This window comes from Hyperolius riggenbachi, chromosome 3 (assembly GCF_040937935.1).
Source record: "Hyperolius riggenbachi isolate aHypRig1 chromosome 3, aHypRig1.pri, whole genome shotgun sequence".
NCBI classification, from domain to species: Eukaryota; Metazoa; Chordata; class Amphibia; order Anura; family Hyperoliidae; genus Hyperolius; species Hyperolius riggenbachi.
Window position 1 is genome coordinate 179,100,648 of NC_090648.1, and position 108,814 is coordinate 179,209,461.

Here is a 108,814-nt window from a genome sequence, read left to right on the forward strand (position 1 = left end):
CATTGAAGGGTATGTTGGCTGGCTGTCCATGGCGATACATGGCGCCGGAGACTGCCACCAGCTGTTTCTGATGACGAGCTCCCCCTGCTTCTTTCAGGAACTCGTCTCCTCCTACTTCTATCTGATTCCCCCTCTGAACTGTCCCCTTGGAACCCACGTGGCATCCATATCATCATAATCATCCTCCCCAGCTTCGCTTGCCTCAGACACATCATAAACTGCACCAACAGCAGGTACTTCATCATCCTCCTCCTCACACCTTACGTCCATAGTGTTGCCTAACTCAGACATATGAGGTGGTGTAACTTGCTTAGCGCCTTCATCTTGTTGTAACAGTAGTGGCTGTGAATCGGTTAATTCCCGACCAAATAACTCCTGTGAAGTGTCAAATGCAGCGGATGTGGTGCTTGTACTAGCGCTGGTGGCTGCGGAAGATGAGGTGTTCTGTGTTAAATAGTCAACCACGTCCTGACAATCTTGGAAGTTGATGGGACTTGCCTTCTTCTGAGCACTGTACTTTGGTCCAGGGCCGCATGAAATCACATCAGCATTACCTCGAACCAGGTAGGTGGGTGCACTGAACAACAGGTAGGTATATGCAGTGATGGATATTACAAATGTGCAGCTGTCACACACACACACACACACACACACACACACACACACACATACACAGGTACCGTGAACAGGTACAGTGACTGGTGGTATTTGTAAATATCACACTGCGTGCGCTCACGTAGGTAGGTGGGTGCACTGAACAACAGGTAGGTATATGCAGTGATGGGTATTACAAATGTGCAGCACACACACACACACACACACACACACACACACACACACACACACACACACACACACACACACACACACACACACACACACACACACAGGGACCGTGAACAGGTACAGTGACTGGTGGTATTTGTAAATATCACACTGCGTGCACTCACGTAGGTAGGTGGGTGCACTGAACAACAGGTAGGTATATGCAGTGATGGGTATTACAAATGTGCAGCTGTCTCACACACACAAACACACACACACACACACACACACACACACACACACAGGTACTCTGAACAGGTACAGTGACTGGTGGTATTAAATATCACACTGCATGTGCTCACGTAGGTAGGTGGGTGCACTGAACAACAGGTAGGTATATGCAGTGATGGGTATTACAAATGTGCAGCTGTCACACACACAGGTAGTCACTGAATGTGCTGGGCCTGGCAGTGGCACAGTAGAAATTACCAAGGGGCCAAGGTCCAGCAGCTGCGACTGACTGACGGGGCTGTATATGCAACACAAGTGTCTGTGGGACACACACACACACAAAAAATTAGCTCTCAAAAGAGCTGTTGAGGATGAGGAGTGCTTTTTAGCAATAAGTATCAGCAAGAAAGAGCAACCTAACAAGCCTAATTAAGCTTTCCGTAATGTCTCTGCAGCACCTCTCCCTTCTTTAATTACTGCAGCCGCACGAGTGAGTGAAATGGCTGACGCTGCCTGCTATTTATAAGGGTGGGTGGGGCTCCAGGAGGGAGTATAGCCTGATTGGCTACCCTGTGCCTGCTGACTGTGATGTATAGGGTCAAAGTTGACCCTAATGATGTAGTATAGGGGGCGGCTCGAACCGCTATAAAGTTCGCATTCATTCGTGAATGCGAACCACCAAAGTTTGCGTGAACAAGTTTGCCGGCGAACCGTTCAGGCCATCTCTATCAGGGAATTGAGAGTATAGTGAAGAGAGGTCAGGACTGAAGCTGAGAAATAGATTTGGGTGTCATCTGCATACAGTGGGTTGCAAAAGTATTTGGCCCCTTTGAAGTTTTCCACATTTTGTCACATTACTGCTACAAACATGAATCAATGTTATTGGAATTCCACGTGACAGACCAATACAAAGTGGTGTACACATGAGAAGTGGAACGAAAATCATTCATGATTCCAAACATTTTTTACAAATAAATACTGTAACTGCAAATTATTCGGCCCCCTTTGATCTGAGTGCAGTCAGTTGCCTATAGACATTGGCCTCAATTCACTAAACTTATCTCCTGTCTTTAATACCTCTTCTAGAGTTGTTACCATGGTGATAAGGCATGTAGTATTCAGGAAACATTTTACCTCAGGCAAACCTAAAGTTAACTCTTCTGTCTTTAGGTTAACTCTTTAATCCTTAAAATAACTCCAGAGTTAAAGACAGGCTGTTCATTAACTGCGTGTGAAAATAACTACAGAGGAGGTAACTTAACTACAGAGGAGGTAACTTAACTACAGAGGAGGTAAATTAACTACAGAAGAGGTAACGTAAGGAATGAAGAGATAAGATAACTCTCTTACTGTGTGGAGGTAAGTTTTCTCTTGCTTTATTATCTCCAGCATGATCTTAGTGAATTGAGGCCATTGCCTGATGAGTGCTAATGACTAAATAGAGTACACCTGTGTGTAATCTAATGTCAGTACAAATACAGCTGCTCTGTGAGGGCCTCACAGGTTGTCTAAGACCTAGGTTCTCAACATGCGGTACGCGTACCCCAGGGGTACTTCTAAAGGTTCCAGGGGGTACTCGGGCTTGATACACTTAACCATAAATAACCAATTTAGAGTTTTAGAAAATTATAAATCTTATTTAACCTCCCCGGCGTTCTATTGAGATCGCCAGGGAGGCTGCGGGAGGTTTTTTTTTTAATTAAAAAAAAAACTATTTCATGCAGCCAACTGAAAGTTGGCTGCATGAAAGCCCACTAGAGGGCGCTCCGGAGGCGTTCTTCCGATCGCCTCCGGCGCCCAGAATAAACAAGGAAGGCCGCAATGAGCAGCCTTCCTTGTTTGGCTTTCCTCGTCGCCATGGCGACGAGCGGAGTGACGTCAGCCGACGTCCTGACGTCAGCCGCCTCCGATCCAGCCCTTAGCACTGGCCGGAACTGATTGGTCCGGCTGTGCAGGGCTCGGGCGGCTGGGGGGACCCTCTTTCGCCGCTGCTCACGGCGGATCGCCGCAGAGCGGCGGCAGTCAGGCAGCACACGCGGCTGGCAAAGTGCCGGCTGCGTGTGCTGCTTTTTATTTGAGGAAAATCGGCCCAGCAGGGCCTGAGCGGCAGCCTCCGGCGGTGATGGACGAGCTGAGCTCGTCCATACCGCTCAGGAGGTTAAACAACACCAAATTAGTATTTTAGCTAATTAAAAGTAATAGTAAATAATTGGAAGTTGTTTAGAACCATTATCATGCACTACGATTCAATATATATTTGTTAAGGGGTACTTGTCATAATGGTTACTATGCTTGGGGGTACTTGGTGAGTACACGGGTTTTAAAGGGGGTACATACCAATAAAATGTTGAGAAACACTGGTCTAAGAGAATCTTGGGAGCAACAACCCCATGAAGTCCAAATAACACACCAGACAGGTCAGGGATCTAGTTATTGAGAAATTTAAAGCAGGCTTAGTCTACAAAAAGATTTCCAAAGCCTTGAACATCCCACAGAGCAAGCGATCATTCAGAAATGGAAGGAGTATGGCACAACTGTAAACCTACCAAGACAAGGCCATCCACCTAAACTCACAGGCCGAACAAGGAGAGCGTTGATCAGCAATGCAGTCAAGAGGCCCATGGTGACTCTGGACGAGCTGCAGAGATCTACAGCTCAGGTGGGAGACTGTCCATAGGACAACTATTAGTCATGCACTGTTCAAAGTTGGCCTTTATGGAAGAGTGGCAAGAAGAAAGGCATTGTTGACAGAAAGCATAAGTCGTCCCGTTTGCAGTTTGCCACAGGCCATGTGGGGGACACAGCAACTATGTGGAAGAAGGTGCTCTGGTCAGATGAGACCAAAATGGAACTTTTTGGCCAAAATGCAAAACGCTATGTGTGGCAGAAAACTAACACTGCACATCACTCTGAACACACCATCCCCACTGTCAAATATGGTGGTGGCAGCATCATGCTCGGGGGGTGCATCTCTTCAGCAGGGACAGGGAAGATGGTCAGAGTTGATGGGAAGATGGATGGAGCCAAATACAGGGCAAACTTGGAAGAAAACCTCTTGGAAACTGCAAAAGACTTGACTGGGGTGAAGGTTCACCTTCCAGCAGGACAATGACCCTAAACATAAAGCCAGGGCAACAATGGAATGGTTTAAAACAAAACCTATCTATGTGTTAGAATGGCCCAGCCAAAGTCCAGATCTAAATCCAATCGAGAATCGGTGGCAAGATCTCAAAACTGCTGTTCACAAACGCTGTCCATCTAATCTGACTGAGCCGGAGCACTTTTGAAAAGAATGGGCAAGGATTTCAGTCTCTAGATGCACAAAGCTGGTAGAGACATACACCCTAAAAGACTGGCAGCTGTAATTGCAGCAAAGGTGGTTCTACAAAAGTATTGACTCAGGGGGCCGAATAATTACGCACACCCCACTTTGCAGTTATTGATTTGTAAAAAATGTTTGGAATAATGTATGATTTTCGATCCACTTCTCACGTGTACACCACTTTGTATTGGTCTTTCACGTGGAATTCCAATAAAATTAATGCATGTTTGTGGCAGTAATGTGACAAAATGTGGAAAACTTCAAGGGGGCCGAATACTTTTGTAACCCACTGTAGAGGTGATACTGAAAACCAGAAGAGCTTATTAATTGTCCTCGAGCCATAAGTGTAAATTGAGAAGAGTAGAGGTTCGTGCTGTATATTGGTATGTCACCCTGCCCTCACAGTTATGTTTAGCCTAGGCTATTTAGTTATGCAGCCTTCTCCTCCCAGTGCACTTTGGGAGACCAGATGCTATTTCTTTGGAATACACAACAAACATTTCTCAGTGATGCTCCTTGCCAGCAGTAAAGGTGTGTCACCACCTGTGATAAATTCAAGAATGTAAATCTGGGAGAGGAAAGATTTTACACTGGCCATAAATTGATTAAATAATGTATAGATGAATATTGTGAACTATAAGCAATTTTAATCATTATGTTACATTCAGTTAAGTTTATCAAGTGACAGGCAGCTTATTGGGCCAATCAAAGTGCGGGGATCACGTCCTATGAAGCCACTGGACCCGACGGGGCTCAAGGTGGGATGAGTGGAGCGGCTGTTGTGTGATTGGAGGGGGCGTAAGTTACCAGCGCATGCTACACTGCACTGCCGCACTTACTGTGCGCACAACTCACACTCCTCACATTAGGTGCAGCTTAATGAACCAACCCCATCCTTTCCAATAACTTCTTCTCAATCTTGCATACAAGATTTGTATTTTATTTCTATGGCCCGGTTCACACTTGCGGTTCTCTGCCAAACGGACCGGATGACCTGACCGGATCCGGAACGGAACCGTACGGTCCTGATCCGGATCCGATCATCAGGTGTTGCATCAGGTGTTCATCAGGATGCGATCCGGATCCGTTTGGCAAAAGATAGTAGAAATAGAATAAAAATGGTGGGGTCTGGGAGGTCAGCAGAAGGTGGACCTGTGGAATCAGGCCCTCCGCTGTTTAGCACTCACCTCCACCTCCGACATACTGCCAACATCTCCAGCACGTTTAAAGTCACTGCTGCTCCACTCCAAAATGCTTGCCCATGTGTCCCTATCCAAAATCGCCGCTACAATACATATAGGAAGTGGGGTAGAACATCCGGATTTTTAGCCAGTGGGTTGTGCGCTCTCCGGTTCTCATTGGTTTGTATTGGCCGGATGGTGCAGTCCGGCTCCGCTCCGGATACGGCTCCCGGAGGAGCCGGACCAAAAAATAGTGCATGTTGGGTCTTATGCCGGAGTCCGGATCCGGTCCGGACGAAACTGACGCATGTGAACGGACGCATAGGCTTTCATTGCTATGCCGTGCGTCCGTTCCGTCCGTTCTGCATGCGGTCCGGCTCCGGCACGGCGATTCCGGACGGCGACCGCTAATGTGAACCGGGCCTATCTGTTTGGCACTCACCCATCCTTTCAATCTTTGAGTGCAAACTGAAGTTACACCACTTCAGGAAACAATACAAACTCAGGAAATGTCCTGCACCAATCAAATCACTTCAACAAGTGCTCTGCCCAACCTTTTTTTGCCCGAGGGCCGCACTTCATATCAAGATAAATTTTGCTGGTCGAAACACATACATATAAAGTTCAAATATAAATCTTTAACATTTTTTTTAGTAACAGTTAACATGAAGTTAGAAAAGGAAAAGAAAACGGCAAACCAAGAATTGCTATATTCACCATTTAATGCCCATTTTCTGGGATACCTGGGTGTATGTGCAGAGGCTCTCTGGATGATCCCCCCGCCCAGCACAAGTAAGTGCTGTGTGAGCTGCGGGCAGGGCCGGATTTGTACTTCTTACCGCCCAAGGCCGACTATTACCAGCCGCCCCAACCAAAACCGTATCCTACCACCTCTCTCCACACACACACACACAAAAAATTTTGGGCCGCTGGTGTCCACTATTGTGGCTAGTGCCGAGGTCTCCATGGCAACGTGAAGTGAATCAATCACGTCACACGGGGGAACTGGTCAATCAAGCGATCTACAGGTGATGGGCGTGGTGGGAGCCGTCCACCACACACACATTGTCAAAAGTGGCTCACAATTGAACATTGGGTGGGGTCAGCAACACGTAAAAGTGAGTCCTGTACCCACTGCTGTCTCCAGGGTAACAGCGCTGGCCAATCAATAATTAAGAAATGGGTACTGTGAGAGGCTGCCATCTGTATTCTGTACTATTTGCTGGTGCTGCCCCTGGTCCTTTCATCCCCCACACCGAGTGCGTGAGACCCGGCCTTCTGTAACTGCCTGCAGCTGCTGCTATGTCATTGGACAAGGTCTGGTTTTTTGCTAGTCACACAGTGTTTACAAACATTTAATTAACGGACTGCAGCTGCCTGTAGCACTGCACAGGCAGATGCCAGCTGGTACTAATAGTGCAGTTATCCTGACCCCTTTCATTTGTTTGGACACTTGCAAATAATGCCCTGCAAATAACGCCCACTGTCTGCAGGCCGCCCCTTGTTTATCTGGTGCCCTAGGCCATGGCCTATGAGGCCTTGCCAGAAATCCGGCCATGGCTGCGGGTAGTTGTGGCCTACTATTCAGCAGAAGCCGGGGTCTCAATTAGTTGCCACGGCCTAGCCTCCTCGGGTGAAGGTCAGCATGGAGCAAAGTTTTTTTTACAGCTTGACAGGCTGGTAGGGTGTGACGTCACACTGTCCCCTGAGATGAGAGGCCGGAGCAGCGGCAAAATCTCTGGGAGAGGAGAGCTGAAGCATGTGAGGAGAGCCGAAGCAAAAATCCATGCTGAGGAGGAGGATCGGTTTACACAGCGTACTCGCATTCTCCGCCTCATGCTCTCTGCCATAGAACTGTGATAGTTCAAGACCCTCGCCCATTGGTTGGTACAGGATCCTCCCTCCAATAGTAATAAGGCTGATTTCTATTGGAGGGTGGTTCCTGCAGCATTGGACGAGGGTCTCTAACTATCACAGCGCTACTGCAGAGAACGCGAGTACGCTGTGTAAACCTATGACACAGTATGACACAATCCCCAATCCTCCTCCTCAGGACACTTCCGCTGGCCACAAAAGTCGGCCTGAGGAGGAGGTCTTAGGCCATTTGTGGCCCGCGGGCCTTAGGTTGGGCACAGCTGCTCTAACCAGTCACTAGCTGTTTCCATTTGTACGCTGACGTTTTCATGCAATTGACCTCCTACACAAAGTATAAGAGTGCAGGAAAGTCTTATAGATAGTCACAGTGCTATGTGATTTTACAACAATTCGGTGATTACAAATATTTTAGCAGCTTTTTTTTTTCTTTTCTGCAAACGCACTGCAATTGAGTGCAATCGCGCACAGCAGAATCACGGTAGAGGACAATACAAGAAACGAGATTGCATTGCAGCGCCATCGCTTTTCTTAGTGGAAAACAGCCCTCAACCCCTTATATCATAAATTTGAAAAAGAGCAGGGCCCTCTCTTCTGGGGTTTGTGCAATGAGTGTGCATATTGTCCCTCTGTGTACTGTATATTCTACAAGCCAATTTGATTGTGTGTTCTGTATATTTGTCTCTCTTGTGTTTGATTGCACATTTTCTGTACTCCTCCTCCCCCCCCTCCCCCCATTGCTCATGCAGCTCTATGCACTATGTAGTGTCTGTTATACAGCCCTATAAAAAATGTTGGCGCTATATAAATCCATGAAAATAATGATGAGGACCCTTAGTGACTCCATAAAAGTGTGTTTAACATGAAGGGAACTCACAAACCTGAAACTTGACAGATTTGTATCTTTTTGTCGAGCTGAACACCATTTGATCTGAACAGAGGCATATTCAGGCAAAACTACATTATTTGTCTGACCACACTCTCAATGAGGCTTCACACTCACCAGTTCTATCTATGTTGCATTGCTGGGTACCAGCTGTCCATGGCACCAGTGGCAGGCGCAGGCTCCCACGGGGTTTGGAATCTAAGTAGTCATCCGTCTTTACTCAAATGCACAACAACAGTTGTAGTGGTGGACAATTAACTAGTTTGCTATATCTGACTACTAGGTTGCAACCCCTGACAACAACAAAAAATGCTGGAGTAAGAAACGTGCAAGTGAAGACTAGGGCCCATATGCAATTCACTTTTTCTCCTGAGCTATCTCCTACGAGATAATTTTCATAATCTCTTTAACATACCTTTTAAGCACTTTACAATTGAAAAAGTACCTAAACGTTGGTGAAAAAGTAGTATTGAAATTATTTTGAGCATTGCTGGTAGATTAAAAAATAAATGTATTTAAAAGTGTGAAAATACCACCTAGGAAAAAACTCTGGAGAAAAAGTAAATTGCATATGGCCCTAGATGCGGTAATACAGGCAGGGCCGGCGCTACCATTAAGGCAGAGGAGGCAGCTGCCCCAGGGCCCCAGAGCTTGTAGGGGCCCCCAGTGGCTACAAGAGGAAAAAAAATTTTCAAATCGGCCTTATAGTTTTTGAGAAAATCGATTTTAAAGTTTCAAAGGAAAAAAAAACACATTTAAAAACCTGCCGACTTTTATGGTTAATAGCAAATCCACCTTAAATGCTAGAAACCCTAAATTTGCAGGATATGTTAAGGAGATCATTAGGAATAAGAGGAAAAAACAATTTTTCAAAAAGACCTTATAGTTTTTGAGAAAATCAATTTTAAAGTTTAGAAGGAAAAAAGTATAGTTTTAAATGCGGTAAATGTCACTTTTAGTAGCAAACCTAACGGTAGTGTAATTTTACATGTATCAAAAGAAAGAGCAATACATTTCCTGACGGGGTTTCCAGGGGGTCCATACGCAGCCGCAGCGCTTTGGCCAGGAATCGCTATACAGCCGCAATATGGCTGTATGAAGATCCCTGGCATTTTTTCCTATTTTCCCAATTTTTTTTATGTTTAGAGTGTGGGATTTTTTTTTATTTTTTTTTATTATGTGGGGTCCCCCCTCCTGAAACTTTTTAATCCCTTGTCCCCCATGCAGGCTGGGATAGCCAGAATGTGGAGCTCTGACCGATTGGGACTTCACACCCTGACTATACCAGCTGCAAAAAAGGTTCCCTAATGCCGATTTTTGTTCCGGGGTATATGTTGGGGGGGCCCCCCAGGTTTATTTTGCCCTGGGGCCCCATTGTTGCTTAAACCGGCCCTGAATACAGGCAGGCTCCTGGTCAGGACTGGTGGCAGGTATGCATATCTAAAATGTAAGCAACAGGTTAGGCATCACTTATTCTTCAAGATTCTAACTTTTCAACGGGCATGTGCATCGCTAGCAAGTTAGACTTGAGGCACTTCCCAGAATCTATTTGACTAGTGCCCCGATGTTTTACTCCGGGGTGACCATGTAAGTGCCCCAAATGTTTACTAGAGGCAAATTTGGCCAGTTTGGAAGGCACAATCGCGTGGGCAGCTCGGGAGGAAGCCAGCTCTGCCTCTTGCAGCCAGCCTTCTCCTCTATGGTGCCTTCGCAACTAGTTGCGCTCGCCCCCTGCCTGATCACTTCCGCCTAGCAGGGATGTGGAAGGGGTTGGATAGTGCACTGCTTATAGCTAAGCCCCTGGACATGAATGTTCGCACACCATTTCTACCAGCCTCCTGAGTCCTGCCAGCCATTTCCTGCACCCAGGCCTGCATAGCAGCTAGCCACAGCACACAGCACAGGGTGGCATTGGGAGATAGGCATTGTGAGTGCAGCTGCCAACAGTTCCCGGACGCTAAGCTGACAGTGCTGCTGGCTTTGCCTGGTCTGGTGGTAATCGTCTGAAGAAGAAGTTTGTAATGGCTGGGCAGCCGCAGCAGACGTTTGTAACAGCAGAACTAGTTTCTGGCAACAAATCTGGAGCATGCATGACTTCTGCTAACTGGTCAGAACAAGAGAAGGCCTTTAATAACTGTGCAAAGAATGTTACAGTCTGAACAAGCTGCACCAGGGAGAAATCGGCTGGAGGTTGCACTGGATAGTAATCGCCTGGAGGCTGCACCGGACAAGAGTTGGCTGGAGAATACACTGGAGGCAAGATGGCTGGAGTTTGCATAGGAGGAAAGACGACTAGAGGCTGCAAGACAGCTGGAAGTTGTACCAAACAGGAATCTGCTTCAGGCTGCATTGGGTAGGAGTTGATTGGAGCATTGGAGGCTGTAGGGAAATATTTGCATTTTTGCGGACCAATCTGTAAACAGGAACAGGTTCTTGTGTTGTGACTCATTGGATACTGCTCTGATATCTCAGCACTCATACCCCTTATACACGCTAATTGTGAGGGTAGGGTGAGACAAATTTCAGCTCCCCAGCCAGACTGTTTTACAAGATAGCTATATTATGCCCTATCTCAAGAACCAACAGGACTGGACTGCAATTTGGCATTCAGGTAGTTCAGGGAGTACCCTCCCTACCCTCAAAATTTGGAGGTTTTTTTTCCACTCTAGCCGTGCATGGGGATTCTAATGTGTTATCCGGTTAAATGCACTACTTTTTCCCCCGCATGCAAACTGATTTTAATAGGCTATAATATCCTGTCCAAATTTGCATGCAAGTGCGAAACACCCCTACTGGAAACTGATTAGAGGCAGTAGCTGTGGAGCCATGGGCCCTAGTGCAAATTCTACACTGAATTCCCTCTCCAAAACACACACTGTATGTGTAGTAATCAAATGATATTGATTACCACAATTGCCTCTCTAAAGGTGCGTACACACATGCGACTATAGTCGTTTGTAACGATTGTTCCCCGATCTTTACCAACGACGATCGTTACAAAAAACGAACCACCGACTATTAAGGCAAACAACGAACGAGCCAAATCGCTACAAAAAAAAGTTCTGTCTCGGCGGATTTTAACCAACGACGATCGTTTGCAAAAGTAGTACATCGTTGGAAACGGTCGTTCGTACTAGACTTGACATGCGCATTTCACAATTTCTCCGTGAAACTTCTCATTTTTACGCGCAGGCGCAATAGTTGCTTTACGTGATGTAACGTTCGTTCTAACGATCAGATCGTTACACACCTTTTAAAACTAACTTTACTTAGGTCGTTCTTTCATCAATTAAAAGTTAGTTCGTCGTTCTCAACGAACGATCGTTGTCGCATGTGTGTACGTAGCTTAAGACAACCACTTTGTAAGAGGTGTCAGAAAAGGAGATGGAATGTTTTGTAAGGGCTGGGACCCACTAGATTGCTTTTGTGAGCGTTTTGGACTGCTGACAATGGCCAGCGATTTCAAAAATGCTTTGCCAATGAAAGTGAATGGTCGTGAACCCACTAGAGCAATTGCGATTAGAGCTAATTGCAAACACAGGACATGCAGCATTATGTGTTTTCACTCTAATGAATTGTATTGGAGTATGGAAATTGCTTCTAAAATCGCTAACAGCGCACTACCACAATACCACTATAGCGCTTTGTAGTGCATAGGCAAACGCAGGGGGGATTACAGCTGCCCAGAATCCCCCCTCAGACCAGGGCCGGTGCAGTGTCTGGGGACAGGCACAAGTTGAGACACCAGAATATCTGCAGGCATCCTGCAGCTCACAGCACTACCCGCTTTCTTTCCCTGCTACAGTTGACTTTGGATGCAGCGTGTGTACAGAGCATGGAACAGCTTTGGAAAACATAACAGAGCCAGGTATGAGCACAGCCCTGTGCTCCTGCTGTGGGAAATGCTTCACTTTCCCCTTCATTACCAATGTCAGCTGTCCTCATTATTATCTGTATCCAAACTGCTCCAGATCGATCTCGTTGTCGGTCGGTCAGTTGGATGGGAAATTGCATTATGTGTGCCCAGCATGATGTTCTACCATATTATTATACTGTATTGTGTGTGACTTAGGGAGACCTTTCAGGAATCCACCCCTTGGAAATCCTGGGTTTGCCCCTGTAGTGGGCCCCAGCCCTTAATGATTACCACTACAGAACCAATAAAGAGCTAATGTATCACCTGGAGGCGGGTTTATGCAGACCCCACAGGCCCAGGTTCAGTCACAACCTTTGCACTCCCTTTTTGCTACTTTGAGAGTTAATTGATTTGAAATCCCAATTCTTAAAGGATACCCGAACTGAAATGTGACATAATGAGATAGACATGTGTATGTACAGTGCCTAGCACACAAATAACTATGCTGTGTTCCTTTTTTTCTTTCTCTGCCTGAAAGAGTTAAATATCAGGTATGTAAGTGGCTGACTCAGTCCTGACTCAGACAGGAAGTGACTACAGTGTGGCCCTCACTGATAAGAAATTCCCCTTTTTTTAACCTCTTTCTTGCTCTCAGAAGCCATTTTCTGCTAGGAAAGTGTTTTATAGTTGGAATTTCTTATCAGTGAGGGTCACACTGTAGTCACTACTGTCTGAGTCAGGACTGAGTCAGCCACTTACATACCTTATATTTAACTCTTTCAGGCAGAGAAAGAAAAAAGGAACACAGTGTAGTTATTTGTGTGCTAGGCACTGTACAAACACATGTTTATCTAATTATGTCACATTTCAGTTCGGGTATCCTTTATTCAGATGTTAGCACAAATGTGATAAAAAAAGGGTAATCAGATTTAGAAAGTTAATTAATTAGTACTTTTACAAATCAGATTAGCTCTGTACAAAGTTTTGGTTCATTCATCATCGCTACTAATTCCAGTAACAGTAGAGTAAAAAAACAAAAAAAAAAGCTCCTAGGATCTAGCGGATCAATTCTGACAGGAAGGAAGCATGTATCTTTGTTTTGCTTTTACAGTATGCTAAAAAAAAATCCTGTTGATTTCATTGTCTACAGAACCAGAGTATATCGTTTATTCACTGTACATGGCATCAGATATCCAAAGAGGAGAGGAATCTCGTTCTAAGCATCCTTTCCTTCCCACTTTGGCTTTGCCATCAAAGGTTTCTCTGCGAAACAAAAGAAACAACAGCGGAGGCAGCCAGAGAGCTGCGTATTGTGAGAGCACCTAGCAGGATTACTTTGTATTAGGTCGCTGCCCGCACCAGTTCGGCGAGGAGAGCCCTGGGTACTAGATTCTCGCAGTAGCGCCACCACGGAGCAGGCAGTGACAGCAGTCAGTGTGACAGGAGGGGTTTGCTTATTGCTGGGACTCGGGTACATTCGGGGGGAAGGGCCTGTGCTGTGTGTGTAGAGGGGCTCTTGTGAGGGGCGCGTAGCTGCGGAGTGGCCTCCCTCTATTCTCCCACCCGCCACACTCCCCCAACCATCTACAGCACCGCTGCCGCAGGACGGAGGGGGCGGAAAGACTGCTGTGTGGCTGCCAGAGGACACGATGGCTCGGCCCAGGCCCCGGGACTACAAGGCTGGAGAGCTGGTGTTTGCCAAGATGAAGGGATACCCGCACTGGCCGGCCAGGGTGAGTGCAGCGCCCGGGAAGGGGCGGGGCAGCAATGCACGAGAAGACCCCCCCCCCTAGTAGCTGTCCTCTATCTATGTGCGCAGTATATAGGTGATGTGTAGCCTGGGGGGAGGCACAGGACAAGGGGTGGGGCAGCCGGGTGTGCAGGTGAGGAGAGGAGGCTGATGGGGGAGGCAGTGGGAAGGAGGCCTGGCAGGCTGAGCATCTCTGGCTCAGCATCCTTCACTGAGCTGCTGGCTTGGAACAGAGCTCCAGCCATAAACAAAGCACACACCTCACTCACACAGGGAATGTGCTGCTGCTGCTGCTGCTGCTGCTGGGGGAGCTCCAGCCATAAACAGCACACACCTCACTCACACAGGGAATGTGCTGCTGCTGCTGGGGGAGCTCCAGCCATAAACAGCACACACCTCACTCACACAGGGAATGTGCTGCTGCTGCTGAAGGAGCTCCAGCCATAAACAGCACACACCTCACTCACACAGGGAATGTGCTGCTGGGGGAGCTCCAGCCATAAACAGAGCACACACCTCACTCACACAGGGAATGTGCTGCTGCTGCTGGGGGAGCTCCAGCCATAAACAGCACAGACCTCACTCACACAGGGAATGTGCTGCTGCTGCTGGGGGAGCTCCAGCCATAAACAGCACACACCTCACTCACACAGGGAATGTGCTGCTGCTGCTGAAGGAGCTCCAGCCATAAACAGCACACACCTCACTCACACAGGGAATGTGCTGCTGGGGGAGCTCCAGCCATAAACAGAGCACACACCTCACTCACACAGGGAATGTGCTGCTGCTGCTGGGGGAGCTCCAGCCATAAACAGCACAGACCTCACTCACACAGGGAATGTGCTGCTGCTGCTGGGGGAGCTCCAGCCATAAACAGCACACACCTCACTCACACAGGGAATGTGCTGCTGCTGCTGGGGGAGCTCCAGCCATAAACAGCACACACCTCACTCACACAGGGAATGTGCTGCTGCTGCTGAAGGAGCTCCAGCCATAAACAGCACACACCTCACTCACACAGGGAATGTGCTGCTGGGGGAGCTCCAGCCATAAACAGAGCACACACCTCACTCACACAGGGAATGTGCTGCTGCTGCTGGGGGAGCTCCAGCCATAAACAGCACAGACCTCACTCACACAGGGAATGTGCTGCTGCTGCTGGGGGAGCTCCAGCCATAAACAGCACACACCTCACTCACACAGGGAATGTGCTGCTGCTATGGGAGCTTCAGTCATAAACAGCACACACCTCACTCACACAGGGAATGTGCTGCTGCTGCTGGGGGAGCTCCAGCCATAAACATGTCAAGTAGATGAACTGCGCTCTCCACCTTCCTATAAAACAACATACAAATGGCACATAGCGTGACTCCATACACATGCACTTTGCCACATACAGTCAATCACCACTGTGACAATTGTGCTCGTGTCGCACTCGTGTATCCACTCCCAATATAGATTGCGCTCACCAAACAGCAGCCACCTCAAACTCAGGTGGGTCTAGCGTATTTTTCACACATAAGCTCCAGGCATATTTAAAATCCTCAATGATCTGTTTAATGTCGCTTTGATCCTCTCCGGAATCATGAAATTGTAAAACACATAAAATACATCATAGTGTAATCTGCATAAAAAAACACATGATAGCCCGCGCAGTGAATGCGCACTCACTTATATCTTCTTGTCATATGGTACATCATATAGGCGGCAGCGAGATCTGTCCTGGCCTCCGGGCATGGGGTGAACGGCGTCCCGTATCCCTCCTGGTACCCTTTCGCCTGGTCTGCGCTGACTCGCGTCCTCCTCGCTAAGCTGTTCCTCAAACACTTCCTAGTGCAGTGACGTCAGACGCGCCGGCCGGGGCTGAGCAAGTCTCACAATATAAATGTCCGTATGACGGTCCGGCCGATGGGCCAAATTTGGCTTTTAGAGCCATCAAATTTGTTGGCCCGCCAGTGGTTTTCCCACTTTGCATTATGTTTGTCCCACTCTAGACCACGAAAGCCGGGGGGGGGGGGGGGGGGACTAAACACCAGGAATGGTATAGGGGAGGGAGGGGGGTCACTAGACACCAGAGATCTATTTAGAGGTGCGAGTGGGGACCACTAGACTCCAAAGAGCTATTTAGGGGTGGGAGGAGGAGCACTAGACACCAGGGGACAGTATAGGGAAGGGAGGGGGGCCACTAAATGCCAAGGAACTGTATAGGAGAGGGAGGACCAGTAGACACCGGGTAACTGTATAGGGGTGAGATGAGGCATTAGATACCAGGAAAATGTATAGGGGATGGAGGCCAATAGACACCAAGGAACTTCATAAAGGAGAGTGATGGCTTCTAGACATTGAGCTTGGCCCGTGTCTTGGTTCCAGAGTTCAATTTTGGCCCACTTTGTGTTTGAGTTTGACACCTCTGATCTAGGCAGGGCTGTGGAGTCGGGGCAATTTTGGGTGCCTGGAGTCGGAGTCGGGAAAAAATGCACCAACTCCGACTCCTAATGAATTTAAACTGTAAAATTAACATAACTGTTTAAAATGAAATAAACCAATCAAAATTAGTTACTTGTGCTGCTTCAATAAAGCAGTCCCCGTATTTTTAAAGTCAGATATACACATCTGATTGTGACTGTACAGTATATATGATGTGTACATCAAATAACATCTATGCTGTAAAAATAAAGCCTGATGTGTAGCCGTGTCACTAATAGAGATGGTCAATGAGATGGAAATAATTCTGTGTTGATTCTGATTTATGCAAATGTACTTTGCTCATGAAATCAAATAATTTGATACGTTGTTAAAATTTGGTTTGGTGACTACGAATTAAATGGTACCTGAGAAGGATGAAAGGAAAAGTGTTATACATACCTGGGGCTTCTTCCAGTCCCCTTCAGGCTAAGTAGTCCCTCGCTGTCCTCCTCCACCACCTGGATCTTCTGCTATGAGTCCTGGTAATTCAGCCAGTCAGCGCAGTCCGGCCGCATGCCGCTTCCACAGCCAGGAGCGTTCTGCACCTGCGCAATAGTGCTGCACAGGTGTAGTACGCTCCCGGCGGCGGAGTGTGTGCATGTGCACTACACCAGACTGGCTCATGTACCTGGATTCATAGCAGAAGATCCAGGTGGCGGAGGAGGACAGCAAGAGACTGATTAGCCTGAAGGGGGCTGAAGGAAGCCCCAGGTATGTATAAAACTTTAATTTCATCTGTCTCAGGTTTACTTTGTTACACAATAGTACTATACTCTACATATGCACTCTCCACAGAGCTGCAGGGAATCCACTGAGAATGTTGTGCACATTGAACACAGAGGTGTTGTCTATCACCTATAAACCTGGTTCAGATTGTGCATGAAGAATGTGTAATAGAGGAAGAATCTCCTTATTCCCCTGCAGAGTACCTGCACATCATTCTTACATGTACCCTCAGTTACATTGCCTAGGGCCTGATAGATGTTCTTTGTTCTGGTCTGTACCTTTTACAAGTACTCTTACCAAGGACTAGTTTTAGTCTATGACTAAAGGGAATAAATATGGCAGTCTCCATATCCTTCTCACTTCAGTTGTCTTTTAAAATTCCTAGGCGTTGGCAGTTAAGAGACGAATTTCAGGTTACATACTTTTAATAAACAAGATTGTAATATGCAAATTAGAGGAGTCGGAGGAATCCTAAACTGAGGAGTCGGAGTCGGTGGATTTTTGTACCGACTCCACAGCCCTGGATCCAGGGACAATTTTTTTTGTACAAAACTTAATAAACTACCAACATGTTCTTCAGATTTGGAAGTGAAGCACCCTGAAACTCACACAAACAGCAGAAGAATGTACAGATTCTGTCCAATATGAACCTAAGATTCCTGCCCCAGCACTATATGCTACTGTATGATATTTACCAGTATTTTAAGTTCTGTTCAGACATTTTACTTCAGAAACAATCATTTGGCCATACGTCTGATGTTTGTACACGTATCCCTAGCTACTGCACCCATCAAACAGGTGACTATCTGATTGCTTACCGTGGTACTGAGCTGTGACAGTACCGTATCTGTATTGCATGGATGCGCTGTGCTGCACCAATATCCATTGCAGGGTCAGCTGTCACTCCAGAGTGGATGTATGCCATTCATCAGATGAATGGTAACAAAGGTCGCTGTGTAAATAATTGTTTTCTTTCTGTTAATTTTCAGTCCACTACCTGTTGCATTAAAATGCACAGCAGCTGACCTAATGTGAACGAGCGTTACTGTCTGCTAGAGGAATGTCGGCTGAAATGGTCAGGAATGATCACTTCAGACAGTACTAGGGTTAAAGTTTGTGTGAGATTTAGATCCTTTGCACACCTATGTGTTGTTGAGCTGATTTTAGCAACACGAATCAGTCAGTGTTCCATACGCATGAACATCACGTTTACATGACTTTGTGCAATGCAGTGCAGTCCTATTCAATATATTTCAATGGGGTGAGCAATTCAGTGCAGGTGCCATCAGTTTCTGTAAAACACCCACCCACCTGTGCTGCATAGCAATACAAGAATGCCTGGGTCCTTAAGAATCTTCCAAAACTGGCCATACATAACATTAGGATGAGTGTATATGTCACCGAGTTCTCTTTGTAATCTGTGTTTCCCACTATTCATGAAGAATCTCTTTCTGTGGGTAACTTTAACAGTGCTTTATACATTTTCCCTTTGTTGCTGCTGATTGCTGTCATTTTTCCCACTGTTCATAAAAGCAAAAAAAAAAAATAGCCTTGACAGGTGATTTGCATATGGAAAAGGCAGACTGATGTATTAGAATGGCCTTACATGGCAAAAACCCAATGCAAAACAGCTGAAGACTGTTCTTCCCATTCAGGCCCTTTTACACTTGCACTGGAAACCTGTATTGCGTTACCTTTTTTTTACCGCATGTGGTTGCAAAAGCAATGCAAGTTAATAAAGCTGGCAATTCGAAATAAGGGCTGCAGCATGTTACCTCATGCACCGCGCATGATGCTCGGAGCGTGCTGTAATGTAAGTCTAAGGGGCGATGCAGGTAGGGTAAATGACAAAGCGGAACGACGGGAATTCCAGTGATGTACTTCCTGTCCAGCAGGGAATACATCACTCAGTGGGGGGTATGCCTATGCGTATGACCCTGTCGGTTCACTCTGCCACAGGGTCACATAATTGATGTTTTTCGTTGTGCAATGTGATGCGTTAGGAGCGTTAACCGCAAAAAATAAGTGTAAAACCGGCCTCAAAGACACTTTTAGGCTTGCAGGGTCAGTGCTAACCTATCCATGCATCAAAAATAATTTTCGGGCATTTATAAATACCTCCAGCCACTGTCCAACATAATAAGCTTACCTATAATTTGTACCAGCAGTATCAAATGATTGTATGAATGTTTTCCAGACAAATCCCCAAGTACAGACTCCTGGACTTGCTCTCTATATGGATTCTTTTTACTTTCTAAAACTCTGAAATATAAGAAGTACTACAGTTAGTCTTTAGTTTATTTTTTTACTTGACAGGTTTGAGGAAGAAATGTGTGATAGGGTGAGCACTCAGTGTGTACTACGCAATTCTGTGGTGCAGAGAGTTTCTTAAAGTGGACCTGAACTCTTGCACAGGACACAGGGAGAGCATAACAAAAATGCACCCTGTATATATTTAAAGAGTTTAACCCGTGTAATTCCCCCTCATTTGTATCTAATCACTAGTTGTAATTTGATCCCTCCCCTGCGTCATATGACTGCCTATGGCAGATAAGCCCTATTGAAAGAACAGTATATTAACAATATGTCTGCTTGCATGAATCAGGAAGTAGAAACTGTGCAGATGTATTTTAGGATTTGTATCAGCTGTAACAAAGACATGTTTTTTGTTTAAAGATTATTATGCTGTTGTGTATCTTTTAGAGCAGAGAGGAGTTCTGATTTCAGGTCCACTTTATTCTGGAGAAGGCATTACATAAAGCATGACATGATTTCTGGGGAGAATTTGTGTAGGAAGGAGAATCTCTAATAGGTTTGCGCAAAATTGAAAACTTTCTTTCAGTCATCATTTTGCAAAAACTTGGCACTTTTCACAAAACAAAATATTTTTTTGTTGTGAAAAAAGTGTGCTATGGTGAGGGCTGAAGCGCAACACTCATTCCTTGGCTGGAAGTTGGAGTTGCTGTTACTTATGTTACTTTCTGCATTTCAGTATATTTATAAAGTGTTGCTATCACTTTGGCAGCAACAATGAAAAGGCACGTATGCATTAGGCCCCGTTCACACTTGCGTTTTGGCAAGTAAACGGACCGGATCCTGATCGGATCAGGACCTGATCCTGATTAGAACCGTACGGTTCCGATCCGGATCCGGTCCGTTTGTATCAGGCATGCATCAGGCTGCCATCCAGATCCGTGGGCAAAAAATAGTGAAATTAAAATAAAAAAATGTTGGGGTCAGCAGAAGGTGCACCTGGTGCACCTGTAGAATCAGGTTCCTCCGCTGTAGGCCTCACCTCCACCTCCGACATACTGCCAAAACAGCTCCAGCACGTCTGTCACTGCTGCTCCACTCCAGACATGCTTGGCCCATGTGTCCCCATCCGAAATGGCCGCTTGGATACGCATAGGAAGTGGGGTAGAACGTCAGGTTTTTGTAGGCAGTGTGTTCTGTGCCTTCCGTTTCCCATTGGTTTCTGTGTTCCGGATGGTGCTGTCAGGCTCAGGTCCGGCTCCGGTCCGGGTGCGTGGGCCGGAGATCCGGACCCAAAAAATAGCGCATGTTGGAAAAGTGTCCGGAGTCCGGATCCGGTCCGGCTCCGTACTGTACGGAACGGACACGTGTGAACGTCCGCATAGACTTTGCATTGCTATGCGGAACGTACGTTCCGTTTGTACAGTATGCGGTCCGAATCAGATCAGAAAAATCCGGACAGGGAACGCTAATGTGAACCGGGCCTAAGTGATGCATGCACCTGCATTGAGAACTGTTCTAAGAAACCCAGGGCAGCCTGCATAAAATGTTCTTGCTTCAGTTGATTTCAGTTGTGCAATCACTGCCATTTGTATAAAGGCTTGTACACTCACTAGGTCACAGTTTCCCTTCACGGCTGCTGATCAGTTTTACCAGCATTGCCAATGATTGGTATGAATGTTTTCCAGACAAATCCCTAAGTACGGTACATTTTCTTAGACTTGCTCTATAGATGGATTTGTTACTTTCTAAAACTCTGATATATTGCGAGAACTTTGTTCTATAGGAAGAAGTAGTTAGTTTTCTGTTTTTTTTCTTGATAGGGATTTGAGGGAGAAAGCTGTGTGACACTTTGGGGAATGAGTACTGCATAGACTTGCTTGCTCTTTGTACTGTATAGTGATCAAGTGGGAATGCTGTACATATGCTAGATTCTCAGCTGAGATGATGCCAAACAACTGACTTAGGCTGATGATTATCTAATGTTAGTGAACTTACCTGATTGCAGTAGGCATGATCACTTATATTTTCCTGTGTTTTCCAGAACAAGATATCTTAAAGTGCACCTGAGACAGTGGGAATAGTTTTGTTTTTCTTACATGGGGTTTTACTAACCTCCGACAGCCATACAGGTCTCTTGGTTTTCTCATGGTCCTCTCCGTTGTGCCCCACTGAAAATCACCACCTTGAACTGGGCCATGTTTGCACTGTAGCCTGCTACTTGCATTTTTTTGTTGAAGCACAGCTGCACAATGGAATGGGCTGGGAGGAAACCAAGCGGCTTGTAAGGCTACGGGGGCTGGAAGAAAACCCAGGTAAGTAAAATAGAACTTGTTCTCCCATGTCAGGTATACTTTAAAGATAACCTGAGCTAAAAAAAGAAAAAAAGATAACCCGAGCTGGGTCTGATAGTAAAAAAAAAAAACATGTTAAATTCGACACACACAAGCAATAGAACACAGCAGTACATGCATCCAGCTACATATAAATGGTCAGCAGGCGCTCGTCAGCCAATCAGGATGCACTGTCATACACCCTTTACCTGTCATACCACATCTAGCAGCCATTAGCATTCAGGTGGGAGGCTTCAGTTAGATGCAATCGCAAGATTGCGTCACTAGCAGGACCGCCCCGTGCAGGCATCCCTCCCACGGGAGTCCCTCCCTAACCGCTCACCTGTCCGCCGTGTCCTAGAGCTGAAAAAAAAAAACCATGTTGCCTGGTCCGTAGGGGTTGCTTAACCAGCGCTCATTACCCATCAAAACCAGCCTTATCAGCAGGGCTGTGGAGTCGGAGTCGTGGAGTCGGAGCAATTTTGGGTGCCTGGAGTCGGAGTCGTGAAAAAATGCTCCGACTCTTAACCTCCCTAGCGGTATGGACAGAAATGTCCGTTCAAAAAAACATGCTGTGAACAGTATAAACATGCATACACATCAATACTCTCCTGCACTGTATACTAGACCCTTGCTTGACACATTTTGGCAAGTTACAGGAAAAAAAAAAGTTTTAAAAATAAATTTTATCACTGTTTGCACAGAAATCCTGGGGAAATTGAACGCTGGGAAGGTTAATGAATTTATACTGTAATTAAAATAGAAAATATGATAAAATGTTTTATTTCTCAGATAATTGTCATCATAAATAATTTATATATACAGTAAACCAATCAAAATTAGTTACTTGTGCTGCTTCAATAAAGCAGTCCCCGTATTTTTAAAGTCAGATATACATATCTGATTGCGACTGTACAGTATATATGATGTGTATACAGGAATCTCTTATATATACTAAATAACATCTATGCTGTAAGAATGAAGCCCGATGTGTAGCCGTGTCACTAATAGAGATGGTCAATGAGATGGAAATAATTCTGTGTTGATGCTGATTTATGCAAATGTATGCACTCTCTTTGCTCATGAAATCAACTAATTTGATATGTTGTTAAAATTTGGTTTGGTGACTACGAATTAAAGGGTACCTGAGACAGATGAAAAGAAAAGTGTTCTACATACCTGGGGCTTCCTCCAGCCCCCTTCAGGCTAATCATTCCCTTGCTGTCCTCCTCCGCCACCTGGATCTTCTGCTATGAGTCCCGGTAATTCAGCCAGTCAGCACTGTCCGGCCACGTGCCGCTCCTACAGCCAGGAGCATTCTGCACCTGCGCAATAGTGCTGCGCAGGTGTAGTACGCTCCCGGCGGCGGAGTGTGTGCATGCAAACTAAGCAAGACTCGCTCAAGTACCTGGACTCATAGCAGAAGATCCAGGTGGCGGAGGAGGACAGCGAGGGACTGATTAGCCTGAAGGGGGCTAGAGGAAGCCCCAGGTATGTATAAAACTTTAATTTCATCTGTCTCAGGTTTACTTTGTTACACAGTAGTACTATACTCTACATATGCACTCCCCACAGAGCTGCAGAGAATCCACTGAGAATGTGTAATATACGAGGCAGCTGCGGCAAACAGCACCACCGCCGCAGCTGCCTCCATGCGGCCATCTGTCCGTCCAGCGTCCAGGACGCCGAGGACGGAGCCTTCACTCTTGCCGGGGGTCGCATTAGCGCGCGGGCGCGCGCACAGACGGGACCTTTATGCGGGGAGGAAGCCCGTCAGCTGACCTGCTGGTCAGCTGACGTGAGAGGAGACCCACGGCGCCCAGGATTGGCTGATGAGAGGGGGGCGTGCCAGTGAGGTCTCCTCTGCTTCATAAGCCTCCGGGCTTCATTATTACATTGTCTGTTGTCGTGAATACTTGCGTGTTAGCGCTCAGACCTTAGGCTAGTTCCCTGGTGTTGATGCTAAGGATTTCACACCAAGACTAGGATATTGCTACCTTGTGATTGTTATTTCTTTAGACTAGTTCCCTGGTGTTGATGCTAAGGATTTCACACCCAGACTAGGTTATTGCTACTGTATTGATCTCCTGTGTATGAATCTTTGCAATTACCCTGACTCTGATCCTGCTTTCCGATCCTGTACTTTCGCTTATCTGCCTACCTGTTGCTGAACCTCTGCCTGATTACCGATTACTCTCTTGTGTCACGATTCTGTACCGATACGTACCTTCCTGTTGCTGAACCTCTGCCTGATTGCCGATTACGCTCTTGTCTCACGATCCTGTACTGATACTTACCTCTTTGTTGCCGAACCTTGCCTGCCTGACCATTCTACTCACCAGTGGGCCCTCACCACTGGTGAGGTGTTAACTGGGCCAGCTCCGCTGGTGAAGCAGTTCTGCTAGGTCATAGTTTAGCCTTAATTACCTGCTCGTTAGGTAACCTGTCATTGTAGTATTACTATGTCTTGCAGACTGCAGTACAGTCTGACTCACCCGCCCCTCGGGTGTTCATTTGCCTGCAGCATATTCTGAACCACCGGCTCCTCGGGAGATTCAGCCTCTTCAGTATTGGTCCTCCAGCTTGCTGGAGGTTGTACGTTAGTGCACGGTCAGTGTACTGTTTATACCTCACCAGCCCCTCTGGTGAGGTCTCATTGTACCATTAAAGTTACGGTTGCGCCAATCACTACACACTCTGCTCCTTGTCTGCTATACTAGTATTATTGGTGATTCTGCAGATCACACATAATCGGGTATAGCGTCTGCATTATTGGTGATTCTGCAGATCACCACATAATCAGGCATCTGAGCTATGACACCCAACCGTTACAGAATGTTGTGCACATTGAACACAGAGGTGTTGTCTATCGCCCATAAACCTGGTTCAGATTGTGCATGAAGAATGTGTAATAGAGGAATAATCGCCTCATTCTCCTGCAGAGTACCTGCACATCATTCTTACATGTACCCACAGTCACATTGCCTAGGGCCTGATCCATGTTCAGATGTGTAATAGAGGAAGAATCGCCTCATTCTCCTGCAGAGTACCTGCACATCATTCTTACATGTACCCACAGTTACATTGCCTAGGGCCTGATAGATGTTCTTTGTTCCGGTCTGTACCTTTTACAAATACTCTTACCAAGGACTAGTTTTAGTCTATGACTAAAGGGAATAAATATGGCATATGTATGTCTACATATCCTTCTTACTTCAGTTGTCTTTTAAAATTCCTAAGCGTTGGCAGTTAAGAGATGAATTTTATGTTACATACTTTCAATCAACAAGATTGTAATATGCAGATTAGAGGAGTCGGAGTCGAGGAGTCAGAGTCGGTGGAATCCTAAACTGAGGAGTCGGAGTCGGTGGATTTTTGTACCAACTCCACAGCCCTGCTTATCATCCTGCCCACAGACTGTACACACACGGAAACTGTCGCTAGAACGGCCGCACCTGCGGGCGGGTCTGACGTCCTGTCGTTTGAATAAATCAGACGTGTGTATATGCCTTAAAGAGTAACTGTCAGGCTGCAGAAGCTAATTTAAACCTCTATTCTCCTGTGTTAAACAGTTTAGAAGGAAGCCCAAAAGCCATTAGTGAAGATAAAAATCTCAGTTACCTTTGATGTGTGCTTATCAGCAAGTCTGTTATAGACCCATAAGGACGCAAGCCGCATACTAAACTGCAAAGCATTCTGGGGCCCTCCCCCCGGCTGCTAATGAGACGTTACAGAAGCTTGTAATCAGTCCAGCGTGTAGCACTGATAAATCTCGGGGCAGAGTACTCTGCAGGAGTCAGCTATTGTTCCTAGCCACATGGCTCATTAATATTCACTGCACACTGTGTTGTTCAAGTAGGAGCTTATCTGTGATCAGGAAGCAGGCAGGACATGACGACACATTTGACAGAAAAACATGGAGCCTGCCATGAGCTGTCAGGAGCATCTATCTCTGCATATACATACAAATATATATATATATACAAATTCTGTGAAATCCAAACGTGGACAGTGAAATGCATATGTAATGTAAGTACAGCCAATCTTTAGCTACTGATATATGTGTTTATTTTCTCTTATACCTTATACCTAACAGCTCCTCTTTAAAGCAGATCCGAGATGAAAAACCAACTATAACAAGTAACTTGTCTATATATCTTATCTAAAGTTTAGATAGTTTACAGAGCAAATCTAGCTGCAAACAGCTTCAACAGTTTGATGATTATTTATTCCTGTGATACAATAAGAGCGGCCATGTTCTGTATGTGACATTACACACAGTCAAACTGATGGCATCTCCAGCTCTCAGCCTGTGACAAATTCAGTCCCCCCTCCTCCTCCCTCCTCCCCTCTGCCTCTGAAATCTATGGCTAGTAACCTCCTCCTGCCCAGACTGAGCTCCCATAAGCCCTTGCTACAGTGCCAAGGCTCTCTAAAAAAGCTGTGGGCAAGGCTTGTTTAGTTTCTAGGGAATTACAAACAAAAAAGTATTTGGCTTAAGGAATGCCCTATAAACTATATTAAAGGAACACAATTATGCAATGAGTAAAAGTTTATCTTGGATCCACTTTAACTGAACAAAAGTTTTATTATTTGCCCCATACCTGTAAAGATCATCACAGGTGATTATATATCATGTGCATGAGTTGATTCCAATCCTGGGAGTTGATATATATATATATGTATACTGCTTGCTTACCACAGCAGGATTGAATATAATTTTTAAAGATGTTTTGTTAATGCCCTTCATGACATAAACTTTATACTATATTGCCAAAAGCATGGGGACACCCTTCCATCTCAATGAATTCAAGTATTCCATTTGTTTCCATGGCCACAGGTATATAAAATCAAGCCCATAGGCATGCAGACTGTTATTATTATGATTATTATTTAGTATTTATATAGCACCCGACATCTTCCACAGCGCTGTACACATTATAGACTGTTTCTATAGAAGCTTCCCTCTATGTATAGACTGTTTCTATAGAAGCTTCCCTCTATGTATAGACTGTTTCTATAGAAGCTTCCCTCTATGTATAGACTGTTTCTATAGAAGCTTCCCTCTATGTATAGACTGTTTCTATAGAAGCTTCCCTCTATGTATAGACTGTTTCTATAGAAGCTTCCCTCTATGTATAGACTGTTTCTATAGAAGCTTCCCTCTATGTATAGACTGTTTCTATAGAAGCTTCCCTCTATGTATAGACTGTTTCTATAGAAGCTTCCCTCTATGTATAGACTGTTTCTATAGAAGCTTCCCTCTGTGTATAGACTGTTTCTATAGAAGCTTCCCTCTATGTGTATAGACTGTTTCTATAGAAGCTTCCCTCTATGTATAGACTGTTTCTATAGAAGCTTCCCTCTATGTATAGACTGTTTCTATAGAAGCTTCCCTCTATGTATAGACTGTTTCTATAGAACCTTCCCTCTGTGTATAGACTGTTTCTATAGAAGCTTCCCTCTATGTATAGACTGTTTCTATAGAAGCTTCCCTCTGTGTATAGACTGTTTCTATAGAAGCTTCCCTCTGTGTATAGACTGTTTCTATAGAAGCTTCCCAATATGTATAGACTGTTTCTATAAATGTTTGTGAGTGAATGAGTCGCTCAGGAGATCAGTGATTTTGAACATTATAGTGTGATAGGATGCCACCTCTGCAATAAGTTCATTTGTGAAATTTCCTTGCTACTAAATATTCTACTGTCAACTGTTAGTGGCATAACAAGGTAATACAAGCTAAAAGTAATTGGGAACAACAGTAACTCTGCCATGAAGAATCACAGAGTGGGGTTTGGCACCTACTGAGGTGCTCATTACTCAGAACACCAACTTTCTACAGCAACCACAGGAGCAAACTACTAGTCACTTGCATTACCAAGATGAGAAGTTATTTCTGAACCATATGAATTTACATACAGTAAATATACAATAGTTACTGAAAATTTTGCAGGATGCTTTTTTTCTCCTCACACTTGGATTACATTGTTAATGAAAAACGCCCCAGTTGTGACTATATAGTATTAAAGGAATGCGAGGAGTATGAAAACTGTACTTTAAAAAATGCTGTTGCCCCGTCATCACACAGGCTATTGGAGAATAGTTATTCAGACAGTGGAATAAAGGTGAGTATACACCTTTGATGGATGTTGCCCATCGAGGATCAGGACCTGATCCCCTTGGGCAACATCGCTGAGTCAGGCTGCACACAGGCATGTCAGCTGTGTAGCTGACGATGCGTTGTTGCTATGTGTGGGTGTGGGGGGTGACGACTGGCTCGTCACATGGTGGGCGTGGGGGAGGCGTCATCACTGGTGGTGAGTAGATCTGCCTGGCGGACTGCTCGTGGGTTTGGGGTCGCTGGCTGCCTTACACGTGTCTGATTATTGGCTGAGTCAGTCGCCATCGGCAGCCTCAGCCGGCTTAGGTCAGGCGTCAGTTTTATTCACCTGGGGCTTCATCCAGCCCTTAGAAGTCTATCAGTGCCCATGGCGATGTTCTGCTTTTTTCCAGGCATACGCTTTGACCCGCGGCTGGGTAGGTATCTGCTGCGCATGCATGCTGTGCACCTCTCGCAAATCGCTCTGCGCTTGTGCAATTTGAGTCTTTTTGAACTGTGCAGGCACAGAGCACTACAGGCCTTGGGAGCACTATTACGAGAGGCATGCGGTGCGCATGCGCAGAACATCCCGACCCAGCCAGTGCGAAGTGGCCTGTAGAACAGCAGGTGGACCAATAGACTACTAGGGGCTGGAAGAAGCCCCTAGTGAGTAAAACATTTCTTTTTTTTCTCACCTCGTGTATCCATTAATGCAGATATAGGTTACCCTTCCTTCAATAAGCAGAGATTAAACACCTGTGTCTAATAACTTAGTTACCAAACCCTGTAAGTATAGTGGGTGAGACAAACCCTATCAATCAATAAACTATTTTAGCAACAGTCATGGGTCACAATGCCTCTTGAGTATACAAATTTAAGGTAAACATTAAGGTGGCCATACACCATACAATTAAAAGATCCAGTTTTACACCAATTCAATAATTACGCGCAGCTGCGAGAAGCACGTCGGCACTTCCTGAATCCCAGAAGCCGTGCATGCATGGCTATGGGATTCGCTGCCATCCGCACAGAAAAATGCTGCGGCAGCATTATACCCTATGGCAGTTTCCCCATACGATTTTCCTGCGGGGAAACCCTTTCCTGCGGCCCGATTTCCACCTGATTTTCGCAATAGTGAAAAGTGCCCTAATTGAAAAGATATTTAAAAAATTGTATGTTGTGTGGCCACCTTTAGACAAACCAACATTTAATATTGTTAAAGAGGATCTGTAGCCAAGGATTGAACTTCATCCCAATCAGTAGCTGATACCCCCTTTACCATGAGAAATCTTTACCTGTTCTCATATAGATCACCAGGAATGCCTGTATGGCTGATATTGTGCTGAAAACCCTCCCACAATGTGATGTCAGGACCTAGGTCCCGACATCACACTGTGGGAGCCTTGTTGCATTGTGGCAAAAAACTTCTGTTTCCAACTGCCAAGCAACCAGTATATCTCTCTGTGCATATGCATATCTATAAAAAAGCAACCTTTTAACCTATTGCATTGTTAGGGGGTGTGGTTATAGATAATGCAATCGGTGCTGTCTTTCTTTTTTCATGTCTGACAGTAGTAAAGATGATTACATGCAGGCAAATTGTGTATCAAAGATTATGAACAAATTGCATGGCGAATATCAATAATTTTTGATCTCTATTCTATTTTTTAATTTCTCACTTTGCAATGTACAGGTAGTCCCCGGTTAACGAACGAGATAGGGACTGTAGGTTCGTTCTTAAAGAGACTCTGTAACAACAAAAACCTCCCCTGGGGGGTACTAACTTCGGGTGGGGGAAGCCTCCGGATCCTAATGAGGCTTCCCACGCCGTCCTCTGTCCCACGGGGGTCTCGCTGCAGCCCTCCGAACAGCCGGCGACAGAGCCGACTGTAGCTTCAATATTTACCTTTGCTGGCTCCAGCGGGGGCGCTGTGGCTGCTTTCGGCACGGAAATAGACGGAAATACCCGATCTCCGTCGGGTCCGCTCTACTGCGCAGGCGCCAGAAACTTGATGATTATTTATTCCTGTGATACAATAAGAGCGGCCATGTTCTGTTTGTGACATTACACACAGTCAAACTGATGGCATCTCCAGCTCTCAGCCTGTGACAAATTCAGTCCCCCCTCCTCCTCCCTCCTCCCCTCTGCCTCTGAAATCTCTGGCTAGTAACCTCCTCCTCCTCCTGCCCAGACTGAGCTCCCATAAGCCCTTGCTACAGTGCCAAGGCTCTCTTAAAAAGCTGTGGGCAAGGCTTGTTTAGTTTCTAGGGAATTACAAACAAAAAAGTATTTGGCTTAAAGAGGAACTGTAACATAAAAAGATCCCCTGGGGGGTACTCACCTCGGGTGGGGGAAGCCTCCGGATCCTAATGAGGCTTCCCACGCCGTCCTCCATCCGTCAGGGGTCTCGCTGCAGCCCTCCGTGGAGTCCGGGCAGCGGTGACGTCAATATTTACCTTCCTGGCTCCTGCGCAGGCGCTCTGACGGTTGTCGGCTCCGAACTACACGGAAATACCCGATCGCCGTCGGGTCCGCTCTACTGCGCAGGCGCAAGTTTCCTGCGCCTGCGCAGTAGAGCGGACCCGAATGAGATCGGGTATTTCCGTGTAGTTCGGAATGGAAAGCCGCCACAGCGCCCCCGCTGGAGCCAGCAAAGGTAAATATTGAAATGACAGTCGGCACAGTCGCCGGCTGTTCGGAGGGCTGCGGAGAGACCCCCGTGGGACAGAGGACGGCGTGGGAAGCCTCATTAGGATCCGGAGGCTTCCCCCACCCGAGGTGAGTACCCCCCAGGGGATCTTTTGAATGTTACAGAGTCTCTTTAAGGAATGCCCTATAAACTATGTTAAAGGAACACAATTATGCAATGAGTAAAAGTTTATCTTGGATCCACTTTAACTGAACAAAAGTTTTATTATTTGCCCCATACCTGTAAAGATCATCACAGGTGATTATATATCATGTGCATGAGTTGATTCCAATCCTGGGAGTTGATATATATATATACTGCTTGCTTACCACAGCAGGATTGAATATAATTTTTAAAGATGTTTTGTTAATGCCCTTCATGACATAAACTTTATACTATATTGCCAAAAGCATGGGAACACCCTTCCATCTCAATGAATTCAAGTATTCCATTTGTTTCCATGGCCACAGGTATATAAAATCAAGCCCATAGGCATGCAGACTGTTATTATTATGATTATTATTTAGTATTTATATAGCACCCGACATCTTCCACAGCGCTGTACACATTATAGACTGTTTCTATAGAAGCTTCCCTCTATGTATAGACTGTTTCTATAGAAGCTTCCCTCTATGTATAGACTGTTTCTATAGAAGCTTCCCTCTATGTATAGACTGTTTCTATAGAAGCTTCCCTATATGTATAGACTGTTTCTATAGAAGCTTCCCTCTATGTATAGACTGTTTCTATAGAAGCTTCCCTCTATGTATAGACTGTTTCTATAGAAGCTTCCCTCTATGTATAGAATGTTTCTATAGAAGCTTCCCTCTATGTATAGACTGTTTCTATAGAAGCTTCCCTATATGTATAAACTGTTTCTATAGAAGCTTCCCTCTGTGTATAGACTGTTTCTATAGAAGCTTCCCTCTGTGTATAGACTGTTTCTATAGAAGCTTCCCTCTATGTATAGACTGTTTCTATAGAAGCTTCCCTCTATGTATAAACTGTTTCTATAGAAGCTTCCCTCTGTGTATAGACTGTTTCTATAGAAGCTTCCCTGTATGTATAGACTGTTTCTATAGAAGCTTCCCTCTATGTATAGACTGTTTCTATAGAAGCTTCCTTGTATGTGTAGACTGTTTCTATAGAAGCTTCCCTATATGTATAGACTGTTTCTATAGAAGCTTCCCTCTATGTATAGACTGTTTCTATAGAAGCTTCCCTCTATGTATAAACTGTTTCTATAGAAGCTTCCCTATATGTATAGACTGTTTCTATAGAAGCTTCCCTATATGTATAAACTGTTTCTATAGAAGCTACCCTCTGTGTATAGACTGTTTCTATAGAAGCTTCCCTCTGTGTATAGACTGTTTCTGTAGAAGCTTCCCTCTATGTATAGACTGTTTCTATAGAAGCTTCCCTCTATGTATAAACTGTTTCTATAGAAGCTTCCATCTGTGTATAGACTGTTTCTATAGAAGCTTCCCTCTGTGTATAGACTGTTTCTATAGAAGCTTCCCTCTGTGTATAGACTGTTTCTATAGAAGCTTCCCTCTGTGTATAGACTGTTTCTATAGAAGCTTCCCTATATGTATAGACTGTTTCTATAAAAGCTTCCCTCTATGTATAGACTGTTTCTATAAAAGCTTCCCTCTATGTATAGACTGTTTCTATAGAAGCTTCTCTCTATGTATAGACTGTTTCTATAGAAGCTTCCCTCTATGTATAGACTGTTTCTATAGAAGCTTCCCTATATGTATAGACTGTTTCTATAGAAGCTTCCCTCTATGTATAAACTGTTTCTATAGAAGCTTCCCTCTGTGTATAGACTGTTTCTATAGAAGCTTCCCTCTGTGTATAGACTGCTTCTATAGAAGCTTCCCTCTGTGTATAGACTGTTTCTATAGAAGCTTCCCAATATGTATAGACTGTTTCTATAAATGTTTGTGAGTGAATGAGTCGCTCAGGAGATCAGTGATTTTGAACATTATAGTGTGATAGGATGCCACCTCTGCAATAAGTCCATCTGTGAAATTTCCTTGCTACTAAATATTCTACTGTCAACTGTTAGTGCATAACAAGGTAATGCAAGGTAAAAGTAATTGGGAACAACAGTAACTCTGCCTTGAAGAATCACAGAGTGGGGTTTGGCATCTACTGAGGTGCTCATTACTCAGAACACCAACTTTCTACAGCAATCACAGGAGCAAACTACTAGTCACTTGCATCACCAAGATGAGAAGTTATTTCTGAACCATATGAATTTACATACAGTAAATATACAATAGTTACTGAAAATTAAAGCAGGATGCTTTTTTTCTCCTCACACTTGGATTACATTGTTAATGAAAAACGCCCCAGTTGTGACTATACAGTATTAAAGGAATGGGAGGACTATAAAAATTGTACTTTAAAAATGCTGTTGCCCCGTCATCACACAGGCTATTGGAGAATAGTTATTCAGACAGTGGATTAAAGGTGTGTATTCACCTTTGATGGATGTCGCCCATCGAGGATCAGGACCTGATCCCCTCAGGCAACATCGCTGAGTCAGGCTGCACACAGGCATGTCAGCTGTGTAGCTGACGATGCGTTGTTGCTATGTGTGGGTGTGGGGGGTGACGACTGGCTCGTCACATGGTGGGCGTGGGGGAGGCGTCATCACTGGTGGGGAGTAGATCTGCCTGGCGGACTGCTCGCGGGTTTGGGGTCGCTGGCTGCCTTACACGTGTCTGATTATTGGCTGAGTCAGTCGCTATCGGCAGCCTCAGGCGGCTTAGGTCAGGCGTCAGTTTTATTCACCTGGGGCTTCATCCAGCCCTTAGAAGTCTATCAGTGCCCATGGCGCTGTTCTGCTCTTTTCCAGGCATACGCTTTGACCCGCGGCTGGGTAGGTATCTGCTGCGCATGCATGCTGTGCACCTCTCGCAAATCGCTCTGCGCTTGTGCAGTTTGAGTCTTTTTGAACTGTGCAGGCACAGAGCACTACAGGCCTTGGGAGCACTATTACGAGAGGCGTGCGGTGCGCATGCGCAGAACATCCCGACCTAGCCAGTGCGAAGTGGCCTGTAGAACTGCAGGTGGACCAATAGACTACTAGGGGCTGGAAGAAGCCCCTAGTGAGTAAAACATTTCTTTTTTTTCTCACCTCGTGTATCCATTAATGCAGATATAGGTTACCCTTCCTTCAATAAGCAGAGATTAAACACCTGTGTCTAATAACTTAGTTACCAAACCCTGTAAGTATAGTGGGTGAGACAAACCCTATCAATCAATAAACTATTTTAGCAACAGTCATGGGTCACAATGCCTCTTGAGTATACAAATTTAAGGTAAACATTAAGGTGGCCATACACCATACAATTAAAAGATCCAGTTTTACACCAATTCAATAATTACGCGCAGCTGCGAGAAGCACGTCGGCACTTCCTGAATCCCAGAAGCCGTGCATGCATGGCTATGGGATTCGCTGCCATCCGCACAGAAAAATGCTGCGGCAGCATTATACCCTATGGCAGTTTCCCCATACGATTTTCCTGCGGGGAAACCCTTTCCTGCGGCCCGATTTCCACCTGATTTTCGCAATAGTGAAAAGTGCCCTAATTGAAAAGATATTTAAAAAATTGTATGTTTTGTGGCCACCTTTAGACAAACCAACATTTAATATTGTTAAAGAGGATCTGTAGCCAAGGATTGAACTTCATCCCAATCAGTAGCTGATACCCCCTTTACCATGAGAAATCTTTACCTGTTCTCATATAGATCACCAGGAATGCCTGTATGGCTGATATTGTGCTGAAAACCCTCCCACAATGTGATGTCAGGACCTAGGTCCCGACATCACACTGTGGGAGCCTTGTTGCATTGTGGCAAAAAATGTCTGTTTCCAACTGCCAAGCAACCAGTATATCCCTCTGTGCATATGCATATCTATAAAAAAGCAACCTTTTAACCTATTGCATTGTTAGGGGGTGTGGTTATAGATAATGGCAATCGGTGCTGTCTTTCTTTTTTCATGTCTGACAGTAGTAAAGATGATTACATGCAGGCTGATTGTGGATCAAACATTATGAACAAATTGCATGGCGAATATCAATCATTTTTGATCTCTATTCTATTTTTTAATTTCTAACTTTGCAATGTACAGGTAGTCCCCGGTTAACGAACGAGTTAGGGACTGTAGGTTCGTTCTTTGTGTCACCGCTGCCCTCTGTACCTGATTATACAAGTTTAAAAGCCATTTTTCTTTGAATTTGTTTAAAATCGATTTTCTCAATAACTACAAGTGCAATTTGAAAAAAAAAATTTCGACTTGTTCCCATGCAAACACTGAATCCCTGCCGTTCGTATAGGCCAGTCGTTTGTAAGTCGGGTGTTCATAAGCCATGGACTACCTGTATTGATTTAATTTTTCCCTCTTTTTGCGATACTTCCTCTTTAAAATGTAAAGGAAACTAGCAGTTCCTTACCGCACAATTAAAAACATGTGTTGAGGCAGATCACAAAGAACATAATGTCGACCATATCGAAATACAAAAGCTGCTTAGCATATAACAAATGCAGTGTAAGGAACTATGCCTCTCTGGTCAGAGCTAAAGCAAGCCTACCAGTATTTGCCTGCACACTTCATTTCACTCACATCCATGTCAGTGTCTTGTAAGTGTAGGGCCCCAAAAGTAGGCTTGAACGTACTTGTGTATGGAAAGTCGCATAGGCTGGCAGCCACGCAGCCTGCGTGCTGCTGCAGTGCAAACAGTCTGCAGCAATACAAACAGTTCAGCACATAGATTGATCTCGCCCTTCCTTCTAGTGGCTCAGCGGCGCTTCACTGTTGGGTCCCAATAACAGCTTTTAGCTTGGCTGCAGAGAGTGGTGGCACAATGGTTCACATGCTTAACCTGGACAGTATTTTATGCACAAGAAGCTACATTTCATCCCAGAGAGAGTCACCAACATACACCAATGCATATGGTGGAGGTGATAGGTGGGATGTGACCTGTCTAGCAGCACGCCCGACCCTGGCTCCCAGCCTCCTACCCACCTATGTTTCGCATCGCAATTGAAGGCTTCAGAACACCCTTCCATGTTTTAAGGTTAATTAACTCCGCCCATCTCGAGAGCAGGTAGCACTGCACTGGGACCCCTGAAGAGTGGCCTCCCTGCACATGCGCACTATCACTGTCCCGCTCAGCCTTCAGTGGAAATAGCGGAGCCCGATCAAGTCCATGTTACTGCTCAGGGGCAGACTGCTCTCATCTGCACAGTAGCCTCAACCCGATCCAGCCCAGCTTTTTCTGAAGAAAGCAAAGCTGGTTCATGGTACTGCGCATGTGCGAGCTGTCGGCAAGCTGTTTTTCAGGGGTCCAGCACTGGAATGAGCCTGCGGAGGAGCCAAGGGAAGCCTCTTCAGGATCCAGAGGCTTCATCCTCCCCGAGGTAAGTGCCCTCTTAAGGCACTTTTTATCACTTCAAGTTCCCTTTAACCCAATTGCAAACCTAGTGCAATGCTACGGTTTACTTGCATTCGTGATTAGGCTTAATCAATAGAAAATGCAAATCGCATAGCAAATTTGCTATGCTATTTGCTTTGCAATCTTCCATTTCATAAAAATTCCCACCGCTTTTTATCACATTGGGAAATGTAATATTGCCCCCCCCCCTCCTATTGCACCCGTAATTGTTGCAAAAACATGCAATCGAAAATAAGAATACGACAGCAGCGCACTGTGATTGCGATTACGATTTTCATTGCGGAAGTGCACTCGCAGTTTTCATCTCCATGTCCATTCACGCCTTCCTTTGTTATAATTAGTGAATATACTGTGTGAGTAAGTAACACATTTTTCTTTGAAAAAAATATCATTTTTGTTTTATTTTAAGATATGACATTATGCTATAAATAGTCCAGTAAATGTGATGTCTACAAAATGTTTAGATTATATTATGCTTAAACGATATTAGATCTGGTGAAATATATATTCACCAATCAGAACATGGTACAAGCACAACTGTACAGCTCCATGGTAGATGATAATGCTATACACAGTAAATCAGTGGTGATGAGAACACTTGAATGATATGATTGATTAGGTGGAATTATATGCATTTACATGCTTTCTACAGTATTTATTTTGTATTTATTTATTGTATTTATAAAGCGCCAACATATTACGCAGCGCTGTATGTTTATTGTGTGACAGCAATTTCACGTTGATATATGTACTTACATTATGGATAACCTCCAATACTTCTAGATGATATAAATGATGCTGGGTATTTTCCTATTGCAGATATGAATGTAGTCTTCAGGTTTCATGGGAAAAAATAGAACAGAGCCAAAGGATTATAAATAATTCCTGTCTATCTGTATTGTGTTGTTTGTAGGGGACGTGTTAAGTAAAACGTTTGATAACAGCGGAGGATTTGTGATGGTTGCTTCCCTGCGAGAGCTGTGTGTAGATAATGGAGGGCAGGCAGAAGGAGTAGCCCCACATGCTTTTACTAGACACAGCACACCTCCATGCTCTGTGCTATGCTTTCTTCATTCACTAGCTCTGCCCCAGCTTCACATGTAGCAGAAAAAATCATCTCCATGTTTGCTGTAGCTCTATCTATTGAGAAAACATGAATTTGACTTCCTTCCAGGCTCAGTCTAACTGCAATCACATGTCTAGAAGCCTTTTGTTATTATTGGCAGAGACTAGGCTCTACTATTTATCATATGCTTTCATTTTACATTTACAGATTAACATATTTCTCTTTCGTTTGGGGTTCTTGAAGAATAATAGGCTGATAATTAGGATTATTTTATTGTAGGTGGCTGTAGTTGTAGGTTGGTCAGGAATATTTGTGGGATCTTTGTTTTGAGCCTGCCTGCTCAGTTACTGAATGTTTTCATTTTTTATGTGTTTTTGCCATTTGTATGTTGAAAAGCTGTCTGTGCCCACATCATAATGCATTCAAATGTAAAGCAAATATTTCAGTTGGTTCAAATTGGTGATTGTTGAATGATTGCCGGAGATTAATCTCAGCTACAGCTGTTTTCTGTGAATGCACTATTGCTTGTATATGTTGTTTATGTTAATGCACATACTTAATTGCAGAACGACGGTTTTATAATTGCGCGCCCAAATTAAAGAGATGTGTGGCAACAACTAAAGTTGATTGATTGTAGGCAAAGCCAAGTGTTAAATGGTTGTATAAGTGTTACAAGGTGGGAAATTAGTTTACTGCACAGAATGAGATGGAGCAATGTCTTCTGCCCGACGCCATCAAACAAATTGATCAATTTCAGCCGAAAATCAAGGAACAGTGAATCATTTGCGGCATTGATTTATCTTTATTATTCATAGAGTGCCACCATATTCTGCAGCGCTGTACAACCTGCAAAACATACAACAATGGGGAGCATAGATACCCGAGCAATTCAATATACTATACAATCAGGAGAACCAGTGACACAAGTACCGATACATGCAATTGATGTGTAATTTGAATAACATCACCAATACTGATAGATGTTCAGTTGATAAATGCGCAGAAACAGGAAACAAAAGGGGGAGGTCCTTGCACATGTGAGCTTACAGTCTAGAGCAGGCGTGTCAAACTCAAATACAAAGTGGGCCGAAATTGAGCTCTGAAACCAGGTTGCAGGCTCAATGTCTAGTGGCCACCTACCTCCCTTATAAAGTTCCCAAGTTTCTAATATCCCCCCTCCATTCCCTATACAGTTCCCTGATGTTTAGTTGTCCTCTCTCCCTCATCTATACAATTCCCTGATGTTTAGAGGTCCTCCATCCCCTATACAGTTCCCTGGTATATAGTGGCCCCATCCCCTTCCCTATACAGTTCCCTGGTATCTAGTGCTGTGCCCCTCCCTATATGACTTCCCTGGTGATCTAGGGCTTACTCTCCAATATAGCTTCTTTGGTGGTCTAGAGTGGGCCAAACATAATGCAAAGTGGGGAAACCACCTGAGGGTCCAATCTGATGGCTCCGAGAGCCAGAGTTTGACATGTACGGTCTAGAGGGTAGTGGGTTGGAGAAACTGGGGGAGAAGACAAAAGGGTTAGCAGATTAGGCAGTTAACTTTAAATTCTAGCTATAGCAAATTATAAGCTTGCCTGGGGTGTTGTAACGATTGTGGAACTTCCTCCGTGATCAGCGCACAACGCGTGCGCTGATACGGCGGAAATCCTCCACAAGCGTATAATTGCAGGAACCCAGCAAAAGGTGCTACGCACCAGTAGAGGGAAATTCCTGTCGGCAGATGGCGTTGTGGAGTGCAGAGGAACCAATCCTCTGTACCTCCACAAATGCCAGACAGGAATTGTACGAAGCGCAGAACGCAATCGCAAGAGAAGCGATTGCGAATGAGAACGAGCAAAGGGACAGGTGGTATGTGTGTGCACCAAACTAGTCGTCAACCGGCGACGGTGCACACACCACAGCAGATAAGAAGTAGGAACGCGATCGCGAGAGGTGCGATCGCCAGACGTGACACAAGGCTACAGCAAGGCGGAGCACGAGAGTAGCAAAGGCACAGCAAATCATACAATGAGGAGATACGGAAAATAACAAACGCTAGCTAACCGCGAACACCGCACTCATTCGCAACAGTGCACGCGGTTATGCGCGGTCTCCACGTGATAAGCACAATAGAGACAAGCACGCCTAACTAACCATCGACAGACAAACATGAAACAGAGGACGTGAACGCTTGCTCAACGGTTACCTCACCGAGCCTCCAGCAAACGTTCGTAGCAGACAAGACAGACACACGAAAACAGGGACAAGCGAGAGATAGGATCCACAGCACTAGCGAAAGTGGCTAGCGCGATCCAGGAAGACAGAACAGAAGGATCCACAGCACTAGCGCAGGATGCCAGTGCGATCCAGGTAGACAGAACAGAAGGATCCGATCCAGGCAGACAGAACAGGGTAGCAGATCAGAAGGATCCACAGCACTAGCGCAAGGCGAGTGCGATCCAGGAAGGCAGAACAGAAGGATCCACAGCACTAGCGAAAAGGGGCTAGCGCGATCCAAGGAGACAGAACAGAAGGATCCACAGCGCTAGCGCAAGATGCTAGTGCGATCCAAGTGAGACAGATCAGAAGAGATAGCTGGTAGCAACCGCTGCACCAGCTATACTCCAAGAACAGAGATCAGAACGATTTCCTGTCGACCACCGCTGGGACAGGACAATCGCAACAGAACAAACAAAACAGATAAGCAATCCTAACTGCACTAGAGAAACCTGCCTAGCGCAGTTTCAGGAATTACTCTAAGCTGATCTTCAAACAAAGAGTAAGGCTGACACTCCTCTAGGAGTGTTTCACAGGAAGGAATCCTTATGACCAGCCAAGCATTGTGGGAAACACATAGTACTTATAGTACACGCCTCCAATGAATGTGGCCAGGCAATTTGCATGACAACGTATGCAAATTCCTCTGCAAGCACAAGCTGCAAAACTGACAGAAGCTCTTCTTTCCAGAGTCCTGCAGCATGCAAACCTAAACAATGGTCAAAAAGCTGCCTGCCTGCACAGGCAGCTGAGCAGATCATTACAGGTGTGTCTTGAGAGTACATTTGAAAATTTCCAGGGCTCCGAGCATCACGGATAGGATGTGGTAGAGTCAAATGATGAAATCGGCTGGATAGAAAAAAAATCGACCTTTGTAGGATCACCTTTAAAGGGACACTTAAGTCAAACAAAAAAAATGAGTTTTACTCACCTAGGGCTTCCAATAGCCCCCTGCAGCTGTCCGGTGCCCTCGCCGTCTCCCTCCGATCCTCCTGGCCCCGCCGGCAGCCACTTCCTGTTTTGGTGACAGGAGCTGACAGGCTGGGGACGCAAGTGATTCTTCGCGTTCCTGGCCACAATAGCGCCATCTATGCTACTATAGCATATACCATATAGTAGCATAGAGGGTGCTAATGTGTCTGGGAACGCGAAGAATCACTCGCGTCCCCAGCCTGTCAGCTCCTGTCACCGAAACAGGAAGTGGCTGCGGGCAGGGCCAGGAGGATCGGAGGGAGACGGCGAGGGCACTGGACAGCTGCAGGGGGCTATTGGAAGCTCTAGGTGAGTAAAACTCATTTTTTTTGTTTGACTTAAGTGTCCCTTTAAGGTGGCTATTAACGATACAATTCCCTAGACAATCAGAAGCGATCGCTCGGGTCCACTAAGGGAAGGAGGACTGCTCACCAATCAGATTAATGGAATTGATCTGGTTTTTTTGATCGACTTCATCAATCTGGTAGGATTGATTAGTGTTTTTCCACCCGTTAGTGTGCCAGAATGTTTGTTTCTGATCAATCATAACGATGGAATTGGACGATCTATCTTCCAGGGGATTGTATTGTTAATGGCCATCTTAACCAGTAAAAATCTGATTGAAAACCAATCACACTGCCACTCTGCTAGTTTTGTAATACCAAGCTCAGTCCAAAGCGGAAGGAAGCCATTTGTGAGGGCGACAGTAGCATCTGCCAAGATTTTTTGACCTGGTCACTTGCTGAAGAGTAGATAACACCTGTACACACTCCATATTTACCCCCACAACAATTACAAAAGATCATTCTAAGAAAGGAAAATCTAAGGGCTGTGCGTAGATTAAGAAGTGATTTTCCTTGTCTCTTCCCATGACAGTAACACCATCACACATCTGTAACAAAGAGCAGTAGTCCTGCAGGTAGTAGTGAGAGAAAACCCAATGCCACAGCTAATACAACATGCTCCTAGCCTGGAAACTTTCATATGCTGTTCTTCAGACAAGCTAATAATCTGCCATAATTAGATGTTGAGGCTCACTGCCTCATCTACTGTCACCTTCATTTCCTCATTTTGGGCCATATGCAATTAACTTTTTCTCCTGAGTTTTCTCCTATAATTTTTCATCTTCTATTTAAGATAACTTTTTAGCACTCAGCGGGCCTGATTCACAAAGCGGTGATAACCTTTCCACTAGCAGAGTTATCACCACTGTGTGCTGCTGATCGTGCGAAGCAAACGCGCAGGCGCGCACGCAAAGTCCCATAGGGCTTAATGGGCGCTGCGAGATTGCGCGCGGGAGCTTCGCGCGAGTTCCTTCTGATCACGCCTAAACTAAGTTTAGGCGTGATAAAGGCCTTTTCACAGGCGTGCAAAGTGTTTGCACCGCTTTGTGAATCAGGCCCTGCAAGTGAAAAAGTATCAAAATATAGGTGAAGAAGTACTACGGGAATTATTTTGAGTATTTTCTTGCTTGCTGGTGGCTTAAAAGGTATTTTATTGGCAAGGTGTGCAAATATCACCTGGGAGAAAAATTAATTGCATATGGCCGCCCCTTGCATCTTCCTTACACTAACCTTTAGGTTGTGTGCTTGAAAGAGTGGTGTCTTCTTCTTAGTGTTTATCCTGTCTGCTGTACTTTACCTATTAAATGAACAGGTACCGGTATCACTGATGTTTTATATCACACATCAACTATGTATTCATTTTTTAATTATATTGGTGGATGCTCTGATTGTACGGTGTGTTGAACTACATGTACCTATGGTCCCCACTAATGTCCATATTTGTACCTTATACTATTGGGGTCAATGAAGAGGATTATCTGTCTGCCACAAAATGTGGAAATTATAGAGTTTACCTGTCACTTCTGAGGATACTGCTGGGGGGGGGGGGGGGGGGGGTTATACAGTATGATTACATTAATATAGACACCACACTGGCAGAGACAATATATTGGCATGGTGCACTGACAGGCTTGCTCCACTGGCAATGACAGTACATTAGCAGGCTGCCAGGGACATTATACTGGCATTGACACTGGACTTACTGGCCCATCCACTGGCATCGAGAGTACATTGACAGGTGGGGATGTTACTCTCATGGACGTTACACTGACCAGCATGGAAAGGCACGATCACTCCACTGGCAATGACAGTACATTTTCAGGCCAGGACACCACTGGTAGGGATAATACACTGGCAGAAATTACACTGACAGGTATGCTCCACTGGTAATGACAGTACACTAGCAGGCTGGGACACCACTGGTAGGGATATTACACTGGCAGAAACTACACTGACAGGTATGCTCTTCACTGGTAATGACAGTACACTAGCTAGCAGGCTGGGACACCACTGGTAGGGATATTACACTGGCAGAAACTACACTGACAGTCATGCTCCACTGGCAATGACAGTACACTAGCAGGCTGGGACACCACCGATAGGAACACAATATGACAAGGACACTACATTGACAGGCTATGACACCACAGTGACATGCAGGAACGCTATACTAACTAGCTGGGACACTACATTGACACCAGACCATGCTGCAAGGAAGATGCCTCTAAAAGCTATAAAATATACTTTTTATTTTATTGTTCGAAATGTAAATGAGTCATTTCGATAGAGATTTTCATATACAAAGTTTACCCCGCACCTGAATAGCAAAGGTGTTAGTTCTGTTATGACTAATCTGGTGTGGGATTAGAACAATACATTTACAAAAAATTCTACGTGGCTGATCAATTAATCCGTGGTTAACTAGACACTCCCTCGGACCCTACATTGCAACAAAAACACACTGTGCTGGCTAGGCAATGCTTCGGTTAAATAGATTTTTAATAGATTTAAAGTTGAAATCTATTAAAAACCTATGTGCAGTGCATGAAGGGATTTGATCAGATAGATCCCTCTATGATCAAATTATGATCTGAGAGGGATCTATCTTTTGGCCACAGCGACCAGTGTATGGCCAGCTTTAGAATAACTGATAATCAATTTTAAAATCCCAGCTACATAATACATGAATGTGTTGAACATTTACTGCTGAATAAATATACTCGTATATAGGGATGGACATATCACTTGCTCATACACAGGGTTAATAGTATTATTGAATTACCTTTTGTTGGCAGAGTTAGTGACTCATCTTCTCAAGCCCTTTACTCAAAGTGACGTTGTCTACTATGTACAAAAATTGTGTAACATATCTGCATAGTGCATTAAAGCGCAAGAAATCTATTATTTAATAGAATATATCTCTTAGTTGTTTGAAATGCTCATAGCTCTTCATGTTGCTTACTTAGTGGTGTTGCAAAGTGTAGAACTGTTTATACTGGCATCATATGGCAGATCATGTGATACTTTGATTGCTCACAGCACAGGTGGACCATAGTAAACTAATTGTGTGACTGAAATGAAGTGGTTGAATCTGATGATATTTAAGGCAGGGAGCAACTTATTAGAATTGTGTGCATTGTGCATGCATTTTAAAATTCCAAGTGGAAACACATAAAAAAAACGCACATAAAATACTAAAGTAGTGTGCTGCACCATCTGCTCAACATGTGCATGGATCACAGAGAAGTCAAATAGCAAGTTAACTACTTCAGGACCACAGGCTTACACCCCCCTAGTGACCAGACCATTTTTCACAAATAAGTGCTGTGCAGCTTTGACAGCTTGCTGCACAGCCATACAACTTAGCACACAAAAGAGTCTTCCCTCCTTTTGTTGTCCTTAACAGGACATTCTTTTGGAGGTCTCTGATCACTGCTGCGATGTTTTTTTAAAAAAAAAAATAAATAAAAAGCATTTTCCCTCCCCCCCTCCCTCTCCATTCCACCCCCCTTCCCCGTCCTAAATTGACGTAGGATCCGTCCTCTTCCCCGCCTCTCATAGGCCTCAGAGGGCTTTCAATGCGAGCCACTCTGAGGGACAGCCGCGTGTCCCCTGTATAGCGCTAGATCACAGCACTAAAAATGTAAACATAGGTGTTTTTTTCCCCCTTTTGTTTACTAACAGCCTGCTAGCCGCGATTGCAGCTAGCAGGCTGATCACGGAGCTCTGCAACTTGGCAGGAAACGATCACACATGTGCGCGTTCCCTGCTAATCTCCGCCACTCCGGAAGGGCTGCCACCTTCCTGCCGCCGATCGTTAGGCGGTCGGGAACGGGTTAAAGAAAAAGAATGATCCAGTTCACTCTACCACCTGTTGTATGATTACAGAAATGTTTATTCAACACTCAAGTATCATAAAACCATTTAAAAACACAAATAATAGACCTCCATAATTGGCAATGTATCACAAAAATATATATTATAGATCATTTCCATGGTTCAGTCAGAACCACTTCCATGTAGAACCTGGTTTCCAAAAACAATTACCGGTAGTATCATGAAGTGTATTCAAAGTGACGTTGTCTACTATGTACAAAAATTCTGTAACATATCTTAAGTATAAACTAATAATATAATGGTGGCCATACGTGGTACAATTTTTCATTTTTTTTCGATTAGATAATTTAGTTCGATTACTCCGTTAGATTGAATATAAAGATTTTTCCAGCATGTCTGATCAGAATTTTCTCGAAAAAACAGGATAATCATTCGAATTTCTTGATTGAAAAAAAAAAATATTTTCAACTTTCATTTGATTCGATCATTTAGATTGAATAAACAGGAAAATCAAGCGTTTTTATTGAATGGTGTATGGGCATTAGCATTAGCAATGGAGCAGCATACAATGTACTGGATAAAGTACATATGGGGCTTGATTCACAAAGCGGTGCTAATCTAGTTAGCACGCCTAAAGACTTTTGGACGTGATAAGCATTGCACTAAGTAGGTTAGCACCGCTTTGAGGGAAAAGCGCAAAGTTTTGCGCGCGCAAAGTCCGGTGCGCACAAAGCGTTGCATAGGGTTTAATGCCGTTGCGCGCGTTAAACTTTGCGCGCATAAAACTTTACGCGCAAACCTTTGCGCGCGGGTTTATTTTATCACGCCTAAACTAAGTTTAGGCGTGATAATGGGCTTTTCACCAGTGTGCTAACAGTTAGCATGGCTTTGTGAATCAAGCCCATGGATTGCATACTACACGGGGTACTAGAAACTCGTCCATCTTAATAAAGTCTCACAGTGCCTGGTGGAGGGGATTCGCCCCGAACTTTCACCAGGCATTGAGACTGTATTAAGACGTATGAGATACTAGTACCTGGTGTAGTATGCAAACGCATGGTTTTCTGCACCCAGTCTAAGCATTTTATAGCGAACAGAATGAATACAAATGCAATCAACAATTTAAATTATCTACTTGTCTTTTATGTACATATACAAGGTATTTTCATTCCACTTTAACAATTTGGTTTAAATTATCAGGTCCATTATATGAAACTCAAATAAAAATCTGTTTTAATTCCAGGTTATAATACAGCAAAACTAGACAAACATCCAGGAGATACAGTGAGATGCGAAAGTTTGGGCAACCTTGTTAATCGTCATGATTTTCCTGTATAAATAGTTGGTTGTTATAATAAAAAATGTCACTTACATATATCATATAGGAGACACACACAGTGATATTTGAGAAGTGAAATGAAGTTTATTGCATTTACAGAAAGTGTGCAATAATTGGTTAAATAACATTAGGAAGGTGCATAAATTTGGGCACTGTTGTAATTTTATTGATTCCAAAACCTTTAGAACTAATTATTGGAACTCAAATTGGCTTGGTAAGCTCAGTGACCCCTGACCTACATACACAGGTGAATCCAATTATGAGAAAGAGTATTTAAGGGGACCAATTGTAAGTTCCCCTCCTCTTTTAATTTTCTCTGAAGAGTAGCAACAAGGGGGTCTCAAAACAACTCTCAAATGACCTGAGGACAAAGATTGTTCACCATCATGGTTTAGGGGAAGGATACAGAAAGCTGTCTCAGAGATTTCAGCTGTCTGTTTCCACAGTTCGGAACATATTGAGGAAATTAAAGACGACGGGCTTAGTTCAAGTTAAGGCTCAAAGTGGCAGACCAAGAAAAAATTTCGGATATACAGAAGCGACGAATGGTGAGAACCGTCAGAGTCAACCCACAGACCAGTACCAAAGATCTACAATATCATCTTGCTGCAGATGGAGTCACTGTGCATCATACAACCATTCGGCGCAGTTTACACAAGGAGATGCTGTATGCGAAAGTGATGCAGAGAAAGCCTTTTCTCCACCCACAGCACAAACAGTCGCTTGAGGTACGCTAAAGCACATTTGGATAAGCCAGCTTCTTTTTGGAATAAGGTGCCGTGGACTGATGAAAATAAAATTGAGTTAATTGGGCATAACAATGGGCATTATGCATGGAGGAAAAACAACACAGCATTCCAAGAAAAACACCTGCTACCTACAGTAAAATATGGTGGTGGTTCCATCATGCTGTGGGGCCAGTGCAGGGACTGGGAATCTTGTCAAAGTTGAGGGACACATGGATTCCACTCCATATCAGCAGATTCTGGAGACCAATGTCCAGGAATCAGTAACAAAGCTGAAGCTGCATCGAGACTGGATCTTTCAACAAGACAATGATCCTAAAGACTGCTCAAAATCCACTAAGGCATTCATGCAGAGGCACAAGTACAACATTCTGCAATGGCCATCTCAGTCCCCAGACCTGAATATAATTAAGCAGTAGGGTATTGTACCGTGTTAGCCATCAGTAAAAGCAAGACGTTTTAAATCAGGATGATACCATTTATTGGCTAACTACAAATGAATAAGAATAAACAAGCTTTCGGCCTTGCAGCCTTCGTCAGGTTTACATCCTGTTAGTTTGCAAGCTGGTGGTACAGACAGCTTATGTACATGCAACATCAAAAGGGAAAACAGATATTTTTTTCAAGCATAAATACATCATTAAAGGGAAGGTTCAGGGAGGGTGGGGAAAAAATAAAAATCAATTTCCACTTACCTTACCACAGAACTACTGCGCATGCGCAGTACAGCCCGGCGGACGTCCGATGACGTCAGAGCGCCGGCGTGGGACGCAGAAGTACAAGGACTTGGAGCGCAGAAGAGCCCGACCTGGCAGCCGGCCTGGCCAGGTCGGGTCGGCCACCGGAGACCACCGGGAGCCTGCGGAGCGGCGGCGAGGGCACCTCCTGCCTGCCACGGGCTGGAGGAAGCCCCAGGTAAGTGGAAATTGATTTTTATTTTTTCCCCACCCTCCCTGAACCTTCCCTTTAAAGTGTACCTTAAGTGTCCCCAAAAAAATGAGTTTTACTCACCTGGGGCTTACCTCAGCCCCCTGCAGCTGATCGGTGCCCACGACGAGTCGCTCTGATGCTCCGGGTCCCGCTGGCGGCCACTTCCGGTTTCGCCGTCAGGACCCGTCAGGCTGGGGAACGCGGCTGATACTACGCGTTCCCAGCCAAAATAGCACCCCTATGCGGCCATATGTCCGCATAGGCACCCGTATGCGGACATATGGCCGCATAGGGGTGCTATTTTGGCTGGGAACGCGTAGTATCAGCCGCGTTCCCCAGCCTGACGGGTCCTGACGGCGAAACCGGAAGTGGCCGCCAGCGAGACCCGGAGCATCAGAGCGACTCGTCGTGGGCACCGATCAGCTGCAGGGGGCTGAGGTAAGCCCCAGGTGAGTAAAACTCATTTTTTTTGGGACACTTAAGGTTCACTTTAAGATGCCTTAATACAAACAGACCATCTAAATGGGGTAAGATAAGGATCCTGGTTTACTTTATTGCTCACAGACCTGGTATTAGGATTGACCCAGAGGTATCGTAAATTCTTAGTTCACAAGTTCAGCTAGGGTGGCTGAGACAGTTCATATATCATCAATCTCATACCAATATAGAAAGTTGTTATCCTTATTCAAACCCTTCTGCACAGCTTTGAAACAATTTATAAATTTTGTTTCTGCTATTAATCGGTCATTTGACGTTTTGAAGCCGCCCTTCAGGGCAGTGACACGAAGATCATCCATGCTGTGTCCGTTGGACCGAAAGTTTGTAGCAACTGGGAGTCCAGATTTGGTATCATTAATAGTGTGCCTGTGTCCATTCATACGTTTGCGCAGAGTTTGTCCAGTTTCTCCCACGTACATAACATTGGGGCATTTTGCACACATGATCAGATATACCAGATTGGTGGACCCACAAGAAAATTTACCTTGTACTCTGTACTCCTGTTGTGAACCTGGTATCGTTACCCTGTCAGTGGAGTAAATGTGTCTCTATTGCTAAGGAACTTCATCCCATTTTACACAAGGATCACAGACTGAGAACGATATTCCCTAAACCTCCACTCTTGTCATATCGGCAACCACACAATCTAAAACAGATGATTGTCAGGAGCTCTCTGAATAGGCCTCAACAAAACGGAACATCACCCTGCCGACAAAAAATATGTGGGACCTGCAGACACATTTACTCCACTGACAGGGTAACGATACCAGGTTCACAACAGGAGTACAGAGTACAAGGTAAATTTTCTTGTGGGTCCACCAATCTAGTATATCTGATCATGTGTGCTAAATGCCCCAATGTTATGTACGTGGGAGAAACTGGACAAACTCTGCGCAAACGTATGAATGGACACAGGCACACTATTAATGATACCAAATCTGGACTCCCAGTTGCTACACACTTTCGGTCCAACGGACACAGCATGGATGATCTTCGTGTCACTGCCCTGAAGGGCGGCTTCAAAACGTCAAATGACCGATTAATAGCAGAAACAAAATTTATAAATTGTTTCAAAGCTGTGCAGAAGGGTTTGAATAAGGATAACAACTTTCTATATTGGTATGAGATTGATGATATATGAACTGTCTCAGCCACTCTAGCTGAACTTGTGAACTAAGAATTTACGATACCTCTGGGTCAATCCTAATACCAGGTCTGTGAGCAATAAAGTAAACCAGGATCCTTATCGTACCCCATTTAGATGGTCTGTTTGTATTAAGGCATCTTAATGATGTATTTATGCTTAAAAAAAATATCTGTTTTCCCTTTTGATGTTGCATGTATATAAGCTGTCTGTACCACCAGCTTGCAAACTAACAGGATGTAAACCTGACGAAGGCTGCAAAGCCGAAAGCTTGTTTATTCTTATTCATTTGTAGTTAGCCAATAAATGGTATCATCCTGATTTAAAACTTCTTGAATATAATTAAACATCTGTTGTGGGAGTTAAAGAGAGCTGTCCATGCTTGGAAGTCATTAAACCTGAATGAACTAGAGATGTTTTGTAAAGAGGAATGGTCCAAAATACCTTCAACCGGAATCCAGACTCTCACTGGAACCTGAGAGGCTGTAATTTCTGCAAAAGGAGGATCTGCTAAATATTGATTTCATTTCTTTTTTGTGGTGCCCAAATTTATGCAACTGCCTAATTTTGTTTAAATAATTATTGCATACTTTCTGTAAATTCAATAAACTTCATTTCACTTCTCAAATATCACTGTGTGTGTCTCCTACATGATATATTTAACTGACAATTTTTTATCGTAACAACCAACGATTTATATGGGAAAATCATGACGATTAAAAAGATTGCCCAAACTGTCGCATCCCACTGTATATAATTGTGAAAAGCACTGTACATATATATTTTGCTTTATACAGTTGGGCTAGTTCAGCTTCAACGCATTTTAAGATAACTATTAGATGTATTTAGGACATGAACCACATTTGAAATTGTCAGTTTAGTTCTTATTGGTACATTTTTAATTATCTTACTTTTTGGCTTTCACTTTATTTTAAAGCAGTATAAAACTCTGACATAATATTCAATAAAAACATGTTTTCTTAATTTTTATAACCCATACAGTTATCATATTTGCTTTTTGTGAATAAGTATTATTATTCATGTAGAAATTACAAGTTTCCAAAGTACAATTTTTTTGCTTTGAGAGCTGACTTTGCATTTTATTCATAACTGGTGTATTCATACTGTAATGTGTCCAGAAATGCTTTCTGAGTGTCTGTCTGTGTTCTGGAGTGTCTGCACAGTCAGAGAAGTGTTTACATTCCTCAATTGATACAATTAAGTAAACACAAGATAATTGTAACGATTGGTGTCAGCACACAGAGAGAATCTGATTGTTGATGATCTGCAGAATCATCAACAATACAGATGTATACTTGATTATGGATGATCTGCAGAATCACCAATAATACAAGTATGACTAACCTCTGGACACCTAATGAGTAAAAGTGTATGATGAACTGTAGGCTATCTCCCGAGGAGCGAGAGATATAAGCAGCTCGGCCAAGAGCCACCTGAGGGGCAGGTGGCCCTGGGTAGTGCAGAAACTATCTCCTAGATAGTGAGGGCCTGGTAACCAGGGATATTAATATCAGTTGGTAGACTGTACTGCAGCCAGGGGACTCCAGAGGAAGAGACCACTGGCTGCTAACAGACCGGACTCTCTGAGGAGCGGGAGTCCTGGTTGCAGCTGACACCTGGTGGAATGGTATCACTGCTAGTATAGACAGACTGAGCACTCAGGGAGAGTGACAGCTTGGGTGGTCGGGCTGGCCAGGTCGGCAACACACGAGCAGATGAGGTACAGAGACAGAAGACTGATTCGGTAACCGAGTACAGGCAGGGTCTGGCAACAGGTAGGCAGATATGCAAAGGTACCGAATCAGAAAGCAAGAGAAAGGTCGACAGAGCAAATAGTCATAACATATAAATATAACAAAGTCCTACACTGGGGCGTGAGCTCCTTTGTCTCGACACCCGGGAACCAGTCTAGAGTAGAACACAGTAATGACACAGTGTCCCTAAGCTTGGGTGTGAGGTCCTTGATCACAACACCCTGGAACTGGTCTAAAGTATAACACAGCAATGACACAGTATCCCTAAGCTTGGGTGTGAGGTCCTTGGTCACAACACCCTGGAACTGGTCTAAAGTATAACACAGTAATGACACAGTATCCCTAAGCTTGGGTATGAGGTCCTTGGTCACAACACCCTGGAACTGGTCTAAAGTATAACAGAGCAATGACACAGTATCCCTAAGCTTGGGTGTGTGGTCCTTGGTCACAACACCCTGGAACTGGTCTAACATATACACAAGCGTAATCTGGCTAAGTGTGAATTCCCAGGTCCTCCTGGTTCTAACACACTGTGGGATCTGACTGGTCTGAGTGCTCACACATAAGTATTCGCAACGGCAGACAACCAGCAACTGACAGGCAAGATGTATATATAGTGCAGCGCTCCTCAGCGCCGCCCAGCCTCACTCAGCCAATCACCCAATGCTCTGCCTCCTCTATTGGCATAAAGGTCCTGACTCCTAGCGCGAGCGCGCCTAGCTCTCCATCTGTGTGCACTACTAGGCTCAGACGAACCAGACGAGCTGCTGTGCGGAAACTGCTGGTCTGAACGCGGAGACAGCCGCCCCGTTTCCAGACGGCGTGGCGGTGTCTCCGCAATCCATTACAATAATGTTATCTCCAGTTTGGATGCGTCCAGCTTTCCCAGCAGGGAGCTTGGAAGTCCTGTGTTTAACTAGTTGAATGCTGTTCTAGTAAAAAGAAAATGGTGGTAGTATCGTATTCTCCGGGCTATAAGACACACTTTTTCTCCCCCAAAAGTAGGGAGAAAAAGTCCCTGGGTCTTATAGTCCAAAGACAGGGAGTCCCCGACTTAACGAACACCCGCCGATATTAACCGTCGACCTGCTACGATGTCAGGGACTCCCTGCACTCCCCCGGTGTCCTCCTAAACTTTCCCTGCATGAATGCAATTAGCGGCAGTGGCAGCCACTGTCACTCACCTCATCGCTGGAGCCCGGGGTGATGAGCTGCTGGCCCCCTCCTGTCCTCTATGTTGTCCTTGGTGTGTCCGGCGTCCAGATCGATTCCCCCTGTGTGAAGATAACAAGCAGCAGCAGCCTGTGGGCATCACATACCTCATCCTTGGAGGTCCCTCACACACTCCTTCACTCTAGTGCCGGGACATCCTGGTTGCGTCTGTATGCGTCATTACAGACGCGACCGGCACTGGAGTGAAGGAGTGTGAGAGGGAAGCGGCTGACCGCGTGGGCTCCAAGGATGAGGTATGTGATGCCCGCGGCTGCCGCTGCTTGTTATCTTCACACAGAGGGAATCGATCCGGACGCCGGACACACCGAGGACAACACAGAGGACAGGAGGGGGCCAGCAGCTCATCACCGCGGGCTCCAGCGATGAGGTGAGTGACAGCGGCTGCCACTGCCACTAATTGCATTCATGCACCAGGACATAGGACTTGGAAGGGGACATCAGGAAGACAGGAGGCAGATAGAAGCTCATCACCGCGGGCTCCAGCAATGAGGTGAATGATAGAGAGGGACATCGGAAGGAGACATATTAACCTATTTTGGTTCCTGGACGTAGAAACTACATCCAGGAACCATGCGCGCTCCCGCGGCCGATCGCGCGCGTGCACGCGCACTCCCGGCCGCGGATTCGGTAGCCACGGAATCGATGTATCGGGCTATGGTGCCCGATCACTGATTCCTCTCCCCCGCTGAAAAAGCGTCAGCTTCTCTTGGAAGCTGTGCTTTTTCTGGCTGTTCCCTTCCCCGATGCGTCACTCTAAGCGTGTGTTACGCTTAGAGTGACGTCATGTAAACAAACTCATGGCCGCCATCTTGTGGCCAAAAAGTAATACTACAACTGAAAGTAAAAAAAAAATAAAAAATTAACACACATTTACATTATAAATCTATTGTTTACCTCCGCCCTCCCAAAACTACCCAAATAAAATGTTTACTATAAAAAAAAACAAAAAACATTACAATAACAAAAATTTTTTTTAAATATTTACCTAAGGGTCTAAACTTTTTAAATATCAATGTAAACATGAAATATTTCTATATTTTTTTATTTTAAACTTGTAAATAGTGATAGATGCAAAATGGAAAAAATGCACCTTTATTTCCAAATAAAATATTGTCGCCATACATTGTGATAGGGACATAATTTTAACGGTGTAATAACCGGGACATATGGGCAAATACAATATGTGAATTTTAATTATGGAGGCATGTAATATTTTAAAACTATAATGGCTGAAAACTGAGAAATAATGAATTTTTCCATTTTTTTTCTTATTCTTCCTGTTAAAATGCATTTACAGTAAAGTGGCTCTTAGCAAAATGTACCCCCCAAAGAAAGCCTAATTGGTGGTGGAAAAAACAAGATATAGATCAGTTCATTGTGATAAGTAGTGATAAAGTTATAGGCTAATGAATGGGAGGTGAACATTTCTCACGTGAAAACGACGGAACGCGAATGGGTTAAGGACTTAAAGGGGGGCAAATGGAGGACTTAAAGAGGGATATTTAGAGGACACTCTGGGGAAAATCTGGGCACAAAGTGGGACATTTTGAGGACACAAAGGAGGAAATCTGGAGGACACAAAGGGGAACATCAGGAGGACACAAAGGGGGACTTCAGTAGGACACAAAGGGGGATATGACATTGATACAAAGAGGGACATAAAGGGGGCATTAGGAGGAAACCAAGGGGACAGGAGGAGGGCACCAAAGGGGAAGAACATCTACAAGATGCCCCTGGACGTAGACACACCAAGTTTAGTTTTGTTTTTTTTTCCCCAATTTTTTCCCTCTAAACCTAGGTGCGTCTTATAGTCCGAAAAATGCGGTATATAATATGCTGTAAATGATCTGTTATGCTGGGTGCACACGGTAAGATTTTCCGTGCGATTTTGCGACCAGATCATTTTTCCCGCACGATTCTGCGCTCGATTCTCTTATCTTCATTCATTTTCTTATCTTTTTCCATTCACCGCTATGAGAAATTCAAACCAAAAATAAATGAGAATTGGCTCTTGGGTGCATGAGAAAGATGGAAAAATGCTTTATTAATATAATTACCACATATCAAAAATTGCACAAATACAATATTCCCCAAAATACTAAAAAAAACCTGTTTTTTTAGGATTTTGGGGAATATTGTATTTGTGCAATTTTTGCAATTTTTGATATGTGGTAATTATATTAATAAAGCATTTTTCCATCTTTCTCATGCACCCAAGAGCCAATTCTCATTTATTTTTGGTTTGATATTCATTTATGTTGGCATGTGCATGGGAAGGATATTTCTACCTATTTTCGTTATCTTTATAGATGTTTGGGTGTTAGTTATTTCCCCAGTTGACGCTGCCCTTTAGCTCTGAGTCATTTCTTTACACATTTATGCATGGGGTTATAGCCCCTGGGCTAGTGATCAAGGGGTCTGTTTAGGAGATAGAGAGAATTTGTTTACCCGCTCTAATCTTTTTGGCCATGCTACAGTGGGATGAGATTGTGCAGCAGGTTGGGGGGGAGCGTGCACGGGAGAGAGTGGCTAGGGGGGCAGAGCAGTTGATCAATTCAAGTTTTCGAAAATTAGAGAAATTATATGAACAAAAAAGTAGAACGTGGTGGAACATTAAGTTTAATAAGGATTATTTATCTGAGGTGAAAATTCCCTTGTGGCTACGTATCCAGATTTTTCCATTCAAGAAAAATCTGCCCGATGGCTTTAAATCAAAATGGGAAGATAATTTTGAGAAGTGCTCTAGGGTGATGCTGGAGCTTATGCAGGAGCTTGAGGAGGTGGATTTGGCTGACATTGAGAAAAAAATTAATGTTATTTTGGAGTCCCTTCATAGTGTTAGGGAACATCCTTTATATATTTCAAGGAATAATAATTTAAAAATTCATATTGCAAAATATAATAAAGAGATTGTCACTAGGAAGGACAACAAATTTGAGCGTGACAAAATTGCATATAAATTTGGTTACGCCTATAAATGGGATAAATTACCACCCAAAGGTAAAAAACCTCTGCCACATAGACACCCGCTTAAGAAACCACCACCACAGGTACCTGCTGAGGCTCCAGTTAGCTCTAGTGCTGTGGAAGATTCTGATTCATCGGTTGGGGGTGCTGACAAAAGTTCAGTGTCTTCTACTGATCTACACCCTAATATTCCGCATCGCCCGATAACGAGATCAGTTGGTGGCAAAAACTTTCCCAAAGCTATTAAGGATAAAGATAGCAAGAAAAAGAGAGAGAAACAAAGTAAAAGTAAACAGGTGGGCACGATTAATAAGTATCTTACAAGTACTACGGACTCCCAGGGAGAGGAGAGTGAATTTGATCTAGGAGCATGTGGTCCTTCTGGTTCTCAATCCTCCTCTGCGGGTTTTTTAGGGGAGGACGGGGAACAGAATGTACAGATGTAGTGGATCCTTCACTTCAAGCCCGGTCCACGCCTTCTGGCAATTTGCAAGTTGTCAACATTTCAGGCCGTGATCTATCCCAGGGCACCATAGACCTTTTGGGGAAGGGTCTTGGTTTTTGCCCGAATAATATTTTGGACAGGTTTGATTTTGTGGACGCGGCGGGCACGCGGAAGAGGCGATCCGGCGGCTAATCGAGCCGCCGGATCGCTGCAATGTCTCATAGTGTAGATGGGGCTTTAAAGTGGAAAATCCCACTACGCTAGGCCTGAACGATTTTAGGAAAAAATTGAATTGAGCGATTTTTGTCCAAAATTACGATTTCGATTCGATTCACGATATCCTTCAAATAAAGGTTTGTTCCCCCCCCCTTTGTGCCTGTCTGTACCCCCTCTGTCCCCGCCTCTCATTGTGCCCCCTTTGCCTCTTCATGCCTCCTCTAGGTCTCTCTCTTGCCTCATTTGTGTCTCTGTGCTCCCTCTGTGTCTCTCTTTGTGCCCCCTCTTTGTATCCTGTGTCTCTCTGTGCCCACGCTGTCTCTCTCTCTGTGCCTCCTCTGTCCCCCAAGTTGCATCAGTTGTGGACATAGCTTCCAGCACGAGTCCAGAGATGCCCGTCTATCCACTTTGCCTCCTGCATGCTCTAATGCAAGGCATACTTCCTGTATATCATGTGACATACAGGAACCCGAAGTTTTGCCAAGCACAAGAGGCGGCAGAGGGCGATAGAGGATGGAAGGTATGTCCAACACTGCGGGCACTGGGACTTTGGGAAAGTTTGTAGGCGCTTCTTCAAACTTCCTCATGTGGAAATGACGTGATTGCGATATTCGCCGCTTTGACGATTCTGAAATTGTGATCTTGGTGATCGCGATTTCGATTTAAATTCGATTTATCTTTCAGGCCTACACTACGCCCACGTTTTATGCCTTGCCCAAAGTACACAAAAATGTGAATAGACTACCGGGAAGACCCATTGTCTCTGGCAATGGGTCACTAACCGAACGGATAAGTGTATATGTGGATAAGCACTTGCAGCCACATGTCCACCGTCTGCCTTCATATGTTCGTGACATATTGCACCTTCTGGGGATTCTCGAGGGGTTGCAACTACCTGCTGGTTCTTTGTTGGTGACCCTGGATGTGGATGCCCTCTACTCCAGTATTCCACAAGATAGGGGAGTGGAGGTTGTGGGAAAATTTCTCTCAGAGATGGAGATTGGAGAGGCACCTCACAACCATTTCATCCTTGACCTTTTAACATTCACTTTAAAGAACAATGTGTTCGTTTTTGATGGGGTTCACTACCTCCAGGTGCAGGGGGCCGCAATGGGTGGTACCCCCTCGCTGGCGAACCTGTACCTGGGGGATTGGGAACACTCCCTTTTTGGAAATGATGCCCTCGTCATGTACCTGTGCCATATTGTGGCATGGCACAGGTACATAGACGATGTGCTCATGTTTTGGACAGGTGGCAAAGAATTGTTGTGTGAATTTGTCACCACGCTCAACCGGAATAGTTGGAATTTAAAATTTACCATGGAATGCAATGCTCATTCCATAGCATTTCTCGATCTCATGATCAGTGCCGGGGTCGACGGTTCCTTGTCAACCAATTTGTATCGCAAACCCACTGCATCCAATGCATATCTTCATGCTAACAGTGCACATCCCACTCATACGATCCGTGGTATCCCCACAGGTCAATATTTGAGGGCACGCGCAACTGTAGCGACGATATTACCTTTGAAAAGGAAGCAAAATTATTACGCTCTCGTTTTAGAGAGAGGGGCTATAAAGATCGCTGGCTGAAAAAGGCCTACAAACACGTGAAAACCGTGGATCGTACAGCACTTTTGACTAAAAAAAGTAAAGATATTTCTAGCAGTGGTACTACGCGTTTGATTACTCGTTTTAACGACCAAAACAAGGAGGTTGACAGGATACTTCCTCGACATTGGCATGTATTATTATTATTATTATTTAGTATTTATATAGCGCCAACATATTACGCAGCGCTGTACAGTGTATATATATATATATATCTTGTCATTGTGTCACCCTCCCCTTAGATAACCTATAAACGCAGCAAAACGCTGCAAAATCTTGTGACATCTAGTCATTTCTGGGGCAAAAATGGTCCCCAGAGACACTGTATAGTCACAGGTACATATAGCTGTGGGGGTTGTGTTTTTTGTCGGTACCTTCAAATTGGTAAGTTTGTAATGTTACCCAATGGGCGACAATGGAAATTACAACATTTTGTTAACTGCAACACCGTGGGTGTTATTTATCTACTGTATTGCAAATGTGGATGTGGATGATGGTAAAACATCAAGAGCCTTAAAAGAAAGGATTAAACTGCAATTTTAAATCTCCAATTTCCAGACATGTGCATTTGGAACATAGAGGAGATCCCAGCTTTATAAGATTTGTAGGTCTAGATAGGGTTCATGCGCATCCCAGAGGTGGTGACATGGACAGAGCCCTTTTACAGCTAGAATCCCGTTGGATTTTTAACTTGAATGCCACTGAACCTAAAGGTCTAAATGATAGCATCAACTATCGGGTGTTTTACCCCAATAGGCTCCTTGGATAATCAATAATACTTGATAGAGTTTATTTGGTCATTTCTGCTCTGCCCCTCTACCTTCTTCACTCCTTTCTTTTCCCCCCCTTTCCCTTCTTTCCCCCTCCCCCCCCCCCCCCCTCTTTGTCCCTTTTTTCTTTCTTCTTTTCCCCTCCTCATCATCCTTTGTCTCTTTTCCCCCTTCCACCCCTCTCCCATTTTCTTTCCTCTTCTTTCCCTCTGCCCTGTGACTTTTTGTTGCCATCTACCCACAAGGGTCCTTTGTATGGGCCCTTTGATCCTTCCCTGCTCCTCTTCTTTCGTTCTTTTCCTTTTTTGGCTGTAGCCATTTTTTGTATTTGGGCCAGCTTTATATACTGGGGGGTGTCTTTTGTTACACTCACACAGTTGTTACATTATATTATGAGCCGGGCTCTCTCTATCTCCTATATTAGTAAAATGATTTAGGGTTGTGTTTGGACACCCGCACTCACGGATATGGCACCCTCAACAATGTTTTGGTGTGTCCTTGTCTGTCAGCGCGGATTTCCGCGTTATAGGTTGAGATTTATATTTTTCAACTAGGGTTTGGATTTAACATTCTTTTCCCGATTTTGTGCGGTTTGCCATTCGGGGTCAGGTGTTGTTAATGTATTTTTATAAAATTTATTTATTTATGATCATTTGGGTTTCTAATGTATTTTCAAATAGTTTTTTTACGATTTTGGGGAATATTGTATTTGTGCAATTTTTGCAATTTTTGATATGTGGTAATTATATTAATAAAGCATTTTTCCATCTTTCTCATGCACCCAAGAGCCAATTCTCATTTATTTTTGGTTTGATATCCATTTATGTTGGCATGTGCATGGGAAGGATATTTCTACCTATTTTCGTTATCTTTATAGATGTTTGGGTGTTAGTTATTTCCCCAGTTGACGCTGCCCTTTAGCTCTGAGTCATTTCTTTACACGCTATGAGAAATTGAGCGCGGAAACGATCGGGAGCAATATCAGACATGACTTTATGATTTTATCTATCGGATCCATCTATCGCATGGAAAATCGTACCGTGTGTATCAGGCATTAGAGCAAAGAAGAAATGCTGGGTTTCATACCACTTTAAGGTCTTTTTTAGGCATTTAAATAGGGCATTTGGTCTGTTCTTGATACACACAGATCAGCCCCCGAAACCCAACCAGGCCTTTTTAACACTGATGAGTTTTAACTTTCCACAAAAAAGCGTTGTGGAAAAGCTTTCAGTTAAAACACGTAGAGAAACATGAACATTACTTTACACATTAGTTGTCTTTTCAGTTATAACTGTCAGGAACTGTTATAGTGGAAAAGGGCCCTTTATAGAACACTAAACTGAGCTGATTGAACTGAATGGAAACAGCAATTGGCTCAGTTACTACTTCCTCATTCTCAAAGCAGTGTGACTCATTGCCTGAATGTGTTCTGTTCTATAGGCAGCTGCCACTACGTCTTTTGCTTCCTTCACTATTTTCACCCCCTGTGCATTGCTACAAGACTTCACTTTGGCCGCCCTCATTTATTTCAATTCTTTTCTCAGTCTTGTAAGACTTTAGACTTTTAACAGAAAATTATTTCTATAAACAATAAGGCCTGGGGTTCACTAGAGCATTTTCAGCTGCAATTTGTGCTTTTGAGAAATTGCCAGTGATTTCTAAAAGTACTACACTAATGAGAGCCTATGGCCATGCTTCCACTATTGTGATTTTGATTTGCTGAAATTTCTAGTGGGTGATTTCTAGTGGGCCCCAGGCCTTAGGCTTTTTCTGAGCAGATGTATTGTCCCTATATTGCAACCTTTTGACTTCTTACTCCTGAGATGGCTTCTCTGTGGCACTTCATGCCCTTACTTCAAGTCCATGTCTTCAGAATATAAAGATGCTGGGAAGAAAGGTTGAATTGGTGAGGGAAGTATACATTTTTTTACTACTGTATATAGACATAAGGTCATGGTGGGCATTACGGAATGAAAGATCGCTAATGGCAAACCCATGCCACAGCAAATTCAGCCTCTAAAAGTAAACATTCCCCCCATTACTGTGAGCATACAAAGCACATACAGGTCCACTTTAAGAGCCACCTCAAAACCAGGGTTGTGGAGTCGGAGCAATTTTGAGTACCTGGAGTTGGTGTTGGATAATTGTTGTACCCACTTCATAGCCCTGTAAGGGCTGTGGAGTCTGAGCCATTTTGGGTACTTGGAGTTGGATGATTTTTGTACCAACACCACAGCCCTGCTCAAAATAATGTTTTTCAACATTCTTCTTCTTTGTTGTTAAACCTTGTTTCACCACTTTTCATGTGATTTTTGTCAGTCCTCCACTGCTTGTTGGCCGTTTCAAAGAATTACATTTAGTTTACTTTTTTTGTCACTTTACAACTGAATTTGGCAACTGAGGAGATCTTTCATCTCATTTATAATGAAAAATAACCAATGGAAACGTCTTCTCACTGATAAAACTGGAATTATAGGATAATTTGTCAATTTATATACCGTAAATATGCTCATAGGGTTCCATACAGGGAAATGCACATGGATTTGTTAGTAAAATTGTAATACTTTTTTTTTCAGATTGATGAACTCCCAGAAGGTGCTGTTAAACCGCCAGCAAATAAATTTCCAATCTTCTTTTTTGGCACCCATGAAACGTAAGTGCTTTTTGTAATAGAAAAGCTTATGTCGCGTGTAACTTGCTTTGTACAGTATGATGTATTCATTCATTGTAGCATTCACATCTTCTGCAGCGCTTTACAGAGTATATACGGTAGCCTTGTCCCTAGTTGTCACACGGAGGGGCTCAAAATTTAATCCATTCCATAGTCATATGTCTATCATAGTTTAAGGCCAATTTTGGTAGGAGGGCAGTCAACTTATCTGTATGTTTTTGGCATGTGGAAAGTACCTGGAGGAAACCCATGCAAACACAGGGAGAACATACAAACTCCATGCATGTCCTGGTCTACATTCAAACGGGACCCAGTACTGGAAGACAAGAGTGCTGACCAGATGTAGCATTATAGTCCAAGCTTTGTATGTAATAAAGGTACCCTTTACTGTTACTATACCGACAGAAAGATGAGATGAAAATAAAAAGAGAAGGTTAAGCCATTTACAATATTTGTGTTATTTTCAATCAGTAAGGTTCAATTATTTTTCCCTATTACAGAGCATTTTTGGGCCCCAAAGATCTTTTTCCATATAAGGAATTTAAGGACAAGTTTGGAAAGTCAAACAAAAGAAAAGGGTTCAATGAAGGATTGTGGGAAATAGAGAACAACCCCGGAGTAAAATTTACTGGGTATCAGGTAAGTGAACGGAAATAATGTAATTGATAGGATGAGTAGATTTTTTTCATACAAACTAGTTTTACTATCTGCTTTTAGATTCACAATAATGGTCCTTTAAAATTATGGATATAAAAATGACTTCTTTTATATTGACCTTTTGAAAGGACATTGCCTAGATTTGTTAAGATTGTTTTGTTTAATGACAAAAGTCAGTGGCGTAGCTATGAATCTCGGGGCCCCGGTGCGAGTTTTACATTGGGGCCCCCCAAGAACTCTATACGTAGCAATTGATACGGCGCAACAAAACCTGCCAAGGTCATCTACAGTGTCAGAGGTGCCAGAGGGGATGGGGAACAGCTTGTTAATGATTACTACCATTCAAAGCATCTATAGAAGTGATCATTACCAACACAGGACCAATAAACAGCTTATACTTTGGTTTAGGAAGGGCCCCATGGGGCCCCTCTGGCCCAAGGGCCCCGATGCGGTCGCTACCTCTGCAACCCCTATTGCTACGCCCCTGACAAAAGTTTGCAACACTTACCTGAGGTTATCACCCAATAGTGAGTGTTGCTGAAATGTTAGTGAGTCACACCTCTGAACACAAGGGGAAATAACTCGCCCTTTAGCAGCCCTGTCAATTTCCTAACAGGAACAGACAATCTTTAACAAACTCAAGCTAGATTACCAGGAACACTAAGGCCCCTTTTATACTGGGACACTTTCTTTGTGCTGCGTTACCCTTTCTGCATGCAGGGTAATGCAACAGCAAACAAACCATATGGGACCTAGTACACTATCTGTGTTGCATTGCGGGAAAGCGTCCGATTCGCCACTGACCACAAAGTTAACACAGTGTTACTGTCGGACTTCTCCGGCGACCAATTGAATGTAAGTCAATGGGCAATGTAGAAACTTTAAATTAGTTGTGCGGAAGGTCACAAATATGACGGGGAAGTCAGGAATCCCAGTGATGTACTTCCAGTCCAGAAGGGAGTACGTCACTGGGCAAGGGGCAGCAAAGAGCACGCGGGGGGGGGGGGGGGGGGAGGGGGTGGCGCTATGAATATGAGCCTGTTAGTGCACTCTGCCGCAGGGTCATAGGAATCTATGTTTTAGCAATGCGAGGGGGGCGGAACATCACAATGCTTTGCCAGGTATAAAACCGGGCTTAAGCTCTCTAGTTATTTACAGCCCAGGAACAACAGAAGGACATACAGCAATAAACTCAAAGCGGACCTAAACAGTGAATTCCAAAGGGAAAAGGAGTCGGTATGGCAGGTAACCCTCAGAGCCGGCCTTTGGGGGTGGCAAGTGGGGCAATGGCCCCAGGCCCCGCACCCTCTGCGGCGGTGGGGAGAGCGGGCATAGTAGTTAAAATTCACCTGTCTTCCGCTGATTCTCACAGCTTCCATCTCCTTCCTCTCCCAGCATCTGACGTATTGGTAACAGCGCCCCCTGTGATGATGTGACCGCATGTCACCACCGGTGGCGCTGTTACCAATACACAGATGTTGGGACAGGTAGGAGATGGAAGCTGTGAGCATCGTCGGAAGAAAGGTGAGTTTTAACTTCAATGCCCGCTCTCCCCACTGCTGAAGCCACCATCTAACCTGTACTGCAGGGCTCCTACCTATCTAATCTATACTGCAGGGCACCTACCTATCTAATCTATACTACGGGGCACCTACCTATCTAATCTATACTGCAGGCACCTATCTAATCTATACTACAGGGTACCTACCTAACTAATCTATACTGCAGGCACCTATAATCTATACTGCAGGCACCTATCTAATCTATATTGCGGGGTACCTACCTAATTAATCTATACTGCAGGCACCTATAATCTATACTGCAAGCACCTATCTAATCTATACTGCAGTACACCTACCTATCTAATCTATACTGCAGGCACCTATAATCTATACTGCGGGGCACCTACCTATCTAATCTGTACTGCAGGCACCTATCTAACCTGTACTGCAGGGCACCTACCTATCTAATCTATACGGCAGGGCACCTACCTATCTAATCTATACTACGGGGCACCTACCTATCTAATCTATACTGCAGGCACCTATCTAATCTATACTAGGGGGTACCTACCTAACTAATCTATACTGCAGGCACCTATAATCTATACTGCAGGCACCTATCTAATGTATACTGTGGGGTACATACCTAACTAATCTGTACTGCAGGCACCTATCTAATCTATACTGCAGTACACCTACCTATCTAATCTATACTGCAGGCACCTATAATCTATACTGCGGGGCACCTACCTATCTAATCTATACTGCAGGCACCTATAATCTATACTGTGGGGCACCTACCTATCTAATCTGTACTGCAGGCACCTATCTAATCTATACTGCGGCGCACCTACCTATCTAATCTATACTGCAGGCACCTACCTATCTAATCTGTACTGCAGGCTCCTATCTAATCTATACTGTGGGGCACCTACCTATCTAATCTATACTGCAGGCACCTATCTAATCTATACTGTGGGGCACCTACCTATCTAATCTATACTGCAGGCACCTATCTAATTTATACTGCGGGGCACCTACCTACCTATCTAATCTATACTGCAGGCATCCATCTAATCTATACTGTGGGGCACCTACCTATCTAACCTTCACTGCAGGCTCCTATCTAATCTATACTGCAGGCACCTATCTAATCTATACTGCGGGGCACCTACCTACCTATCTAATCTATACTGCAGGCATCCATCTAATCTATACTGTGGGGCACCAACCTATCTAACCTTCACTGCAGGCACCTATGTAATCTATACTGCAGGCACCTATCTAATCTATACTGCGGGGCACCTACCTACCTATCTAATCTATACTGCAGGCACCTATCTAATCTATGCTGCGGGGCATGTCCCTACCTATCTAATCTATACTGCAGGCACCTATCTAACCTGTACTGCAGGGCACCTACCTATCTACCGGTAATCTATACTGCAGGCACCTATCTAATCTATACTACGAAGCACCTACCTACCTATCTAATCTATACTGCAGGCACCCATCTAATCTATACTACAAGGTACCTACCTAACTAACCTTCACTGCAGGCTCCTATCTAATCTATACTGCAGGCACCTATCTAATCTATACTGCGGGGCACCTACCTAATCTATACTGCCGGGTGTCACAGAAGCCTTGGTGGCCAGACCGCAAATTGCCTTCCAATCGGTTTTAGCACACAGACCATGCAAACTGTGGTCGCAATCGGTGCACGGAAGTCGACTGAATTTGTGCAGCAGCCCGACCAGACGGGAGCCCGTGGGTTACGGAAATACACTTTACACACTATTTCAGGGTATCTGCCACCACCACTGGTATGGGCCAGTGGTCCCTACTGACTGACTGACTGAGCATGCAAATAAAAACGGTTAAACACACTCTATTCTGTCTAGCTAGCAACAACAGTAGCGTCTCTTCAGAAGTCTGGGTTAAATTTGTGTGTCTGAGTAGCAGGGTAGCGGAACAGTGAACGACTTTGGTAAAGTCTTTATTCACGTGCAGTATAAATAATTAATATATACAGACAATCATTAAAATCAACAATTATTGAAACATTATAATGAAATAAAAAAGGGAGACAATACTTAGGGTTTGTGGAAATATGTCCGTTCTGGGAAAACTTGTAGAGTTCCTTTTGTTCAGTTTCAGCAAAGTTCAAAGTCCAAACAAAATGGCTACCACTTGTTCCTCAAAGTGGTAGCAGCTTTCAGGAAGGTGGAAAAATGGAGGAATGAGGGAAGAGCCCTTCGCAGATACTTTTGATGAAGCTGGTTTGGGGGTGTGGCAATTACTGGCCCCCTCTGAATTACCCACCAATGACAGTTCATTCCCTCTGAGAGATTTTAGGTTTAAACTTATAAAATGCTGTAACTCACAAACGATAAAAGTCATATTTAGGTGGATAACAGATTCAGACTTGTTGGAAAATACAGATTAATATGACATCAGACATGGCTAGTGCAGCGGACCCAGTTCTTGAGAAGGGGCATACCTCAATAACCGGACGGGCTATCGCGATGAATTTCATATCAGTACGATGGCCAGATTTTGCCGAATAAGACTATATGAATTTCATAGCTGTGCGATGTACAGTTGCCATATAATCGACAAGAAACCATACATCATATGCATTCAGATGGCCCTTGGTCGGAGCTGGATAGTCTGGCTGAGAGCAGGTTTTGAATAGCCCCCTGCTGGGATTAGCTTCCTTGCTCTCCCTGTATGAAAAGGCTCACCAAATGGAGGTAATTAAAATAAACATTCTCCTGGACACAGGCCTGGCCCAAGCTAATTAACACATCAAAAGACATCCTGCATCTAAGTACTGCTAGCCCAGATTGACTGCAGGTGCTCCTACACAACCAATCTAGATTCTAGCGCATCACTGGCAATCGGTGCAATAAACTGATTGCGATTGCGTTCTCGTTTCTCACGGCTGTTCCGTGACACCGGGCACCTACCTATCTAATCTATACTGGAGGCACCTATCTAATTTATACTGCGGGGCACCTACCTACCTACCTACCTATCTAATCTAATTGGGCAGCACGGTGGCGTAGTGGTTAGCTCTCTCGCCTTGCAGCGCTGGGTCACTGGTTCGAATCCCAGCCAGGGCACTATCTGCAAAGAGTTTGTATGTTCTCTCCGTGTTTGCGTGGGTTTCCTCCGGGCACTCCGGTTTCCTCCCACACTCCAAAAACATACAGATAAGTTAATTGGCTCCCCCTAAAAAAAAAAATTGGCCCTAGACTACAGTACTTACACTACATAATATAGACATATGGCAATGGTAGGGATTAGATTGTGAGCTCCTTTGAGGGACAGTTAGTGACAAGACAATATATATATATATATATATATATATATATATATATACACTGTACAGCGCTGCGTAATATGTCGGCGCTATATAAATACTAAATAATAATAATAATAATAATAATAATCTATACTGCAGGCATCCATCTAATCTATACTGTGGGGCACCTACCTATCTAACCTTCACTGCAGGCTCCTATCTAATCTATACTGTAGGCACCTATCTACTCTATACTGCCGGGCACCTACCTACCTATCTAACCTATACTGCAGGCACCTATCTAATCTATGCTGCGGGGCACGTGCCTACCTATCTAATCTATACTGCAGGCACCTATCTAACCTGTACTGCAGGGCACCTACCTATCTACCGGTAATCTATATTGCAGGCACCTATCTAATCTATACTGCGGAGCACCTACCTACCTATATAATCTATACTGCAGGCATCCATCTAATCTATACTGTGGGGCACCTACCTATCTAACCTTCACTGCAGGCTCCTATCTAATCTATACTGTAGGCACCTATCTACTCTATACTGCCGGGCACCTACCTACCTATACTGCAGTCACCGATCTAATCTATACTGCAGGCACCTATCTAATCTATACTGCGGGGCACCTACCTAATCTATACTGGAGGCACCTACCTATCTAACCTGTACTGCGGGCACCTGCCTATCTAACCTATACTGGAGGCACCTACCTATCTAACCTGTACTGCGGGCACCTGCCTATCTAACCTATACTGGAGGCACCTACCTATCTAACCTATACAGAGTGTGTGTTTCCACGGTGTGTGCGTGTGTTTCCACAGCATATGTCTCTAGGCCCCGCATATAACACTCGCCCCAGGCTCCGCGTACTCTAAGGCCACCTCTGTAACCCTCCTGCACTTCCAATGTGGCAATATTATTAACTCTGTATTCAGCAGCGAGGAAGCACTGTGGTGGCTCTGGACGGCTCCATACTGTGACTGGCACTGTGAATACTGTAGTTAGTACTCCACTCCTATATGATGGGATAGCTCAGGCACAAGAACAGCATTTCTCAGGCCATCTCCCACCCACACATGACACTCTCCCCCAACAGTACTTATAATGGCAGAAAACTTATAAAGGTGGCCACACACCATTTAATTAAAAGATCCAATTTAACACCAATTCGATAAATATGATCGGTAATCTTGAAAAATCGAAAGCTTTTTTTTTTTTCGATCGAGAAATCCAATTGAATTTCCAATTTTTTTCTGATTTTTATGAGATTGGACATGTTGGAAAATTCAGACCAACCAAAACAAAATGTATGTAACTATTCAGTACATTTTTCTCTCGATTTTACTAACCAACCAATTTTTGGGGAGTTTATGGTATTTTATCCCGAAATTTTAGCAATCTCGAAAATACGTTTGTGGTACCTCAAAGATTCTGCTCGAAACTTCCAAACAATCGGAAAATTGGATCTGAATGCTCAAATCGAATCAAAATAAAAAACATAGTATGGTGTGTGGCCACATTTAGGCAGATTACAGCACATTGGCTGGATAGTGTACTGGTTAAGGGCTCTGGCACATGAGACCAAGGTTCAAATCTTGTCTCTTCCTGATCAGTAAGCCAGCACCTATTCAGTGAGGAGACCTTGGGCAAGATTCCCTAACACTGCTACTGCAAGGAGAAAAGCACAATACAAAGGTTCTGTATCCTTGTCAGATTTTCAACAGGGCACAAAAGGTTAATGTTATAAACATTGTTTTTATTATTATTATTATTATTATTATTATTATTATTATTATTATTATTATTATTCCTACTATTCTTATAACTTCTCCTTCCTATGCGGACATTGGCCTCAATTCACTAAGCTTAACTCCTGTCTTTAATAACTCTTCTGAGCTGTTTTACAGTTATCACCATGGTGATATAATTGTGATAACTGTAAATCAGCTCAGAAGAGTTATTAAAGACAGGAGTTAAAGTGAACCTCCGGACTAAAAACCTACTCAGCAGAACTGAAAAGGCTTGGTGTTTCTTTAACAGTTTCACAGCATCAGAACTTTGTTTTTCTTACCAAAGCATCATTTTTAGCTGCATTTTTAGCTAAGCTCCACCCATCAAAGAAAAAAAGCCCGGGCTTTTTTCACTGATACTGTGCAGAGCATGATGGGATTTCCTATGTTGTTCACATTGCCTAGCAACTGGGAGAGGTGCTCAGGACACAGGACAGTTGGAACTGTTTCTCATGCTCCCTGTCACCTCCTTTCAACCAAAAAGATGGCTGCCATCATGAAATCAAACATTTGCCTGTTCTTTTAAAACAGTGTGTGTAAGAGATTATATTACCTATATATTTTAATTAACATAACTAATGTAACTTAATGACAGTATGTTTGTTTAGGCTGGAGTTCCTCTTTAAGCTTAGTGCATTGAGGCCATTGTGGATGTTATTTTTTATACCTTATGTTTACTTTAGTTTAAAGGATACCAGAGCCCAAAAAAATATGAGAAACGGAGGGAGCAGGCATGTATGGGGAGCTGTCCTGATGCTCACCGCTCCCCCCATTCTCCTTTCTGCCCCTCCTGTAGCTGGAATTGCCCCTCCTGAAGCTGGAATGGCCCCTTCTTCTGGACGGCCGGGTCGGGAAGCACTGCATCCTTCTGGACGGGCTTCACACAACCTCTGTTGGCACTTGTACAACAGTACGGAACCTGCGGCCGGGAGCGATCGGCGCATGCATGTGCCATCACACCATTGGTTCCGTACTGGTTGCATGAAGCCCGTTCAGAAGGACGCAGTGCTTCCCGACCCGGCCGTCCAGAAGAAGGGGCCATTCCAGCTACAGGAGGGGCAGAAAAGAGAAGGGGGGGGGGGGGGCGGTGAGTATCAGGACAGCTCCCCATACATGCCCGCTCCCCCCGTTTCTAATATTTTTTGGGGCTCTGGTTTCCTTTAAGGATGGTACCTGTAAAATACTAACCTTTTAGAGGACACTTCTAACTTTTTAGAGGACACTTTGTACCAATATTTGTTAAAACGTCCTGTAACATAATAGGGTACAGTTTAAGTATTTTCAAATGAGTAGAATTAGAATGATTTGGAGGTTTAAAGCCACAGGTTGGCATTACAATTCGCTCACTATTGATGTGGTGCTCCACTTCAGTCGAAGGCCTCCTCCTGCTCCCTCTCCACATTAATGGCAATTTTTACCATTGTTACATAAATATACCAATATGTCTGTATGACATTGTTACATATAGGTGATGTCTGGTGCATACTTAACTGGCGGTGCTGTACATCTTGCCCTTCTGCCTAGGAAGGGAAAAAACTAGGAGCATCACTGAAACAGACAAAGACACAGACCATTAAGTCCTGGCAGACTCTCAGCCTCTAGGGGGCTTTCTATAGTCAGTAGCAGCATTAGGGAGTCTTGCTAAAGGACTCCTCACTGAATAGGTGCTGGCTTACTGAACAGGAAGAACTGAGGTTCAAACACTGGTTGACTGTGTCAGAGGCAGAGCCCTTAACCAGTACACTATCCAGCCACTGCTTTAATCAAGTCATATGGACAGCATTGGGGGTTTGTTAAACTGGCAGAGCCCTGGAAAATGCACACTGAAATGAAGGGAAAGTGCTTCCAGGCCATTATTACAGAAAAGGTTCTCACCTTATAGGCCAAAGTCAGTATTCCAGTATAATTGCATTATTGATCATGGGTGCTTTGGTGGTAATTTAGTGCTCTTATGGTACAAATGTACTCATTGTCTGAACATACTAATCTTTTAAACATATGGATTAACCTGTTGAAAAATAAATTGACTATTGCGTTATCTCTATTCATCTGCAAACGTCTGTTTACACGTATTGTGCTTCATCATTATGTATTGATTTAGCAGCATGTTAAACTTTTTGAGTTCATTAGACCTTTTTATAAAATGTTGATCAAAAACTGGAAAGATATAAAAACACAACTAATCATGAATTATTTATGAATATTTGACCATTTTAGGTATATTTTTGTATGAGCTTTTACAGAAAGATAAGGCATGTATTATGTGTTTTGTTTTTACAGATGCATTTGAAGGTGAGCGCCATGATCTGCAGGATGTACGGATGTATATCTGCCTGATGGACTTTTACAACTGCTGAAGTTCTGGAGGAAATACATAGTTATTATATAATTCAACAAAATGCACATCATTTGGATACTGAAAGTAGCAGTGCAGTTTACCTTAATGTAGAAAGCACTGCGCATTGTAAAGAGTGACCTTGCAGGCAGTTTATTGTCTGCATTTAGTTTTTGTTCTAGAGAGGGAACGCTTTGACTTTGTTGTAGACTACTTCACTGTAGTTATTTTACATCTGGAATCTTAGTTAGGAGAAGCGATGAGGGCACCCCTACATGGCAGGTGCCACAAGCAGAATGCAGAGGCCAGTAATCGGTATACATTTAGCATATCTGTAATCACAATGTTCAGCTGCAGAAATTGTACAAAGAATGCAACATGGTTTCAGCCCAAGAGTCCAAATTGGTCTGCTGCTGTTATTTGTAATGTCCATATAGAAAGCCAAGGTGGAAGCTGTGCACAGATTTGGCCCACACAGTGCAGATAGCTTTGAATTATGCTTAGCAGAGGGTAGAGGCACACGGATTGACACAACTGGAGCTTAGTAGGTGGACTGGAGGCAGCTAATTTAATAGTTTTTTTTCCCGGGTTCAGGGAGACTTTAAGTATAAATGACTTCAGGTACGCTTTAATAATCTGTTTTTAAAGTTCACCTTTTACTTTCGATGTCCTGGTTTAGAGTCATTTTCCAATTCAAATCACAATCATAATTGTGTTGCTATACTGATTGTGATTAGCAGCTGTTTGAAAGTGTGATTTCCCATGCTTTGCATTACATTTTTGTATGATTGTCATTATGTGTGGCGTGATTGTGATTTTCTTATAGGGAAATCGCACAAAAATTGCACAGTATCATGATTTTTGTGTGCTCACTTTTAAGTGTATACCTTAGTGTACAAAACCTGCAGCATGCAGTGCATTTGTGCTTTGGTAAAAAATCACAGTATACGCAATCGCCACGGTGGAAAAGGTGCTCGTGATTGCAGTGTTCAAGGGGCACTATGGCGAAAAATTGTAAAATTTAAGATATGTGCAAATATAGACAAATAAGAGCCATAAATTACTTTTTTCCTATGCTGCTGTCACTTACAGTAGGTAGTAGAAATCGGACAGAAGTGACAGGTTTTGGACTGGTCCATCTCTTCATAGGGGATTCTCAGCAAGGCTTTTATTGTTTATAAAGATATTCCCTAAAAAGGATCTAAACAATGATGCTGGCCAGCTTCCCTGCTCGCTACACAGTTTTTTGGCAGTTTGACAGAGCAACTGTCATTCACTAAGTGCTTTTGAAAATAAATCACTCCCTGAAAATCCCCCCCCCCCCCCCCCCCGCCATGAAGAGATGGACTAGTTCAAAACCTGTCACTTCTGTCAGATTTCTACTACCTACTGTTAGGCCCGGTTCACATTAGCGGTTGCTATCCGGAATCGCCGTGCCGGAGCCGTGCCGGAGCCGGACCGCATGCGGACCGGACGAAACGGACGCACGGCATAGCAATGAAAGTCTATGCGACCGTTCACATGCGTCCGTTTCGTCCGGACCGGAGCCGGACCGGATCCGGACTCCGGCGTCCGTTCCAACATGCGCTATTTTTTGGTCCGGCTGGTCCGGCTGACGTATCCGGACCGGAGCCGGAATGTTGCATCCGGCCAATGGAAACCAATGAGAACCGGAGAGCGCACAACACACTGGCTATAAAAACCGGATGTTGTACCACACTTCCTATGCAGACTCTATGGTATGGTGGCCATTTTGGATGGGGACCACATGGCACCAGCGTTCACAGAGTGGAGCAGCAGTGACTTCATGCTGGAGCTCTTTGGCAGCAATATGGAGCAGGATCTGTCTGATAGCGAGGGGGTGAGGCCCTACACATCAGAAGACCTCATCCTACAGGTGCAGCAGGTACCAGCCCTGTGGGACAAGGGGGATGCGGACCACAGCAACATCAAAAAATGCAGAGGCCTGTGGAAAAAAATTGCCAAGCTGTATGTGGAGGACTTTGAGAACTTGAGCAAGAGACAGCAAGGCACAGAGGGTATGTTGACTAGAAGTTTTTTTGGGGGGGGGCTTGTGGTTTAAGCTTGTGATGTATTCAACTTTTGCTATGGATTTGTGTCACCCACGTGTTGCCCACCCACCCGTGGCCCACCCACCTGTTCCCCACCCACCTGTACCCCACCTGTGATGTATCACACCCACCTGTACCCCACCTGTGATGTATCCCACCTGTGATGTATCCCACCCACCAGTACCCCACCTGTGATGTATCCCACCCACCTCTACCCCACCTGTGATGTATCCCACCCACCTGTACCCCACCTGTGCTGTATCCCACCCACCTGTGATGTATCCCACCCACCTGTACCCCACCTGTGATGTATCCCACCTGTGATGAATCCCACCTGTGATGTATCCCACCTGTGATGTATCCCACCTGTGATGTATCCCACCCACCTGTGATGTATCCCACCCACCTGTGATGTATCCCACCCACCTGTGATGTATCCCACCCACCTGTACCCCACCTGTGATGTATCCCACCCACCTCTACCCCACCTGTGATGTATCCCACCCACCTCTACCCCACCTGTGATGTATCCCACCCACCTGTACCCCACCTGTGATGTATCCCACCCACCTCTACCCCACCTGTGATGTATCCCACCCACCTGTACCCCACCTGTGATGTATCCCACCCACCTCTACCCCACCTGTGATGTATCCCACCCACCTCTACCCCACCTGTGATGTATCCCACCCACCTCTACCCCACCTGTGATGTATCCCACCCACCTCTACCCCACCTGTGATGTATCCCACCCACCTCTACCCCACCTGTGATGTATCCCACCTGTGATGTATCCCACCCACCAGTACCCCACCTGTGATGTATCCCACCCACCTCTAGCCCACCTGTGATGTATCCCACCCACCTGTACCCCACCTGTGATGTATCCCACCTGTGATGTATCCCAACTGTGATGTATCCCACCCACCTGTGATGTATCCCACCCACCTGTGATGTATCCCACCCACCTGTACCCCACCTGTGATGTATCCCACCCACCTGTACCCCACCTGTGATGTATCCCACCCACCTGTACCCCACCTGTGATGTATCCCACCCACCTGTACCCCACCTGTGATGTATCCCACCCACCTCTACCCCACCTGTGATGTATCCCACCCACCTCTACCCCACCTGTGATGTATCCCACCCACCTCTACCCCACCTGTGATGTATCCCACCCACCTCTACCCCACCTGTGATGTATCCCACCCACCTCTACCCCACCTGTGATGTATCCCACCTGTGATGTATCCCACCCACCTGTACCCCACCTGTGCTGTATCCCACCCACCTGTGCTGTATCCCACCCACCTGTGATGTATCCCACCCACCTGTGATGTATCCCACCCACCTGCGATGTACCCCACCTGTGCACATAAAACATACACAATGACCAATTATTATACATCAATTTATTGTAAAAAATTAATACATTTAAAATCACTCAAACTTGAAACTCCAAAATAAACACATTTCAACAAAACATATTAAAAACCAAACATTCACCCTCGTCCAGGTGGTGTGGTAAAATAAAGTCTCAGTTGGTCCCTGTTCCGCAGTGACACTACCCTTGGCCTGGTTGCATACCTCCGCAGGGGCATTAGTGGAAGCACATTCGGGGGTTCCGGAGTCTCTCTTTCCTCCTGCCGCACAAAGTTGTGGAGGATGCATGCTGCCTTCACCACGACAACTGCGTTGCCCGGTTTCAGCAGCATGGGCGTGTGGAACACCCTCCACTTTGACACCAGGATCCCAAATGTGCACTCCACCATTCTCCTTGCACGGCTCAACCGAGCATTGAAGTGTAGCTGGCTGGCATCAAGTCCCCTGTCTGGGTACGGACGCATTACATGGTCGGACAGGGCGAAGGCCTCGTCCCCCACAAACACATAGGGGTAGGCCGGTGCCCTTGTCCCAGGCCAGGGTCTGTCACGGGGGAGACGCAGTCTGCCTTCCTCCATCAGCCGGCAAAGGGTCGTACGCTGGAAAATTCCAGAGTCATTGGAACTACCGTACGACCCCACATCCACGTACACAAACTTGTAGTCCGCATCTGCCACTGCCATTAGAACAATGCTGAAGTATTTTTTATAGTTGAAATAATGGCTGCCACTCCCCACGGGTTTCTGAATCCGGATGTGTTTCCCATCCAGTGCGCCAACACAATTAGGAAACTTGCACTCGGTCCAGAAGCCCTGGGCGATCTCCTCCCATTTCGTGGTGTCCGGCACAGGCATGTATCTGGCCCTCAGTCGCGTCCAAAGGATCCTCGAAGTCCTCACGACGATGCCTGCCACCGTGCTCTTCCCAATACGAAATGTGACATGTAGCGATGTATATGTTTGTCCAGTTGCGATGTACCTACAAGAGAAATAATCGAAATCAATTTTTCATGTCGTTACAGGAGAAAGGTACAAGACAAGGTGGCGCAATATACGGGATGCATATGTGAAATGGCTACGGAAGAAAAAACTTGCCGAACGAAGTGGCAGTGGCGGGGGAAGGCGACAAAAAGACTACAAATTTGCCAAGCAATTGTCTTTCATCAATGCAAGCCTGGAACCTAGACTGTAAGTACCACTACTGTGGGCAGGAACTGAGAGCTCATTTACCATGACTTCGGCCATGTATTGCTATGGCCTCAATTCCCATGGCTAGCGAACTTTTCTCACAAGCTTTATCAAATGTTGGGTAGAAACGGGTGATAAAGTGATTGCTAGTGTTTGCTAGCTCTGTGAATTGACGCCACATGCTGTTTGGCACACCAATAAATATTTTTTTTATCTACAGGACTGAAGACAATTTGGAGCAAGAGGAACCGACCCAGGAGGCACGGTTCAGCAGTGAGGAGAGCTTGGTGGATGATGACGTCGCCGATGTAACCTATTGCCCCGAGGCTAGGAGTAGGAGGAGGGAGTCCTTAATCACAACTCCGTCCTTTGATGATGACTTGGCAGAAGAGAGCTTGGATGTTGAGGTTGCAGGACCGAGTGTGGAAGAAGCTGAACCTCCACAATCGACCGCTATGGAAGCTCCAGGGGAACAAGAACAAAGTGAGGAGCACCGAGAGACTGCAGCACAACCAGCGCGCAGGGCAACCCCGACACAGGCCAGAGGACGGGAAGATGCTGCCACACCACCAGTGAGGACCACCACACCAGTGAGGCGTCGAGGTACCCTCCCCCCAACAAGGAGAGAGACAGAGTCCGAGATGTCCGGGGCTGTCTCCGGACTTCTCGGGATTCTTCAGAGCCACCAAACTCTCATAACCCGGCAGTTGCAAGATGAGGACAGGGGCCATATCATGGAGCAGTACAAGTCCCACATCACTACACTGCAATGTGAGCTCGACGCTGTACATGGGCACTACAGGGACGAGCTTAAAATGATGCATGAGATGCACAGAGGAGAAATCGACCAACTGCGTGCGCAGCATCATCAGTCGGTGGGCCAGCTGCAGAACATGATGCAGCAAATGCATCAACAAAGCAAGGAACTACTGAAATTGCAGGCACACCCGTGTTTTCACACTGTGATGTCTCTAATACCATATCTTGAAAAGGTGCCTTCACAAAACCTGATGGCGTGCCATTCCAATTTGCTGGAGGTGATTAAACAGCACATGGACACGCCATTATTGCAACCACCAATTTTTAGACCCCCACAACCAACAGCGGTGCCCACCTGGCAATCATCACAGATGTACACCGGCTACAGAGGCAGTCAATATGGGCCACCGCTGTCAGGGTCCAGCTCATCCACGACCAGCACCCAAGAGAGTCCAGATTTCCAGGCAGCAACTCCCACCTTTTCTAGTAGTGGTGCCGATACAATTTGAAAAAAAAAGTCAAATTGTTCCTGGACATGCTCCTCTGAATACCTCCGATCCTCGGAGGAAGGATACCATCACAGGGCTTTTTAACTTTTGGTTTTGCTGGACTTGAACTTTAGGGCCTGGTGTCCCCGAAAGACACTACCTGGGTCACAACCTTGTGCCTGTTGCACTGCACCTGTAGTCCTGCACCTGTGCCTTTGATTCCTCTTGTTCCTTACTTTGTTGATCCTAATCACTTGCACAAGACCCTTGGAGCCATGGGTGAAGGACACCTTCACTGGTCGGTGAGAGGCCTAGCCTTTTCACTGCCCTGTGTCCTTCATCCATGGCTCAGAGGGTCATGTGCCAGTGGTTAGGTTTTTGAAGCACTTAAATTTTAGGGCCTGGTGTCCCCGAAAGACACTACCTGGGTCACAACCTTGTGCCTGTTGCACTGCACCTGTAGTCCTGCACCTGTGCCTTTGATTCCTCTTGTTCCTTACTTTGTTGATCCTAATCACTTGCACAAGACCCTTGGAGCCATGGGTGAAGGACACCTTCACTGGTCGGTGAGAGGCCTAGCCTTTTCACTGCCCTGTGTCCTTCATCCATGGCTCAGAGGGTCATGTGCCAGTGGTTAGGTTTTTGAAGCACTTCAATTTTAGGGCCTGGTGTCCCCGAAAGACACTACCTGGGTCACAACCTTGTGCCTGTTGCACTGCACCTGTAGTCATGCACCTGTGCCTTTGATTCCTCTTGTTCCTTACTTTGTTGATCCTAATCACTTGCACAAGACCCTTGGAGCCATGGGTGAAGGACACCTTCACTGGTCGGTGAGAGGCCTAGCCTTTTCACTGCCCTGTGTCCTTCATCCATGGCTCAGAGGGTCATGTGCCAGTGGTTAGGTTTTTGAAGCACTTCAATTTTAGGGCCTGGTGTCCCCGAAAGACACTACCTGGGTCACAACCTTGTGCCTGTTGCACTGCACCTGTAGTCATGCACCTGTGCCTTTGATTCCTCTTGTTCCTTACTTTGTTGATCCTAATCACTTGCACAAGACCCTTGGAGCCATGGGTGAAGGACACCTTCACTGGTCGGTGAGAGGCCTAGCCTTTTCACTGACCTGTGTCCTTCATCCATGGCTCAGAGGGTCCTGTGCCAGTTGTTAGGTTTTAGAAGCACTAATAATTTAGGGCATGGTGTCCCCGAAAGACACTACCTGGGTCACAACCTTGTGCCTGTTGCACTGCACCTGTAGTCATGCACCTCTGCCATCGGTTCCTCTTGCTCCTCACTTTGTTCTTGTTCCTAACCACTTGCACAAGACCCTTGGAGCCATGGATGAAGGACACCTTGACTGGTCGGTGAGAGGCCTAGCCTTTTCACTGCCCTGTGTCCTTCATCCATGGCTCAGAGGGTCATGTGCCAGTGATTAGGTTTTTGAAGCACTTCAATTTTAGGGCCTGGTGTCCCCGAAAGACACTACCTGGGTCACAACCTTGTGCCTGTTGCACTGCACCTGTAGTCATGCACCTCTGCCATCGGTTCCTCTTGCTCCTCACTTTGTTCTTGTTCCTAACCACTTGCACAAGACCCTTGGAGCCATGGATGAAGGACACCTTGACTGGTCGGTGAGAGGCCTAGCCTTTTCACTGCCCTGTGTCCTTCATCCATGGCTCAGAGGGTCATGTGCCAGTGGTTAGGTTTTTAAAGCACTTCAATTTATTAGGGCCTGGTGTCCCCGAAAGACACTACCTGGGTCACAACCTTGTGCCTGTTGCACTGCACCTGTAGTCATGCACCTCTGCCATCGGTTCCTCTTGCTCCTCACTTTGTTCTTGTTCCTAACCACTTGCACAAGACCCTTGGAGCCATGGATGAAGGACACCTTGACTGGTCGGTGAGAGGCCTAGCCTTTTCACTGCCCTGTGTCCTTCATCCATGGCTCAGAGGGTCATGTGCCAGTGGTTAGGTTTTTGAAGCACTTCAATTTTAGGGCCTGGTGTCCCCGAAAGACACTACCTGGGTCACAACCTTGTGCCTGTTGCACTGCACCTGTAGTCATGCACCTCTGCCATCGGTTCCTCTTGCTCCTCACTTTGTTCTTGTTCCTAACCACTTGCACAAGACCCTTGGAGCCATGGATGAAGGACACCTTGACTGGTCGGTGAGAGGCCTAGCCTTTTCACTGCCCTGTGTCCTTCATCCATGGCTCAGAGGGTCATGTGCCAGTGGTTAGGTTTTTAAAGCACTTCAATTTATTAGGGCCTGGTGTCCCCGAAAGACACTACCTGGGTCACAACCTTGTGCCTGTTGCACTGCACCTGTAGTCATGCACCTCTGCCATCGGTTCCTCTTGCTCCTCACTTTGTTCTTGTTCCTAATCACTTGCACAAGACCCTTGGAGCCATGGATGAAGGACACCTTGACTGGTCGGTGAGAGGCCTAGCCTTTTCACTGACCTGTGTCCTTCATCCATGGCTCAGAGGGTCCTGTGCCAGTGGTTAGGTTTTTGAAGCACTTTAATATTAGGGACTGGTGTCCCCGAAAGACACTTGGGCAGCTATGCCCTGCAACTCTTCCAGCACAAAGTTGGTGGTTGGTGTTCCTTAAAACTGACCGGGCTATACCATAGATATGTTATTTTTTTGTCTTCCATGTTGGAAGAATGTTTCCATGTTGGAAAGTGGTTGTTTTTGCAATAAAAAAATTTGTTTTTACATACCTCAGTGTGATGAGTAGTTGTTCTTGTGGTGTGACTGCTCTCCTGAACGTGGTATCCTTCTTCCTAAGGTCATCCTTCACCATCTCCAAAAGGGTATCAAACCTGTCAGGAGATGTAAAGGAAGAAGCTGTAAAGTATGTTGTGGGACAAGGTGTTGGGTGGAGGATGGGGGAGGTGTGTTTACAGAGGTTTGGGAGTGTTGTGGAGGGTGGGGGTGTAGTGTATAGCTAGGTATACAGGGGTGTGGGGGTCAGGGTGGTGTGTTTAGCTAGGTATACAGGGATGAGGTGTTGTGGGGGTGAGGGTGGGGTGTTTAGGAATGGTGGGGGTTGGTGTATTTAGGCCTATATACTTACAGGGGAATAGACATCCGAGTGTAGCTGTAGAACTTCTGTGGGTGTCGTCTGAGGTCCCGGTAGAGGGCCTGGAACTCTCCCTTCCTCTGCCTCCTGGCTAGTAGAGGGTGCACCCACCATCTCCTGCGAGGAGCACGCCTTCTCCCCACATAGTAGTAGGTAAACAACAGGAAGGAGAGAATTCCCAGGTAATAAGCGTAAAAAATGACTGGATCCATGGTCCCAACTGCTGTCTCTGTATCCAAGGATGGTCTCCACACGTCCAGCTGTCTCCAACAATGACCCCAGAGCTTCTGCTGACCTCCCAGAACCCCAGGTATTTATACAGGTTGTTATCTCTTTAAGAATCCGGATCCGGACCGCAACCGTGTTCATACCGCACGGAAACCGTATGCAACCGGACCGGATCCGGACCGGATCCGGACAGGAACCGTACGGTTCAGGTCCGATCCGGCTCCGGTGCGGTCCGGACATCCGGTGCGGTTTTTGCAAAACCGCAAGTGTGAACGGGGCCTTAGTGACAGCAACATAGGAGAAAAGTAATGTATGGCTCATTTTACTTTTGAAAAAACGTACTTATTTGTTTATGCTTGCACATATTTTAATTTTTTCGCCATACTGCCCCTTTAATCACTGTTGCCCTGCGGTTTTCCCATTGTCCGGAAAGCGCTTGAGATCAGATGTTTGGCTCAGATCGCACCTTGGAAAAGGGTTCTTAGTGTTCAAATTTTGGCTTTCTAAAATTCATATTAGTTGTTCCCTTGTTTAAGACTGTTATGTGCCAGGTAAAAACTTATTTCCCACGTGCTCCTGAATTTTCACATTTCATACAATATCTGGTTTGTTTGAAATGATCAGTTCAAGCAGAGCATTTACCCTTGTTTTGTTCAGCAGCCAAGTAATTGTCCTGTGGTATTGATAAATGTCTATGACTAGAGAGCGTAACTTCAGTGTCCCTGTTAATGTCTGGTAGTTGAAATATTGCATTTTTGTTTGCATCTTTTTCAATCTGCTGCAGTAGCTGTACTTTCTCAGTGTGCAGCTTTACCACCAGTCCCATTGTTATACATACAGTGCAGGTGGTTCTTTAGTTTATGGGGCCACATCTAGCATTCTGCTAGGATTATTTATGCACAGTACCAGAGGGGCCCCAGTGCAAGTTTTACATTTGGCCCCCTCATGCACTCTATACATAATAATTGATGTGGAGCACCAAAGCATGCCAAGGCCAAGGGCAGCTTCAGTGTCAGAAGGGTATAAGTGTGGGGGGCAGTCTATTACTGGTTACAAAAATCAAAGCACATATTGAGGTGATTATTACCAGAAGTGCTAACAAAGCAGTTGAAGGAGGGCCCCTACTATGCCCCTCTGCTCCAGAGGTCCTGGTGAGGTCGCTACACCTCCTATTGCTATGCCACTGTTTATGCAGTTAATACTGGTGCTATTTAGCTACTGAAGAAAGTATGGCCCAGCATTTGTGCCATTATGTTCTGAGATGGTGTAGTGGATTGTGCCTTAAAGGGATTGTCCAGGCATGATAAAAAATAAGATCTACTTGCCTGGGGCTTCCTCCAGTACCTGGCAGCCGCTATGTCACACACTGCAGCTCCGCTGCACAGTACACTCCGGATAACGTGGACATGATTGACAGCGGCGCTGAGAGTGGAGCTGTGGCGTTATACATAACGGCTGCCAGGGGCCGGAAGAAGCCTTGGGTAAGTAGATCTTTTTTTTTTTTTATCTAGCCTGGATATTACCATTAAAGTCGATTTAAAAATCCATGAAAATGTTACCAATTTTAATTCTGAAAACTGCAAATAATGTTTATTAAAAAGTGTGCACTATGAGGAATGAACATGCCCGCCAGGTGTGCTTTAGAATTGCTTTAGCTGTACCGGTAATGATCCCGTGGGAGACACTCTTCCATTTATTGCTGTTGGAGTTCGGTGTGTTTGTCAGTAGAAACTGAAAAGCTTTTTGTGTGAAAGCTGAAAATTATTCTGTTGGTTTGTGAGTTAATGGCATGGCGCTGAAACACTCCTAGATTTATAATGTTAGCTCTCAGCCATCTTTCAGATATTATTACTGAGGTACAGCAGTATTTGGATACGGGAAGAATCATGCTTATAAAATTAGTAGCTGTTCCTGCAAATATGGAGCTAATGTGCTTCTAAAGCTATTACCATTATTATTGTTCTAAATAAGAAGCACAATACAATTTCACTGAGGATATGACAGTTTAGGCAGACTGTATTTTCTAGCAGCTTCAGGCATTAGAATTTAGACCTTTACAACATATAATTTGTGGCAGTAGAAGTGATGCCAGAAGGTAACATGGCCTCTAAACAGATTGGAGAGAGCTTTACATGTCCAAAAGCCACAAATTGCCGCTAAATTATTATTTACTTCTGGATTGTAATGTGCAGTATCAGTTATTCCTGTGATGTATTTCAGGCAATGCAGCAACAGAGCTCCTCAGAAACTGAGGGTGAAGGCGGTAATGCTGCGGAGGGCAGTAGTGAAGAAGAAGAGGGAGACCAGGTGGAGGAAGATGGGAAAGCCAAGAGGAAGAATGAGAAAGCAGCTTCCAAGAGAAAGAAGTCCTACGCCTCAAAGGTACTTTATGTTTCCTTTAACCAGTTCAGCCTTCAAGAGAACCCGAGGTGTGTTTAAAGAATGTTATCTGCATACAGAGGCTGGATCTGCCTATACAGCCCAGCCTCTGTTGCTATCCCAAACCCCACTAAGGTCCTCCTGCACTCTGCAATCCCTCATAAATCACAGCCGTGCTGTGAGGCTGTGTTTACATCTGTAGTGTCAGTCTCAGCTGCTCCCTGTAACGCTTGGTGGTGTATTCTCCACAGTCAGCATGCAACGCATGAGCTGACGTGGAGGAGGTACACACACTAGCACAAGGAAACAGGCTATCCCTAGTATAGTGGAGGGGAGGACTGACTCCAATAGGAGATTGTGGCGCACAGAGCCGGTGCAGATCTGACAGCCACAAACAATGCTTTCGTTATAACGTCTCAGCGCAAAGTAGCGCTGAGCGCACAAACCAGAACTGAGGAGATCAGGACAGGTAGACAGAATGAACGCTTGCTAGCTAGCGGCTACTTAGCGACAGCAAGCGTCCAAAACCAGACAGACTGGAATGAGGCAGCCAATGCGATGCGGCGATGGCGTGCCTCACAAAGACAGGACAGGACAGTCAGAAAACAGCAGGATTAAGATAGATGAACGTAACACAGATAAATATACAATAAGTATGTTTTCCTAGCGTATTACAATTACAGCTATCAATGAAACTATTTGTAACGTCTGACTAACATATGTATATATCGGCAATGAACCGATATATGACATAAGCAGGAACGCTGACTAGGACTGGAGTAATACAGGGAACAGGACTCAGAAGGATTCGCTATCTCTTCGCAGAGATGAACGCAATCCACAAACGGTAACAGAACAGGATTCAGAAGGATTCGTTATCTCTTCGCAGAGATGAACGCAATCCACAAACAGTAACAGAACAGGATTCAGAAGGATTCGTTATCTCTTCGCAGAGATGAACGCAATCCACAAACAGAACCAGGAGCAGGGTAACTACCTCAGCACGGGTGGTCACGGTACGCGCAACCTACCAAAACGTGCTGGAAAGCTGACTAACTGCACACAGGATATAAACAGTTCGTGTACGTATACATCAGCGACACTGATGTATCACGTAACACAAATACAAGGAAAATAATAAACGTGCTGGTATGCATATATATTGGCAATGAACCAATATATGATGCAAAGACCAGCAAAGTATCTTTATAACAAGAAACACGATCGGGGGCTAAAGCGACAGCAAGACTGGCTTAAGCTGAAGCTATGAAAACCCAAGGAAACCCTGCAGGAAGCAGATCTTTATACTGAGGTCATCCAATGGGAGCAGACATGCAGATTCCCACACAGGTGAATGATAATCAGTCACAAGCTGACAGCAGGGAAAGACAGACAAACCTATGCAGCTTGCATGGAAAGACATCAGAACTGCCTGAGCTGCAGCACTACTTCCAGCAATAGCTGCTGCAGCAGCGATCATTACAGTACCCCCGCCTTTAAAAGCGGATTCCAGACGCTTTTCAAAACTGAAATTTCCAACAAAACAGTCTGACTGATAATTCATGATGACCGGGACAGCCCGGCAAGACCGAATTCCAGAATCAGTCCCCACAAGACTGGACCCATCAGAACCAGAACCCACAGAACCATGCCCATCAGTACTACAAGCCCCAGTGTGACACCCATCAGAACCATGATTTCCAGAAGAAAGCCCTCCGAAACTCCCTGAGCGATACCCACCGCCTTCCAGGAACCGTTCAGAAACGCCAAAGCCTTTGCAATGCCCACCGGTACTGTCTTTACCAACACAAAACCCACTGTTGAACCAGTCCAAGGCACCAGGACAAGTTTTCTCAGAGACCTCCCAGAACACCTTGAAGCTCCAAAGAGATCCCCATAGGTCAGAATGCCCCTTAGGCTCACATGGAGAACTATCAAGAACCCCTATGGAACCTAGGGCAATTCCCGAGTCAGGGCCACAAGGACAAACATCAATATCAGGGCTTTCAGGGACCAGAACCATCTCTGGGCATGCAGGCAGACTGGCAACATCAGAACATGTTCCCACTAAGGAAGCATCAGAGCACGCTAACACCTTAAACACACTTGGGCATTCTGGCACACAAAGAACATCTGGGCACACTGGCACAAGAGAAACCTCTGGGCATGTCAAGGAACTGTGAGCCTCAGGGTCAGCCAAGACAGGACCAAAACCAGGACTGGCCAAAAAAAAATCATCATGACTAGACTTCGCAACTACTGGATTTTTACACGAGAATGCAGGATCAGACTTAGATGTCGCTGATTCCAGCAAAGTCAGTAACAAATCAGATTCAGGGGCACTAACAAGACAGGACAAATCTTCTGATCTATGCACTGAACCAGATAGGGACTCCACAACTACCTCTGGACTGGACAGAGACTCATCTAATACACTGGATTGGAGCTCATGAGGCGCTGCAGAACAAGTCAGCATTGCAGCAGCCCCCACTGGACTAGGCAAAACTGAGGAATTCCCTGGACAGGAAGGGGACTCTGGAACCTCTGCCACAGCGGCCAGAGAACCAGAATCTTTCAGGATACAGGGCTGGGTTTCAGGAACACACATCAGACCGGACTGAAATTCTGAGATTTCTATTATTTTGACCAGAGAATCAGAATTATCCATGTTACAGGGCAAGACTTCTGAAACATTCAGAGGACAGGGCTGGAGTTCCTCGGCTGTTACAACACTGGAGAGGGACTCAACATTGGTTAAATCAGACTGTGTACAGGGCAAGGTATCTAACACAATTGCTGACGAGGACAATATTTCAATGGCTTCTGCTTTGCTGGGCAGAAATTCACCAAGTTTTATTAGAGCAGACTGTAATTCCAAAACAGCTGCTAGACAAGTGAATATTACTGCAACACCAACTGAGGTAAGCAGTGCCTCAGACCCTTCTGCTAGAGGGTTTGAAATATCCAAAGTACTGGGTGAAGCATAAGACTCTGCGACCACAGCTTCACTGGACAGGATCACTGAACAGTCCATATTGCAGGGCAAAACCATGGAAGCACCTGCTGGACAGCATAATGATTCTGTGACCTGAGTTTCATTTGAGAGATCTACTGCACAATTCATGGTACAGGGCAAATTTACTGGAAGATTTTCTGAACAAGGTAATAATTCTGCGATTTCAGGTTCACATAGCAGATGCTCTGAGCTATTCATGAAACTAGAGCGAGGTGTAGAAACAGGAAGATCAAGACACAATGTTTGCGCATCTGAATCACCATTCATTTGTAAAATTGGAAAATTCAGATGCTGGGGTTCTGAGTTTACTAGACAGGATTGCTGGGACTCGGAAACTGATGTAGTGCATCTATTGGCATCTGCTGGATCAGACAGGAGTTGAACTTTATTAACACAGGTAATTTCTGCAGAAGTGTTTGCAGAGACAGGCAAGATTTTTCTGGTGTCTGTTTCACTAAACAAAGAGTCATGAGTACTGGCTAGGCTGGACTCGGAAGTCAGCAGGACCTCTGGATTCTCTGCTGAGAAATTTGCGCAGGGCAAGGTTAAGAATGTATCAGTGGCTTCTGTTTTACTGGGAAGTAACACTGAGTTATCCATGGTACAGGGTGGAATTGCAGGAACTTCAATTTCACACAAAAAGAGCTCCGAATCACCTGCTGAATCAGCCAAAGGTGCTGAAGCAGGCGGGTCAGAACGCCAAATTTGCGAATTCGGAGTCACATAAAAATCATCCAAAATCAGTTCCCACACATCAATCAAAGGAGCCACACAGTCATACCTACACACACCAGCCTCTATTAGGTTATAGGCTGACTTAATGCATGCGTTCAATACCATTTCACTTTTTGCACTGTAAAATTGACAAAATGAACTTGAATCATTCTTCCATTCACAGACCAGGGCTTCCATCTCTCCCCTCTCGAATGGAGGATCCCATGCATACTTAACAGCGAAACATTTAGGCTGATCACAGTCTGCAGATATGATTGTGGCAGGCACATGTATAGGGTTAATTAGCAGGTGATTGGCAGATTCCTTATTCTTAAGAATCTCCAATACCTGTAGCAAGTGTTGAACTGTAGTGTATGCAAACTTCCCTTGGTTCACAAATAAGTTGATTTGTTCAATACTCTGTAATATCTCATCATAATCATACTCAGATAATTCTTTTAAACAAAAATCTTTATTTTCCCTAGCCAGGGAGGAAAGTTCATTAGTAGTTTCATAAGTCCATTTAACTCCCCTGAAAGACAATTGCATTTCATTATCTGTTAATGGCAGAATCTCATTATAGGTCTCAGTCGCTAAGGATAACGATTCTGCAGATTGGACACGTTTCTTAGAACGTTTGCGTTTTGCCTTTGACCTTGCGGTTTTTGGAGATTTATTCAAAGCTGCAGGAAAATTATCAGTAACACTTTCTGCTTGCTGCTCATTCTTGCAAGCAATTGAAGGAGCAGCTGATTGGCCTGCTGCCAGGAGTTCATTAAGAGGAAAAGGCAATGGATCTATGCGCAACCAGTTATGGATCACAAACGCTAGAAATTCCAGCGGTCTATCTTTCAAATCGGAATGATTGAGAACATCAAATGCCCACTGGAATAATTCCCCTTTAAACAAAATATAACTTAGTTGGAGTGCCCAGGTTGAAACAGGAGTCGCTTGGAGATCAGGATTGGTCAGGAACCTGGCACATTCAGAGAAAAACTCATTTTCTGTTTCAGAGCTAAGTTCTTCAAATTTCTTAAAGGAACAGGAACCATAATTAACAGTGTCATACTTTCTGGGAATCCCCCCCACAATGGGGATTGGTAATGGGGTTTTTCATAATGTAACGCTTGGTGGTGTATTCTCCACAGTCAGCATGCAACGCATGAGCTGACGTGGAGGAGGTACACACACTAGCACAAGGAAACAGGCTATCCCTAGTATAGTGGAGGGGAGGACTGACTCCAATAGGAGATTGTGGCGCACAGAGCCGGTGCAGATCTGACAGCCACAAACAATGCTTTCGTTATAACGTCTCAGCGCAAAGTAGCGCTGAGCGCACAAACCAGAACTGAGGAGATCAGGACAGGTAGACAGAATGAACGCTTGCTAGCTAGCGGCTACTTAGCGACAGCAAGCGTCCAAAACCAGACAGACTGGAATGAGGCAGCCAATGCGATGCGGCGATGGCGTGCCTCACAAAGACAGGACAGGACAGTCAGAAAACAGCAGGATTAAGATAGATGAACGTAACACAGATAAATATACAATAAGTATGTTTTCCTAGCGTATTACAATTACAGCTATCAATGAAACTATTTGTAACGTCTGACTAACATATGTATATATCGGCAATGAACCGATATATGACATAAGCAGGAACGCTGACTAGGACTGGAGTAATACAGGGAACAGGACTCAGAAGGATTCGCTATCTCTTCGCAGAGATGAACGCAATCCACAAACGGTAACAGAACAGGATTCAGAAGGATTCGTTATCTCTTCGCAGAGATGAACGCAATCCACAAACAGTAACAGAACAGGATTCAGAAGGATTCGTTATCTCTTCGCAGAGATGAACGCAATCCACAAACAGAACCAGGAGCAGGGTAACTACCTCAGCACGGGTGGTCACGGTACGCGCAACCTACCAAAACGTGCTGGAAAGCTGACTAACTGCACACAGGATATAAACAGTTCGTGTACGTATACATCAGCGACACTGATGTATCACGTAACACAAATACAAGGAAAATAATAAACGTGCTGGTATGCATATATATTGGCAATGAACCAATATATGATGCAAAGACCAGCAAAGTATCTTTATAACAAGAAACACGATCGGGGGCTAAAGCGACAGCAAGACTGGCTTAAGCTGAAGCTATGAAAACCCAAGGAAACCCTGCAGGAAGCAGATCTTTATACTGAGGTCATCCAATGGGAGCAGACATGCAGATTCCCACACAGGTGAATGATAATCAGTCACAAGCTGACAGCAGGGAAAGACAGACAAACCTATGCAGCTTGCATGGAAAGACATCAGAACTGCCTGAGCTGCAGCACTACTTCCAGCAATAGCTGCTGCAGCAGCGATCATTACAGTACCCCCGCCTTTAAAAGCGGATTCCAGACGCTTTTCAAAACTGAAATTTCCAACAAAACAGTCTGACTGATAATTCATGATGACCGGGACAGCCCGGCAAGACCGAATTCCAGAATCAGTCCCCACAAGACTGGACCCATCAGAACCAGAACCCACAGAACCATGCCCATCAGTACTACAAGCCCCAGTGTGACACCCATCAGAACCATGATTTCCAGAAGAAAGCCCTCCGAAACTCCCTGAGCGATACCCACCGCCTTCCAGGAACCGTTCAGAAACGCCAAAGCCTTTGCAATGCCCACCGGTACTGTCTTTACCAACACAAAACCCACTGTTGAACCAGTCCAAGGCACCAGGACAAGTTTTCTCAGAGACCTCCCAGAACACCTTGAAGCTCCAAAGAGATCCCCATAGGTCAGAATGCCCCTTAGGCTCACATGGAGAACTATCAAGAACCCCTATGGAACCTAGGGCAATTCCCGAGTCAGGGCCACAAGGACAAACATCAATATCAGGGCTTTCAGGGACCAGAACCATCTCTGGGCATGCAGGCAGACTGGCAACATCAGAACATGTTCCCACTAAGGAAGCATCAGAGCACGCTAACACCTTAAACACACTTGGGCATTCTGGCACACAAAGAACATCTGGGCACACTGGCACAAGAGAAACCTCTGGGCATGTCAAGGAACTGTGAGCCTCAGGGTCAGCCAAGACAGGACCAAAACCAGGACTGGCCAAAAAAAAATCATCATGACTAGACTTCGCAACTACTGGATTTTTACACGAGAATGCAGGATCAGACTTAGATGTCGCTGATTCCAGCAAAGTCAGTAACAAATCAGATTCAGGGGCACTAACAAGACAGGACAAATCTTCTGATCTATGCACTGAACCAGATAGGGACTCCACAACTACCTCTGGACTGGACAGAGACTCATCTAATACACTGGATTGGAGCTCATGAGGCGCTGCAGAACAAGTCAGCATTGCAGCAGCCCCCACTGGACTAGGCAAAACTGAGGAATTCCCTGGACAGGAAGGGGACTCTGGAACCTCTGCCACAGCGGCCAGAGAACCAGAATCTTTCAGGATACAGGGCTGGGTTTCAGGAACACACATCAGACCGGACTGAAATTCTGAGATTTCTATTATTTTGACCAGAGAATCAGAATTATCCATGTTACAGGGCAAGACTTCTGAAACATTCAGAGGACAGGGCTGGAGTTCCTCGGCTGTTACAACACTGGAGAGGGACTCAACATTGGTTAAATCAGACTGTGTACAGGGCAAGGTATCTAACACAATTGCTGACGAGGACAATATTTCAATGGCTTCTGCTTTGCTGGGCAGAAATTCACCAAGTTTTATTAGAGCAGACTGTAATTCCAAAACAGCTGCTAGACAAGTGAATATTACTGCAACACCAACTGAGGTAAGCAGTGCCTCAGACCCTTCTGCTAGAGGGTTTGAAATATCCAAAGTACTGGGTGAAGCATAAGACTCTGCGACCACAGCTTCACTGGACAGGATCACTGAACAGTCCATATTGCAGGGCAAAACCATGGAAGCACCTGCTGGACAGCATAATGATTCTGTGACCTGAGTTTCATTTGAGAGATCTACTGCACAATTCATGGTACAGGGCAAATTTACTGGAAGATTTTCTGAACAAGGTAATAATTCTGCGATTTCAGGTTCACATAGCAGATGCTCTGAGCTATTCATGAAACTAGAGCGAGGTGTAGAAACAGGAAGATCAAGACACAATGTTTGCGCATCTGAATCACCATTCATTTGTAAAATTGGAAAATTCAGATGCTGGGGTTCTGAGTTTACTAGACAGGATTGCTGGGACTCGGAAACTGATGTAGTGCATCTATTGGCATCTGCTGGATCAGACAGGAGTTGAACTTTATTAACACAGGTAATTTCTGCAGAAGTGTTTGCAGAGACAGGCAAGATTTTTCTGGTGTCTGTTTCACTAAACAAAGAGTCATGAGTACTGGCTAGGCTGGACTCGGAAGTCAGCAGGACCTCTGGATTCTCTGCTGAGAAATTTGCGCAGGGCAAGGTTAAGAATGTATCAGTGGCTTCTGTTTTACTGGGAAGTAACACTGAGTTATCCATGGTACAGGGTGGAATTGCAGGAACTTCAATTTCACACAAAAAGAGCTCCGAATCACCTGCTGAATCAGCCAAAGGTGCTGAAGCAGGCGGGTTAGAACGCCAAATTTGCGAATTCGGAGTCACATAAAAATCATCCAAAATCAGTTCCCACACATCAATCAAAGGAGCCACACAGTCATACCTACACACACCAGCCTCTATTAGGTTATAGGCTGACTTAATGCATGCGTTCAATACCATTTCACTTTTTGCACTGTAAAATTGACAAAATGAACTTGAATCATTCTTCCATTCACAGACCAGGGCTTCCATCTCTCCCCTCTCGAATGGAGGATCCCATGCATACTTAACAGCGAAACATTTAGGCTGATCACAGTCTGCAGATATGATTGTGGCAGGCACATGTATAGGGTTAATTAGCAGGTGATTGGCAGATTCCTTATTCTTAAGAATCTCCAATACCTGTAGCAAGTGTTGAACTGTAGTGTATGCAAACTTCCCTTGGTTCACAAATAAGTTGATTTGTTCAATACTCTGTAATATCTCATCATAATCATACTCAGATAATTCTTTTAAACAAAAATCTTTATTTTCCCTAGCCAGGGAGGAAAGTTCATTAGTAGTTTCATAAGTCCATTTAACTCCCCTGAAAGACAATTGCATTTCATTATCTGTTAATGGCAGAATCTCATTATAGGTCTCAGTCGCTAAGGATAACGATTCTGCAGATTGGACACGTTTCTTAGAACGTTTGCGTTTTGCCTTTGACCTTGCGGTTTTTGGAGATTTATTCAAAGCTGCAGGAAAATTATCAGTAACACTTTCTGCTTGCTGCTCATTCTTGCAAGCAATTGAAGGAGCAGCTGATTGGCCTGCTGCCAGGAGTTCATTAAGAGGAAAAGGCAATGGATCTATGCGCAACCAGTTATGGATCACAAACGCTAGAAATTCCAGCGGTCTATCTTTCAAATCGGAATGATTGAGAACATCAAATGCCCACTGGAATAATTCCCCTTTAAACAAAATATAACTTAGTTGGAGTGCCCAGGTTGAAACAGGAGTCGCTTGGAGATCAGGATTGGTCAGGAACCTGGCACATTCAGAGAAAAACTCATTTTCTGTTTCAGAGCTAAGTTCTTCAAATTTCTTAAAGGAACAGGAACCATAATTAACAGTGTCATACTTTCTGGGAATCCCCCCCACAATGGGGATTGGTAATGGGGTTTTTCATAATGTAACGCTTGGTGGTGTATTCTCCACAGTCAGCATGCAACGCATGAGCTGACGTGGAGGAGGTACACACACTAGCACAAGGAAACAGGCTATCCCTAGTATAGTGGAGGGGAGGACTGACTCCAATAGGAGATTGTGGCGCACAGAGCCGGTGCAGATCTGACAGCCACAAACAATGCTTTCGTTATAACGTCTCAGCGCAAAGTAGCGCTGAGCGCACAAACCAGAACTGAGGAGATCAGGACAGGTAGACAGAATGAACGCTTGCTAGCTAGCGGCTACTTAGCGACAGCAAGCGTCCAAAACCAGACAGACTGGAATGAGGCAGCCAATGCGATGCGGCGATGGCGTGCCTCACAAAGACAGGACAGGACAGTCAGAAAACAGCAGGATTAAGATAGATGAACGTAACACAGATAAATATACAATAAGTATGTTTTCCTAGCGTATTACAATTACAGCTATCAATGAAACTATTTGTAACGTCTGACTAACATATGTATATATCGGCAATGAACCGATATATGACATAAGCAGGAACGCTGACTAGGACTGGAGTAATACAGGGAACAGGACTCAGAAGGATTCGCTATCTCTTCGCAGAGATGAACGCAATCCACAAACGGTAACAGAACAGGATTCAGAAGGATTCGTTATCTCTTCGCAGAGATGAACGCAATCCACAAACAGTAACAGAACAGGATTCAGAAGGATTCGTTATCTCTTCGCAGAGATGAACGCAATCCACAAACAGAACCAGGAGCAGGGTAACTACCTCAGCACGGGTGGTCACGGTACGCGCAACCTACCAAAACGTGCTGGAAAGCTGACTAACTGCACACAGGATATAAACAGTTCGTGTACGTATACATCAGCGACACTGATGTATCACGTAACACAAATACAAGGAAAATAATAAACGTGCTGGTATGCATATATATTGGCAATGAACCAATATATGATGCAAAGACCAGCAAAGTATCTTTATAACAAGAAACACGATCGGGGGCTAAAGCGACAGCAAGACTGGCTTAAGCTGAAGCTATGAAAACCCAAGGAAACCCTGCAGGAAGCAGATCTTTATACTGAGGTCATCCAATGGGAGCAGACATGCAGATTCCCACACAGGTGAATGATAATCAGTCACAAGCTGACAGCAGGGAAAGACAGACAAACCTATGCAGCTTGCATGGAAAGACATCAGAACTGCCTGAGCTGCAGCACTACTTCCAGCAATAGCTGCTGCAGCAGCGATCATTACACTCCCCCGCCTCCTGCATAGCTCCGGTCCCTGCCCCCGTCCCTTCCCTCCAATCAGCAGGGAGGGAAGGGATGCAGGCGGGGACTGGAGTTCTGCAGGAGGCGGGGAGAGCAGCAGACTGACACTATAGAGATAAACACAGCCAGCTCTGACAAGCTGTTTGTCAGCAGCGTGGCTGTGATTTATGAGGGATTGCAGAGTGAAGGGGAACCTAAGGGGTTTTGCGATAGCAACAGGGGCTGGGCTGTATAGGCAGATCCAGCCTCTGTATGCAGATAATATTCTTCAAACCCACCTCGGGTTCTCTTTAAGTTGTTTTCACTTTATGCATCCGAGCAATGTTCACCTCCCATTCATTAGCCTATAACTTTATCACTACTTATCACAATGAATTGATCTATAGCTTGTTTTTTTTCCGCCACCAATTAGGCTTTCTTTGGGTGGTACATTTTGCTAAGAGCCACTTTACTGTAAATGCATTTTAACAGGAAGAATAAGAAAGAAAGAAAAAAACGGAAAAAAATTATTTCTCAGTTTTCAGCCATTATAGTTTTAAAATAATACATGCCTTCATAATTAAAACTAATGTATTGTATTTGCCCATCTGTCCCGGTTATTACACCATTTAAATTCTGTCCCTATCACAATGAATGGCTCCAATATTTTATTTGGAAATAAAGGTGCATTTTTTCCGTTTTGCATCCATCACTATTTACAAGTTTAAAAGTAAAAAAAAAAATAGAACTATTTCATCTTTACATTGATATTTAAAAAGTTTAGACCCTTAGGTAAATATTTACATGTTTGTTTTTTTTAATTGTAATGTTTTTTTTTTATATATTAAACATTTTATTTGGATATTTTTGGGAGCGTGGGATGTAAATAGTATTTGTTTGGGGTAAATATATGCATTTTATTTTTTTTTTACATTTAGTTGTAGTTTTACTTTTTGGCCACAAGATGGCAGCCATGAGTTTGTTTACATGACGTCACTCTAAGCGTAACATACGCTTAGAGGGATGCATGAAGCCAGAAAAAGTGAAGCTTCCGAGAGAAGCTGTCGCTTTTTCTGCGGGGGAGAGGAATCAGTGATCGGGCACCATAGCCCGATTCACTGATTGCCTGGCTAACGAACTGCGGGTCGGGAGCACACGACCGGCCGCAGGAGCGCGCGGACGCGCACGTGGCATTCTGGATGTAGGTACTAGGTCCTGGAGGCATAAATGGTTAAACTGTAATCTTCACTGTGTTACTGTGTTGAGATACTATCTAGCAGAATAGAAAGTGAATGTATAGTTTGTCAGATTTTTCTAACCTGGCTAGATGTATCCAGCACAAGCATTTTAGGGGTGTGAGTGTACATTTAGTTTCCTGTGAGATCAGATTTAGTTTCCTGTGAGATCAGAGCAGAGTACTTAGTGTTGGTATTTGAATTCAGGTTATTGAAATTCAGAAACCTGAATTTCCCCATCACCACACTTCAGCACCCATACATAGACAGGCTTACATGTCATAAAGGCATGTGGAAAAAAAGGGCAAGGGCGCCGGGTTTGCACATAGTAGAATCTCGTTAAAATTAGCGATATTCTACTACTAAATATCCATAGTAGAATATCAGTATTATGTACCGATATTTTACTATTGCTAAACCTAACCCTACTCTCACACAGAACCCTCCCCTAACTTTAATACGCCCCCTGGTTGTGCCTAACCCTAAAATCCCCCGGTAGTGCCTAACCCTAAACCCCATCCTGGTGGGGTATAAATAAATAAACATTGCAGCGGCGATCAGAACCCACCAACAGAATGCTCTGTTGGAGGGCAGAAAAGGGGGGGGGGATCACTTATGTGCACAGCTGTACGGCCCTGCAACAAGCCCTCAAAGCTGCAGTTGCTTGAATTGTAAAAAAAATAGCCTGGTCATTAGGGGGTGTGTAAGCCTATAGTCCTGAAGTGGTTAACACGGTTCCTAATGAAGACTGTGGTATGAGAATAAGCAGGTCTGCTGCCAGTCAATTCCTGGTGTTAAAATTGAACAACATGCTCTGCCTCTGTGCAGTCAGTTACTTGGGCAGCAAGGTCTCTAGGCAGCCCTACTCGACAAAAAGAGGACAGACTTGCAGAGAACATGAACTTCAGCTTTAGTCTGTTCTGAAAATTTTTAAGAAGCTGCAAATGGATAAATACTTTTTAATAGTATTACATTACGAAAAGTCTAGCAGAACCGTGATAAATGTAGCAATTTGCAATAAAAGCGGAGTTTCACTTTAAACCTGGGGCACTCACTATATTATACTATTGATAAATAAGGTGGCCTCAGTGACTTATAGTGAAGTGTATGTGGGATAAAGCTGCAGGTTCCTGTGTGTATTTGAAGCAGAACTGAAATTTCTTAAAAAACTAGCACTGCAGATAAAGACTGCCCCATTAACTGTAAAAATGTAATACAGTAAAGAGTATTTTAGTTTTTATCTGTGGTATTATGCCCTTTATGGCTAAAGCAGGTCTAGTACATTTGCTTGTAAGATGTCACTGTTTACTTTTGCTAGTAAGGTGTCACAGCCTGAGACCGAGGAACACACTCTGTGAGAACAATATATGCTCCCTTTTACAGACTTCCCCTAGAACAGAATTACAGTAATCCATCTGGGTCTATTTTCCTGCATGACTATATTCTGCAGCACATTCGATGTAAAAGGGGAGTTTTTACTTTCCACCGATAACTTGTATCAATTAATGTTTTTTGTGTTTCAAGAGTTCTTTATCTGAGTTCATGGTCTGCTGACATCATCTCAGCTTTTCCTGCTGTGAATCTGTACATTTGAATGATCATTAAATTATTTACATGCTGTGAATTTTATAGACAGATGTGTTTTATATGTATATAATCTAGTAAACTGTCTAATATGTTTTCCCATTCTGTCACCTCTTCAGAAACCTTCTAAGCTTTCTCGGAAATCTTCGGTTGATGAAGCAGAAAAAGACAGCAAAGATGAAGAGAATAAGAGTGGATCAGAGGCTGGTGATGTGGACAATGACACAAGAAATGCCTCAGATGTGCAGAAAAGCAGTGCAGGGGTATGACTGCGTTAGTACTGTTCTATAAAAGACTACTACTAATAGGGTAGTTCAGGACAAAACGTAATTTATCTCGCAGAACAGGCAGAACTAGGAATCTAAGTGTTGTGGGTCAGCCAACCTCCAACCTCATGCTATTGGATTTATTTTTTGAACGTCCACAAAGCAATGGTGTGCAGCAACTCTAAGGAAACTCTGATCTATGAAATTTGGAGCAGATGTAGAGAATGTATACAAAGGTTTCAATTAGATTAATTGGTTTGTTTGGTTTGAGTAAAGTCTCCAGTTTTGACATATTTTTCATGAAAAATCTTCTAGATTATTAAAGCCCCTGTCCAACTCTTCATTAAACTTCCCCTTCCTTTTTTATATATGGTATGGCTAAATGATTTAAACTTCCTCTACCTTTAATTTCAAGGCACTCACAATGGGCACTTTATCACCACTGATACTTGTTATCCCTCAAGGATAGGCAGGAGGGTGGTGTGGCAGTGATCCCACACTCCTGTGTCCTGATTAGGAGGGGCGGTGAGCTTCCCCTCCACCATACATCCCTTAGCAGAAGATAACACAGCTGAGGGATGGTCTTACTGCAGGAGTTTTAGTCTCTTGAAAACATCAGCTATTCAATAAAATGAATGAGATATGGTCCAGTGATAGAGCAGATCTGCTGACATCAAAACCCACAAACTCTGAATTGGGTAATACCTGTAATGACAAATTGTACATTACAAGCTTTCAAAACTTGACGTTTCTTCCTCAGGCATGCTAGAGAACTGGATCAGAAGCATATCAAACTGAATTTTACATGCACAAGCTTCTGTATCCTCCAAAGCTTGCAAGAAAGAGTCAACAACTGTGGGTTATATGTTGGCAGACCAATAAAGTTGCTTAAGTAAAGCCCTAATTCTGAAGGACTCCTTAACAACCCAAATGTTTGCTTTGGCTTGGTACTTAATATAAGCTTTCAAAACATTAATACATCTATAATAATATTTTCCAAGCCGGCCACTGTGTGTACTGTAGGTGTCCTTCCAGCCCGGCCACTGTGTGTACTGTATGTGTCCTTCCAGCCCACACACGCTCCACCCCGCTTTGATTGGTGGAGGTTCGGTGTCTGTCCACCCCACACACTTCCCTTCCTGCTCTGCTCTGGTTGGAAGTGCCGCTGATAGGATGGTGCACATGTGCATGTGGCGGAATGGCACTCCTGCCCTGCGCTATGTAGCACGGGCCACCAGCTAGTACCAGCATAATATGGAGAAACAATGCTCTGGAGCCACTGTGAATCACTTACAACACCTGTATAACTACCTATTAGGTGCAAGATGATAAATCTGCAATATTGTTTTTGTTAGTCTTACTACATAGACATTTTATGTAACCAGATAAGTGTTACTCAGGTGCAGTCTGTCTTTTGCAAGGTCACATTATAATAGCCTCTCCCTAACTAAAACAAGTATATTGGATTGTAAAACTAGTACTTGGACAGTAAAATTAATGACAGTTTATATATAATATACAGTGTATATTTTTGAATACTTTTCTAGTACTATATCCTTGGAAATGTGTGTTAGCTTGTGCAGTTTGCTGTAAATAATCTTGCTTAAGTGTGTTACCATGTACAGGGAGGAAATATAAATATGCTGGTTGCAGCCATATTTGCTTCTTGCTTACAGAGGCTGACTGTGCTCAAGTTTTCCTTTCTGTCAGTTCACATCTATTAATCTGCCCAGACTGACAGAAAACAGTGCAACATGCTACTACTGTAATCAGTATTACTTCAATGGAAGTTCTGCAAGGGGTGTGTGACACATAGAGGATCACTAGAGGGAGAATTTAATCATGTATGAAATCCAGTAAAGATGTGCAGCATAACAAGTAAAAATGGGAGTCACATCAAGATTACTAGATATATGGCAAAAATTTACCGCAGAATATTTACTCTAAATATACACAATGCTAATGAAACCTTGGACTACAGGTTCAGGAAAAGGAATGATTTATTCCCCAGTAAAATCGAAAAAGGAAAGCTCTGAAAGTCACCACGCCAATCATAGAAAATTATAACTACCACCTTAGCAAATTAACTTGTAAATTGCCAAATTCTTTGTGTGTGTACCTTTAAAGACAGGGTTGAGACTTCTGCTTGTTATTTTATTATTGCATAGTTGAGATCCTACAATTGCTCACACTAACTCCTATGAACTACAAAGTCCCACATGGTTTGTACTGTAAGGAAGGGATTCTGGGAAATGTAGTCTGGTATTGTACTTTTGTGTCCCATGGTCACCCCTAATTGACCCACCAATCAAAATCAAATAGGTAGAAAAAACAAATTGTAGTGCAGCTCCAATCACATTAGTCACACAAAACAGTTATTCTGTCAAGCACTTTGCTTCTATACACTGCTTATATTCACTTAAAATCCTGATTTGAATTTACCTTGTTCCGTTTTGGAAGATTGTGTTGGGTCTTATGCTACTGTGGTACTTCTAAGTAGATCCCAAGCTGCTAATGCATTAGGATGTGCAGGTGAAGTGACAACAGATGTGAATACCTAATCTATACTGCGCACTATAAAGTGTGTTCAATGATGATCTTCCCAAATGTGAGGCATGGTGTGCTTAGTAGGAGGAAAGAAAGCAGGAACACAAAACAAGAGCTGCTTGGAGGCTATTCCCTCAATAACAGTGCTACTACCTCTGTAGCTTTGCTTATGCCAGAGACAGGGCCCTCAGAATCCTCGGCCCCAGCTGATTATACATCCCATATGAATAACATGCACAGTATAAGCTGTGGCATTGTATTGGTATTCAGCCTGGTGGCCCTCATTGTATCATAATGGATTGGACTGTTCAGAGAGAAGAACATGAAAAAGGCAAACAATTTAAAAGTAATCAGTGAGCCTGGTCTCCTCTAGACTTAGCTGTGTAATCAGCAGTGAAGAACACTTCAGCTGTAACATGAACAGCACATTATTTGCACCATAACCTTTCAGTCATTGTGTTCACATTTGCAATTATTCTACAGTAAGTTGTTTTATCACAACAAAGAAGAAACTTCTAGCCTTTAGCTTTTGCTATTGTACATGCCTGGCAATTATACTGTAAGTGTCATTTACAATGACCTGTATCTTATGTGCAGCAGCGTAAGTCCCCCTCAGAATTGAACCACCATGACGTGTTGCATAAAGCTATCCCTCAGGTTAAAACTGTGGGATATCTAAAAAAGTAATTTTTAGGGGAAGGAGGATAGGTACTAATGTTTGATATCTCATCAGTTTATTTTCACTTCGGATGTCCTTTAGGGGGAGAACACCAACCAGATCAGGTAGCTATGTCCAGTCATATGTGCTGAGCTGTACATGGCCTGCACAGGGGAAGAGAGGTTGGCTGGATCCATTGTATATGGGGAGTGGTGACCCTCTGCACTGGGGTGAGGGGTATTGCAGAGTGCGCAGAAGCTGGAAAGCTACAATGTTCTACTCTCTGCAGGTCTCTTATATACTGTACCTAAACATTTGTTTAATTACATTCGACTTTATCAACAAGAGTTTCTATTATTTTAAAGGGTAGGGTGTAGTTAAGTATGTGCATCAGCATTAGGGCTCGTTTCCACCATAGCGAATCCGCATGCGGCGCCGACATGCGGATTCGCTTGGTACATTGAAGTGGCCGGGCTGTTTCCATATGTGCGGCGTGCGGGAGCGATTTGGCGGCGGGCCAAATCTGCACGACGGGATCCACAGAATTCGCCTGCGTCGGAAATCCATGCGAATCGCCGCTAATGTATTTAATAGGAAAAACGCATGCGTTTTTTACATGCGTTTTTACCCGCGATTCGCGTGCGATTTCGCACCTTTTTCAATGTTATTTTGCCCTGGCAGAGTCATGGTTAAAAATCGCACGCGAAATCGCGGGTAAAAACGCATGCGGAAACGCATCCGCATGCGTTTTTACAAGCGTCGGGATGCCGGCGAAATCGCGTCGCAACAGTGGAAACGGGCCCTTATGGTTAATAAAAGCCCAAGTTCAGGCTCTTGTTTTAATTATGTATATGCTAGTGGTAGCATTTAAAGAAGAATTGCAGTCAAATTCTTCTTCTCTAATAGTTTTTTTACACTTATTTAATGATTAAGAAAATATCTCTGATTAACGTTCCAAGCACCTAAAATGATTAATAAGACATAGTTTCACTTGAAATGGACAATTTAAGCGCCAGCAGTGTGGGGCCGGCCAAAGCCAACCACACCAAATTTACTGATATTCTACGACCGCATTTGGCGCCCATTTGTCCTTGTTTCCTGGAGCCATATCATGTAACCATGCTGTTCTGTACTCTCATTGTGTGGGGGGTTTTTTTATCTAAAAAGTGCAGTTGTGTGTGGCAGCTACACTGACTGTAAGCAGCAAATGATATGCTTTACTTATTGTACAGCTCTGTCTGTATATGTCATCACCATGGAACATGGCTCCTTCTATTTCTTGCTGTACTGCGAGCTGGAGGGTAATAGTGATTTTTACCTAGATGAATGAAATTACTTTGGAATTAAGTCAGGCAGTATAATTATATGAGCAATAATATGTTTTATTGTATGTTATGTCAGAATGTAACCCCACGTAATCCAAACATGTTTATTTAAAGAGACTCTGTAACAAATTGTTTATCTTTATTTCTTCTATGCTATAAGTTCCTATGCCTTTTCTAATGTGGTCTGGCTTACTGCAGCTTTTCCTAATTGCACAGTAGCTGTGTTATCTCTGTTATATGATCTAATCTTCTCTCTATAGTCGGCACAGTCAGGCTGAGGCAGTCAGACTGGAATGTGCAGGGCTGCTTGTGATTAGCTAGAAGCTGTACACACCCCCTGCAGGCTCTGTGTGACTAACACACTCTGCTTAGCTGAGCCTATTAGAAGCTGGTTAGTTTGTTTGTAAACACTGCCTAAAACTGGCAATTACAAGCCAGGTTTGCAGCAGAGAATGGCAGAAACAGCACAGAGGGGACCAGGAGCACATAATGAATAGAATGGTATGCTTTTTATTGTAAGAATTTCAGAGTACAGATTCTCTTTAAATAAAGAGTAACATTTTTATGTTATAAAATGAAAAAGATTCCAGGCCCACTGATTCTCAATGGCTGCTTTCCTTCTCACAACTGACTGCAGCCTTGTCACTCCCTTTTCCAGGCAGTCAAAACCACGCCCCCTCAGATCATGTGACGGATGCAGTGGGTATGATTCCAGTTGCCTGGCCTGCTGTAGCTATGCCTCTCTACTGACTGCAGCCTATCATGGTTATCAAATCTCATTGCTACAAATGCATTATTAAAGCAGGAGGATAAACAAGTGGTTTTACGTGTACTTGAGGGGAAGTATTTTTCAAAGTTATACTTGCCTTGATGATACATAAACCCTGAAGTTACCTCCGGCCTCCTTATTGTGTCAGCCCCCTCCGTTATAGGGGTTATAGTGGCAAGGCGGAGGCAAGGCCAGACACAATAAGGAGCCTGGAGGTGTGTGCAGAGCTTATATATCATTGAGGTAAGTATAAATGTTAACATTTTTTCCCCTCAGGTCTACTTTAAGATTTATTTCTCAGCTTGTATGTGAGGCTGCTAAACCCCACAAAAAATACCCATTTTTGTTATGCTGAAACTTTCAAATCAATGTCTGCTTGAAGAAAAGGCTTTATTTGGGTGTTCTGTGATTTTCCTGCAGAATGTGTATGCAAGAGGGGCCCGTAAGAAAGGCACAGATGCTAAAGAGAAATAATAGATCTTAGTGGCACACAGGCAAGATTTGGTGAGCATACAATTATCTGTGTAACATGAAGCAAGATGCTGCTGCATATTCTGTACCAGGATGATGTTATATAATGCAGACAGATAGAGAACCGTACTGCTTCCTGAATTTCTACCTCCAGCTGAAAATTCATGTTCTGACTGGTAAACGATTGGATTCCCAGCTGTTTATATTGTGCTGCACACATTGGCTGTTACAGTCCCCATATTACTGATTTTATGGAAAGGGTCCAACAAGTAATTTAGTATGCATTTTCCAGTCATGTTACCTATGCCGTATACCTGGCCAGTGGTAATATATATATCTATAATGTATATGTGAAATATCTTCTGAATACATGTGTGCACATTAAATAGTTAATTCAGGTGCCAATGTTAGTTCAGTGCATATTACTACAATGTTAAAACACCTATGAACATGTTACACGTTATAATATTTTGGTGTGCCTGACATTATATAATGATTGCATTACGTGGCTCTTTTTCATGCATAATACCAGTATTTATGTCTAATGGCTTGAATTGTACTGGGTATAGTTAGTTCAGAGATAGCTGAAGAAAGCCACATGTTAAGCTTCCTCTGGCATAGCTAATGCACCTGCAGGCCCAAATTGCTTTAACTACTTTGGCCTCCTGGACGTACTAGCTACGCCCAGGAGGCCATGTGCGCGTCCGCGCGCTCCCGGCCGCGGATCGTTAGCCCACGAATCAGTGAATCGGGCTATGGTGCCCGATCACTGATTCCTCTCCCCCGCAGAAAAAGCGACAGCTTCTCTCAGAAGCTCCGATTTTTCTGGCTGTTGCGTCCCCCATGCGTCCCTCTAAGCGTATGCTACGCTTAGAGTGACGTCATGTAAACAAACTCATGGCCGCCATCTTGTGGTCAAAAAGTAAAACTACAACTAAAAGTAAAAAAATGAAAACTTAACACACATTTACATTATAAAAGTAATGTTTACATCCCACCCTCCCAAAAAATACCCAAATAAAATGTTTAATATAAAAAAAACAAAAAAACATTACAATAATAAAAAAAAAACATGTAAATATTTACCTAAGGGTCTAAACTTTTTAAATATCAATGTAAAGATGGAATATTTCTATATTTTTTTTATTCTAAACTTGTAAGTAGTGATAGATGCAAAACGGAAAAAATGCACCTTTATTTCCAAATAAAATATTGTCGCCATTCATTGTTATAGGGACATAATTTTAACGGTGTAATAACCGGGATATATGGGCAAATACAATACGTGAGTTTTAATCATGGAGGCATGTATTATTTTAAAACTATAATGGCTGAAAACTGAGAAATAATAAATTTTTTTCCGTTTTTTTTTCTTATTCTTCCTGTTAAAATGCATTTACAGTAAAGTGGCTCTTAGCAAAATGTACCCCCCAAAGAAAGCCTAATTGGTGGCGGAAAAACAAGATATAGATCAGTTCATTGTGATAAGTAGTGATAAAGTTATAGGATAATGAATGGGAGGTGAACATTGCTCGGATGCATAAAGTGAAAACGACTGAAGGCTGAAGTGGTTAATATACCACTAAAGTGACACTGAAGGGGGGGAAAAACCCTTTGATATAATGAATTGTATGTGTAGTACAGATGATTAATAGAACATTAGTAGCAAAGAAATGAGTCTCATATTTTTAATCCATGCCATGCACTTATGAGTGTGAACCAAACCGAAACCGTCTGTATGCATGTTGGAATATTGTGGCTCTATACAATTAACAAGCTTACACATCATTGCATTCCTGTGGTTCTGGAGGTGTGGCTAGCTTACAGGGACAACAAAGGATAATTTGCATATTCAGCAGTGATGCATTGTGGGAAACATCATATGCCCACTCCAACCTGAATTATCGCAAATACCTTCTGTTTTAAGAAGGCAAACTTGTTATATTTTTATATTTTCAGTTATATAGCTTTTTTTTTATAACATTGCATCATTCTCTAATATTTTCAGTTTACAAACTACACGCTGTATTTTAAACTATGAAACAGAGCAGAGCTAATGACCCATTGAACTTCTCTACAGTGAAAGCTGTCTGAAGCTGTCTTTCACTGTTTATTTGATGTATAAGTGCTTCAGAAAACAGTACTGTAGCCGTCCCAAGTTTGGTCAGAGCGCTTAGATAAGCTCTTTTGCATAGATAACAACTGAAGTTTCCTAACTCTTCCTGTACTGGAAACAATATGAAACTCATATCTGTGCTACTTATGTTCTGTTTCTTAGCTGTACTACACATACAATTCATTATCTCATAAGTGTATTTTCACCTTAGATTCCCTTTAATGCTGATTTGTGTATATGTACTTAGTGTATACAGAAGTGGTAATTTCTGTGTGGCTATGGCAGAGCGACGGACCTGGATACACGTCTATACGGCAAGGAGCAATATTAGATAACATTAGCAGCAACTGCTCAGCGGCATGTCATAGCCCTTAGTCTACACACCAGTAACATATTTTACAGTTTATAGATGTACAGACATAATTATCATAGAATTGTTTAAATCTTCTGAAACTGACATATTTGTTCTTATTTTTTCAGACTTAACAGAGTCGCGGTTATCGTGGGAAGAGGTCCATATTACGCTGTACTCCACACATTTAATTGTTGCCATCAAGAGATTGTCAGTTTGTATGTATAATATCATGTTCTACTTGTTGTGTTTGCTGACATCAGGAGAATATCTCCTCTAGGGGCAGTCTATCATTTTTACACAGTTCTGTTGCATGAAGTTGCCTTTCAGACAGCTTTCACAGCCTTCAATGTGTTTGCCTGTTTTTTTCAGCCCTGGAAACAACTACAGATTAAGTTTTCATCAATTTTGCTTAAAGTGTACCAGAGACCATGTAATACAAAGAATTGATACTTACCCGGGGCTTCCTCCAGTTCCATGAGCAGCGATGCGTCCCATGCCGTCCTCCTGTGGTCTGCCGTTCAGCCGCAATCAGCCCCGGTACTTGGCTCAGCGGACCTCCTGACTGACGCGATTGTACCAATTACCGGGGCTGATTGCGGCTGAAAGGCAGACCGCGTAAGGAGGGTGAAGGACGCGCACGTGCTTATGGGGTTGCAGGAAGCCCTGGGTAAGTATCGATTCTTTGTATTACGTGGTCTCTGATTTACTTTAATGTCCTTACATGTATTACCCAGTAGAACATCCAGTAATCATAGTGTCATTAGTAATATTATAAGCATATTGCCACAGGCTGAATTGCACACGTTACCAGGGATTGGCCATTAGCATCCTGTTTTTCAACATGAGCTAACCTACAGTTCAAGAAGTAAGGAATGCTCTAAATCCATAGCTGTGGCTTTACTTACTACAAGATTACTAATTAATCACAAAGCAGCTGCCTTTTGATTTTTCTAGTAATCTCAACTGCAAAGTAATGTCATTAGAACCATCATTCTGTATGTACAATCTCTTTGGAATTAAAGTAGAACTACAGGAAGCACTATATGGTGGTGAGGGTGGAGCTAAGCCTTACATTACATACACACTGGATCTGTGGCCTACAACGATCTTATGTAATTTTATTGCATAAGAATTGGGGGGGGGGGGGGGGGGGGAGGCTACTTGCTTACCTGTTACAGAAGCAGCGTGTTCTCCTGACGAGGAGTGAGGTTGGGGACACTACTGAGACCTACTGCTGAGAAATGTAACAGCAATCAGCTGAGCAAGATTCAGCTCAGGAGATTGCTGGAAGGTTCATCTACAACAATCATGAACACTGAACATAGAATAATGCTTTTAGCATTTACTTCTGCTGTAACCTTCCAGAGATCTACAGTTCTGGACATGTCTGGACTGCGCTGTACTCCCAGGTAAGAGGATGCGTTTGCTGTCAGAAAAGACACAATCTGTCTATGTGAAATAATGACGCAGGCAGATCTACATTGGCTGCAGTAGAGGTAAGAGTTAATTCTGGCATTATGCTTGTCTCTACCCCTTCCATCACACAGCACTTCCTGAAGTTTTATAGTAAGCGCAGAGGCATTAACTGCTGTCCATGTTCAAATAGTTAAGGTTTGCAGTTGTTGATTCCAGTATTAGGGCTCATGTTCACAGGTGTTTTATTTCCATGTTTGCAGACATAAGTCTGTGAGGAGCATACATGACTGGCATGCACAAGCACATGTAGAAAACATAGCTCATTCACAGGTCAGCACTGCAGCTTAGTAAGCACTGAGAAACACCAATCAGAAGACCACATTATCTGAGACTCAATGCAGTGCTGTCCTGTCTGCTTGTACAGTGCGCTCTGCCTGTAACATAACAGTGAATATAGCTGTCATGCAGGTGCTAATGTGCCTTTGGCTACCTTTCTCTGAAATGTAGAAGATGCATGAATTCTTCCGTATATTGCCAGCCTATTCACTGAACCTATGTTGGCAGATGGGATATAATCCTCTCGCTTAACCTTTTCCATGTATACCAGCTGTGTAAATATTACATGCTCTTTACTATACCATATTTTCCAGGGTCAGTGAAATGGCAGCTTTAAAATTTTGCTTTGTTAATAGGAGAACTATAATCCATTAACTCTAAAAAAAAACAAAAAAAAACAAAACTTGCACATTTAAGAAGGAAGAGGCAAAGGCTGATAAAGGGAATAATTCATTAAATTCATTATGAATGTTATTTTCCTCTTAGCTCTATACAGCTATTGCTGCTTATATTTACCACTATTTAGTTCTGTACTACAAGAAATTCCACAAATAATATGAGGCTGTGTGCTTACATGAAGCAAATGTGAAATAAACTGCTTTAGCCTATTAGCAGCTTTAAACAACATGTTTCATTTAAAATCTGCCATGCAACGATAACCTCTGTTGGCATATCTTGTTTGGTTGCCTAGTGCAGCCAAATGTGAGAGTGGCAGGGAGCAGTAAATTACCTGACCCGGACGGCTGCTTCTTTTCCTTCACCGGTTGCTCCGACTTGTCTTCTGGGTCCCGATCACATCCATTCACATGATATGACGTGATCAGGATCCAGGAGACCGTGTTCATGTTACACCGCCACCCGCTGAAGGAAGAGACTCTTCTATCCCCCCTCTTCCACCACAAAGTGGCACTGTAATGCTGATATGGTCTCCTGGATCCCGATCACGTCATATCATGTGATCAGAACCGTCGGGATTACATTGCCACGGCGATGGAGGAAGAAGAAGCCATCTGGACAGGTTACTATAAAAGCTCCCTGCTGCCCACTTTGCATACCCTGTCAAGACTGCGGTAGGAAAAATTCAGCCCTGCAGCTAATTAAAGTTTTACTTTATTCGGATGCTAAAGGGTTAAATGCAGTTTGGAAAGATCAGGTTGTTGTCGTTGCATTAAAGGTCACTATAATTTATTCTATTCCATGTGTTCACCCAGAGTGACACATTAAAGAGACACTGAAGCTAACTAATTTTCCCCATTTTACCTTATAATTCGCTTCACTGCTCTCAAGCCAAGTAATCCGCCGCATCCCCGCCGCAAAACGAGCGCTGCAGAGCCCCCAAATCCACAGGGGGGCAATCTGGCCGGCATTTCCTGGAAGGGGCAGAGCTTTCAGCTTCAGCTCTGCCACAATCGCGGCACATCGCCGCTTCTCCCCGCCCCTCTCACTCTTCCTTCACAGAGAGGGGCGGGGAGAGGCGGCGATTGACATCAGGAGGGGCATAGCTACAGCTGGAAGCTCTGCCCCTCAGCGCAGCAAAATCCATGACCGAGTTGGTCGTGGATATTTGCGGATGGATTTGGGGGCTCTGCAGACTGGGACATGGCGGATTACTTGGCTTGAGAGCACAGTGTCTCTTTAACCTCCCTGGCGGTACGCAGTTTCAGAGGCTGCGTCCGCGGGAGGATTTTTTAATATAAAATGTAATTAAAATTCTTAAATTAAGCTAGCACTTCGCTAGCTAACTATTCCCCCCAAGCCCTGCCGGACCTAACTAAACCTCCCGATCGCCGCCGGCAATATTTACCCCTCCGTGATCCCGCGAGAGCCGCAGCTTCAAAATTCAGCTTCACTCGTCGATATGGCGACGATTGGACATGACGTCTGAATGTCATTGACATCATGACGTCATGTGCAGTCCTGATCCTCCCCATAGCGAAGTCTGGAGCTGATAGGGAGGCTGCGCCATTGCAGGATCCCTGGGGGGTAAGTATAACGGCGGCGATCGGGAAGGATCGGGGGAGAGTGGAGCGACTTGGAGGGCATGGTTAACTAGCCAAGTGCTAGCTTAACCATATAATGCACTTTTTATTTTTTTAAAATCCTCCGGGGGCCATGTGATCCTCTCCGGCAGCTAGCCCGAGCGTAGGTTGGGCTTACGGCCAGGGAGGTTAAGTAATAGAATGTTTGTAAAATGACTGCAGTGCAGGATTTTTTCATGCATCCTGTGTTAGGAGGTCAGTCCTTATAAATCAGCAACTGGTCGGAATAAGTGTTTATGGAGTAGGTGAGCATATAGATATTCATCACATAACAGTACAATAGTTGTTTCCCTGTATAGAGCAAACCCTGCTGATACAGATACTGAATCCCAGTGCTTACAGAACACTGAAAACATTTGCTCAATTCACAGTTCTGTATGCAAGTGCATGGATGGCAATACCTCATTGTTCATATGAGTAGTCAGCCGAGTTTTCTCTAATTTAGCAGAAGTGACGATACAGAGGTTAATAACTTACGTTTTGGTTCATTCTGCACTTATTTAACAGGAATATTAAAGTAGAAATCCAGACAAAAAAAATGTTCAGTTTTCCAGTGTGGCTTTTGCTTGAAGTACAAAAGCAATATTCTTATCCTTGAATTTGATAAAAAACTGATGGTGGCGTGTCGGGTTTTTATGGTCACATAATGACCCTGGAATGCTTGTAAAGCTGAACAGAGTGTGATAATGTCACCAAGTCCCCCCTCTCTATTGTACGTGATAAAAAGACACCTTCACTTACTTACATCATGGGAGTGAGGACCTGTACACACTGGCTGCACTTCCAATTTAGCATTGTGTGTATTTTTCCACTCACAAGGTCCCTGCGGAATGTTGAGAATCGCAAAGCGATGTACGCAGTGTTGCAATGCAATTTCATGAAATCGCAGTGACAGCAATGTTTTTTGAGCATTTGCGAAGTGGAGTAAAAACAAAATGCGTTCCATTTACATTGCGTTTTTTCAGTCAGCAATCCCAGAAGACTTTGCATTTTCAAGGAATATGGCCTCAGCAAAGTCACAATCGCATATCAAAC

At 44.3% G+C, this 108,814-nt stretch overlaps 1 protein-coding gene across 1 annotated transcript; it reads left to right on the top strand.

Moving 5' to 3' along the window:
* The first annotated feature begins 13,490 nt into the window (after window positions 1–13,490).
* HDGFL3 (HDGF like 3) lies at window positions 13,491–105,136 on the top strand. Its single transcript, XM_068275350.1, has 8 exons — window positions 13,491–13,846; window positions 60,640–60,716; window positions 61,235–61,373; window positions 70,292–70,303; window positions 81,771–81,932; window positions 95,601–95,744; window positions 101,467–101,550; window positions 104,114–105,136. The coding sequence occupies exons 1-7, from the start codon at window positions 13,763–13,765 to the stop codon at window positions 101,518–101,520; spliced, it is 672 nt and encodes a 223-aa protein (XP_068131451.1). The 5' UTR covers window positions 13,491–13,762; the 3' UTR covers window positions 101,521–101,550; window positions 104,114–105,136.
* Window positions 105,137–108,814: the final 3,678 nt, after the last annotated feature.

Bases quoted from the DNA above. Each gene is read 5' to 3' on its own strand.
- HDGFL3 (XM_068275350.1), top strand. From the start codon at position 13,763: ATGGCTCGGCCCAGGCCCCGGGACTACAAGGCTGGAGAGCTGGTGTTT. The intron at 13,847-60,639 runs GTGAGTGCAGCG...TTTTTTTTTCAG, and splicing joins ACCCGCACTGGCCGGCCAGG to ATTGATGAACTCCCAGAAGG. The intron at 95,745-101,466 runs GTATGACTGCGT...ATTTTCCTGCAG, and splicing joins TGCAGAAAAGCAGTGCAGGG to AATGTGTATGCAAGAGGGGC.